Source organism: Myodes glareolus, chromosome 12 (genome assembly GCF_982192425.1).
Source record: "Myodes glareolus chromosome 12, mMyoGla1.1, whole genome shotgun sequence".
In the NCBI taxonomy this organism is placed as follows: Eukaryota; Metazoa; Chordata; class Mammalia; order Rodentia; family Cricetidae; genus Myodes; species Myodes glareolus.
In genome coordinates, this window is record NC_142037.1 from 80128165 (window position 1) to 80272343 (window position 144179).

At 40.3% G+C, this 144179-nt stretch overlaps 1 protein-coding gene and 1 long non-coding RNA gene across 3 annotated transcripts; one reads left to right on the forward strand and one right to left on the reverse strand.

Annotated features, from left to right (window-relative positions):
* Nucleotides 1-7533: 7533 nt before the first annotated feature.
* Uggt2 (UDP-glucose glycoprotein glucosyltransferase 2) lies at nucleotides 7534-118673 on the reverse strand. Of its 2 annotated transcripts, XM_048421942.3 has the most exons (39): nucleotides 118485-118673; nucleotides 113880-113962; nucleotides 111928-112058; nucleotides 111362-111474; nucleotides 110085-110259; nucleotides 106897-106993; nucleotides 105269-105338; nucleotides 98910-99010; nucleotides 95961-96060; nucleotides 92190-92250; nucleotides 83784-83875; nucleotides 79327-79477; nucleotides 78060-78179; nucleotides 76780-76865; nucleotides 76193-76328; nucleotides 70920-71051; nucleotides 67919-68083; nucleotides 67293-67416; nucleotides 67112-67210; nucleotides 62963-63054; nucleotides 58502-58708; nucleotides 57314-57445; nucleotides 53206-53330; nucleotides 52639-52734; nucleotides 50749-50851; nucleotides 48308-48387; nucleotides 44796-44985; nucleotides 39578-39736; nucleotides 38957-39042; nucleotides 33887-33971; nucleotides 31118-31200; nucleotides 26562-26657; nucleotides 25485-25569; nucleotides 21365-21547; nucleotides 18524-18684; nucleotides 17281-17395; nucleotides 14502-14618; nucleotides 11071-11194; nucleotides 7534-7728 (listed from the first exon to the last, which is right to left on the reverse strand). In XM_048421942.3, the coding sequence occupies exons 1-39, from the start codon at nucleotides 118634-118636 to the stop codon at nucleotides 7706-7708; spliced, it is 4530 nt and encodes a 1509-aa protein (XP_048277899.3). In that variant the 5' UTR covers nucleotides 118637-118673; the 3' UTR covers nucleotides 7534-7705. The 2 variants fall into 2 exon arrangements, with proteins under 2 accessions (XP_048277899.3, XP_087768435.1); XM_087912309.1 differs by lacking the exons at nucleotides 111928-112058; nucleotides 113880-113962; nucleotides 118485-118673 and having other exon boundaries at nucleotides 110085-110179; nucleotides 111362-111380.
* Nucleotides 118674-118780: 107 nt separating this feature from the next.
* LOC125392170 (uncharacterized) lies at nucleotides 118781-121552 on the forward strand. Its single transcript, XR_007229417.3, has 3 exons — nucleotides 118781-118974; nucleotides 119675-120403; nucleotides 121129-121552. It is a non-coding gene; the product is annotated as an uncharacterized LOC125392170 (long non-coding RNA).
* Nucleotides 121553-144179: the final 22627 nt, after the last annotated feature.

Sequence of the window (144179 nt, forward strand, 5' to 3'; positions counted from 1 at the left end):
CCCCCCCTACTTGTAACTACCCTAAGTAACTGAGGATTAGTCTTCTCAGTGCAAACTTGGGTGCCAAAGGCAGATGCCATGGAGGGAGATGAAGGTAGGGTGACTGGTCAGCTCCAGCATGCATGCCTGTCAGATGAGCAATAGAACAATGTCCCCTCTGCCTGGTGACACTATAGAGCCACATCAGTGGAGAAACATTCTCCGCTTTCTGCTTTTTGCAGGGCCACTTCCAGATCCCGGTTTCTGTTTTAGGAACTGTGGAAACCTTTGTGGTAATTCTGGGAAAGGTGGGATCAAGCTGACCCTCGCGGTGCTCCACTCTGTTCCAAGCCTTCCCTTCCCCGTGCTGAGCTCCCTAAGTGACCGTCGTTGGCTGCATCCATGCTCACCACTGCAGGAAGAAGGAAAAAGTTGCCTGCCACCAGAAGGGCACCTTCTTCACCTCTCAGTTCTGCAAGTTTACTCTTTATTACCTTGAATAGAAGAACCTGGGAGAAAACTCAGTAGGTTAATTAATGTGAGTTGTATGTAGCATCTTCATTTAAACATCCGCTTAGCAGATTAACCATTGGAGCCCTGAGAATGAGTGGCTGCAGCAGGCGTTCCCTGTGACTTTCCTAGACTTACACACATCACAGGAGTGTGCGAGAGGGCTATTGGTAACTCAGCGTCACTGTCACCACTGTATACCCCTGGGAGGTAGCGTTCCCGTGCAAAGGCTTGGTCAGAAGGAGGAGGAAGTGAGGTGGTGGCTAGAAGTCACTGCTCAGGCCATCGTGGGTGCCTAGCTGCCCCGAGACGGCACCGGTGATGACCTGTCAGTGTTTTCAGTAAGACACAGGTCAGGTGACGTCAGGAGTGCCCTTGAGTGGATCTGATGTCCTGTAATGATGCAGGATGGAGAAGGCAAGTGATGACGTAAGAACTATCTTTCCAGATCCTGTCATTCCCTTTCCGTTAGTGGCAGAATTTATTCTGTAATTTCAAATGATGTTAGGAGGAGCAGATAATTTTTTAACAGATGATCTCATTTGCTGAATGATTTAAGAGTAAAATTAGCCACTGCGTGGCTTTGTGTGCAGTCACAACAGGTTTATTGCACTTGTATGTGGACGAAATATTTACCTGTGCAAAGGAATACAGGGCACAGGGCAAGTCAAAATCAGAGATGTTTGATAAGTTAAATTATTACTCTTAAGTTTCTGTTTGTTTTAAATGGGACAGACTTAACAGTCCATCTCAATTTAGTGTTTTAATGAAAAAAGGAACTAAAATTATTTCAACTGGGGCTCATACATGTCTATGAATATGGGCAATATTTTTATGCCCGTGTATTTTCACATTTAATAAAAATATTTATGGTCATATCCACTACTTTCTTGCTTCTGTTTCATGTTTAACCTTTTAGTTAAAATTCTAAGAAAGTCCATCCTATAAGTCTGTTTTCAATTTTATTGCACACAAAATCAGTGACTGAGTTAACAGAAAGGCTTTCTCTTTTACGAGTTTACAGAGAAGGTCGGAGGACAACATGTAGATATGTTTAAGAATCTTTTAACTCACCAAGTCCTAGGAAAGTGGGACTTAAGATGGTGAATTATTTTTTCTCCTTTAATATTAAAGTCTAGCAGGAGGCATCATCTGATTCTCACTACTCCTGTCTGTTGTTGGTTACAGGAAGGCACCACGGCACATCCAGACGGAAACTTCTAGAGCAGCAAAGCCAGTTTTCTACTTCAGTTATCTATTCAGTAGTGAAGGAACACTATAATAAATGTATGTACAACTTCTACAGGAATATAGAAGCTTCCCAGTCCCTAGTGGCAGTCTTGATATCATGACAGTATAGAAGCCGTCAGAGGCTTGACACCGGAAGCAGATCCTTCCACGGGAGATGTGCACATGGCACACAGAGTCAACATGCACATTTAGCTGCTTTTGTCCGTTTTCTGCCAAGGCTCTAAAAGAAACAAAAATCCCTAGACAAAGGAATTTGGTGACTTCCTTGTTGGGGATTTCTCTTCCTCCTGAAGTTATTTTCTCAGTTTTCTGTAATCGTCCTGGTTCTGCTTCCTGGAGAGTCTGCATCGCTGACCTCAGCCCTGTCCCAGGTTGATCTTGGGTGACTCTGGGGCCTTAGGCCATAAACCCCTGGGGTACAAGAGGCCTGTTACTCTCAGCTGTACAACGCCATGGGCTTTGAGCCCCACTCCTGGGTGCTGCATTTCAAACCAGCAGTCACTTACACCCACTAAAGTCACGCAGTGCTCAAGATAGTGACTGGGGGTTGCCGTAGACTTCAACTCTAAGCACAGGCTCATCAGTACCTTTGAGTGGTCGCTAAAATGTGTCTGCTGTATGAACTGCTTTGCTGGTAGTATTTTAGCAAAGAGAGCCCTTCTGAAGAGTCAGCCATGCCTTCATCCCTGAGCAAGTTCTGCCTTGCCCTGCAGTGATGGCTGGTTCTCTGGAAGCTGCTTATGGATAGAACCAGGCAGTCTGCGGGGGCTGGAATTAGGACTTGGCGTGGAGGGATAAGCTTCCTCTAATTAGTCTGTGAAAATTAAGTTTCAGCTTATAGGTAGGGCCTACTTGAATCACTAACATTCAGTAAGGGTCAAAGCATTCTTGTTCTCAGTCTAGGTAATGCTTCACATTTTTCTTTGAGGGGAGAAAGTGCAAACTACTCAGTTACAAATGTATTGTGCTTTTTCCAGGATTTTTTCTGGTTAAAATTTCATGGTGTGCCTGCATGGGAGAGCCAGATTTCAGGATTGCGGATACAGTTCCCCACTGCACTGTGCTGTGACCAGCAGCATAGACCCAGATGGCCCCCTCAGCCTCGCTGTGTCCTCCCCTGGCTTACTCGAGTAGTGCAGTGAAAGATGGATTCACTGAGTTTAACATAATAGAATTCTCAACGGGGCCATGTCCTAGGTAGGGTGACCATTACTGATGAAACACCATGACCGTACAACTTGGGGAGGGAAGGATTATTGGATTTACACTTCACTGTTCATTGTTGAAGTCAGGGCAGGAACTCAAACAGAGCAGGACCCTGGAGACAGGAGCTGATGCAGAGGCCATGCAGGGCTGCTGCTGACTTGTTTCCCATGGCTTGCTCTGCTTTCTTACAGAACCCTGGACCACCAGCCCAGGGATGGCACCACCCACAATGGGCTGGGCCCAACCCAGCAATCAATTAAGAAAATGCCCTACAGGTGCGCCTAAAGCCCTGCCTTAAGGAGGTTAATTGAGGTTCCTTCCTCTCAGATGACTTTAGCTTGTGTCCAGTTGACATAAACCATCCAGCACAATTGATCCCTTGCCACATTTCTGTAAATCCATAACCTTTCCTGTTCATACCCAAGATACACATTAACATAAACATCACAATATAAACTATTTTACAAACTTAAAAAGCCACACAATTGGGGCTGGAGAGATGGCTCAGTGGTTAAGAGCATTGCCTGTTCTTCCAAAGGTCCTGAGTTCAATTCCCAGCAACCACATGGTGGCTCACAACCATCTGTAATGAGGTCTGGTGCCCTCTTCTGGCCTGCAGGCGTACACACAGACAGACTATTGTATGCATAATAAATAAATAAATATATTTTTAAAAAGCCCCACAATTGTAGGCAGTTTTTCGTGCCCATCAAGTCAGCTCTGTCCCACCAGCAGCTCCCAAATAACCACACAGAGACTTATTAATTGTAAATGCTTGGTTGATAGCTTAGGCTTGTTATTAACTAGCTCTATTTCTTATCTGTGTTCTACCACATGGCAGTACCTTTTCCAGCATGGCATGTTTATCTCCTGTGCTCTCTTGGGCTGGCTGGTGGTTCCTGGTGACTGCCTTCTTCCCCTGCACTCTCCTTTTCCTTGTCCACCAATCCGCCTAACCTCATCCTGCCCAGCTTTTGGGAATTAGTTCTTTATACTCTAATAAGAACAACACATATTCACAGGCTACAAAAAGACTGTCCCACAGCACACAATCTTACTAATTCAAACACTCTAAAAATTCAGTCTTAAAACAAACAAACAAACAAAAACAAAGTCTTTTAAAGTCAAAAGTGTGGACTCCGATAAAGTTAAAGGTAAGTTAAATACATTATTTGAAGAGAGAAGAATTAGTCACAATTAGATAAAAATAATACCAAATTTTAACATTATAAATCACCCAATGTCTAGCATTTGGGATTCACTCACAGTCTTCTGGACTTCGGCCCCTCCTCTGGTTCTGCAGTGCACACAGCTTGTCTTCTCGGCTCAGCTGCTGATGGTGGTGGTGGTTGTCCCATGGTTCTGGCATCTCCAAAATGCTGGGATTTCCTGCTGCAACTGGGCTGCACTTTCACCAATAGCTTCTCCTGGGCACAGTTCATGGTGCCAAGCCTCAGCTTCTCTGCGTGAACCCCTTAGTTCTGAGACTTCAACTGCTGAGGAGGCTGCACCTTCTCCAGTGGCCTCTCCTGGCCTCTCAGTTCCAAGACTCAGCTCTTCTCCATGACCCCTTCATGCCTTCAAACTCAGCACGAGCTGCCAGTCTCACATTACCAAGCTTGACTGTCAGCACATGGTCTGCCTCCCAGAAGACTTCACCTCACTGATTCCGGGCTCTTAACCACAGCTGATTCTTCATCCCCAGCTGGCCAGCATTTATGGTTCCAGCAAAATAAAGGTTTTACTTGAGTGGTTCTGATTTCTTCTTAACCACAGCAAACTCTTCAACTCCATTTCACCAGATGCCAGAGACCTCACACAAATGCCCAAGGAGAGTTTTTGCTTCACCTGAAACCTCACAAGCCAGGCCTCCAACAGTGCACTGCTTTTAAGATTCTTGTCTTCCAAGCTCCTAGAGCATAGCGCACTGAGCTCTTACACTTAATGGTTTTCTAGACCAGAGTTCAAGGTCCTTCCATAACCCTCCCTAAGACAGTATGATGAGAGCTACGCTGCACTAACGTACTCCTGCCACCCTAGTTAGGGTGTCATTGCTCTGATGGAACACCATGACCGAGACAGCTTGGGGAGGAAAGGGTGTGTTTGGCTCACACTTCCACATCACTGTTCACTGAAGGAGGTCAGGACAGAAACTCAATCAGGGTAGGAATCTGGAGGCAGGAGCTGATTGATGCAGAGGCCATGTAAGGGTGCTGATTTGTTGCAGGATATTTGATCACACTGTGAAAGCTGAGAATGCATTATTTACTGGGGAAAAAAATCTCTAGTTGTGGCATGGTTCAGCCCTATTATATACCCTTTTAAAAGGTCAAGTAAAATCAACCATAGATTGAGAGGTGGGGCAAGCAACCAGTTGCAAAAAACAGAAGTTCTAGAGCATGAGAGGACATCAGGAAGACAGAGACAGGAAGTAGTAGGAAGGGACCCTGAGTTTGGCAATCCTTTTCATTTGGGGTGGCTGAAGAGAAGCTCCCTTTGCAGGGAGGCAACAAAGGCATGCTGTCCCAGCCTCTCTGAGCTAGCTGGTTTTCACCCCGGCATCTGGCTTCCGGGTCTTTATTGATAAAGTAGAACAACAGAGACTTAGTTAAAAGCTATAATTGGCAGCAGAGGCAGAGACGGTGCGGTTGGACAGAAGTTCCACTGGCCTTGGCCTTAGCAGTGTGGGAGCTGCTGCAGAGCCACAGTCAGTAGCTAAGACAACAGCGGGTTCAGGTGCAGTGCTGTGCCACAGGGAACAACAGTGACTCGGTCCTCATTGCCTGTCATAGAACTCAGGAGCGCCAGCCCAGGGATGGCACCACCCACAATGAGGTAGGTCCTCCCCCATCTGTTACTAATTAAGAAAATTTCCTACAAGCTTGCCTGTAGCCCCATCTTATGGTGGCATTTTCTTAACTGAGGTTTCCTCCTCTCAGATGACTTTAGATTTTTGTCAAGTTGGCATAAAACTAGCCAGCACAAGGCATTTTAAAAAAGAATGTCCTTGCAAAGAAATACATAATTCAAAAATTTGGATTTTCTAGTATATATACTAATCTAGAAATGAGACATGTAAATTTAGTCTTTCAAATCACAATATGATAGAAGGAAACGATGAAACCTGGTATTTTAAGGCAGAAATTAATTACAATAGAAATCGAATGTCTTAGTAAAAACAGTGAGCAAAGAGGCAGAGAAAGGTATTCTCTTAATTGGAATGTGGACGGTCAGGGGAAGGATATTGTTCAGGTTTGGATCTTAACTATACCCCAAAGGTCCACATCCTGAAAGGTTTGGTTACCAGCCTTCTTAAGAGATCAAACCCAGTGGGAAAAAGTGAGGTTACTGATGCCCTTGTGGGTATGGAGACCCTAACCCCATTCTCTCCATCTCCTGCTTCCCAGAATCCATGAGGTGAACACACCCCCTCCTCACGAGCTCCTAGGATGGAGCCCAAAGCAACGTGGGCAACTGAAATCCTGAGCAAAAACAAACCTTTCTTCCATGGGTACTCTGTCACAGTCATAGAAAGCTGATGAACTGGGCATTTTTCAGATTTTCTAGGCTATATTGTGAGATACAGTGGATCATCTAACTGAAGAGTTAAAGGGAATCAAGGTACAGATGGCTTCTATCTCAGTATGGAACTTGTATACTTACCTGTTCCAAGATGAACAGCCCATTTCCAGAGGGTTCATCACACGGGAGGTTTTTAAGATGGCTTGCTCCATCAGAAAGTAACGAGAAGGGTGCCTGGGGCACTAGGCAATCACTAGCTTTAGTAAATGTTTCTCATGAAGAATCTGGAGAGCTTTTCAAGCCGTCAGAAATTTCAACGGTTCTAGCAGACCTATCAGAGGTGTGCAACCTTCTCACACTGCATAGGAGGCTGCATCTGCAGATGTGCTGGGACTCATTGATGATTAACCATCCCCAGAATGAATGCAGCCCACAGCACATGTGAGCCAAGGGCCACAGGCTGGACACCCTGAGCACACTGTGGTGGATGAGATCTAAAAGACACTGAAGTAAGTCTAGTCCCAGATGCTATAAGTATGGAATATCTGAGTAGTTAAAATATATTTACTATTTCTATTTATTCACTTAAACACAGCAGGGAAAATCTTTTACTTAGTTTCTATAGGACTATAAGGTTTACATTTTTTACTTAGTTTCTATAGAAAATACTCAGTCTTTTAAAAAATGCACACATGTATGGATATGCCTCTCATTTTGTGAAATAAAAACATTCAAAACAATGTAAACACAGTACCAGATTAGGATTTAAGTTAAATAAACGATCACAGTGCAATACGACTTCCATTACAAATGATAAGAAAACTAGTGAGAGAAAGCCACGAGTCCTTTTTCTTAAAAAAGCATGAATTCCTTTAATTTAAATACATTCTGTGAGTAAGGAAATATGGGTGTACTTAAAGTTGGAATACTAGCAAGATGTTGATGGTTTGATAAGCAGCAATGAGGACCTTCCAAGACTTTCAAAGACCTTCCAGGACATTTGACAACATCAGACTAACTGGTAAACCAATAACATCATCATCATCTTAAGAAAAAAGAATAATCTATCAACCACATAAATTAAGTTTATTTTAAAACTCTACAAGTATTTTAAATAAAGTTTATAAAAACTGAACAGGAAGTCAGTAATTTGAATGAAGCGCCTACTGGTTAGCAGTTCCAGAAACGCCCAGCAGGTGGCAGAATTTCATCCTAGTTCATCTTCCGGAACCCAGTGCTAGAGCTCATCATGTGCAGACACTGTAGGGAAGCAAAGGTGCAGTCAGATCTGGAAATCTCATAAAACCAGCCTAAAATGTCACGGAGATACCCATACTAGACATGCTATATACGTTATATATGGAGAGTCCAAGTTCTGACAGAGACTTGCTTGTTAATTCACTGTCTAAACACTGTCATTCAGTGGACATTTTGGCACCCATTCTACCACATCATAAATTGTGTCTCTTTAAACACCTATAGAAAGTGAATGCACACAAGTCTATGAGAACAAGAAATACACACACACACACACACACACACACACAAACACAAATAGAATTTTGCAAATAAATTATATAAACAAATATGACATAGGGTTAAAACCTCATGTAGCTTAAGATGAATGATACTCGACAGAGGTCTTTAAGAACACAGATATGCTGCCTGGGCTGGCGGAAGCCACAAAAGACATACAGAGAGAACATCCAAATTAACAAAATCGGAAACAAAGGGGTACATAACAGCAGACACGGCAGCAATCCAGAAAAGCATTAGGTCATACTTGAAAAACCTGCACTTCACAAAATTGGAAAATCTGAAATAAATAGATAATTTTCTTAATTAACTTACCAAAGTTAAATCAAAATCAGATAAACAAATTAAATAGACCTATAAATCCTAAGAAAATAGAAGCAGACATTAGAAGTCTCCCAACCAAAAAAGCCTAGGGCCAGATGATTTTAGCACAGAGTTCTATCAGACTTTTTAGAGAAGACAGAAACAGAAGGAACATTGTCCAATTCTTTCTATGAAGGCCATAATTTCCCTCATACCCAAACCATACAAAGATTCAACAAAGAAAAATAATTACAGACCAATTTCCTTTATAAATATAGGTGTAAAACACTCAACAAAAATACCTGTAAACTGAATCGAACCAAAAGATCATCTGCCATAATCAAGTAGGCTTCATCTCATAGGTGCAGGGATGGTTCAACATATGGAAATTGTCAATGTAATCCATCGTATAATAAAGAAAAAGCCATATGGTCATCTTGCTAGATGCTGAAAATATCTTTGACAAAATCCAATGCCCAATCATAAAAGTATTAGAAAGATTAAGGATACAAGAAACATACCTAAACATAATAAAGGCAATTTACAGCAAACCTACAGCTAAAATCAGATTAAATGGAGAAAAACTCAAAGCAATTCCATTGAAATCAGGAACAAGACAAGGCTGCTCACTCTCTCCGTATCTATTCACTATAGCTCTTGAAGTTCTGGCTGGAGCAAGAAGATAACTGAAGGAGATCGAGGGGTACAAACTGTAAAGAAGTCAGTGTTGCTATTTGCAGAGGATATGATAGTTTACATGAGCAACCAGAAAGTCTACCAGGGAATTCAACTCATAAACACCTTCATCGAAGTGATTGGTTACAAGGCCAACTCAAAAAAATCAGTAGGCCTTCTATATACAAATGGCAGACTGAGAAAAATTAAGGGAACAACATCCTTCACAATAGCTACAAATAATATAAAACATATTGGGTTAACTCTAACCAAGCAAGTGAAAGCCTGCATGACAAAAACTTTAAGTCTTTGAAGAAAGAAATTGAAGAAAATACAGAAGATGGAAAGATCTCCCATGCTTTTGGATAGGTCGAATTAACATAGTAAAATTGCCATCCTACCAAAAGCAATCTACAGATTAAACACAATTCTTTACAGAACCTGAAAGGATAATACTCAATTTCATATGGCAAAACAAAAAACCCAGACTAACTAAAACAGTCTTGACCACTACAAGAACGTTTGGCGGCATCAAGCTCTCCTGCAGAGCTGTAGTAATAAAAACTGCACAGCGTTGGCATAAAAACAGACATGTTGATCAATGGAATCAAATCAAAATTTGGATATAAATCTACACACCTATTGGCACCTGATTTTTGATTAAAAAAAGCCATAAATAATAGGAAAAAGAAGCATCTTCAACTATTGGTGCTGTTCAGGCTGGGTGCTGGCATGCAGAAGAATGCAGATAGATCATCTATCACCCTGCACAAAACAAGTCCAAGTGGATCTAAGAACTCAACATAAACACTGAACCGGAAGAGCCTTGAACACATTGGCACAGGAGACAACTTCCTAAACAGAATGCCAATAGTGCAGACACTAAGATCAACAATTAATAAATGGAACCTCATCAAACTGAAAAACTTCTGTAAGGCAAAGGTACTGTCAATAGGACAAAATAGCAGACTACGAAATGAAAAAAATTTCATCAACCCCATATTCAATAGAGCACTAATATCCAAGTAGGAGTCAGAGGTATCAAGGACACCAGAAAAACAGAGTCCACAGGATCAACTAAGCAGGGCTCATGACAGCTCACAGAGCCTGAAGCAGCAATCACGGAGCATCTTGACGGGTCAGAGATAGGCCCTTTGCATATATGCTATGGTTGTTTACCCTGAGGTTTTTGTGGGACTCCTAACAGTGGGAGTGGGGGCTGTCTCTATTTCGCCTACTCTTGGGACCCTTTTCCTCCGACTGCGTTGCCTTGTCCAGCATTGATATGAGGGGTTGTGCCTGGTCTTGTAAGCTTTGTGAACAGGACAAATGACAAAAACCAAGTCCACAACATTCAACTCACAACTAAAGAGACTAGGACCAGGAACAAGGGCAGTCTGTTATATATGACAGTTCTCAAGGTAGGAGGCAATGCTTCTTTGTGAGCTGTCAAAGGCAGTTTAATTAGTTTTGACCACTTTCATATTTGGGAAATTCCATATAATCTTAGAATAAAAGTTCCTCTATTTTTAACAACTGCTTTTAGTAAACACACTCCTTAAAATCATGTTATACTGCTCCTTTATATAAAGATTGGAGAAAAAGTGATATTCTCTGTCTTAGATGTGCTTAAATGTTTCAGAGAAAGCCACTAATATATACAATTAATATACATTTTAATAAATAATTTGTGAGTTTAGCCTATGTAAAGTAAAATTCTTTAAAAAATTTATTTAAAATTTTTATTAGATTTATTATTTTATTTTATGTGTTTTTTTTTGGTCTGCACAGATATGAACATGCTTGGTGTTCATGGAATTTAAATGAAGGCACCAGGTCCCCTGGCACAGGAGTTTCAGGCAGCTGTGACCACCACGTGGGAGCTGGGCACTGAACCTGAGTCCTCTGCAAGAGCAGCAGTGCTCTTTCTTACTTGCTGAGCCATCTCTCTGGTCCCTGAAATTAAAACTTTAATCCCGTCATATACTTTCCTAATGAAGCACTGACAGTGCTTTCATGGCTTCACTAGCGTCTGTGACTTACCCCGATCTTGTTAACACAGCACATGGCTCACACGCAATCACTTACTTGTGCTTTTCTTATCAGCAAGATGATCTAAGAATTTTCGTATTTCTGTGTCATATTTGACCCATTCTGGGACAATCCTTGCAGCAGCTTCCAGTTTGGGTTCTTTTGTTTTGGGATTATTGCACTAAAAGTTCAAACAAAATTTGTTAGTAAAACAGAAAAAAAGACCACATTTCGGGAGAAATAAAGGAAATACTTGAGACCCTTAGGGTGTTGACTGACTAGACACTGGCAGGCCTGGAGGACACGGAGGCTGACCTTCCCAGCCCTTTATAGCCAGCCGCCTGTGGTGCAGAGGCCTAGAGCAACATAGATGTCATCACTGACCAGCAGTCTGAGAACTGAGCGCACCAGGAGGCTCTCGGGGAAAGAACAAAGACTCGCCCTTCTGGGGAGTGCATTGCATCACCAATGTAGCCAATGTATCCTCTTCTGCACTAAAGGTCTAGAATTGTCTACTGAGTATAAAAATGTACAGAGCATGCTCAGTACGGAGACGAGGGCAATAGTTTCTGGCATCATCTACTCTTGCCTCATGAAGATGGCAATGCTCTGCTTTACTCTGCATCCACCGAGATCATCTACACTGCACCGAGTCTTGTCTGGATGCTGTCAATGGGACCACAAAGACTGGGAGACAAGGGGAGTCTGAACCTGGCCATCAGGGACACAATCATATGCTGAAAGTATCGGAACTTCAACCTCAATGAGAATGGGAGGCAGGAACCAGTGAAGCAGCAGTCTGAGAATGTCCTTGCTGGAGGCCAGGGATTCCAGAGTTATTTCTCACCCTTGCCTGGGAGCTAAGTGAGGATGTGGTAGGAACTGAGAGGAGGCAGGGGACACCTTGTGGTTGGGCCATGCTGACATACGAGAACATGGCCCTTCTCCATGACTCACCCAAGTTTCTGCCATGTCCTTTAATGAGCATACTGACTAGGAACTCAGTGGTACTTGTGTTTCCAAGATCCCTCCTGTATCAAGAAGCCTTACTCTCTCTCCATTAAGCTCCTTGGTGTTTGAATACAAATGGTTTCCAAAGGCTTGTATACTGGAATGCTTAGGTCCTAGCCTATGGAACTGTTTGGGAAGAATTAGGAGTGGCCTTATTGGAGGAGGTGTGTCACTGAGGGTGGGCACTGAGGTTTCTAAAGTCCACGTCATTCCCAGTCATCTCCTTCCATCTCGTGCTTGTGCATCAACAGGTGAGCGCTCAGCTACTGCTTCAGTGCCATGTTTGGTCGGCTGCAGCCATGCTCCCTCTCCCATGGTGGTCATGGACTCTAACCCTCTGGAACTGTAAGCATCCAGAAATTTTTTTCTCTGCAAGTTAATGTGGTAGTTTGAATGTAATTAGCCCCCGCAATCCCAAAGGGAGTGGACTATTAGGAGAGTAGCCTGTCGAAGCAGGTGTGTTCTTCTTGGCAGACTCTGAGGTCCCTTTAACTCCAGCTTCACTCAGTGTGGCACAGGCCACTTCCTGTTGCTGCAAGAGGTAGGACTGTCAGCTGATTCTCTAGGACCACATCTGCCTACGTGCTGCCATGTCCCACCTCTGAACTGGGTGTGAGCCACCCCAAATAAATATTTTCCTTTGTAAGAATTGCCATGGTCATGGTGTCTCTTCTAAAAGTTAGCTTGATCATGGTGACTCATCACAGCTATAGAAAAGTAACTGCTAGGAATATTCTTAAGACGAGCCTCTCCACTGATGCAGATAATTCCAATCAGACCAAATTAGACCAAATCAAAGCCCATGTTTACTGCAGCACTCCTGGGTGGCCAGAAAAACATGGCAGGGAAAGGAGGGGCACACAAAACCCAAAGACCACATGTTCTTTTCCTTGGTGGCAGCCTAAATAGCCCGTGGGAGTGGTCCTGACCCTCCCTGGGAAGGGGTCAGCGCTTGGTGGGCTTTTTGGGGGGTGGAGTCCGGACCAAGGCAACTCAGGGCAAGGGGTCTTGAGCTGGAGTTTTCTGCTCCATTGGTGCCCCAAGGATGAATGCAAGGGGCTGGGGTGATGCTTTTAATCAATCAGCAACTAAGGCAGAAGCTGGTACTAGGGAGTGGTCTATTGCTCTGACAGGGCTGACCCATATAATTTTTGGAGGGAGTGTGTTACACTTTGGACTAGGAAAGTGATTAAACACTGTAAGTGGTCCATCCTGGTAGGATCTTGAAGAACTGTGTAGGCCAGCTTAAGAGCTTTCAGAAAGGAGCAGTATTAACAACATATTAGCATGGGCTAGAGACCATTCTTGCGACATCTCACAAAGAATGCAGATGCTTTCTGTCCTGGCTTAACCTCTCAGCCCTCTCTATAGCCCCATGTTACTTAACCTCTCAGCCCTCTCTATAGCCCCATGTTACTTAACCTCTCAGCCCTCTCTATAGCCCCATGTTACTTAACCTCTCAGCCATCTCTATAGCCCCATGTTACTTAACCTCTCAGCCATCTCTACAGCCCCATGTTACTTAACCTCTCAGCCATCTCTATAGCCCCATGTTACTTAACCTCTCAGCCGTCTCTATAGCCCCATGTTACTTAATTTTTAAGTGTTTCTGAGGGGGAACTGATTTATCCAAACACCCAAATTCATGACATTCCTCCTTTCTCTGTGTGCAGCTACTGCTAGGAGAAACCCATGCATCTAAATCTGAAAGTTCCTCTTAGGCATGGATAAAGACACATCACCAACTTCTACTAAGGAATCCTCAGGATTCAAATGTGTTCCCCATTCCTGCTTCCCTTCTTCTACACTATTTAGTAGAAAGATAGCAGACATGTTTTCTTCCTCCTTTAGTTTTGATGGGTTTGGTATTCTGGCTTGGAAGATGTGGTCTTTCAAAGTTTGGAATACATTGTTCTGAACCTCCACGATTTTTATGGTATCTACTGAGAGTCTGCTTTTCTTCTGATGGGCCTGCCTTAACCTGGTGTTTGACCCCTGCAGCTTTCAATATACTTCTTTGTTCTGAATATTTAGGGTTTTAACTATATATTCTGTGGAGAAGTTCCCCTTTTGTCTTGTCTATATGGCGTTCTAAATGCCTCCTGACCGAGACAGACTTCTCTACCCTCCAGTTTCCTAGCTGACTGATTTTCTTCTATGCCATCAGCACGGATTTCTCTGTCTGTGCTCATGATTCACGGATGTGCTCCTTTCACAGTGTCCCAGGCCCCGTCTCTCCCATTCGCACTTTCTTTGACTTTTACCATGGATTATCTTTACATATTTGTTTCCTTACTAATCAGCAGACCCATGGGTAGTTGTGGGGACCTACTGAACACAGCTTTTTACTTAATTCATAAGAGACTAAAAGAAGAAGTGTGGTAATAATATGTGTGAGCAATTTCATTTGTAAAACAGCACATTTAAATTTGGACACTTTGCATACGCTTATATGCAAACGAGGCACCGATACTCACCAGATCGATGGTTTTGGCTCTTTGTTTAGATTCATCATCGCACCAGGTCTCACACCACAGCCAGTCTTGAGGAAGAGACTTGATGGCAACTTGGTAAATCATATTGTTGGGAAGATCCTACAGAAAAAATTAATATGCTAGAGTCTGGATCAAATTGTCATTTAGACTTTAAATATATCATAAATTTCAACAATTTGAGATATCTCCATGTTGTAAGCTTGGCATGCTTAATCTAACCTAAGAATCTTGTGTCATACATATATGAACACCGGACCTAGAACTACATCCAGAGTCAGATAAGAATAAGGTCTGACAACTGTCACCCGTGTTACGGGCAGTGCACAGCCTCATCTTCTCTACTTGAATAGCAGGACCACGATTAGGCATTTATGTGTACCTGTCCTTTTAACTCCTTTGTTTTTTGTTTTTATCTTTTAAATTTTAAAACTGTATATTTTTATTTCTGTGTGAGAGTGCTTTATCTCCATGCATGTAAGTGTACTGCATGTGTGGGTAGTGCCTGTCGAGGTCAGAAGAGAGAGTCAGGTCCTCTGAACCGGAGTCAGCTACAGCCATGAGCCACTGCTAGGGGTGGTGGGCACCAAACCCAGGCCTCTTTGTGTGCTACCAACTGCTGAGCCGCCTCCCAGTACCTGCCAGTGTTACTTATGTTGAACACAGCATATTCTCCAGATTCTCAGGCCATCTTGCTCTCTTGTTAGAAGAGATGCTGTAACAACAATTTCATATTTCTGCATACTCAAGGCTTCCTAAGTAAAGACTGCTGGCACATAATTTGAAAAACGGACCTAGTAGTTAAAGACAGAGACTTTAGAGAGACTTAGTGTGTTTCCCCGAGGTATCTATTGTACTCCAGCTAGAGAGCCCTTCTTTCTCCCCAGAAATGTAGCTATCTAAGCACACTACCTCAGTCTCTGAGGGTTGAAGTTATTTTGCACTAGATGTCCCATGTATCCTTAGGATTCAGAACTTCAGGGTTCTACTCTCACCAGCCCTACTAAATATCTTATGGAATGTCCTAGAAAAGTAAAATGAAACAAGGAGAGGAAGTAAAAATGTGCAGATTGGAAAGAAGGGTTATTGCAAGAAAGGGATTATTTGTTCAGGAAAGCTCCACAAATCATGAAAAACAAAAAACAAAAAAACAAAAACAAAAACAAACCCCGGGCTAATGTGAAGAGTGAAATCATGTCATTTGGGAATGAATGCAGCTAGAGACAATTGCATTGAACAAAGCCAGCCGGACTCAGGAAGACAAGTTTCTTGTGCGTTCTCTCAAATGGTTCCTAGGTTTTGTGTAGATGCATAAAATCAGGTACATATAAAACAAAACCAAAGCGCTAGTGAGTAGAGAAGCTTCAGTGTTCATACACAATGCAGTCAAAAGGAAAAATGAACCCTGTCACTTGCAGCAAAGGCGAGGCGCAGAGCATCACGTTAAATGAAACAAGCCAGACATGGATAGACTAATTCTCGGGCGTGTCAGCAGGAAAGTGCTAGTTAAAGCAATAAAACAGAAAATACTGGAATAGACTGTGACTTCAGTCTTGTTGGGAGTTCCCCTTCTCTGGCTTTTCTCATGCCGCAGCAACAAGTCCATCTGGCAAAAATTGATGCTTGGTGACAGCCACAGCTTGCAGGTGAATGGATCTTCCATGCAGTGGCTTTTGAAGAAGTCCATACAACTTGAAACGACTGTATCTTATCAAGCATCAAACAAGCAGGTGCTATGGGGTGCGGCAGAGCATCATCCATGCCTGCTTCAGATCACTGATCCACAGAAACTGCCTCTTTTAGTCACTAGATTTTACAGTAAGGTGTCATGTAGAAATAGACAACCACTACAAAGATTGTTCTAGTTGTCTGTTAGAAATAAAGTTGTGAACATTAATGTACAAGACTATGGGTAACATATACATACAAGTAGATATGTATTTAACCTTATAAATAACAAAAATTCTTATATCCCTCAAACATAGAATGCCCACTTTCACCATTGGGAATACCAGTATGAATAATTTTTTTGGCCTCTATATGAAACCCATTCTAATTCTACCTTCATAGGGATCTTACACTAAAACCCCCAAACTTGATTGACCATTTGAATTTTTTCCTATTTTATTTCTTCTACAAAAATTAATTGCACACACATGTGTACACACAAATACATGTATATTGTAACTAGAATGAAAGCATTGGGACCTCAAGAGTAATTTTGCCTGGATTTCTATGGTTTCAGGTCTTAGGAGAGTATGCAGCACATATGAAGTACACGAAGCACACCAGCTAGGTAAATATGGATGGATTTAGTCATTAGGAATAGTAAGGATTATGAACTGTGCTGTCTTTCATGTCTGTTTAAATCATCTGAAATGTTTTGTGGCAATAGTGAGTAATTTAACGGGATGTGAGGAAGGAGGTGTCTGTCGGGTGTCTTCAGGGAGCACAGGATAAACTGAGTTCTTCTTGAAGCTCAGCACACAAAAGACATAATGGGAGAGGGAGGCATGTCTGTGAGGGAGCCCTGTGTCAAGAGGAAAAGTGAGTAGAAGAGGTGACTAAGTGAGGGGGATGGAGAGGAGGAGAAAGTGAGAATCCTGTTAGAATGAAGAATGCTGAGCTGAAATGAAAATGACCTCTACGCAGAGGTGTTTGACGAAGGGCAGATGTCTGGAAATGGCTCTGTGTGTACGAAGGGTACTGAAACAGTTTATACACACAAGGATATTTCTTCATTAGAATTTGTCATAGTACTTACCTGATCTAGGTTTGAAAGACTATTTGGATCTTGGCTAAGAGCTTGGTACTGGCCCCGGAGCCTGTCGCCTGCGGAGATTCTCCTGAACTTCTTGAGATCCACCACGTATAAGGCACTGAAAAGAGAAGCACTCCTTAGTCCTCTGCGTGGCTGTCCCCAGGGACCGTGCACACACTGGATCTGCAGAGGCTGGGCTGTCCCCAGGGACCATGTACACACTGGATCTGCAGAGGCTGGGCTGGTAAGTTTTGCTGTCAACTTGACACAAGCTAGTTACTTGGGAGAAGGAACCAGCTGAGAAAATGCCTCCATCAGATCAACCTGTAGGCATGTCTGTGGGGCATCTTCTTGATTAATGATTGATGTAGGAGGGCCCAGACCCCTGTGGGTGGGGTGATCCCTGGGCATTGGTTTTGGGGTGTATAAGCAAGAAACTGAGCAGCTATGTAGAGTGAGCTAGGAATCAGGGTTTCTCCACTGGTATCTGTTCCAGTTCATACCTCCAGGTTCCTGCCTTGCATTCCTACCCAGACTTCCCTTTATGAGAGTCTGTAAGCACCAAAATAAGACAAATCCTTTCCTCCTCAAATAACTTTTGGTCATGGTGTTTATTATAACAGCAGAAAGCAAAGCAGGACAGACACCTTAGAACCTAACAAATATTCTTTCATAAATCGGAGTCTAATGTTCTGGCATTTCCCCAGAGCTTGAGGTTTGCTGTAACAATGGCAGAACATATATATTTCAGGTCATCTCAAACCTTTTCAAATTTTCATGAAACTCACAACCCTACAGACAAGCAACCGCCAGGAGTCAGTGTCTGCACCTGGTTATCGACAAACAGACTGTACAGCTTGCAGCAGACAGGAGTCAGTGTCTGCACCTGGTTATCGACAAACAGACTGTACAGCTTGCAGCAGACAGGAGTCAGTGTCTGCACTTGGTTATCGACAAATAGACTGTACAGCTTGCAGCAGACAGGTGCACGCTCCTGTGTGCTATCATTTGGTTTTAAGTCTTGGTTCAACCAAGTACTAGGAAAGGAAGACCTGAGCAAGTCACCTAAATGTTGACTGCCTCAGTTTCCACAGCTATAAAATGGAAGATATTGAGACTGAGAAAACTCAGTATGAGCTCAGTATTAAAGTTCACACACGGGGGTCTTCCACAGACGGTGCATAATCAGTATAATTGTGAATGAATACAACAGTCAGTCACAGGACAGGAATGCATGCTGTCTTACCTGATATGGTATTTCCTTCTCACCAGATGTGATGCCCAGTAACCCGTTTTCCAGAAACGGTATCCATCCATTTCAGCACGGCTGTCACAGAACGGAGTGTATCCGTAAGGAGCTCCACCCAGATCAAAGTCTCGAAGCTCTTTTAGGTCATGTCTCACAATCTAAGTAATAAAAACAGTGTCTCTGTATGGCACAGGTTGTAAAATATCATGAGCTTTTTTTGGTGTAACTTTCATATTATGACCTTATTGCACACATGCAGAAAGGTGCATTTCCTTATATCATTGCCACAGAACATGAATTTACTAAATGTTCATGTTTTTCTTGTTCTCACAGATTAAAAGAAGCATACACTTTATAGTCTTTATCTGTATAATTATGGTCTTATCAGTGAGGTGCCTGGTTATATCATGTATAAGCAAACTTGTAGCTATAACACATGCTATGGGAATATACCACACATTATGGGAATATACCACACACTATGGAATATAACACACACTATGGGAATATACCACACACTATGGGAATATACCACACACTATGGGAATATACCACACACTATGGAATATACCACACACTATGGGAATATACCACACACTATGGAATATAACACACACTATGGGAATATACCACACACTATGGGAATATACTACACACTATGGGAATATACCACACACTATGGGAATATACCACACACTATGGAATATAATGCACACTATCACAAAAGCACATAGCTTATAGTTCCTCAATGAGTGAATAAAAAAGCCTTTTAATAAAGTTTATTTATGTTATGTGTATGAGTACTCTATCTGCATGTGTGCCTGCAGGTCAGAAGAGAGCATCAGATCTCATTCTAGATGGCTGGGAGCCACCATGTGGTTCCTGGGAACTAAACTCAGGACCTCTGGAAGAGCAGGCAGTGCTCTTAACCATTGAACCATCTCTCCAGCCCCGAGAAAAAGTCCTGATTTAAAAAGCAGCTTAAGGGCCAGGCATGGTGGTGCACAGCTTTAATTCCAGCACTTGGGAGGCAGAGGCAGCCAAATTTTTACGAATTAGAGGCCAGCCTGGTCTATAAAATGTGTTCCAGGACGGCCGGGGCTGTTACATAGAGAAACTACATCTCCAAAAACCAAAAAAGAGTAGCTTAAATGACAATGCTAATATATTTTAACTTTTCTTTTTCTGTTTTAAAAAAGATTAATTTATTTAAAGTGTTGAAGTGTGACTCATGTTATATCTGTGTAACATGTGTGTGCAATGCCTACAAGAGGCCAGAGGAGGGCACTAGGTCCCCAGGGCACTAGATCAACCTGTAAATGCTAGGAATAAACTTGAGTCCTCTACAAGAGCAGCAAAGTCCTTCTAACCACGAGCCCTCTTTATTGTCTACTGTCTCAAGCTTACTGAAAGAATACCAGTTCTTCCTGTTGCCCTTTTTTGAGGGGAGGCAAAGGGTTTTATGCTTTAAAATCTTACACTTTTTGAAATGAACATATGTATGCGTGTGTGCGTGCATGTGCGTGTGTGCATGCGTGTGTGTGTGTGTGTGTGTACAGAGCATGAGGTCAGAGGACAACTGTATGGGTTCTGTTTCCTCCTTCCTCTTTCATGTGAGCTCCAGGGATGGAACAGGCTACGCTAGGTTTGTACATGGTAAGAGCCTGCACCTCTTGAGCCATTTCTCTGGCCTGAGACAGATTTTCTTGCCAATATATTTGGCAGTGCTTTCTTATCACCACACTTGCATTTTCCTGCTTTAAAGATTTTATTATAATAGTTGAAATTAACTTGGAACAAAATAACAGTATAGGAAAGTGAGCCAGACTACGCTTTCCTCCTCCCATGTGCTACAGGCTGGCTCTGAATGTCTCATCCGTCTGCCTCTGTCTGCTGAGTGAAGCACTTACAAACAAACTAACGTCAGCATACTCAGTGAGCATAAGCTAATTCTAATACAGAATTTGAAAAGTAACCTTCTGTCCACATTATGTAAATTCTATCTTATGCATTTAGTTTATGTATGTTTACACTTAATAATAGTGTGATTAGAAATTCTGTATGTTTTCAAATAATTTTTCATGAGTAATGATTATAAAGATACTGAAATGAGGTAAAAGCCATAACTTTTTTTTTTAAAAGGATTCATTTGTTATGTATATAGTGTTCTACCTGCATGAATGCTTGAACTGCAGGCCAGAAGAGGGCACCCGAACACATAATGGACGGTTGTGAGCCACCACGTGGTTGCTGGGAATTGAACTCAGGACCTTTGGAAGAGTAGCCTGTGTTCTTAACCTCTGAGACATTTCTCCAGCACACCATAACTTTTATCTACACAAATCTTGAAGCTGAGGTGGTTTTTAAATTTTCTCCAGCTGTATTTAGAGCCTGTAAGTCGCAGACATAAGGAGCCCTGATGACTGTTTCCGCTGGTAAGGGGCAACAGCGAGAAAGGGCTGTGTGCAGCCTCTGGTGTTTCCAGCAAGAAGAAACTGCCGGTTACAAAGAAGACCAGCGCATAGCCACACAAATTCATCTAACTATTTTACAGTTACTAATCTAGGCACGTCTTATTTTTACCTGCCAAATTTTTAAAAATGGCTGTTTCAGATAGAAGCTATCATTTTCTAAGCAAACAGTACTTCTTACCACACTTTCAAGTCTGTCCATGTTCTGACAGATTGCTTTTAAACTTAAGATCCTTCATGAATATACTACAATCAGGTCTTGTATGTTTATGAAGCAACAATGACAATACGTGAGCAGCATAAGTTCTTAGGTCCATGTTCAGTTAGAGGCAAAACCACACTTTAGTACCATAATTATCCTTATTACCTGATCAGCATCAACGAATATGACTTTGTCCACAGCCAGTGGGAAAAGGACGTCAAGGAAAAGAATTTTGTAGCCCCAAATGATCCGCTGCTTTTCAGTCTGTTGATGAAGCCAGTGGGGCCACTTATATTGGACAAGTTCATACTGGAATCCATATTCCTTAGCCATGTGAGGAATTACCTCCTAAACACATACAAAGAAAACCAAATAATACATTTCAGAAGAAGTTTACCATAAAATTATTATAAATTAATTGGAGAATGCCTAAACAACACTTTAACGAATCCTTCTGAGGCTATTGTCCACAAGAGTCTCTTACAGTCTTAGCCTACAGCAGCTCCAACACTGCTTGAGGTGGCAGACCCTTCAGGAGATGGGGCCTAATGAAAGGTTAGGTGTCTGGACTGACAGTATTCTTGAAGGGGATACTGGCACCCTGGCCTCTCTTCTACCTTTGCTTACCATGTGCTCACACTAGGTTGTACAGTTGTCACGATGAGTGCCAAAGCAACAGGACCAAGGGAACAGACACAGACCTCCATAACTATGGACCCACACAGCGCTTTCCTTCCCTTAGACTGATTAGCTCATCAAAATGGAGCAATACTATCTATTAAAGAAGAACACAAACATGCTGACAAATATGAAGGTCTAATTCCATGTACTACATAATTTACTGATGTTAAAACACATGGACATATTAATTTAATGCTTACTGACTAAGTGTCTACAAAGAAGAGCCCCTAAACACAGTTATGGGTATGTCAGCACGCACTGGCTAGTGGGGGAGACACAGTATGCAGAGCACAAAGTGCCTCGAGACTGATGAATGATACGCTATAGGGGTTTCATGTTTGACATTTATGATCATTCAAGTATTAAAAAAACGATCTGAGTATCAGATAATCTGATAGTTGATTTAGCATCTTCATGGAGAATTAGAAGTAGAATCATGGATACTTTAAGAACATGGTTACTTTCTAAGGAATGGTTTTGTCAATGTGCAGATGTTATAGAATCATCTACCGTCCACAGGCTGGAGGTTTACACGTCATGTGACTGTGCTGGCTCCTGTATGCGGCTAAATCACAAGAGTAAGCAGCGTTGCACACTGACGTGGAGAAAAGGGACAAGACATGGACTATGAAAGGAGGGCACCCTTGTGGCAGCCCTTCTGCGGGCATCCCTGTGGGGACCCTTCTGCGGGCATCCCTGTGGGGACCCTTCTGCGGGCATCCCTGTGGGGACCCTTCTGCGGGCATCCCTGTGGGGACCCTTCTGCGGGCATCCCTGTGGAGGCTTCTGCACATGGAGCGGCTCTGGAGCCAGCAAGAAAGAAGGGAGTCTGCAGGTCTAGGATGTGACCGTGGAGTTTTGTAAACATTAGACTAAGCTACATTCCATTTCTAAAAATATTTTTATTATTTATTTTTATTAGCTTTACGCAACATTTTTTTATTTTTTAAACTTTAAAATTATTAAAACTTCTAATCTCCCCCATAACAGCTTAAAACACACACGTGCAGCTGTCTAAAACAGTTCCTTAGGGGAAAGACAGCAAATTCCAGAACAACCTGGCCTTCACTGGCTGTCTAAAAATATTTTCTTTCTCTGTAATTTTATTCAACAAACTTTTTTTTGTTTAAAAAGTTTATTTTTTGCTTTCTACATTTTCTTTCTTTTTTTTATTATTCAAAGTTTATTAAATTATAAAAGTTTCCATTTCCCCCCTCCTCCCAACACCCTCCCACTCCCCCCACTCCCTCTCCTCCTTCCTCTCCATCCCAAAGAGCAGTCAGGGTTTCCTTAAAAGGGAAAACACAAATATTAGCACAGTTTTATAAAAGCTCAAGAACTAGCAGACCATAGAAATAAGGAGAGCAGAGGAGCCTGGGCTGCTGAGGGCACTGCTGCTCCCGCAGGGAACCCAGGTTCAGGGCTCATCACCCACAAGGCAGCTCGCAACCATGCGCAACCTCAGCTCCAGGGGACCAGATGCTGTTTCTGACTTTAAAGGGCACACATGCATGTTGTGCACATCCATACGTGCAGAGAAAACACTCATGTACATAAAAATGAATCTAAACAATCTGTTACAAACAATGATAAAATGTGCTAAACTGATAAAATGTAACTGTTTATTGTCATTATACAGTATTATTCTTTTACCATGTGCTGTATGTGCTATACTTTGATATGAAGCAAAATCAATATGCTTATATCAGGATCCCACAGACACAGGAGTCCTGTGCTATGTTATGGCACTTCCAAGGTCACTGGGCTTTCTGGACTTTCAGCTTCCTTATAATTTAAAGGTTATGGGCAACTATCATATGTATGGGCTGCTGTGACTTTACCATGGTTAGACCGTAACTTATTCTCTGTTGAATCTGATGGTAGAAAGGCACTTGGTTAAGTTTCATCTAAGAGATCAAAATTTGAATGGAGGTGTAAAGAGTAAGGAGGTGGAGTCAGGAAAGAGAACATTTTCTTTCCTTATTCAGTTCTTTTCTGTAACTAGGTGCTGGTCACGTTTAATCATTTATCTGTTTTTAAAGCTCTGGAAGGGGTAGACGTTTAGCTCAGGTAGGCACACAGACAACTGGGGCTACATGGTTGACCCTAATACAACTGCTGGGTACTATGGGTGGGTATTCCTGAATGTAGTCCTCTATTAGTGTTTCACTGTTGTTTGGAGGAGCATGTGATGTCTGAGAAAAGACAACCGGCAACTCCACATCTGTTTTCCCTGTGTCAAGTCCTCTGTGCCTAGGCCTTTGCCGACCGTGTCTCTATCCTTTTGTGGGAATAGGCTGTGAGCAAGCCAGCTTTGATGAGCTGTGCAGGTCCCCCAGCCTATGACTAACTTTGGCAAAGGTGTGGTCCTTGTATCTGTGGGGAGGGGTGACTTAGTTACTCTCTATTTGCAGCAATAGAATACAGTTTAGCTGGGTTTACGGTTCCAGAGGGTTAGAGCCCGTGATGGCAGGAGGAGGGCATGGCAGCAGGAGTAGCCGAAAGACCGCATCTCCAACCACAAACAGGAGGGGAAGCACACTGGGGATGGCCTCAAAGCCTGAGCCCATGACACACCTCCCAACCCTTCCCAACAGTTCCACCAACTGGAGGCAAAGTATTCAAGCATATAAATCTCTGGGGCCATTCTCATTTGAACCACCACAAGGTATCTTGGCTTTCTTTCCAATGGGATTATGAAGAATTACCAAGTAATACTGGAAAACAGTATGCTTGGAAACACAAGGAGCAAAGGCATGGTTAGCTACTTTTTATTTCTCCTTTATGACACTTTAGGTTTAGAGGAAGGCGCCCCCATGGAGCTGGTGCTGAAGCTCTAGGACATCTGATTACTTCCCTCAGAGACACAGAGAAACTGAGTGAGCTGTGCAGCAGGAGGGTGGGGCGGAGCAAGGCAATGGGTGCTGGCCGCCTCAAACTGCCAGTACAATTGCCAAGCCCCAAGTACACATGTGCACGGCCATCCAGGTGCCACGGAGACAAAAAGTGCTCACCACTTTGAGTGTCTGGCAAGGTGTTCCCGTAGAGAGACACAGGTGGAAAGGCAATATTAGTCTTTCTATGTCTGTGAAAAACACCAAGACCAAGACAACTCAAAGAGGAAAGGGCTTATTTCACCTCACACATTCTGATCACAGTCCCTAAGGGGGGCAGGGCAGGAGTAAAAGGCAGGAATGTGGAAGCAGGAACTTTGAACTTCAAGGTAATTTCATATTTTCTTGATATTACTAATCTTTATAAAAATTGTGACAGAATCAAGTTCTTGTAATTGAAAAAATTTACATATTTTCATCAAATTTAGATGACAAAAAGCTATTAGTCATTCTGTCTGTGCGTTTATGTAAGGGTTTACCCGCTAGTATTCTTTCCTTCCTCTTTAAATTCCTCTTTAAGTAAAAATTACACAGAACTTTTATAGACTGGTTAAGAATTGGGGCTATAATTTTAAATTCAAAATTGTAATTTGGGTAAATATGCATTTTAAAAGACCAACTTTGAAAAAGGAATGTTTTAAGAGCTTACAATGACATCAAAGAATTTAGTAACAAACTTTAGCCATACTGTAAAATAGCAACATGCTTACTTTAAATGTTGGGGAGAGGTAATTCTTCAGAAACCAGAACTTCACTGGCGTTTTGGTGTTCCGCAGAACAGAGAGCATCATAATCCTATGGAAGAGAACATGAAACCAAATACATGTACTGTCCTACTTTTTCAAATGCTTTTTAATATTTAAAAGATAAATCAAGTTTTCCATTATGAATTTTCTATTAGAATCAAACAGAAATTATTTTCAGACATTAAGGTTGTTAAAGTGTGAAGTGTGTAAGGACCAAGTAGCCAGTGTGAAGAGGTCCTGTTCCTGAACCGTGTCTAATTCTGGCTGTTGCTGTGTGATAGACACATGGCCTTCAAAACCCACAGAGAGGAAGTACCTGTGCACCCCAAAACCCACAGAGAGGAATGGCCCGTGTACCCCAAAACCCAGAGAGGAAGGACCTGTGTACCCCAAAACCCACAGAGGAAGGACCTGTGCACCCCAAAACTCCACCGTAGGTTGCTTTAGTATGGGGCTCTCAGTGATGGAGATGCATGTGACCTGAAAGTTCTCTTTAAAGTGCCAGTACCACGAGGGCATTAGTTCTAGGGCATTCTCTGCCATCCTTTTATTTACACCCCTAAAACTATTCTTCGAATTCTGAACACTACCTCCTTTTCCACTGAGTTCCTTCCCTTGGAGTATGACATTCCTCTTCCTGGGGAAGGATCATTGGCTATACATATTCCCCCTTACTTCGCAACTTATTACATATAAGGTGTTTCCTAACCTTAAAGAAAATCATTCTAAATCAAACCAAACTAATGAAATTTAAATGTATTAAAATTACACATAAAGAAGTGAAGTGCACAGCAGTGTGTACCTTGTTAATATTTAGGTAGAAAGAACTCACAGTAACAATGTATTTGCCCCTTGTAAACATTTAGGTAGAAAGAACTCACAGTAACAATGTATTTGCCCCTTTGGCATTACAGATGACACTATTGGCTCTGGTGTGAAATGAAGCTAAATATCAAGAAAGTAAAAGGAAAAAAAGTTTCATTTTGCTGAGTTCTGACTGTGTAAATGCACAGCTTACTGAAAATATTAGAAAATACTCACCGTAGAAAACGTTCATATAAATGGCCAGAGGCCACTGAAAAAATGTTTAGGATGTCGTTTTCCTTTCTGTCTTCTTTATGCAGACTTTTTGTGAAGCTTGTAATAAAAACACAGGACAGTGGGTTCTTAGTCTATGTATATTATAACTACATACATTTAAATAATATGCACAAAATACAGCTGTTATATTAAAGAAGCATTTATCATAACAATTATGCACTATTTATATTAAATGTGATGGTAATTTTGAGGTTTATAAGCTTTTCTTCGGACATGGAACACAATTAAATATTCTCCATATTAATGTGGTAGTAACTTTGAATTTTGGGAATTGCCAGAGTTCTTTTGAAAACCGAGAATGAAGTATAGGCTACTATGTTCATGTATAGTATATTGGAGCTTACACAGGCCAACAGTGAGGAAAGAAACAGTCCATTGAGTCAAAGTGTTAGCAGTAGAGCAACAACCGTCTACGGGAGGAGAGCAGGCGCGACTGTGGTCACGAGGATCTCTACTGTGAATGTTGTGCGAAAAGGTCAAGGACAGGACTCCATGAGTGAGAGCTTGCTGTGCAGACAGGAAGACCTGAGCCATTACAGCATGCGTGTGCTAGCGTGTACCTGCTAGCGTGTACCTGTACTCCCAGTGCTGGGAAGACAGACAGGATGCTGGGGACTTAGTGGGTACAAAGTGTAGCACACGGTGAGCTGGAGGTGCTACAGTTTCAGTGAGAAATGCTGTCTCAACGCGAGGTGCACATCAACAGAGGAAGACATTTGCTACTGACTGACACCAGACAAGCCATCAAAGCTGCTGCACTGTGGGCGCGGGAGGGGTCTAAGGTCAAGAGAGAGTCCTTCCTTTATAGAGGACTTGAGCTCGGTCTCCAGCACCCACAATGGGCGACTCATAAACATGGAATCTCACTTCCCCTTCTGCCCTCCATGGACACTTGCAGACCTGTGGTGTGTGTGCATACATGCATGCGTGCACCCCCCCCCACACCTTTTCTAAAAAGTGACTGCTTAGGAATTCAAGGCAGCAAGACTGCCAATTCAAAAGTCCACCCTTTGTTACACAGTGAGTGAGTTAGAGTGCTGTTTTATAGAACCCAGCACTACCAGCTCAGGGATGGCACCACCCACTATGGGCTGAGCTCTCACCCACTATTCACTAATGGAGAAAATGCCTTACAGCTGTGTCTCAGGAGAGGCTTCTTCCTCTCTGGCAACTCACAATGCCAGCCAGCAGACTGTGTGTTAGTCTCTGGACGCACAATGCCAGCCAGCAGACTGTGTTAGTCTCTGGTGACACACAACACCAGCCAGCAGACTGTGTGTTAGTCTCTGGACACACAATGCCAGCCAGCAGACTGTGTGTTAGTCTTTGGTGACACACAACACCAGCCAGTCAGCAGACTGTGTGTTAGTTTTTGTTTGATCTTACTTTATTTTGTTAATGTTCCCAAGAAGCCTGTCTGTTGTCTAAGGAGAGACCGGAAGGAGCAAATCCAGATGGGGAGGAGGTTTGGAGAACAGGATGGAGTACAGTGAAGGGAATTTTAATGATAATGTAAGAAAAACTATTTTCAATAAAAGAAAAAAACAAATGAAAACAATTCGAAAAGCCCAGATAAGTAAACAAAAAATATTGCAAAAAAGTTCAGAAGAACAAAATTAATTTGGGCTATTCTTAATGTACGTGATTGGTGCTGATAGCTTTTCTTTAATTAAAGCCTCAGTTGTATCAAAGCACATGGCTAAAGTAGCCACGGTTCGAGAACTGCTTATAACTTTTATGGAAGCATTTGTGGGGCTGGAAAGATGTCCCAGAAGTTAGAGCAGGTTCAGCTCCAGGTGTCCCTATGACAAGTCACAGCTGGCTTCTAACTGCCTTTCCAGGACATCCAGTACTCACTTCTGGCCTCTGCAGGCACACACAGTGCACAGATGTATACTGAGGCAAAACACTCTTATACATAAAAATAATAAAGCTAAATTTAAAAATATTTTGACAAGTATCAATTATTATGATGAGTATTTTTTATTGTTTTTGTAATTCTGAGAAAACAGTTATTACATGGGCTAATATTACAGTTTTTATTAACAAAGAGTAGGCTATAGAAAAAGAGGCATAAATTGGACCAAGTCCAAAATGATGGCAGTGCTTTTGATTATAGAAGAACAAAATCTGTTTAGGCTGTTGAATACATTTGGTTTAAAGTTTCTATCTTTGATTGAGAGGATCATGTGTTTCTGCTCATAACCTCAAAGTCCTCTAGTCAGCTTTAGCTGTCAACTGTCACAGACTACAGACATCTGAGACCACAGTCTCCACCAAAGGATTGCGCAGACCACCTGTGGGCATGTGTGTGGGGACAGTCTTGGTTCTTAGATGATGCAAAAGGCCCCGCCCACTGCAGGCAGATCATTCCTTGCACAGGTCATCCTGAAAGCTAGCTAAGCATGAACCTGAGTAGACCAGCAAGCTGCATTCCTCTGTGGCTTCAGCTTCAAATCCCTGTTTGAGTTCCTGCCATGACTTCCTCCAAAGATGGAGTGTAACCTGGCCCTCCTCTCTGAAGTCTTCTGGCTGTGACGTTTTCACAGAAACAACAAAACTAGAACACAGCCACATTTTTATGGCAGACTTTTAAAGTTCTCTGTGTTTGCTATTCTGCCTTTCTTTCCCCTCTTGATATAAGTTGGTGTGTTAGGGGAACAATTCTTCCCCATTTTCATTCTCGGAGGTCTGTGTGGAACAGGCCTTCTCACAGGACAAAGCATATTGCCCAACATGGACAGTCACAGCGCTAAGCGCAGCTTGGGAAACGTGCGATGGTATGACTTGCACCAGCTATGGAACTTTCGTTGGTATTATATGGAAAGAGGTTATTTCTGTCTGCTAGATAGTAAACCTTTATTTAAAAAATCTCCTGGGAAAATAGGAGGCAAAATAGGGGTGGGGGTAGGGGTGGGAGTGCGGTTGGAGGAAGGGAAGAGGGGGAGAGACAAGGGAGAAAGGAAAGACTGGAGAGAGCTTGGGGGAGTAGGAGGGTGGAGATGGAGGAAGGGAGGATATAGGAACAGGGAAGAAGATATATATATTAAGGGAGTCATTATAGGGATGGCAAGAGGCTTGGCTCTAGAGGGGATCCCAGGCGTCCACAGGGATGTCCCCAGCTAGGTCCTTGGGCAGCAGAGCAGAGGGTGCCTGAACTGTCCTTGCCCCACTATCACACTGATGATTATCTCGAATATCCCATAGAATCTTCGTCCTGTGACGAATGGAGATAGAAACAGAAACCCTCACCAGAGCAAGGGACTGAGCACCCAAGGTCCAGTTGAAGAGCAGAAGGAGGGAGAAAATGAGCAAGGAAGTCTGGACCACGAGGGGTTGGTCCACCCACTGAGGCAGTGTGCCTGATCTAATGGGAGCTCATCAAATCCAGCTGGACCGGGACTGAAGGAGCATGCGATCAAACCTGATTCTCTGAATGTGGCTGACAAGGAGGGCTGACTGAGAAGCCATTGATAAAGGCACTGGGACTTGTTTCTACTGCATGTACTGGCTTTTTGGGACCCTAGTCTATTTGTATGCACACCTTCCTAGGCCTGGATGTAGGGGGGAGGGCCTTGGACTTCCCACAGGGCAGGGTTCCCTGCCCTCTCTTAAGGAATGATGGGGAGGGAGGTGGATGAGTCGGGGAGTGGGAGGGGAATGGGAGGAGGGGAGGAAGTGTAAATTTTTGAATGGAAAATAAATAAATAAATAAAAACAAAGAAACAAAAAAAGAAAATAGGAGGCAAAGGAAGAGCAGACTTAGGACATGGAGAGAGTTTGCGGCTCATGCCACTCCAACACCTGCCATCATGTCTAGTCTTGTGTTATTGAACTATACATATATGAACCAAGCCTTCTCTTCCCTTGCTCCCCTCCCCTCTTTTGTGTGCTGGGGATAGAACCTAGGGTTCCGTACATGTTAGGAAACAACCCACTATTTAATTACACACAAAACACTAATGCTTTTTTTTTTTTTTAAATTAACAATATGACTCACGAACAGCCTATGGCATTCAATGTTGCAACCATGCTGGACGGCATTCTCCTCTTTGAGGCACACACCTCATGTTTCCTCACGTAACTGGGTCCTTTCAGTCTAACTACAGCTTTTTAACACCATCTGTCCTGTAGGAAGAGTCTTCCCTGAGGTCCCCAGCTGGATCTACACACCTTCACCCTTTGTTTGAACTGTATTCTATTTTTAGCATTTTATAGCTCAAGGTTCTTTTTAAAAATTAGATTAATTCTCTGACAATTTTATGCATACAATGTTGGCTCCGACTGCCTGTCCCTCCTCTCCTCTTCCTGTCACCCCGCCAGCCTCTTTTCCACAATCCCCAGGCTTCTGTGTTAACTTTTATGTGTCTCTGTGGCTCCTGGGAGAGAGGGCTGTGCCTTATTTACTGAGAGCTTTGTCATCTGCAGAGTTTCTTCATTAATATAGTTACATCATTAAAAATAATTTTGTCATTAAAATAACTATTGAAAATTACCTTTTAATTGAATCCCACATGCCTCGATTTTCATGTTTGTCAGCAAGGATATCTTCCTTAATTTTACCTGATTTTTTCTTTACCTAGACAATGTGGAAAGAGAAAATTTAGAATTTATAAAGTATGTCATATAAGGCAAGAAACTGTAGAGATGTAAGAACGTAGTTATGGCTCACAAATCCAGGTCATGTATTAGCATAATGTTATAAATTAAATCTTATACTATCTTATATTATTAGTTCTGGGGAAACAAGTTTTCAGAAAATATTCTGCTGGTTACTATGAGAACAAACAATGTGCTTCCACTTGGGTTTGAGATTTTGCAGTTTAAGACATTCCTTGAGATCCTTTCTCGTTAGTCATATAATTTAGACCTTTTTCATCCTTGCTAACGACAGTCCCCTTCCTCTTCCTGTGCAGGTTCTAGTGACGCATCTGCTCTCCACTTCTTCTACTGAGTACATTTAAACTCCTTGCTCTAACAACGGCATCGATCTCTCTCACACGCGGTGGATAAGGACGCTATGACAGCTCTTCCTTCCCTCTATGCCCAACTCATAGTTTGGTATTTGCAGATACAAGAAATATTTCCTTAGTTCGATAAAACACAACTATCTGCCTTGCAATTTGCTAATTCTTTCCACAGCATATAAAAGCCAGCCACTAAGTTATTTTGTTGTGTTTTTTAAAAATGTTATTTGTGTGTGTGCTTGTATGGAGCTTCTATGTATGCCCACAAGCTGGTAGGTGCCCCAAAGGCCAACAGGCACTGAATCCCTTGCTGGAGCTGAAGTTCCGGGTGGTTGTAGGACCAGCCACGGTGGAGCAGGAGACAGTCCAGCTTTCCCCAGAGCAGCGAGAGCTCTTACCGCTGAGCCCCTCTCCAGCCCCAGGCACTCAGTTCTTAGGCTTGGTGCTCAGTTTCAAAGGTTTGTCTTAAAAATAAAAACCCACCCTAGTGATACACACATACCCAAACAAGCTATCTACCTTCCTTGTTTTTGTTTTTGTTTTTCAAGAGTGTTTCTCTGTGTAGTCCTGGCTGTCCTGTGGCCCCAAACTCAGAGATCCACCTGCATACATTCTAAGTGTTAGGATTAAAGGTATTCATCACCACCACCTGGCTACTGTGTACTTTTTTTTTAAACAGGGTTCTTTATTCAAGAGTGTATATTTATTTAAACACAGGCATTTTAGACTGTTTATCAAGACTTCTTACATCTAGAATCTGACTTGAATGTGCCTGGTTTTTTATTTCATTGTTTCCGCTGATTTTGTGTATTTATCTTCTAGCATGTGCTGGCTCTATACTTGAAAACTATGATTTTCAGTTTGTTGTAATCTTATTCCAGAGATGGATGGCTGTTTCTGCTAAATATCTGTTTACCGTACCTATTGGGAACTAGTTTAGTATCAATTCAAACTTAAGAATTCCCTGGAATATTTGGTGACACAAATTTGGGCTGATGAGAGATAATTTATTATGTTTTATCCTTATGTTGATGAAAATGTCTCCTAATAAATTACTATTTTATGTAGATTTTGCATTTTAATTTGTATTAAATTACACGTAAATTAAATCAAAATGACAGTGCAAGTGTTCCTGGATATGCAGTGTTCTGGGACACTTCCCTTCGCGTCTTCTTTGTTACCGTCAGCTGTCCCTTTAGCCATTTTACTAGTTTCCAGCAGGAGGTTCACTCAAAAGGGGAACTATGCCTGCGATTGCTTAAAAATTCCTTTTTCTTTTTTTTGTTCCTTCCCCCCACTTCCCCTCCTAAAGCACAAGAATAATGTTATTAGTCTTATTACTAAAAACTGCAGGGCAGCTTCTCAGAGGAGGAGAATGGAAGGGAGAAGGAAAACAAGTATGTCCAGGGGGTGGAGGCTGAGGCCTCTGCTCTCACACGCATGCGCCCCCAATCAGGGAACAGATACACAATGAAAAATAATGAATCTTTAAAAATTTTGTTAAAATTAGTGTTCTAACAGTAAACAAGATATAAAAGGCTGTGTGGTGGTGGGGGAGGGAGATAAAGGGAAGAACAACAGAGAAAGGCCTCAGGAGACAGAGGTAGCAGGATCTCTGAGTTTGAGGGCAACTTGGTTCATACAGCAAATTCTGAAGCAGCCAGTCTACACAGTGAGACACTGTCCCAAAAATAACCAGCAAGAACAACAAATGCCTAGTCTCCATCCCTCTCTTTCCAGGACTAAGTTTGCACCTGTGTCCGGACTCATCTCTAGAGCATGGTGCATATTATCTCCTAAAGATACAGTCAGTAATCTAATATAATTAAGTTCTAAAGATATAGTCAGTATCCTAATATAATTATCTCCTAAAGATAGTCAGTATCCTAATACAATTATCTCCTAAAGATACAGTCAGTATCCTAATATAATTAAGTTCTAAAGATACAGTCAGTATCCTAATATAATTATCTCCTAAAGATACAGTCAGTATCCTAATATAATTATCTCCTAAAGATATAGTCAGTATTCTAATATAATTATCTCCTAAAGATATAGTCAGTATTCTGATATAATTATCTCCTAAAGACATAGTCAGTATTCTAATATAACAAAATCTAAACAATACAATTCCTTTTGTCTTCAAAATCCACTTTCATAACCTTAACTTTCCTTTTTTCACTGAGTTACAAAGCAAACTTTTAGAGAACAAAATTTCAGTTGCTATTAAACAAAACGAAGAGGAACCAAGGCACTTGTCACAGCCTGTGAAAAGTGTGTACTAATGCCCGCACAGACCTGCACTTTCAGTATTTTGCTCTTAAAAGTGTTTAACACGACAACAACGTTGCCTGCATCAGACTCTGAGTCTGTTCCTTCATGCCTAAAAGAGAAGAACACAAATACCCGTCATTTATTCAGTAATAGACTATAATATTGATACAAATAAGTCCCTTTCAATAAAACTGTTTATATCCTATAGCCAATATATATACCAAAATATTATAGTTAAATATTTAATTAAGCTTATTTTAATATAAATTAAGATGATCTAGAGGCACTTATTAACTTTAATAATCTAATTATTCATAAAGCTTACATTCTTGCTTATTTTTGGTGCAGCATGAAAAGGCTTTGGCAAAACTCAGATCTTTTAGCTGTCATTGCTATACTGAGAGACAATTAAAATGAGAGACAATTTCTAGACTTGAAAGTTTTCAATTTTAGAGGAATTATATTGTGCAAAACTTTCCAATCTCCACCAGCATTAATTTATTTATTAAAATTGTTTTTATTGAGCTATATATTTTTCCCCACTCCCCCATCTCCTTCTATCCTCTCCAAGGTTCCCATGCTCCCAATTTACTCAGGAGATCTTGTCTTTTTCTACTTCCCATGTAGATTATATCCATGTATGTCTCTCTTAGGATCCTCTTTGTTGTCTATGTTCTCTGGGATTGTGATTTTAGGCTGGTTTTTCTTTCCTTTATGTTTAAAAGCCACTTATGAGTGAGTAGATATGATATTTGTCTTTCTGGGTCTGGTTTACCTCACTCAATATGTTTTCTAGACCCATCCATTTGCCTGCAAATTTCAAGATGTCACTATTTTTTTTTATCTATTCTTCGATCAAGGGGCATTTAGGTTGTTTCCAGGTTCTGGCTTTGACAAACAATGCTTCTATGGACACAGTTGAGCACATGTCCTTCTGGTAAGATTGAGTATCCTTTGGGTATATACTCAAAATTGATATTACTGGGTCTTGAGGAAGGCTCTCTCCTAATTTTCTGAGAAATCGCCATACTGATATCTAAAGGTGCTGTACCAATTGGAACTCCCACCAGCAATGGAGAAGTGTTCCCTTTATCCCACAACCTCTCCAGCATAAGTTGTCATCAGTGTTTTTGATCTTGGCCATTATTACAGGTGTAAGATGGAATCTCAGAGTTGCTTGATTTGCATTTTTCTGATGACTAAGGATGTTGAGCATTTCCTTAAGTGTCTTTCAGCCATTTTAGATTCCTCTTTTGAGAGTTCTCTGTTTAAGTCTGTATGCCACTTTTTTTTATTAGCTCATTTGTTCTTTTGATGACCAATTTCTTGAGTTCTTTGTATATTTTGGAGATCAGCTCTCTGTCCAATGAGGGTTGGTGAAGATCTTTTCCCATTCTGTAGGCTGTCATTTTGTCTTGTTGATCATCCTTTGCTTTACAGAAACTTCTCAGTTTCAGGAGGTCTTATTTATTGTTTCTCTCATTGTCTGTGCTACTGGAGTTATATTTAGGAAGTGGTCTCCAGTGGTCTCCAATGCATTCAAGCGTACTTCCCACTTTCTCTTCTATGAGGTTCAGTGTGGTTGGTTGGCTTTATGTTGAGACCTTTGATCCATTTGGACTTGAGTTTTGTGCATGGAGATAGATATTGATCTATTTTCATTCTTCTACATGTTGATATCCAGTTATGCCAGCACCATTTGTTGTATATGCTTTCTTTTTTCCATTTGATATTTTTTGCTTCTTTGTCAAAAGTTAGGTGTTTGTAGGTGTGTGGATTAATATCTGATCTTTGATTTGGTTCCATTAATCCTCCTGTCTGTTCTTATGCCAATACCAGGCTGTTTTCAGTAGAGTATCTCTGCAGTAGAGTTTGAAGTCAGGGATTGTGATGCCACCAGAAGTTCCTTTATTGTACAGGATTGTTTCAGCTATCCTGGGTTTTATGTTTTTCCATATGAAGTTGAGTACTGTTCTTTCAAGGTCTGAGAAGAATTTTGCTGGGCATTGCATTAAATCTGTAGATTGCTTTTGGTAAGACTGCCATTTTTACTATGCTAATTCTACCTACCCAAGAGCATGGGAGATCTTTCCATTTTCTGGTATCTTCAATTTCTTTCTTCAAGGATTTAAAGTTCTTGTCATATAGGTCTTCCACTTGTTTGGTTGGAATTACTTCAAGATATTTTATGTTATTTGTGTCTATTGTGAAGGGTGATGTTTCTCTGATTTCTTTCTCAGCTCATTTATCACCTGTGTACAGGAGGGCTACTGATTTTTTTTTGAGTTAATCTTATATCCTGCTACATTACTGAAGGTATTTATGAGTTGTAGAAGTTCTTTAGTAGGATTTTTGGGGTCAGTTATGTAAATTAACATATCATCAACAAATATTGAGAGTTTGACTTCTTCTTTTTTGATTTGTATTCCTTGATCTCTTTTTGTTGTCTTATTGCTTTAGCTAGAACCTCAAGAACTATATTGAATAGATATGGAGAGAGTGGACAACCTTGTCTTGCTCCTGATTTCAGTGGGATCACTATGAGTTTTTTCCATGTAGTTTGATGTTGGCTGTTGTCTTCCTGTATATTGCCTTTATTATTTTTAGGTATGTGTCTTGTATCCCTGCTCTCTCCAAGACCTTTATCATGAAGGGATGTTGTACTTTGTCAAAACATTGTTTAGTATCTAATGAGATGATTATGTGATTTTTATTTTTCAGTTTGTTTATATGGTGGATTACACTGACAGATTTTCATATGTTGAACCATCCCTGCATCTCTGGGATGAAGCCAACTTGATCATGGTGAATGATTTTTCTGATGTGTTCTTGGATTAATTTTGCCAGTATTTTATCTAGTATTTTTGCATCAATGTTCATGAGTGAGACTACTCTGTAATTATCTTTCTTAGTAATGTCTTTGTATGGTTAGGGTGTTAGGGTATCAGGGTAATTGTAACCTCAAAAAAGAGTTTGGCAATGTTCCTTCTGTTTCTATTGTGTGGAATAATTTGAGGAGTATTGGTATTAGTTCTTCTTTGAAAATCTTGTAGAATTCTGAGCTGAAATCATCTGGCCCTGAGCTTTTTTTTTTTTTTTTTTTTTTTTGAGAGAGACTTTTGATGACTGCTTCTATTTCTTTAGCAGTTATAGATCAATTTAATTTGCTTATCTAGTCTTGATTTAATTTTGGTAAGTGATATTTATTCAGAAAGTTGTCCATTTCCTTTACGTTTTCCAATTTTGTGGGGTACAGGTTTTTGAAATATGACTTAATGATTCTCTGGATTTCCTCCATCTCTGTTGTTATGCCCTCCTCCTTTTCATTTCAGATTTTGTTAATTTGGATATTTTCTCTCTGCCTTTTGATTAGTGGACAACGGTGTCCATTTTGTTGATTTTCTTGAAGAACCAACTCTTTGTCTCATTGATTCTTTGTATTGTTCTCTTTGTTTCTATTCTGTTGATTTCAGCTCTCAACTTGATTTTTTCCTGCTGTCTAGTCCTCCTGGGTGAGTTTGCTTCTTTCTGTTCTAGAGTCTTCAGATGTTCTGTTAACTCACTAGTGTGGGATTTTTCCAGTTTCCATTGTGTCCCATAAATTTGGGTATGTTGTGTGGTCATTTTCATTGAATTTTAGAAAGATTTTAATTTCTTTCTTTATTTGTTCCTTGGCCCATTGATGACTCAGTTGAGCTAGTTCTGTTGACATGCACAGTGATGGAGACATGAGGTTTTATATAAAATCTAATGACTCACTGGTTTAGTTTTCTGGGCTCATAAAGCCAGCTGGTGTGTATCATGGTCATAGCAGTGTCTTGTTTCTTACCTTGGAATCATGGATAGTTAGTAGCTCTTTTACTGTCAGGATCTCAGTTTTGTTCTATATGCCACGTCTGGGAGTCAGTTCTCCAACACTTTCTATGTAGTATCTGAACTTAGAGGGACTAGTAACTGCTAGTAGTCACTCGAGTAGGCCTTACAGTGGGCAGACATAAATACTGAGTATACCAGATATGCCTAGATGTTATGGTTATAGACTCCACCTGACAACAAGGCATAGAGGCTTAGTTTTGGAGTACGATTTAAAGTCTAGTGCTATGAGGGCCTTTTTGGTGCTAGGTTTGCTGGGGTGGGCTTGGTTTTCGGGTTCAGGACAAAGTTGTACTTACTTCCTAGTACACCAACTGCTGCTAGTAGTTGGAGAGTATCCTTCCTACTCTCAGTGCATTTGCTCTTATTTATTTCCTTGGACTGTCATGTGTTAGGATCTCAGCATTGTGCATGGATAGTTGCTAAATCCTATGGGATGGCTAAGTACTGGAAAGTCATTTTCTGTCATCTTGCACAGAACTAGATCTAATACTTTTTTAGGATTTTAATGTCCATTTTGATAATCTGATGTGTAACATTAAATAATCATTAACATCTAAAACTCTGAAAGTGGTTTTGGTAAGTCAATGAAATGAATCGTAATGATATTGTGCTATACTCATAGATCATTGCCTAGCCCAGTTGTTATCAGAGAGGCCTCACCCAGCAACTGATGGAAACAGATGCACAGAACCACAGTCAAACACTAGGCAAACCTTAGGGAATCCTGTGGAATAGGGGGAGGAAGTATTATGGGAGTCAGAGGGGCCAAAGAAACCACAAGAAAATACACAGAATCAACTAATTTGGACTTATAGCATCTCACAGAGACTGAACCCTCAACCAGAGAGAGCTAGCATGGGACTAACTTATGCCCTCTGCGCCTGTCACACTTCTGTAGCAACTTGGTCTTTTTGTGGGGTTCTTAACAGTGGGAGCAGGAGCTGTCTCTGGCTCTGTTACTTGCTTTTAGAACCCTTCCCTCCTACTGGGTTGCTACATCAGCCTTAACAGGAGAGCAGGTGCCTAGTCTCACTGCAATTTGACCTGCCATGGCTGATCAAGGGTGGGGGAGCCCTTTTCTGAAGAGAAAGGAGGAGTGAATAGGGGTGCAGCTTAGGCAGAGGGACTGGGAAGAGAAAAAGGAGGGAGGGGAAAATGTGATCTGGATGGGAAAATTGATCAATTAATTAATTTTAAAAATTGGTTTGGATAACTCACCCAACTATTTCATAAATCTCTTCAGATTTTCCTTCTCGCAATTTCAGTATCCATGCACCTGGGTTTGCTTTTAACTGAAAATACCCCTTGGAAGATAAAAAGGAAAACTATTCAATTACATGAATAAGAATATGCAGTTATTCGTTAAAGATTATATATAAAGTAGTCAAGAAAGCATTTAGTGTGAACAAGAGAAAACTCTACAAATGAACTCAAAGGAAGGAGATTTTACAATGTTCCATAAAAGCAGACACTCAGAGAGACACGGCAGACATTCAGAAAAACATACACACGTCTGCTCTCTGTGCATCTCCGTGTACACGGAAGACACTCAGAGGGACACATACACACGTCTGTTCTCTGTGCACCTCCGTGTACACGGAAGACACTCAGAGGGACATACACACGTCTGTCCTCTGTGCACCTCCGTGTACATGGCAAACACTCAGAGAGACACATACACATAAATAAATTAAAATAAATTTTAAAAAGATTCAATTTTGTTTTCTATTAGCTGTTCAACAATTTAAGATTTGCTATTATTTCATCTTCACTATCAGGAGAACTTAAGAGATTTCACTAAAACGTTAAGCAGCATTAATTAATCTTCAGAATACTCACAAGATTGGCCATCACTATTGTGTCAACTACAGCAGGGTTGCTTTTTGTGCCCAGCGTAAACTGCAGACCTTGAGGGGGTTGCTCTGTTGTCATGTCAAAGCAATGTCCTTCAAGTAGCAGATACTCTAGTTCATACTCCGCTGTAACAGTTCCCTCAGCCTGCGGAGGAACACAGCATTGGGTGGGTATTAAGAATCATAAGAATACAAATTTCATAATGAATAAAAGTGATGATTCTAAAACAGAAAAATACACTTTGCTTTATGACTTCAAGTCTTTCTTTAGCACATGAGCAAACTGATAATTGACCAGTTTCCTCAAGATAAAAGAGTGTGATTAATTTTTTCTTTCCAATTTCAGTTATTTACTAATTTCATGATATATTCACAAATAACACCAAGTAGGAAGGAAGTGTGCTTGGATAGGCAGTCCATAATTAGCAATACTCAGAGGCCTCTTCAACATTTAGATGGGGTAATTATAAAAAACATGTTTCAATCTGTCATTTTCTTCTATAATATTCATTTCAAACTGGGCAAGAAAGTCATGTTATCATCTACTGGCTTTCTTGAAATTAAAAAAAATAATGTACATTATTTAATTACAAGTAAGTACAATTTATTTAAATTAACATTAACCTTCCCATAGGAGAGCAAAGGAGAAACAAGAGAAGGCACATAGAGTTAAAACAGTCTAATAAGCATTAACACATTTGAATTTTAATGAGTTTATTCAAACAAATATGTATAGCTTATGTTTGTAATAAAGTTTTCTCAGAATCAATGTCTTTGGAACCTTTTTTGAGATACAATCTTATTGAATAGCATATGCCACTCTACTGGCTTTAAATCATTATCCTCTGTGCTGACGCCCAGGTAGCTGGGACAATCAGGTACACACCAGCATGTCTGCCATTCATAAATGTATTTTTTAAAAGGCTCAGGCATTTTAACTATTTATAAATTTGCTTCTATTGTAAATATTATATTTTAGGGATAGACCCTTTCTTCTCCCTCACATGTACAGCATAAACCAAATTACAAATGTAAGTCAAATAGTATGTGATTTTTACAGTTTGGAAATTTTGCTAAGCAAAATATAGCAATGTTCATCTTTGAAATATTTCATATAGGAGGCTTTCAGTGCTATTATAATATGCTTAGACATATTTTCAGTAATATTTGGAAACATTTCACCTTGCATAGTTATTTTTCTTTGGTGTAACTATCTCAGAAGTGATTAGAATGGTGTGCATAGCATTTCTTTAGGTCCTGATATATATCAAACTTCAGTGCTTGTTTGAAGGTAAACTCCCTGTAGATAGTATTTGCTAAATTCACTTTAAGATTCTGAATTATTTGTGAATTGTTGCTACTCTAGTGATAGATTTCATATACTAAGTATCTATAAACCCTTATAGCAACTTGTTGCAATGGAAGCGCTTCAGAAGAAGGGACTCAGCTAAAAAAATGCTTTGTTTTGTTCTTATGAGCACACAGTTATATGGCAGCAGGTCTTAAGAAGGAAATGTCTATGCACAGGCACTCAAGTCACTTTGGAATCTCTTACTACGTAGCCCAGGTTGGCTGGGAGCTTAAATTGCTCTCTTCCCACAGTCTCCAGAATGCTGAGATTACAAGTGTGCACCCATGTTCAACTCACTTTTGTGTTTCTACACTTTACCTAAATTTACTTTCTACCCCAGTAAATGGCTCTACAAACTGCTCTAAAAATTCTGGAATAGTTACACATACTTTAAATACTAACATTACACAATAGGAAACAGAGTTTCTAGAGGGCCATCTTATTCCCTGCATCTGTGAAGACACAAGGACCTGGTTCTGTAACTGTAGTTACAGCTGCTGCCCATCTATACAGTGTTGACAAGATCCTGAGACTTGCTGTTGACTGCCAAGTGTTGAGTTAACATGAACTTAGGGTCTAAGGATGACAAGACTGTTATCAGCAGGTAGGACGTCTATTTCTCAGCTATTAATTGTCCCATTGAAAACTTTTCACATTTTTGTTTGAGCTCTTTAAAGTTATCTTAATAACACACATGGGTTCTTCTGTTTCTGAGACTCCAATAGATGCTGTTAAGTGATCTCACTGATCAACAGGGACTTTTCCAATTTTTTTTCCGAAACTTTCTCTTCATACACTTTATTGTTTTGTATCTTATTCTTTACTTGTGCTTGGGATGATTTCAGATGATGGATGTAGCACAGTTTTAGGCTCCTCCCTTTTGGTGAGCCGTACAGGCTATGGTGGGCAGTATAGACTTTGGTGAGCAGTACAGGCTGAGGGCACTAGGGAGTTAGTTAGAAGGAAATCCCACAACTCGACATGACTAGATCCACAGAAATTTCAGTAGAAGGGAAAGTCTTTAGGCAAAAGGTGCACATGAGGACAATATGAGCCCAATTCCCACAGAACTTGTGCCTTCTTACTCCAGGTGTGTGGCCATATTTTCTTTGATGAAGATGATGAATACAGAAGTCAGGAGCAGTTGTAATGGAAGACTATAAGGACATTTGCTCCTCAATTCCTGAGTATCGATTTTAGGCAATCTCTTTTAATTTTCTCTGTGTTTGTTAGTTTCTTCCTGAAAATTTCTCATTTCAACATTTTGAAAACTTCAATGTATTTTTTAACAGATTATTCTATCAGCTGTAACCACAGTTTGATGTAAAGATAGTCTCAGAAAGTTTGTACCATACTTGCATACCAGACAACTTAAAGATCAACAAGAGATGGGGAAAAGAAAAGGAGTGAGGGAAGAAAGAAAGGAAAGGGTCCAAGAGACAAAAGCTGCATAGAAGCTGTATCAGCAGAGGGAGGGGCAGAGGCCAAAGTGGAGAAGACAGGTCCAGATACAACGTCAACACTGGAGTCCTCACTGAGCATGTCTCCGTCCAACTGGACACAACTGGGGTCTGTGACACTCACTCTTTCTTTGGCACTCATCAGAAGAATGGGGCTGAGGCCATTTCAGAAAGACCCCTGCACCAATAAACAGTTTGTTTCTTGCAAGGCAGGGGCTTTACTGGCAAGGATAAGCACACTTTTACAGTAAAAGGTGGAAAAAGATTTTTCAAGTGAATAGAGTGTTCAGAAACCAACACACACACACACAGACACACACACTCACACACCCACACACAGACACTCACACACAAACACATAATGGACTTCAAGTGGAAATTGTTCCCTAGAGTCTAAAGAAGGTCTCTTCATGCTGATGAAGGGAACAGAATCACAAGAATATGGTAATATTAAAAAGCATGAACTGAGCCTTGGAATGCCCCACTTAATGAAACAAAGAGTCAGTCCTGACACAGACAGACCTCCACACAGTAACCATGACTTCAACATCACACTCCTACCAACTGACCGGACACCCATACAAAAGATGGACAAGCACCAGTACCAAACAATACGACAGTAAATGGACATCCTGTAGATATCTATAAACTCCATAAAGATGATCACTCTTTTCAGAATCCCATAAAACATTCTCTGGAGAAGATCATATTTAGGACATGAAGCAATTCTTAACAAATACAAATAAGTTGAAATAATTTCCTATGTTCAGTCTGATAACAATACAATAAAACATAAATCAACAAGCCAAGAAACTATAGAAAATGCACAAACTCATGGGGACTGAATGATGGTGGTCATCAAAGAAACCAGGAATCAAAAATCCTTAGAGCTCAATGAAAAGAGCCTAGGGGATCTAGTGAGAGCAGTTCCATAACAATACAGGCCTGTATTAAGAATCTCAAGTAAATTAATGAGGAATGTTATGTCTTAGGAAAACAAGTATAAGACAACCCATAGTCAGCAGATAAGAAGACAGAATGAAGATTAAGTTGGTGAATTTGAAATGAAAAGAACACTACAAAGAACAAATGAGACAGAGTTGACACTTAAACAAGAAATGAATGAGATTCACAAACTATCCATGAACCAACCAGAGAGAAAACAATTAGAATAAAAAAGAGGCTTACAACAGACACCACCAAAATCCAGAGTACTGCTTGAGCATACATGAAAGACCAAAAATTTCAATAAATTAGAAAATTCAGAGGCAGATAAATTTATAGACACATATGGTCTGCTAAAATCAAGTGAGTATAAGTAACTTACATAGCTGTACAGTAAGCAATGAGATTTAAAGTCTCCCAACCAAAAAGTCCAGACCCACGTGGCTGTGAGTTCCATCAGTTCTTTGAAGAAGAACATTAACGTTCCTGAAACTATTTCATAAAACAAGAGCGGGAAGGGTGGTTAGCAGTTCTATTTTATGAACCCAGTATTATACTGATACAAAAACTGGAGAAGGACACAATAAAAGAAAATCCCAGGTCAATCCCTGATAAACATAAGGCAAAAACTCTTAACACAGTATTCGCAAGTTGAATTCAGCGACGAATAGAAAAGATCATTCACAATCACATGATCTGAAATTAAAGACGCAGAGACCAGCTTTGATAAAGCCCATCATTACTGCATAACGAAAGACCCGAAGAAACCTGAAATAGGAGAAACATAGCTCAACGTAATAAATTCTATAAAAACAAGTCTGTAGTCCACATTATTCTAACTGGGAAAACTCAAACATATCCACTAAAATCAGGAACAAAATAGGAGTCTCCTTTCCACTTCTAACTCAATTCAGTACTTCTTATTGAAGCCTTAGCTAGAGCAATAAGACACGAGAAAGAAGTAAAAGGTATACAAATGGGGAAAATAAGTCAAATTGTCCTTATTGGTGGATAATACGATCCTATATATAAAAAACTTACAGATGCCAGAAAGCCCTTAGACCTCACAAATACTTTCAGAAAAGCAGATGAATATATAAATCTACACAAAGTTCAGTAGGTCTCATATGTTCTAAAAATTACCCCATTAGGGAAGGATTCAGGGAAAGGGTTCCAATGACTTTAAAAGTGACCAGAAATAAATATAACTAAGTAAGTGATTTTTACAAATACATACTTAAAATCTAAAAACTATTTATTTAATTTCTGTTTCTGTACAGGTGTGAGTGGGGACCCATGAAGGACACATGTGGAAGAGGAGAGGACTGACTCCCATAAGTTGTCATGTGGCCTCTATGCATGCACTGTGCTGTACGTGCCCATGTACACCAATATACACAAGTAACACGAAAAGACTAAAACACACACGTACATCCACAATAACTTACGTCTTCTAAGTTAATATTATCAAGGTCACAGTTGCTGTGTACTGTTTCCACCAACCATCCTTCTGGGGTGATCATGTTGAGAGTTAGAAGGTGTGATTCTGGGATGTCCAGGAATTTTGCCACTGGTCCATGAGAAGGACCATTGTTAACCCCTGATATCAGCTCTGGCTCCAGAACAAAACGATAAAAGCTGTTAATGAAACATAAAAATATCATGATTAAAATTAAAAGGATTACCTATTCCTCATTTATTTTAAAACTACATATGACTTATTAAGTATGACTATAAGATCTTAAATCAAAAAGTTAAATACACACTGTATGCCACAGGAGTTAAGAGACCACTTTATATTACTATGTATTTATATTATATTATATACTTTTACTCTTTAATGAAAATAATTAGAATTTCCTTAAAATATATCTGAGTTAGAGTATATAATCCATCTGCACTCATTTCTATATGCCTTCACATTTACACACAGTCTACTTTCTAGGTATTTTAGTAGCTCCTGCCACTACAAAGAGAACTAAGGCCCAAAATAATAAAAAACAAGCTAAAATTCAAGTGGAAATTCTGATACTAATTTTAAAAGTTCAACTAGAACCAAACAAGCGAATGGAGTTCAGTGCTCCTGCGTAACAGACCATTAGATGTAACTGCAGATTTACTGTACTCAGTCTTCAGTACAAGCATGCTAAAAATTAGCCGTTTGTCATACTAGTGTGAGTCAGTATTGAGAACATAAAAATGATCTTCTGTTGTCTAATGTATTCTACAACATGATCAGCTCACACTCATATTGTGAGCTCTATAGTTTCAGTACAGAACTATTTTGATTTTTCTTAAGAAAGATGTACTTTAATAACTAAAGATGGTGTGAGTTCTGCTGTAGCTCTCCAGGTTCAGGGAATGAAATGGGGAGTGTGGAGAGAGAGAGAGAGAGAGAGAGAGAGAGAGAGAGAGAGAGAGAGAGAGAGAGAGAGAGAGAGAGAACCAGCAAGGCATAAACAAGCCTGTTTGATCTAGACTGCAGACTACAGAAGTTATTCAACTAGTTTGACTGTATTTTGAACAAAGTTGATAGGCCCAACCCTTACTCCAGGAGACTTTACACACATTGATGGCTCATTAGGAGATGTATAAAAGAAGCCACGTTTAAACCAAAGAAAAGAAGGTACAAGGAGAAACGAGAGAGCAGTCATGAAGTAAACACAAAACAAGCACCCAGTATGCCAAACACAGTATAAATGCTAAGAAAGATGTTTTCTAGGAATGTTGAAAATAGAACTTTCTCTAGGACTGAGTAAAAGTAACTCAGTGACAAAGGACATGAAAGGCAGCTGCAGCAAAGGAGGACCACAAAGAGCATCTCAGCATTGGATGAAGTTTACAGGAAGAAGAAGGAAGAAAAAGTATCAGTACTCTAGAATGGTGGTTCTCAATGTGGGTTGTGACCCCTTTGGGGATCAAAAGACCATTTCCAATAGTTCACCAAAGCATCAGAAAACACAGATATTTACATTATGTTTTGTATCAGTAGCAAAATTACAGTTATGAACTAGCAACAAAAATAATTTTATGGTTGAGGGTCCCCACAACACGAGGAAATAATAAGATGATGTTGAACCAGTGGATTAGCAAGTGGTGCCTACTGTCTATGCTCAACAGCAGCTAGCCCGTCAGTTATCCCGACTACAGAAGCCATGCTCTATCCCTCTAATATTCACATTACCACTCTTTATTTTTAAATATTTTTAATTTAATTACACACACACATGTACACACATGGGTTTAGTGCCTACAGAGATCAGAAGAGAACATTAGAACATCAGATTCCCTGGAGCCAGATTAATAGGCAGTTTTAAGTTGCTGGGAACTGAATTTGGATTCTCTGGAGAGTAGATGTATCTCAACCCTCAGTAATTTTTTTCTTCTTCTTTTAAATGCATTCCATCTTTACAGAGATATTCTGAAAGGATTGTCCATTCTTGTGAATAAAAATTTTGTACCCACCACGCGGTGGTGGTGCACGCCTTTAATCCCAGCACTTGGGAGGCAGAGGCAGGTGGATCTCTGTGAGTTCGAGACAAGCCTGGTCTACAAGAGCTAATTCTAGGACAGGCTCCAATGCTACAGAGAGACCCTGTCTTGAAAAACTAAAACAACAACAACAACAAAAATCTGTACCCATGGTACAGACCTTCCAATTAATAGCTAACATATTTAATGATTTTTAAATCAGATTTAGAAAGGCATATGATAGATTTAAAGTATAAAAAACAAAAAATGAACAACCTAAAGGCAAATGGGCTAAAAAAAAGTCAAAGAGTCAATGGATAAATCCTAAATTCCCATTTTAACTTTCCATATTTTCCATTTCATTGTCTCCCAAGCATGAAAAATTCCTTGTTTAAAGTGACAGTTCAAGGTAATAGTGTACAACATATAGGACACACCATACTTGGAAACAAAAAGATGCACTAAATTCCAGCTTTCCTGCCAGGTGTACAAGCATGCTGAGTAACTACGATGGAGACAAACATGCCGCCATGCCTCAGCTATTCTAGCCCAATCGGGCAAACTTTCTTTTTGTCCCAGAACACAAAAGGATATCTAATATTTCTTTTTTTGTAATATTTATTTATTTAATTATTTATTTACTTATTTATTATGTACACAATATTTTGTCTACATGCATGCCTAAAGAGGGCACCAGGCCTCATTACAGATGGTTGTGAGCCACCATGTGGTTGCTGGGAATTGAACTCAGGATCTTTGGAAGAGCAGGCAATGCTCTTAACTGCTGAGCCATCTCTCCAGCCCCCTCTAATATTTCTAAAAATATAAATGATTACAACAATGATTCTGATCCGAAAAAGAAAAAGGGCATGTTTCCGTTAAGTTAGGTTTTATTTAAGGTCACAGTGTAAGAATTATTTTACACAATGATATGTAGTTGGAGACTGCTCCTTCATTTCTCGGCTGCCCAGACCCAAATAATAACACAAAAGCTACATTAATCACAACACTGTTTGGTCAATAGGTTATGCATATATCCAGCTAAGTCTTACATCTTAAATGAACTCATTTCTATTAATCTGTGTATTGCTACATGGCTGTGGCTTACCAGTTAAGTTTCTGTCTGGTGTCTGTCTCCTTCAGCAGCTACACGGCATCTCTTTGACTCTGCCTACTTTCTATATCTCTGTTTGGATTTTCCACCTGGCTTCACTCTATTAAGCCATTGGCTGAAACAGCTTCTTTAATAGCCAATGGTAATAGCATACAGAGGGCATCCCACATTGATGATAAACACAAACATCCCTGAAGCACCAACAGATCCTCTAAAACTTTTGTCTTAACACTCCAGACAGTGCACACAGTGAGATATATTTGCTGAGTCAGGTTATTTTAGCTTCATATCAATTAAGAGACAGATGCTGACTCTCTAGAGAAGGTGCCAGCAGGGCTGGTCAACAATAGGTCCAGAGCGGTGCCATCCACTCACCTTCCTAAGGGGGCTTCAGAAAGTTTGCTCCTGCAGTTCATGAACAACTTCATCCTCGCGTTTACAATCTTGCCAAGCACCTATTAAAAATTCCCGTATTTGATTTTCAAATAACAGAATGGCTCACAGCTACTGAGCATACATTATGCACCACTCATGGTCACACCTGAAGATGACACACACAACACAGCCCACACCCTCCTGCATGTGATGAACAGAGACCTCGCTGCCTGGGGCACGGGAAGCTATAGGAGACGATGACATTCAGACAACTGACCGACTCGGTGCCTCACTGTGAGCAGCTAGTCTTTTGTTTAAATGACTTTCAGGGTTTCTTAGCTTCCTTAGCACTGAAGGAAATGTAATGTAATTATGACACCTTGGTTTGCCTCAAAACATTGCCTAGGGTGCCCTGATCTTTTTAGAATTTCACTCCTGGCCTTAAGAGCTATGGAAAGTTCTAGGCTATACACAAATGATCTACTCTTTCTTTCTCTCACTTGTCACTAAATCAACAACAAGTGGGAAAAAATAAAGTTTGTTCTCCATCACCTCTACACAGACAACAAGTCACAGGTTATTCAAAAGCTGTTAATCAGCACAGGACATGGATAAAGGTAGAAAGTGTGCACGTGACATGAAGGACTTAATGAGGAATTAGGACAAAGTGTACGTGTAAGAGCTCTGTGGTTTAATTTCTATCTGTCACCCCTCATATTTGCTGCCACGAGGGTCACTGCATGACTCCTCCTCATATGTTAGATCAGCACATATGAGTACATATGAGGGGAGTGACAGAGAAGCTGAAGACTATAGCCAGTGCACAAAATGTCATTTTATAAATGTATTATCCCATAAAGTAAAATAAAACGGGCTGAGAATCAAAGCATGTTATCATTACCAAAGAAGGAAAGTACAAGGTCTTTCTTTTCTACCTATAATTTTACATTTATTATTTATAAGTCTTATGCTGATGTAGGTTTTAAAGATAAAATAATACTTTTTCTGAATAATGATTCTTTACGGGAACAGGGAAGTTGTACACTAAAAATCATAGATAATTTGAGTACTATACTTTTAGAAGTTCACATGTGCTAAGACAGAATATTGAAACAGCCATGGAATTGGCTTTGTGTTGTTCATATTCTGAATGGAAACAGCATCAAAGTCTAAGATGATCATCTACATTAATAAGTACACCTATAAAACTATTTACAAAAAAATCCCGTCATATGGTCTACTGTCTGAGAAAGCTAACACATGGAATTCTAATGGAATGGACAGCAATATCACCTGCCGATTAGATTTCCTACCTACATCCTGGCCTGTTTTCAAGGGAAGCCAACTGTCAGAGCAGTTTCCAATTCTGAGAACATTTCTTTATTTTTTATTTAAACCATTTTTTGATATTGTAATATAATCATGTCATTTTCCCTTTTCATCCTCTAAGCTCTCCCATTTATGCCCTCTACACATCTTGCTCTCTTCCAAATTAATTTCCTATAACTTTTTGTTATACACACAAACTATAAACATACACAGATACGACCTGCTCAGTTCATATGTTACTGGTATGCATGCTTTCAGGGCTAATCATTTTGTATTAGGTAATAAACTGGTTCCCTATTTCTCCTGTTCTCAGCACTCCTTAGTTGCCTGTAGTTGAGAACATTTTCCACTCACCTACCTACCCATTCTTCCTCCCTCCCTCCCTCCCTTCCTTCCTTCCTTTCCTCATTCCCTTACCTTCCTTCTCGTATTTACCTCTCTCCCTTTCTCCCTCCCTTCTTCCCTCATCTCTCCATCCTCCTATTTCAGACAGGACATGGCTACGCAGTACAGCATGACCGTAAACATCTGCTTCTGCTTTTGGATTGTTGGGACTACAGCCATGCATCAAAACACCAGATTTCTCATACATTTTCATCTTTATGAAAGGCTGTTGGGCATAGTTTTCAGCCCCTCACTGCTATTATTTCTAGTCACTTGTGGACCTATGGGGTTATGGCCTTGTTCTCCCCTTTATGCTAATAGTAAAACATAGATGACCTATGGGAGATACATAGAATTTATACCTTCCACATATGATATAACTAGGGTTCTTTCCTTATGAAGTCATTTAGCTGTACCCCCTAAGGGCTCATTTGCATATAGTCCCATTGATAGGCAGGGCTTGAATTCACCAAGGCATACTTCAAGTGCCACAGTGAACTTGGTGGGGATGCAGCTCAGCCTACACACAGCAGCCCCAACCTAAGCTGCTGTGACACTTGTGCGCGGTTCTCCTATCCTATGCTGAAGTGTATATAGTGTGTGTGTGTGTGTAAAACGCCAGGTGATATAAAGATCTGAGAAGCATAAACACTTCACTACACTTAAAAACAGTCATGAATATTTAAGTTTCAAAGCGAAAAGATTTAGTCTGATTCATATTATCTTACAACCAATAGCTGTGCCATCTTCTGCGCTCCTCTCGTCAAAGGATCCACGATAGCCACGACATCATAGAACAGGTCGTTCTCGGGAGGACTCAGCTTTATTACACTGCAGTGACAAAGGGAAGGCAAACGTGGTGAATTAACGTTTATCAAACACATCCATAATGTGATCTTAGTTATGTACATTCTTACGAGTTGCTTGCTTTCCCTTGTAGCTGAAAAATTCTGGTTATATAATAAAATCCAAATTTGAAATTTGTGTGCAACTTTGTAAAAGTATAAAGAATTTGAGAAAAGGAACTATTTTATGAACACACATTAAGGAATGAGACTACTACAGTACAAATCCTGGTAGTTTTGTAGAGGGGAATATATTCTCTAAGATCTGAGAATTGACTTTTAATCACTTGGTATTGTACAAAATCAAGACATAAGACAGGGAAGTCAGGACCCAGCCATTGCTGGCTGAGGGGCTCGACCCTCATTTGTCACCTCTGCCCCCTCTGACATGGCCACCAGCATCCACCCTCCTCTCTCTGCCTCCATCCTGCTCACCCTTTCCCATTGATATAAATCATAAACGAAGAGATGGACTTAAATTAAAGGAAAATGGGAACAAACTGGCCAGTGGGAGATGTACTTTACTAACATATATCTTATATGTATAACATATATCTTATACATATAAGATATATGTTAGTAAAGTACAGTCCATGCTAACTCAGTTATGACATCAACACTAGTCATATGAAGACATTTTCTCAGACAAAGAACTGTTTATGCTGGCAGTAGAAAAAGCCTTGCCAAATGAAATGCCACACAAGTGCAGCTACAGCAGCAGGGCAGCGGGCGTCTTCACTGCAGAGAGACTCTTGGCAGGGAGACACCAATGCTCATCAGCTAAATGTTTATTGAAGACATGAGCAAGGAGAGAAACTTTGTTTACTTGAAGCTTTCATTTGATTGTGTTATAATAAGAGTAGTAGACCCAACAGGTCTTGGATAATTCTGCCAGAAATAAGGACTATAAGTTAGATAATTTAATAATAAGACTCTACAACTGTTGCGGCTTTTGTTTATCTTACAAACTGTCATATTATAGCACCCGGGGAAACTGGTTGTCACAAGGATTTAGTAGAGGTGATCTTGTGTCCTGCTGCTTTAACTTCCCCCAGGTAATTGATAATTCTTGAAGGTTGTACTGTGCTTTAGTTCCAAAGAGAGCATTTAGCTACATGCATCATGTCCTATATTAAAGGTGCCTTTCTGAACTGAGCGTGGTGCACAGTCGTCCGTTTAGTTCTGAGGAAGATGAGGAAGGAGGCTCATGATCTCATGTTGTAGGAAGCTCCTTGCTCGTCCAGGCTGCCCAGAACCGAAATAATCACACAGAAACGGTATTAATTAAATCACTGCTTGGCCCAATAGCTCTAGCTTCTTATTGGCTAAACCTTACATCTTAATTTAACTCATTTCTATTAATCTGTACATTGCCATGTAATTGTTGCTTACTGGCTAAAGTTCCAGCATCTGCCTCTGGCAGGGCTACATGGCTTTTCTCTCACTCTGCCTCCATTCTCCCAGCATTCAGTTTAGTTTTTCCTGCCTAACTAAGTTCTACCTTGCTATAGGTCCAAAGCAGTTTCTTTATTTATTAATGGTAATCACAGCATACAGTGGGAAATCCCACATCAATCTCAAGGCCAGCTTGAGTTACATAGCAAGTTTGAGGCCATTCTAGAGCAAGATTTTGTATTAAATAAATATCTCTCACTACAAATTAAAAAGTTAATGTAAAATACTATTTGTTTAAAGGTAGTTGCAGATAACCTGGAGTATAGGTATCTTAGAGATCTTACATAGTAGGAAAATGAGATATTGCTACAGCATTACCTGTGGTTCTCTTTTAGTAACGTGACATCATACCTAGAGGCACGTGCTGGCAATGGAGACACCAGCGCATCGACTTTCATCACAAGGTCGCTCATGCTATACAAGCAGAGAAACAATATGTGAGACTTCAAGGAAGAGAAAACTTCGTATTTCATGTTACATTTGACAACTCTAGAGAGGCCCTTTCTATATGAATGACTATAGCTCCTCTCTTACAGAAGTAAATTACAAAGGACACAGAGTATAATCACATCTCTCTGGGAAAGGTGAAGAACTCAATACAATAAACATGGATAGTGGAAATTTACAGATAAAGCCAAAGTATAAATAAAAAGTATGAGACCTATGCACACAGTCTCTATGAAAAAGGCTCCTCTGTGAAAGGGGGTATAACTGGATGAATGCAAAACAGAGAGAAAGAATGGAATAAAGAAACAAACTGCAGCCCTCAGAGTTAAGGGATGGAGAGTAAATGCATGGGTTGATCACCCTCTTCTAACTGTGAGAGAAAACATATGAAAACACTATACTCTCAAATGAGTTGCTATAATACCTTTAAATACTTACTCTTTTGAGTCAATTTCCATATTTTCAACAATGTCTTTAATTTTCTCGACCAAATTACTAAATGTTATCTTTTCAATTAAGTGAAAATCTTCTAGGTAGAAATCTTCATATAAAGGTCCTAAGAACTAGAAACAAAGAAAGCTTTATTGTTGGATATTTTCTGGGAGACATTCATGTTTACTCAAGCACACTATCACTACACAGTCACGAGCATCTCCTGGGAGAGCCATTATGTGCAGCCACTGTTTCCCTGTGTGTGCAAAGCCCTGTGCAGGACATGGGGCTGACATGATGGACTCATAGAGGAACGCATTCTATTTAACAACATTAGAAGCCATGCCAAGTGGATTGCGGTTTTCTTTAATAGAAAGATTGCAGAGGCTGGTTCTAAACACGTCTTACACGTCCCTGCAGCTGCTCTGGAATGAACCCTCCTGAACACTCATGTGGTATGTACTGGAATTTTGCAGACATGATGTCAGAGATCTGATAACGCTTCATTGTAAGTATACATCACAGAGTCTTAACACAGAAACAGGCACTGCATTACTAAAACCATGCTTGGAAACTTTTTTTTTAAACTTTGAGATCTGATAAAAATCTAACTTTAAAAGCACTTTCAATGTTTTAGTTGTTTAGTTATTGTTGCTTTTGTTGTTTTGTTTTTATCACTGGGCAGATAGGATTGGAAAAGAGTGGAATTTTAGATGTACTATTTATAATGGCTTCAAAAGTTTTATTATTAACTTAGAATAGGGCCCTCAAATCCTAAATTATTTTCTTAAAATGGTGTCTATATTTACTGATGAAAGTCACTGGAACACTGGCTTCCTTTCACCCATGTGAGCAAGCACAGCATCAAACAGTAGAGGGCCTGATTCTTCAATCTCTGTCCTACTTAAAGTTTAATGTATTTACCAAATAATGAAATTTAAATGGTATAAAATCAGATAATATTCAGGGTGGGAAAAAAAGAACTTGAAATTATAAAATTAAGCAATAATAGAATATAATACATCCGGTATTTAATCTTGATTGCAATATTTTAGAAATGTGATTTTTTAAGTTAAGGTATAATTCTATAATACAGAGCATTATCTGCTTTGACAACACATTAAACTCCACTAGAATGTTCACTAACACTGATTAGAAATCCCTATGTATGAGCTTATTCTTTTTTTTTTTTTTTTTGGTTTTTCGAGACAGGGTTTCTCTGTAGCTTTGGTGCCTGTCCTGGAGCTAGCTCTTGTAGACCAGGCTGGCCTCGAACTCACAAAGATCCGCCCGCCTCTGCCTCCCGAGTGCTGGGATTAAAGGCGTGCGCCACCACCGCCCGGCTGAGCTTATTCTTAATGTATTAGTTCATAAAAACGAAATCTATACGTAAGCCTACAATCTGCAGTTCTCAAATATTTCAAGAGAAAACATGAGTTACTATACTGAAAAGTTACCTTGTCGGGGCCTGTTTCAAGTATTTATATGTAACTGCATAGTCAATATCCCCAACAGTAGATTGCAGATCCTAGTGTTTGAATAATGAAGCCAAGTTTTACTAAATTTATATAACTCACTGACAACTGAATCTGAACTTATGGCCGTGTGGCACAGAGAGTGGGGTTTGCTTTCTCTACTGCTTGCTAGGCCGCAATTTTCCACAATTTTTGACTATGTGGTGCGATCAACAGCAACAGAAAACACTAACAGCATATTTAAACATATAAACACTTACTTCTTAAGTATTTCTGCAAGAAATTATGTGATCATTAGCTGGGCAAGGGGGCACACCCTTTTAACTCAGCCTTTGGGAAGCCAGGTTTCTGTTAAACATATTTTTCATTTATTTATTGTTTATTTAACAGCAGACAACTGTGAGTTCAAAGCCAGCTTGGTCTACATAGTTCTAGGTCACCCAGCGGTACACAGTAAAACCCTTTCTCAAAAATAAAATTTAAATGTGGAAAATATGTGATCATTATGTATTCATATTATTAATAATTTATAATAAATTATAACTCTAAATATTTTTCAACTTTACCATGGGACAGGCTCTATATTAAATGCACTATTTCAAGGTTGAAGCTGTCAGAATGCTAACAATCTGCCCCAGAGACTATGATTATCATTATATTGCAGGGTACTAAAGATGCCATTGTTGCATTGATGTCAGCTACGGCACTCATTCTGAAGCACAGTTCCAGTTCCTGTCAGCTAGCCCTAGGCAAGGACTCCGACTGGGTGTCCTCAGCTGAGCCACAGCCGCACTTACGGTGACCCTCCCACTCCTCCTGGACAAGCCTGTGGGTCACAACAACCTCTCCACCCAGCAGACAGCTTCACTCACAGGAGGTGTGGGGTTCCTGTCTGAATACTGTTGTTGACTGTGAGAGAAGGGGGAAAAGGGCAGACTTAGGGAAGTAAGTTTACTATAGCTACAGTGTTGGTCATTAGTACTACAACACTATGTTAATGATAGCAGACAATAGAAAGCATAGCGCGCTAAAGGCAGTCATTCACTCTTAAAAATCTGTATTTCTTTCCATGGCAACTGCTGAAAGGAAGTGATGCCATCCCTGAACCTCCATATTGCTTGCTAACCGACTTATAAATACTTATTTTAATAAGCTACCGCTTATTAAATGCTTGCTATCAGTTTGTCAAACAGCAAATTTCAGAGCTGCTGGTTGTGATGATGCACACCAGTAGGATTTGCTGAAGGAGGCAGAGGCAGGAGGATCACCAGTTTGAGGCCAGTCTGAGACAGAGCTGGTTATTAGTCTTTTAAAAAAAAGACTTATTTTATTTGTATGTATATGTACATGTGTGTGGGTACCTGCAGAGGGCAGAAGGGAGCACTGGACCCCCTGACCTGGTGACTAGGAGTCACCCAGATAGGTGCTGGGAGCCAGAACACACTTTTGGAGAACAGAAAGCCCTACCGGCTGAGCTGTCTCTCCAACGCCAAAAGGTACCAGTCAAACAGAGGTGACCAGAGCTCAAAAAAACATGGAAAACTGCAAGAACACATTAAAACTTTTAAGATAATTTGATGTTTTGCCATCTATCTGTCAAACATACTAGTTTATTTAATAAACTTTATGAACAGATTCTAATTTTTTACCTAAGTAGCTGGTAAAAAGTAGAATCACACTATCATTCTCAAAACACTGATAAGTATGCATCATCTACTTACTGTGTGTTTGTTAATAGACCTGCAGCATCTCAAGAGAGAAAAATCACGCTATATACTGCCAGATGGCTCAGGGTAAAGGCAATGGCTGGAAACCCAACAAACTGAGCTCAGTGCTGAGGTACATGAAGGAAGGAGAGAAGTACCTGATGATTATTTCTCTCTGACCATCACACAGATGATACAAAGATACACAAATATCAAAATAATAATGTCATATAAAATCACAGATGGGATTATAATCATGTCTTTAAGAGAAACAGAAATATCTCTTATAGAAAAAAAGGAGTTGGAAGGCAACAAGAGTTATCAGCAGTTCATGTTCACAGCACAAGATTGCAGGTGCTTTTTCTCTTTTTTCTTTTTTCGGATTTTTTGAGACATGGTTTCTCTGTAGCTTTGGAGCCTGGCCTGGAACTAGCTCTTATAGGCTTGTCTCGAACTCCCAGAGATCCACCTGCCTCTGCCTCTCGAGTGCTGGGATTAAAGGTGTGTGCCACCACCGCCTGACTTAAGTATGTTCTTCTATAGCTTGTAAAAGATCGCTAATATGTGACAATCTCTATATGCATATTCAGAATTCACAAAACTAGCTGTCACGTGGCATAAGAATTTCAGAGAAAGGCACAGAAGAAAACGAGGTGATATGCTTTGTACCCTGACCACAACACTAATGTCTAAGGACGTAATGGTGTGTTGTTACAAGGAAACATGCTATTAGAACAGAGGAAGCTGGGTGCACAGCTGCCAGCAGGATGGTGCAATCACAGCTTGGGGAAGGGTAGTGGTAGTGGATCCTTGCCCCATTTTATTTGCCCTGTGCTCTGACTAGGATGTAACACATGAGTGCGTGTCACTATGTTGGGTCTCTGGTCACAGCACCAGTGTCCACTAAAACGGAGAATTTCTTCTTCTACTTACTTTCCCATTGCTGACAATACCAATTTTGCCAGGTTGCAGTTTAAGTACATCTTGGCAGAATAACTGGTGAGTTCGGAAAATATTTACTCCAATGGTGTTATATTTCTTCTCAAAAGCATTGTTATCCATCTCCTAAGGTACAAGTTAAAAAAGAAAAAAATGATAAAAACAAGTTAAAAATGATGAAACTATTAAAAATGAATAAAATGATGAAGTAATAGTATAAAATTCATATATAAATACCACATTATTAATATTAATAAAATTATGCAAATTATGATTAAAAATATAATTTTCTTTTGAAAAAGAATTTTAAGGAGATAATTTTTTATCAAATTATTCACAAAACCATTACATCTTGTTATAAATACACATAGTTATAAATTAGCAATTATTTGACCATTTAAGGGGATTTGTAGAGTGTCATAATGTTTGAGAACATCAGTTTAACTAAAATTTAACCATAAAAAATGAAATGTTTATTAAATTCTGAACTCAGTATCTCTCATATTTGATGCTCTTAAATAGGAGTGTTTATGATAGAAATACTGCACCTTACCTGAGTGTACAAATCACAGAAGCCCAATTTAATAACTATATTTAAACAATGCAGTATCCTCTCAAAAATTATAAGGATATTCATAGAAAATCAACCACGAAAAGTTTTTATATAGCTTCATACTGAGGTATACTTTTCCCTATCAGTACTTTACCGACTTTAAAATATATACAATTCACCTTGGTGTGTTCTATTTGTGTACAATTAAGAGGCCTTCGGTCTGAAATTTTAGCAAGTTCCCATGCACTCACTCCTATGATGATAGAAATGTTCCATTGCACCATTCAATATGGTAACCATGGCACATGAAAATTAGCACTTGAAATATGGATATCATTAAAAAACAAAATTCACATTCTAAGTGTATAATAGCCATACCTAACCCACGCTGCAGTCTGCAGCCAGGACACCTAGACATTGTCTATAAGCAGGAACCCTAGATCTCTACAGGCAGATCCAGTTCTTCTCTGACTGCAATCTCTCATCATGCTCTAATTCACAGCCATGTATTATTCCCAACTTCTTACATTTATTAATATTTTCCAGTAACATGGTACTGTAAGTATATAAGTTATATATTTGAAAAAGCAACATATGCATGCACACACACACACAATTATTTTACTGACCATAGTAAGAAATGTTTTAATTTTAACTCCAGAATAAATTGCTTCAGCAGTTTCTTCTTTTGCCAGTTTTCTGAGAAATCTTCTCAAAAGACTGTTTTTATGTGTTAGAAAGGCTGCCAAAATTCCTCTAGAAATGACTGTGTTTTCTTCATTTATCTTTGATGTAGGATTATAGATGATCCCCAACCGACTATGAACACTTGTTTCCTGCAAAACACATTGACAGTTTAGAAGACCAGTACAGTACTTGAGACACCCTGGTACAGCTGAACAGGATTCTTGGCCCTCAAGTTTTTTGACCTTATCTTATATCTGTTTTTACTTTTTGACTTCCTATGACAATTATAACAAATTAGTAGTTACCACCACAACAGCCAGAGAGGCAATCATTCAGTAACTATCCATTTCTTTTGTGTAACATGAGTGGGGCCGGCTTGTTTGTTGGGGTTTTCTGTCCTGCCCCCCCCCCCAGCTGTTTAGTTCCAGAGAAAATACCACAGAGGACTCCATAAGTTATAATGCTGATTGGCCCATTAGGTCAGGTTTCTTACTGGCTAACTCTCATATCTTGATTAACCCATTTTTCTGATCTATGTTAGCCATGTGGCTCAGTACCTTTTTCAGTGGGGCAGCTCACATCCTACTGCTTTGGTGATCTGGGCAGGAGTGGGAGGAATCAACTTCCTCCTCCCCAGAATTCTCCTGCTCTCCTTGCATCATTTCCACTTCCTGTCTGGTTTTCCTGCCTACACCTCCTGCCTGGCCAATCAGCGTTTATTCAAAACATGATTGACAGAATACAGACAATTCTCCCACACCACTTTTGTATAAATATTCTTTGGTAATAAAAATATTTAGTCACTCTGTGAGTATATAAAAGAATACATAAAGAATATAAAACATAAATGCAGAATTCAATTCTGCATAAACATAAACAACTTAAGGTCAAGAAATTGAGCATGACCAGTAATCCAGACAGCACTCCTCTCTTCAGTTACCACACACCTTCATTTTCCAAAAACCACCATTACCGCCATTTATAAGTCTCTTCATTAGTCCTTTAATTTCTAACACTAAACACTTAACCTTCTTCAGATTTCATGTAAGTGGGTTAACATAGCATGTGGCATTTGGTCCTCTCTCACCAATCAATACTATTTCTGTTGTTCTGAAGTCATAATTTTCATAGGAATTTATTGTTCTGCTTTATGTTTAGCTCTATTTTCCATCGTCTAGAATTGATTTGATATATGATGTCTGGCACAGAGAGGCAAGGACTATTCTTACTACCCCACAGGCTAACTTTATGTCAGTGCTAACAAGATATTAGCATTCCATTTCCTATAGATTTTCTCTTTCCTATTTTTGAGTTAAGAAAAATTGTTTTCAATTATGTAGGCATTAGAAAAGGTCTGACCGTGATGAACTAATCATTCTCCACTTCTCTATTTTATGAGGATTTTACTTATTCATGGTCCTTAGTGCTGCGGGAGTATCTTCCGCTGCTTCAGCCAATAGTCACTGAAGCACGAGCCCACGGTGCTGCGGGAGGGCCTTCCGCTCCGTCAGCCAATAGCCGCTGAAATACCAGCCCACTGGGGCATGGTACAGTTCTCTTTTAAAAAGAGCCACAGATCTCGGCTCTGGCCTCTTGGTTCTGGCGCTTAGTCCCGGCTCCTGCTCCTGGCTCCTGTTCCAGCGACAAGGCTTATGGTGCATGTAAGTTTTACCCCCCAAAATAAATAACCCCTTAAAACATAACTGGTGTGGGATTGATTCGCCGTTATTTGGCACCCAGCGTTTGGTTTAAGAACCACCCCCCCACCCCCCCCCACCCCCGGCTCGGCCTCTGGCTTGGCTACCTGCCGCCAGCTCGGCTTGGTCAGCTGGGCTTGGCACGAGCCCTCCCTCAGCCATAACCTCCATGCCTCCCAGGATACACAGGTCCGGACAGTCTCTGCTGGCCTACTTTGCCCTGTTCTGCACGGATTTTTAAATTTTTCCTTGCAACGTGAGTCAAAGAGCTCACAGCGCAAGCTCCCTTTGATGTTCCAGCAAGCTGTTTGAAACCCCTGCCATCTGCCATAACTGACTGGGAGTGCTGCAAGCAGCTTGACCCTTAATACCAGCATAGGGACACAGGGCTCAAAGCACTAGGCCTCTTTAGCAACAGCGCAGTGGCTGTGTCACGACCCTCTGCATCGGGTTGAACAGAGCGGCAGGGCAGGAGAGCCCAGCCGGGGTAGGCCAGGCTGCCTTGTTTATTGGCCACTAGAAGCTCTCTGACCTTTTGTGATCTGTGAATTTAACCTCTGGATTTGAGTGTATATATTCTAGAGTTTACTTCCTGAATCGACGCCATTGCCACGTGGATTCAGGTGTGCCCCATCTCCTACTGGCAGGCAACGGTCATTACAGGTAAGATTTTTCTTTTCGGTTGAAAATACATACATACATACATACATACATACATACATACATACATACAAGTACAATTTCTTTTGATTGAAAATGCCAGAAAATATCCAAAAGTTCAATGGTTTTTTTTAATTGCGCTATGGAGGATATTCTGAAGGATGTCTCTGATATTCCTCTTACTTTGTTATTCCTGGGATCTGTCGCTTTTCTGGTGTTTGGCTATTTTATAAGAAAGATACAGTCCTTACAGACTGAATCTACAATGCTGAGGGCAGAGATTAAAACCTTAAGAACAATTCAGACTGATACCAACCTCCTCAAAAAAGAGTTTGGAGATTTCAAACTCCAAACTAGTCTTCTAGCAGGAGATTAGATCAGAGCTTGTCTTCTTGACAAAACTGGCCTCTGGGCAAGGAACTGCCCATACCTCAACTACTGACAAATACACGGTATCCGGAAATGGATAAACAGAACTGTCAAATCTTGCCAAGACAGGGTAAGACGGTTTTGAAAAATCTCTTGCCTGTTAAAATCCGGAAATGGATAAAATCCGGAAATGGATAAACAGAACTGTTAAATCTTGTCAAGACAGGGTAAGATGGTTTTGAAAAATCTCTTGCCTGTTAAAAATAATCTGTCAGTTATTCTAGGCCTTAGTCAAAGTTGGTTGCTTCAACGCTGCAAACAGGTCTTTGGTGATTGCCCAGGTAGCCAGTTGTCTCTGTGATTTGTTGCATGTTTTGGAAGTTCTTTGACTGCACTTCCTAACTACTCAGGTAACATTATTTCCCTTCTCGGATCTTCTATGGGGTTGAAGACTAGATAAATGTAGCTACTTTCCTCTCATGACTTGGCCAAGTTATTTATTATACAAGACTTTAGCTAGTTAGAATAGGATATTTGTACTTATTGTATATGATTGTGTAGGTTTGTACTTACTGTATATATTTTCGTAGTAGGCTTAGAACTCTCTTACTTAAACCAAAGAGGGAGGTGCTGTGGGAGTATCTTCTGCTGCTTCAGCCAATAGTCACTGAAGCACGAGCCCACAGTGCTGCGGGAAGGCCTTCCGCTCCATCAGCCAATAGCCGCTGAAATACCAGCCCACTGGGGCATGGTATAGTTCTCTTTTAAAAAGAGCCACAGATCTCGGCTCGGGCCTCTTGGTCCCGGCTCCTGCTCCTGGCTCCTGCTCCAGAGACTAGGCTCCCTTCCTGATGGTTTATGGTGCATGTAAATTTTATCCCCCCAAAATAAATAACCCCTTAAAACATAACTGGTGTGGGATTGATTCACCGTTACCTTAGAATCTTTGTTTATGTTAGCAAATTAGTGTGACTGGGACTGAAGGAGCATGGGATCAAACTGGACCCTCTGACGTGGTTGACAATTGGGGCAGACTAAGAAGCCAATGATAATGGCACTGGGATTTGTCTCTACTGCATGTACTGGCTTTTTGGGATCCTATGCTATTTGGATGCAAAGCTTCCTAGGCCTGGATGTAGTGGGGAGGGCCTTGGATTTCCCACAGGGCAGGGTACCCTGCCCTCTTTTAGAACTGGAGTGTGGGGAGGAGGAGTGAGGGAGCTGGAGGGAAGGGGGGGGAATGGAAACTTTGATTGGTATTATTTATAAAGTAATAAAACAATAATCTTCTGGGGAAAAAAAGTACCCTGAAATATAGAAACCAACTCCTTCTAACAACTGACTTACAATTACTCAAAAAAGAAAAGTTTCAAATAGCTTGCTGTAGTTTTGGTAAGTTATACTGACTAAAGTTTTCTTAATCTGGGAGAGAAAGTACTAACTAATTATGTGATAAAAATTGCTATCACAAGCTGTTGCTAGTAAAACACAATTTTGAGCTCACTGGAGACAAGCAGGCTCTTCTGGACCCTTTCCAGGTTTAAGAGGAGCTTACTGTGTCAATTCCTGACGTGGTTTCTTTGATGCTGTGCACTAAACAAAAGAATTTGAATGTTTAACACGAAAGGGAATGGCAACTGAACATGGGTTCTTCACTTAGGAAGAGTATCTACTCACCATGTGCTCTAATGCAGAAGATAGCAGTTTTCTCCCAGATGGTACATCAAAATCAGCAATAATCCACAGAGTGACTGCAGATAGTACATTATCTGAAAATTTCAAATAGTCAAGTAAAATTAATTTTTTTAAAAGCAAACTACAAGGAAAAGACATTTTCTAGTTAGAAAACCTGACAAAATAACCATGTTAGAGTCAATCAAAAACAGTGCTTTGAACTCTCTTGCTTTTGGATTGTTACTGCATACATTTCATATATATGCACGTGCTTGCACTATCTGGGGACAGTCACGGGAATGTCCACCAGGAGGGACAGCTGTGATGGAGGAGGGTTATCTGTCTGTTGTGTTATTTTCATTGGTCAATAAAGAGACTGCCTTGGCCCTTGGATAGGACAGAAAATTAGGTAGGCGGAGAAAACAGAACAGAATGCTGGGAAGAGGGCTATGAGGCAGAAGCCATGGAGACAGCCACCAGGTCAGACATGCTGAATCTTTTCCGGTAAGCCACACCTCGTGGTGCTACACAGATGATTAGAAATGGGTTAATCAAGATGTGAGAGTTAACCAGTAACTAACTCTCTAGAGATAATGGGCCAGGCAGTGCTTAAATGAATACAATTTGTGTGTTGTTATTTCCGGGGCTAAGCTAGCTGTGCGGGAGCTGGGCAGGACAAAAAGCAGGCTTGCCCGCAGCTCCTTACTACACAGCTGTCTTATGTTTTTCATGGTTCAGGGGCTATAAAGTGAAACTGTTTCTGGTATATGGTTTGTTTGTTTGTTTGGGGGCAGCGTGTTATTTATTTGTTTATACAAATGAAGACTTTCAGTGAATATAGAAAATGGCAAAAGTGATTTCCGATTATCATTATTTAATCTCTACTTATAGACCCAGAGGCAGAAACAGTTTTTCATGTTTGTATGCAGGCACATGTTTGTTTGTGAGTGCACGTATACACGCATGTATAATCATCAGGCGTCAACCTCATGTGTTCCTCAGGTGCAGTCCAGCTCTCTCTGAGACAGACGCTCTCTCTGGCATAGAAACCACCAGTTAGAGAAGGCCGTTTAGCCAGGAACCTCTGGATCTCCTCACAGAGCTGGGATGAGACACAATAGTGGGTTCTGGGGATACAACTAAGGTCCTCATGCTTGCTTTGGGAACGTGATGGACTGAGCTTTTGCTAAGCTCTATTTTCAATTCCGATGCCATAGTTAAAAGATTATAATTCGCCCAGCATCATTACGTATCACACAAAGTGGTACTTCTAGTGCTGCCAGTGTGACTCACAGAAAACCTGTTTTTTCAGACCAGGTGACTAATTCAAAAACAATTATTAAAAAACAAAAACCCGAGGTACTAAAAGCTGAATATATTTGAAGCTACAATTGTTATCACACTAAGCACTATTTATAATAAAATAACTTTGGAAATAAAGGAGAAAAAATATATTAAAAAGGATGACAGCCACCAAGATTCTCCCTGACCCACCTGTGTTCTTTGTGGGGCGGGGGGAGGGGCTAATCTCTTGCAGCCACCAGAAGCCATGGCTAACAGTAAGTTCCTCAGGTCCTCTTTAAGGAAGGAAGTTATAAGAATTCTGATTCTGCCTGAACATCTCACAAGTCCTAAGCCCAGAGTATTTCAAGTGTAAAATCCTCAAAATCATAGTTTCTTATTCATGATAAAATTTCAGCTAATATTCCTTTAATTTGGAAGAGATTTAATGAAAGTAGGTACTTTAGGCTAATTTGGCATAATTCCAAGAAACTTCTAAAACATAACCTAGCCTGGTCTCTGCCTCTTTGTCTTCATTTGACCCAGCCAAGGTCTCAGCTTGCTGCCACTAGGATGGGAACACACTATGTTTTATTATATGTTGGATTTCTTAAAATAGGTGAAATTTGAATTCAATTTCCAAAATTTTAAAACGTTGTGTGTCTTTTGCTTTAACTCTTTCAGAACCTCATTCCTTGCACTGCTAGGTTACTCTAATTGTTCGACCACCACCACTCACACGCTACAACCCAGCCAGTCTTCAACCATCTTCTCTTCCTGTCTCGCTCTCACGGAAGAGAAACATCTCTGCTGTTTGTTTCGGCTGCTGTCACCCATGCAGGCTTTCACTAGAAACCTCTGACCGTGCTGGCCAGAAAACTCAAATCCTCCTAGCAAACCCAGCCTTCTTCCCTCACATACACCCCATAGCCCTCCTCCATCCTTTCTGTCAATCACTGTTCCTGCTTGTCAGCTCCCAATATCTAGAAAAAGTTCTTCTATTGGATCCTCGTGGGCACCAAGACAGAGTCTGAGAAATATTCCATACCAGGCAGCCCATAGCGATAACACATTCCTAAGGTTATAGAGGGCAACAGAATCCAAGAAACAGAAACCCCAACAAACAAGTCCAGATACTGACACTAGAATTACAATCATCCCAATCCCAGATGTCTAGATACCAGGATAAAAACACAATGACAGCCAGGACAACATATCTACTCTAGGGCCCAGCAACCCTACCATAGCAGGCCCTGAGTATTGCCACATAGCTCAAGCACAAGACAAAAACCTTAAAATGGCCTTTATGATTATTACAGATGTCCTTAAAGAGAAAGTGAATAAATTGTTGTTAGGATTTCTGTTCCTTGGATTCTGTTGCCCTCTCTAAATCCAAGACGGGGTGGTGTACACCTTTAATCCCAGTATATGGGAGGCAGAGGCAGAGGCAGGCAGATCTCTGTGAGTTCCAGAACACCCTGATCTACAAAGTGAGTTCCAGACAGTCAGGACTGTTACACAGAGAAACCCTGTCTTGATAAACCAAAACCAAACCAAACTAACCAACCAAACAAACTAAAGAATTGAACACCTAGACATAAATCCACATACCTATGGACACCAGAGTTTTGATAAGGAATCCAGAAATACAAATGGGTTAAAAGACAACCTCTTTAACAAATGGTGCTAATGAAGCACATGTCTGCATGTACAGGAATCCAAACAGATCCACACTTATCAACCTGCATAAAACTTAACTTCAAATGGGTCAAAAACCTCAACATAAAACATTATACAATAAACCCAATAGAAGAAAAAGTTTGGAATAACTTTGAATTCATTGACACAGGAGAAAACTTTCTGAATAGAACACCACTAGCATAGGCATTAAGATAAAAAATTAATAAATGGGACCTCATGAAACAGAAAAGCTTCTGCAAGGCAATGACGCCATTGTATGGACAAAGCAGCAACCTTCACAATGGCAACAGAAGGTTCTTACCACTGACATACTTGAGAGAAAGCTAATATTCTAGCAAGCAGAGCAGACCTGAGAAATTGCTACTACCAAGAAAACATGCTTTACTCTATTCTTTTCCAAGCTTTCTCAAGCTTTCTGTGGATTCAGTTATCCACGTGGGCCCATCTGTAACATGAGGGCCGGCTTGTTGGGGTTTTTGTCCCACCCAGTACCCCACAACCGGCAAGTCCCAAAGAAAATCACGCAGAGTCTACATTAGGTTATAAACTGATTGGCCCATTAGCTCAGTCTTCTTATTAACTAATTCTTACATCTTACAGAAACCCATAATTCTTGTCTGTGTTAGCCATGTGGCTCAGTACCTTTTCCAGCAGGGCGGGTTACATCTTGCATCTCTGTGGTCTGGGCAGGAATGGAGGAATGGGCTTCCTAAGGGACCTCTCTCTTTGCTCCTTCCTCTGAATGTCTTACTATCTTAGTCTCTCGTTTCCATCTCTGATCCCCAACTTTAGCAAGACATGCAATTTTGTTGAATTATAAAGTAGAAATCCTATAAACTCCTCTAATATATAGATTGCATTTTTATTCATGGGCTCATTAAAATAGCTTTGAATAGGTTGTATTACTTTTCTTAAATGGTAAAAATGGGCTAATATACTTTTCTAAAAAAAGTAAGAGACCACAAATGAACTTCGGCTACATAAATGATTAATGAGACTAAGAGGGACATTTTCCCTATTTTAAAAATTGTTAAATTCTAATAAATTATAAACTGACAAATTGAAATCCAAGCCCCTAGTTAAAAATAGAAACATAGTAACATTTGTTTTCAAGTGCCTTTCTTGTTTTTATTACTTTAGAAATAAATTACAGAGAAATCCACTCATTACCTCCTTGGGTTAAGTAATGCATGCTTTCCGCAATCACAGCGCTCTTATCTTGTGAATCCAAGAAAGAGAAAGTGGAGAAATCTTCAATATCAGCAGTTACTGAAATAACACATGTTTAAAAACAAGTTACTGAAACAGTCACAATAAGCATTTGTAGGACAGTACAACAATGGCTACTTACCTGATGAAGATATTAAATTAAGGTACTGTGGTTTGGTGTGTAAGATCAAAGGATTCAAACGGGGTACAACATTATTCTTGTCCATCAGGAAATCAATTGCATTGATTTCATCATTTAATGTTCCCTAAAATATAAAAAAATTACTTTCTTAAAATGGACAACTTATATGCACATTGCTGTTATGTAATTCATATAAATATACATAATTTCAAATAAATTTTAAAAGCATGTAATTTAGGGTTAATATAATAAGCTTTCTTATAAAATTATAAATATTCTAATCTATATTTATGTACCTATATATCTGGTAAATTTAGTTATTAATTATTAAATGATCAGGATTAAAATTTTTATATTACATATGTCATTAAAATATTCAATATAAGAACTGGAGAGATGGCTCAACAGTTAAGAGCACTGGCTGCTCTTCCAGAGGACCTGGGTTTGATTCCCAGCAACCACACAGCAGTTCACAGCTGTCTATAACTTCAGTTCCAGGGGATCTAGCACCCTCTTTCACAGATATATTCAGGAAAAACACCAATGCACATAAGATAAATAAATCTTTAAAACTTTTCAATGGAATTATAAATATCCATGTGCATTTCTTATGAATGCACACCTACCATAAATACATCTCTCTGCAGATACACAAAGGCATCCATCATTTTCTCCAGGATAGCCCCTCTCAGGTCTTCAGGACTCATCTCTTTGAGGTCAAAGGGTTCACCATTATAAAGAGCTTGAGGCAAAGGACCTAGGCCAGTCTGGTTGTAAAAGCTTGTTCCTGCCTGTTTAGTAAAGATACCAAATGTCAAATAAAATAGTGCTATTTGAAAAATAAAAGTGCGAAAGACAGAAATGGTGCTATATTTTTACGTTTTATAAAAACCTGCAAATTTTGTTATTTATAACTTTGTATGCAAAAGAAAGCTATCTACCCACATACAGCAAGAATCAGAAAGTGTCTCCTGTCAAGGTCTAGCTTGTGAATATTTTAGGCTTTGTCAACCTTTCATTTCTGCTGCAAGGAACTCTTGTTAGCAGGAGACTCGCAGATGCTTCATGAGCACAGTTTTTGGCTGTCCCAAAAGTTATTTACAGAAGCAGGCAGGGATGATTCTGCTGATCTTTGATGTTCAACATAATATTTACTTAAAACCAAAACATTTATTTACAGTACAAACTATTTTTTATTATTAATAATTTATTTGATAAACACTTCTTGATTCAGTCCATGAGAATTACATTACCCACACTGAAAATATATCTGAATGCCGTTCCTCAAGAAGTTCACCAGATACTTACAAATTAAAGCAAGATTCCCAGGGGTCCACAAAGGGGTCATTTAACAAGTCTGAGCATGAAGAGGAAAGGGTAGTGAAGGCTCCTGTTAGACAAGGACACAGAAGCCTGAAAGATGATGAGTGAGACTCCCAGGAAGACAGAATGAAGAAAGGCAGCCGAGTGAAGGGACAGCAGGGACGAGCTAGAAGGGAACTGAGAATCTGGCATTAGGTGATGGCAGTAAGCACCAGGTATGAAATGCCGGGTACTGTCCGCTCCGTGGTCACAGAGCTTTACTCAGAAGTCAGCTCACAGTGGTCCTCAGTGCTCGCATCCTACCTTCTGAACAGGCCATTCACCTGACAGTTGACACTAAGGGTTAGGATTAGAACCAACATTCTCACATGGAGTCTAAGAAACTAAGTACAGAGTAAGCATTCCTTTTCTGATATGGGATCAGAAGCGTTTAGATTTTGGAATATTTTCAGACTCAATCATAATTTTTACTCAAGATATAAATGTTGAATCATGATGTTTCTGGATTCCAAAGTGGAGATTCCGGGTGGGGATATCCAGCTCATAGCAGTAGTCTGCCACTCTGCGCATGCGGGGACAGACGCAGAGTAAAGTCAATCCCCAGGTCAAATGGCTGCCATAGTTTCCAACTTCAATCGTACCCAAATCTGTGTGACCAAAAGTCTGAGATCTTAACCACAGTGCTGTCTTATGCCTGCACTTACTGGACATCTGCTGTATGAAATGCTGATGAATGCATGTAAATAACATATGAGTACCATTTTACATGAACTTCTAGTGTGAAAATGTTGTCATAGGTGACATGACATGAGCAGTTCTATCTAAACGAAGGTTCAATGACAAGTGTATGGCCGTACTCTATTTTAAAGAGGACACAACAGCAGCACTGGAAACTGAGCTGGGATCCACCGCAGTGGTATGAGACCAGAACGGTGAAGCAGGGGAGGACAGTTGTCAAGGATGGTTCCACGCAGAACTGACACAAAAAGTCCAGGGTGCCTACCCCGCTTCCGGCAGAGCCGCTCTGCCAGAGCAGTGATACATCTGCTCTGTGGGGCATGGAGGAGAAAAAGGGTTGGGAACAAGATACACGATGGACTTTGTTTTAGAAGCTTTAGACTTCATGTTTATGGAAAATCCTCTAGGCAGATAAATGCTTGCTTCACTGCCCTTCCTCTTGTTGATCTCTCTCTCTCTCTCTCTCTCTCTCTCTCTCTCCCTCCCTCTCTCTCTCTCTCTCTCTCTCTCTCTCTCTCTCTCTCTGTGTGTGTGTGTGTGTGTGTGTAGACATGTGTGTGTGTTATGGGTGCATGTGTGAGCATAGGCGCATGGGAGTGGAGATCAGAAGCTAATGCTGGGTATCTTATCTCACTGAACCAAAGCTCATCCATTTGGCTGGACTGGTCCGCCAGTTAACCCCAGGGCCCTGCCTGCTGCACTTTGCTCCTGGGCATGTGCTGCATTCTCAGCTTCTCATTTCTCAATACAAGATCGGGGATCTGAACTCAGGTCCTCAGGCTGGCACAGCAGATACTTCACCACCTGAGCCATCTTCCAGTCCTGATGCATGTGTGTTGACTTCTAAAGATACCCCTGCTGGAAATACAGGTCTGACTTTTCCTTCCAATGCACAACTCCTAATTAAGCAACCTACATTTTCCAAATATTAATTACTAAAGATAAACAAGTGACACAATTCTACACTTAAGGCCTATATGTCTCCTTTGACCTACATCCACATATTTTCAATGTATCATTTCATATATCTGTAAGTTCACAGACATCTCAAATACTGGACATAAAAAGCTAAAGTCGGGACTGGTGAAATTACTCAGCAGTTAAGAGCACTGGCTGCTCTTCCAGAGGTCCTGAGTTCAATTCCCAGCAACCACATGGTGGCTCACGACCATTACAAAGGGATCTGATGCTCTCTTCCGTCTGTAGCTGTATATGCAGATAGAGCACTCCTACATAAAAAATAAGTAATAAAGAGAGAAGCTGAAATTATCTTCCATTTACGTTTTTGTGGTGAGAGATCTTAAAACCTTCATTAGCATCTTTAAGTATGAAATAAACTGGGATTACACTACCTCCATGTCTAACAGATCTCTTTCCTTTATTCTTCTGGTCTAACTGAAATGTTGTGTTCTTCACTAATAGCTTCCACGTCCTCCCCGCTCCCACAACTCTCTGGTACCTTTGTACTCTGCAGCTAGGAGCCCCTAGCTTAGCTCCCACACGGCAGAAGATCCTGCAGTGCTACTCTGTGCCTGGCACTTCCCTTCATACAATGTCCAGTCTTACCGTTCTTCTTCTGTCATATTTGGAATGGGTTCCCAAAATATCCAAAATGTCAGCATAAGGGAATTTATTCTGGAGAACAATCTTCACGTCATCCACAGTGAGTACACGATGACCCTTCACTTTTTGGAACACCTGTGGAAATAGAGATATATTTATTTCTTTTTTATAGCAATGAGTTTTCTTTCTCTAAGAATATAATTGTATTTGCAAAATAGAGAACATGTTTTGTAAATTCTTTCAGTCTGTTGATTTTGAAGCAGGGTCACAGGTACCCCAGGCTGGCCTCAAGTTCACCACATAGCCAAAGATGACCTAGAACTGATGCCCTCTTCCTCCCTAGTGCTGTGACACAGGCATGTATCGGATCTCATTTCTGCAGCTAGAGGTTAAGCCTGGAGCTCCATGTATGGTAGGCAAGTACTCTATCAGCTACAATTGCCTGTGGCTTAATTCTAAGGATACAAAACATGCACATTATATACAGGAAAAAATATCACTTACATCACACATTATCTTTTCCTAAATATTTAAAATATTGTATAAATTTAAAAATAAAAACATTGTATTTCAATCAAATTACACTAATTATAATGGTTTTATTAAAATGTATTTACAAAATATTTTAAGTGATATTTTAGAACTGCTCCATTTCACTTCTGATTGTTCTTCAGTAAACACCTCATGACTAGATACTCTCTTATCTGATTGGTCTTCAGTAAACACCTCATGACCAGACACTCTCTTATCTCTACTGCTCGCACGTGCTCTGTGCGCACCTGCTCACCTCCGTTTTTCTCATCTCCCCCTTTAAAATGGGGTGTGTGGTATATACATGTATGTGCATGTATGTACCTCTGTGGGTGAGCTTGCTGGTGTGTGCACATGTGGAGGTCAGAGACCAACTTCAAATATCTTCCTTTTGCTCTTCACACTGAACCTTGGCTAGGCTAGCAGTCAGTGAGCCCCTGGGTTTTCTTGCCATAGTCCCACCACATGCAATGGGGTTACAGACGGGCACTGACAAAGATAGCTTCTTTGTGGGTACTGACATCTGAACTCAGCCATCTCTCTAGTTCTCATGTCTCCTTAGTAAGAGAAGGACTTGGGGGAAGGAAGAATATGATCAAAATATAGTTAAATTAAAATTATTTAAAATGATAAATTATAATTAAAAAGTTTCTGATCCTGTTTTATAATTCAGATGTAGTTGTAAGCATGAAAGCCTGGGTTTTAAGTGTAATGTGGTTTTCTAAGAAATTAAAGCATTATTCTGAGTATACGAGCTATGGTAGACATTCAAATGCAGGTGATGGGCATAAACTATGATAGACACACCAATTTCTAATATAAAATGATTATACAATAGGTCCAGTATTGGTAAGGTCCTTACTTTCTCAGTGATATTTTATTTATTTATTTTTGTTTTTATTAAGCTATATATTTTTCTCCACTTCGCATCCTTCCTCTCCCCTTCTCTTTTACCCTCTCCCATGGTCCCCATGCTCCCAATTTACTCAGGAGATCTTGTCTTTTTCTACTTCCCATGTAGATTAGATCCATGTATATCTCTCTTAGGGTCCTCATTATTGTCTAGGTTCTCTGGGATTGTGATTTGTAGGGTGGTTTTTCTTTGCTTTATGTCTAAAAGCCACTTATGAGTGAGTACATATGATATTTGTCTTTCTGATTCTGGGTTACCTCACTCAGTATGATGTTTTCCAGATCTAACAATTTGCCTACAAATTTCAAGATGTCATTATTTTTTTCTGCTGTGTAGTACTCAATTATTTAAATGTACCACAGTTTCCTTATCTATTCTTTAGTCAAGGGGCATTTAGGTTATTTCCAGGTTCTGGCTATGGCAAACAATGCTGCTATGAACATAGTTGAGCACATGTTTTTGTGGTATGATTGAGCATCCTTTGGGTATATACCCAAAAGTAGTATTGCTGGGTCTTGAGGAAGGTTGTTTCCTAATTTTCTGAGAAACCACCATATTTATATCCAAAGGGGCTGTACCAGTTTGCACTCCCATTAGCAATGGAGGAGTGTTCTCTTTACCCCACATCCTCTCCAGCATAAATTGTCATCAGTGTTTTTGGTCTTGGCCATTCTTACAGGTGTAAGATGGAATCTCAGAGTTGTTTTGATTTGCATTTCTCTGATGGCTAAGTATGTTGAGCATTTCCTTAAGTGTCTTTCAGCCATTTTAGATTTCTCTGTTTAGGTTTGTACTCCAATATTTATTGGATTATTTGTTCTTTTGATGACCAATTTCTTGAGTTCTTTGTATATTTTAGAGATCAGACCTCTGTCTGATGTGGGGTTAGTGAAGATCTTTTCCTTTTCCATAGACTGTCCTTTTGTTTTGTTGATCATGTCCTTTGTTTTACAGAAGTTTTTCAGTTTCAGGAGGTCCTAACTATTAATTGTTTCTCTCAGGGTCTATGCTACTAAGGAGTGTTCTCCTGTGCCAATCCATTGAAGTCTACTTCCCACTTTCTCTTCTATGAGGTTCAGTGTGGCTAGCTTTATGTTGAGGTCTTTGATCGATTTGGACTTGAGTTTTGTGCTTGGTGATAGAAATGGGTCTATTTTCATTCTTCTATATGTTGATATCCAGCTATGCCAGCAGCATTTATTAAGTATGCTTCCTTTTTCCATTTCATATTTTTGTTTCTTTGTCAAAATCAGGTGTTTGAAGGTGTGTAGATTAACATCTGGGTCTTTTATTTGGTTCCATTGATCCTCTTGTCTAGTTTTATGCCAATACCAGGCTGTATTCAGTACTGTAGCTCTGTAGTAGAGTTTGAAGTCAGGGATTGTGATGCCTCCAGAAGTTCTTTTATTGTACAGGATTGTTTTGGCTATCCTGAGTTTTTGCATTTCCGTTGGGAATAATGAGTCCTGGCCTTCAGCTGCTCTTCCCTACTAGACCCTTCTAATTGAAGTGACTAAAAGCTATGCTTTGCCTAGAGGACCAGAGGATAGGATTTTTCACCTGTTGGCCATTGACTGCAGTGTATTTAGGCCTCCATGGTGGTATTAATGAGGGCTTTCTGAACCAGCGTTTGGAGGTCCGTGTGTCGGTTTGTCTCTGTGTGTGTATTCTCAACTTCCAGCCCCTTGCCCGAAGCTCGTGAACTGGGTTCTGGTGCACAGAGTGCAGACACGGGGGTGTGGTGCATGGCACATTTCCATATGAAGTTGAGTACCATTCTTTCCAGGTTTGTGAAGAATTTTGCTGGGATTTTGATGGGCATTGCATTGAATCTGTAGATTGCTTTTGGTAAGATTGCCACTTTTACTATGTTAAGTCTACCTACCCAAGAGCATGGGAGATCTTTCAACTTTCTGATATCTTCTTCAATTTCTTTCTTCAAAGATTTAAAGTTCTTGTCATACAAGTCTTCCACTTGTTTGGTTAGAGTTACTCCAAGATATTTTATATTTGTAGCTATTGTGAAGGGTGATGTTTCTCTGATTTCTTCCCCAGCCCACTTTTCATCTGTGTAAAAGGAGATCTATTGACTCTTTTGAGTTAATCTTGTATCCTCTCAGTGATGTTTTAATGATATAGATTTTTAAACAAGGTTCTTAATAATTTGAGACTTTTCTTTAAAATTTGTTTCCAGATTCAGTATAAATTTTGTTTCAGTTTTTAAATCAACATGAATTCTTATAGAACAATATAGATGGATATTAATCAAATATCCAAGTGAATTTCACCAAGTCTCTCATAAAACCTTATAACAACCAATAAGTTAGTAAAATTAAGATAGGATGTATTATTGACACTCATTACATAGCACTACCTTTTAGAGAAAACTGTTTCCCTAATGAGATATTTAACCGTCACTTGCACTTTAATTATCTTCCATGATGATCAGTATGCTACTACAAACTCTTAGACAATACTAAGTTTAGTACAAAGCAACATAGAAGCAAGGCTAGACATGTGAACCAGTCTATATCCATACTAAACATGTGAGCACTCTACAGTCCATACTAAACATGTGAGCCAGGCTACAGTCCATACTAAACATGTGAGCAGTCTACACACCGTACTAAACATGTGAGCAGTCTACACACCGTACTAAACATGTGAGCAGTCTACACACCGTACTAAACATGTGAGCAGTCTACACACCGTACTAAACATGTGAGCAGTCTACACACCGTAGTAAACATGTGAGCAGTCTACACACCGTACTAAACATGTGAGCAGTCTACACACCGTACTAAACATGTGAACAGTCTACACACTGTACTAAACATGTGATCAGTCTACACATTGTACTAATATGTGAACAGTCTACACACCGTACTAAACATGTGAACAGTCCATACACCGTACAATCATGTGAGTAGTCTACACACCGTACTAATATGTGAGCAGTCTACACACCGTACTAAACACGTGAGCAGTCTACACACCGTACTAATATGTGAGCAGTCTACACACCGTACAAAACATGTGAGCAGACTATACACCGTACTAAACATGTAAGCAGTCTACACACCGTACTAAGTGACTCACAGTTCTATTCACAAGACACACTCATTTGTCATTGCCCCTTAGTTGGGGTTGGCAATTTCTGTCTTTTCTTTGTAGCATCTTTACAGATTCAGAATTATCTTTCAGGCAGCTTACTGTCAGTCAGTGATCTCGTCATTTGAAACTGTTCAGGAAGTGTAGATTATACATGTGACCATTTAGAGCAGTGGTTCTCAACCTGTGTGTTGTGACTCCTTTGGGGGTCACATATCAGGTGTCCTGCATATCAGACATGTAAATTATATTGCATGCATTATATGTTAATGTATTATGTTTGCATTAGCAAAATTCCAGTTATGAAGTAGCAAAAAAATAATTGCATGGCTGGGTCCAATATGAGGAACTGCATTAAAGGGTCTCAGTGTTAGGAAAGTTGAGAATCACTGCTTTAGAATATCTTTAATCACCGCACTAATGACTTTATTCAAAGCATAGTGCAGCAACCCTCAAAAGCCACTTGTTATGTTTTCTCTAAATTCAGGCACATACAGTTTAAATTTCTTACAAGGTTAGATTAACCTAAGTAAATTGATATACTCTGGTAGAGGCTCAGTTGCCGGCTCATAAAATTGGGATAATGGGACAATTTAATTGTTTCAGAATCAAATCGATCTGCACTAACTTCTAGAAACATTTTCATACATTTAAAACTATATAATAATAAATATAGTGGCACAGGAAGATTATTCAGGAAAGCTTCAGGGCATGAGCTCACGTGTATCATGGAGGTAAATGCTTCTGATGTGCCATGCCTTTCTTCAATGTAATTGAATGCTCGCCAAAGAGCGATCCCAGCATCTTCTGTTCCATCAACTTCATTTTCCATGTTTAGAATGAACACAAAACCAATCCTGGAAAAAGTGAATCAATGCGTAATGTTACAACTATCTCTTGGCTAACAACAGATTACCACTTAAAATATTATACTGTAACATTTACATAGGGAAATATATTAGATATGCAAAGCGGAATATTATTTGAAAAGGTTGACTATAATTCCTGTTGACCCAAACCTCATAGCTATTATAGTCCTGCAAAATGTTAAACGCCCTCTAGAGCACTACTAGATTTCCAGAGTGACCATGTTATTGATTTCCAGAGTGACCATGTTATTCCCCAGGAGGCAACAGATGAGAACCATGTTCAGCTTTTATCAACAGACTCTACCATACAGGCATCACATGCTTCATAAACAAGCCCTGGCCCCGGTGTGAGACTGCTCATTTAAGGACCACATCCTCTGTCTCTGTACACAACATAAGCAGTATGAGATTTACTTTAATAATATCAATTTGCAATTACCTAAGAGGAATTTCATTATAATAAAAAAATTCTGCCAAACTTATAAAGTCCAAGGTGTATTCTTGAGCAGGATCAATAAACAGAACCTAGAATAATGAACATAACAATTATTATAAGACTTTAGAACTTTTGTGAAATTTAAATGTACTCTAATTTCTTTAATTTAAAGCATGGAATTTAGATGTTAAGATTTCAAAAATTTCTACCTTGAATAGCAAGAATTTCATGATTTAGGAAGCTTTATCATAGTTACTTATCAAATATAATATTACATCGAATCTTAGAAAGACTAAAGGTCCTCTTGCTGCACCCACAATCTAAGGTATATACTTTCTATAAACGGAAAGGTCTCAGTTCACATCTTCATTGGCATGAATATGCCTGCTTCCTGACAAGTCTTACAGAAAATAAAGTAGACTTCCTAGGCAAAATGCAAACGCACAAAACACTGCATAGTCTTAGGTGTTTCTCTACACACTTCAAAATTCCAGAAGGTTGTTTGAATACTTAGAATTGCAATAATGACACAATGAACATTTATGAAAAAATGTATTTATCTATTTTTCTGACTACTAAACTTTAAATTTTGCACAAAGTTAATTTCTTTGAGGTAATATAAAAATATTATTATAAAACTACATGAGAGCTGAGTAACAATCTACAAACTGTGAGAATGCTGGCTTCTGTCCACTGTGGGACCCTGTCCTCCCTGATCCTTGAGGCCAAAATACTGGATGCAAACAATGTTTATGCTAACCAGCTAAGCTTCCTGCTAGTTCAGTCCTTGGTTCTGCTACAGCTTGGTACATTAGCCTGAGGGATCTATTTTACTTTAAAATGGTAATTTCTCAACCTGCCTCAAAGAAGCTCAGGCGCCAAGGCCCATCTAACCTGTCTGACATTGCCTTAAACCCTCGACCACCTGCCTGGGGAAAAACTCCCACAGAGGCCAGTTTCCCCAGCCCCCTCCGGGTGGGAGGAGTTTTCCTTTACTGGGGCCAAAGGTATTTTAACCCTGGATTTAGTTGAATAAAGGGGCATTCTCTTCTTGAGGATGACTGGAACTCTGTATCTCTGTGTGTGCGTCTTGTGTTTTAACCCCTAGGACAATATGGAACTCGTGGGATGTGGGTGGCGTGGAAGGACGACCCCCACAGTCCACCTGCCCAGATGGCCCTGTAGACCGCTGTCCCAGGGAAGCACTTCCTCACACCTGACATGCCTACAGTCAACTGCAAGGAAATCAAGAATGGATGTAACAAGTAAAATACCAAACTCACCAAATTATGAAAATTACGCCTTATGGACGGAACTGTTCCATGTAATACTGGTTTTAGAAATTCCCACACACTTGCAGGCCATGTACTGTACAAATCATCAGTTTCTAAGTCATTAATCCACTAGAAAAGAACCCAGAAACCAGTTAAAGCTACATTAATAGTTACATATCACTTTAAAATATAGGATTTTTTTTACTGTATTAAATTGCAGGTGAAGACATACATAGATTTTTAAACTTTATTTTAGTTACGTGTATTGGCTGGTGTGTGATGGGAGGGGAGGTGTGTGTAGGTATGGATGCCTGCCGAGGACGGAGCAGTTTATCCTTTCTTCATGGTTTAGAAGGCTTCTAAGTTAACACAGCAGACAATATAGACGAAGACACAATGGTGTCAACTTCGGTGGTAGTTGCAACAGCCAGAGAGAACAGGAAGGTAGTAAGGCTTGAACAACACAATAAGCCACCAAAAAGAATCTTTTACCCAACACTGCCAGGATATACATTCTTTCAAGTATACCTGAGGTGTTCTATAGGACAGATATATGATATCACATGCAAAAAAAGAGGTCTTAGTAAATTTACAATTCTGAAATGACACATCCATGCAATTTCACAATGAACTGAATTTAAAATTAGCAAGAAAATTTCAGAAACACCACAAACATGCAGAAAATAAACACTATAATCTTAACTGGAGAAGACTGAAGCAGATGCAGCCATCCAGTAACTATCGATTGTGATGAAGGAGGACTGCTCCCACAAGTAAAAACTTATTTCTACATCATATCATTATGGGGGAACTAGAATAATCTTAACTGATACATAAGCAGCATGTATTTTTCATTAAGCATTACTTTTTCATTAAGAAAACCAGAGGGTTATTTACAGCTATATGAACCTATGTTAACAAGAGGCGATCTCGGGTCAATTATCCAGCTTCGCTCTGAGCCACAGGGAAAGTGGCGCCGTGTAATTTCAAAGCAAGAGAGAGGCCACAATAGTAAAGATCTATGCAAAGGCAAGACAGCAGAGCCAGAAGGGCAGAGACACAGAAGGAGCTAAACATGGCGAACAACAAACCTGACAAAGGGTCACTGAGGCTGACAAGACAACAACAAAGACTCAGATGCCACATCTGTGAACCACACAACTAGGTACATAAAATTAACCAATAACCCAGAAGAACATAGATTGCTTTTATGATAAAAATTTCAATGCTTAAAAACTTCAAAGGTTTTAGCACAAGAAATAGCACGAGCGCTTACCACTATTGAAGAATGCCGAATATCTAAGACATAGTCATGCTTCCAAACGGGTGAATTTAATTTTAAGAATTTGCTCATGTCTTCCTCACTGAGGCCAAGGTTTTTAAGGCCGCTTATCAGTTTTCCTTCTGATTTCAGCATATCTAAAATGCTTCATGTACAAAGAAGAAATAATTTTAATTTGTCAAAATTTTTAAAAAATCTAAGGTTTGACAATTTTGTTTTCATTTGTGGTATGTACATGTTCATGTATATAGATGTATATGTATATGCAAGAGTGTGGAAGACAAGTCTTCCTAATTATTTAAATATTAATTAATAAATATTAAAATTTATTTCAATTATTTGAATATTTTAAATTTAATTTCAACATTTTGAAATTTAATGTTAAATTTAAGTGCAACAAATATTTGAGTTCCATGTTGTAAGAGCTATTATTTGCAGAAGCTTCAGGGGTTGATAAACAAGCTAAAATAAGTTGCCTGCAGAGAATTTGAAATCTAACGAATAACTAGTGCTGAGAAACTAATTACAACACGGTAGTATTGTAAACCCACAGAGTGCAGTGCTTTGACGGTTTGTGGCTCCAGAGATTTCATGCTTGTAGGTATACAGTGTTTGTAGAGCTGAACAAAGTTAAATCAGATAACCACTAAGATATACAAAACCTCCCCCAAAGCCATAGACTAACAAAATCTCCAGTACCAAGAATGAGAAATCTCTTTTCAAATGATTAGTCAGGATAGTCCAAGTGACTGTCAAGAATGACAGAGCTTACTGAGGTGCCTTGGTTGCCTCTCAGAGCATGAGGCTTGGCCCCACTGCTGAAGACACCACATACCCTTAGGATCTACCACCCAGACAACTCTGGCTGAATCTGACCTGAGAGCCTCTTTCCTGTGGTCTTAGCCTCCATGGCGCCAATGGAGGGACACAATTGCACAGTGCTACCCAGGTGCAGCTCCTGTGAGCCGCTCATCCCAGAACAGATGTGTCCACCACACTGGACACAATGCAGAGATCAAAGGATTATGGTAGCACAGTCCCAAAGGATACATCTACATCACAGCTCCTGCATCTGTGGATCATGGAACGTCTTGAAAGTGTGGGCAGAAAGACTTTAAGAGCCAGTATATAGGGAAGTGTGCTGTGAAACAGTCTCTTGGTGCTGGAGAATTATCTGTATTCTGTCAATCATGTATTTTAATAAAACGCTGATTGGCCAGGCAGGCAGTATAGGCGGGAAAGCCAGACAGGAAGTAGGGGTGGAGCAAAGAGACTGGGAGTATTCTGGAAGCAGAGCTCCCTCAGCCACTCCTGAGCAGACCACCGAAGAGACAGCATGTAACCTGCCCAGCTGAAAAAGGTACGGAGCCACTATGGCTAACATAGATGAAAATAATGGGTTAATATAAGTCATAAGAGTTAACAAGAAGCCTGACCTAATGAGCCAATCAGTTTATAACATTATGGAGTCCTGTGTGTAATTTCTCTTTGGGATTTGCCGGCTGTTGGGGTACCGGGCGGGACGGAAACCCCAACAAGCCGGCCCTCATGTTACATATGGCGCCCAGACGTGGATATCTGAATCCACAGAAAGCCTGAGAAAGCTTGGAAAAGAATAGAGTAAAGCATGTTTTCTTGGTATGGTAGCAGCAATTTCTCAGGTCTGCTCTGCTTGCTAGAGGCAAGCAAGGCTGTCAGTTAAGAGAGGCTTCCTGACTCAGCTTTAGCTGCAAAACCCTGCAGCTCATTAAGAGGTCCTGCCACGAAACACTTAAACAGTGTTGATCAAAGGCTGAACGCATGCTTTTCGGTTTTCAGCCATAGCAGGAAAAAAGCTGCGGTGTTTTAAAATGCCGGCTTTCTGGACTGTCCTGCCAGGGCAATCCCTGACTCTTTCAGGCAGTCAGTCTGACTGAGTATGGTCTGTGAGCAGAATGCTCCAGCTTGCATGCTGGCAGGGACCTTGAAACGCCATAGAGTTGTGGCAGTAAAAGGCTCCAGTGGTACCTCTACCATGAGTCTGGAAAGCTAAGAAATGGACTGGATCCAGCCGTCAAAGCCACGGCTTTCCGTATTGCTTTGTAAATTAAAGGCTCATGTAGTCAGAAAAAGAGAGAAACAGTAAAGAGAGATTCAAAGAGGAAGAAAACCTCTAAATGGTTTACAGTGTGTATATGCAGGCTAAAAGTTAAAGTTCTTAAAGTTAAAAGGAAAGAAAGAGAGTAGTTGGGTGTGGTGGTACACACCTTTAATCCCAATGCCTGGGAGGCAGAGGCATATTGACCTCTGTGACTTCAAGGGGTAGAGGTAGATTGACCTCTGTGACCTCAAGGTGTGGTAGTACACGCCTTTAATCCCAATGCCTGGGAGGCAGAGACAGATCTCTGTGAGTTCAAGGTGTGGTAGCATACACCTTTAATCCCAGCACTGGGGAGGCAGAGACAGGAGGATCTCTGTGAGTTCAAAGACAGCCTGGTCTACAGTGTTATTCCAGGACAAAGATATACAAAGATCCTGTCTCAAAAAGTAAAAGTAAAAATAAAAGAAATAGAGGTTAAAATAAAGCCACATAAAGATGGAAAATGCACAGAGAATCTTCATACTGTATGTTATTATGCTCTCTTTGAATTGTTTGATTGTTGAGGAAGGAACAACAGCTGTTAAAAGACTTTTGTTTATAAATGCTGCTGAACTAACCCAAGATAGGTATTTTGAAAATACTCTGGCTTCAAAATTGAAGTCAAAAGGTATGTTACTTTGGAGAAGAGATTTTGCTTTTGTTTCCACAGAAAACGAGAGGCTTTGGATTTATTCAGAGTTAAGAAAAATCACCTTTGACCAAGGGAGGCCACCTGAAAAATCTCTGATAGGAATAGATGGCCCAGATGTCTGAGTCCTACATCCAGAACAGATTCAAGACTGCTGCCTGAGATGATCAAGACTCACAGGATACTTCAGTCAGGACTTGATTATAACTCTAAATTTTCTTTAGGTCCCCATAAGATTATCAGCGCCCCCAACCAGCAGGAAGTAGCCTGAAATACTACGCCCACATTGCCAACAAATGTACTATGCGTATTTTCCTTTGTTTAAAAAAAAAAAAAGAGGGAAATGGTGCTGGAGAATTATCTGTATTCTGTCAATCATGTATTTTAATAAAACGCTGATTGGCCAGGCAGGCAGTATAGGCGGGAAAGCCAGACAGGAAGTAGGGGTGGAGCAAAGAGACTGGGAGTATTCTGGAAGCAGAGCTCCCTCAGCCACTCCTGAGCAGACCACCGAAGAGACAGCATGTAACCTGCCCAGCTGAAAAAGGTACGGAGCCACTATGGCTAACATAGATGAAAATAATGGGTTAATATAAGTCATAAGAGTTAACAAGAAGCCTGACCTAATGAGCCAATCAGTTTATAACATTATGGAGTCCTGTGTGTAATTTCTCTTTGGGATTTGCCGGCTGTTGGGGTACCGGGCGGGACGGAAACCCCAACAAGCCGGCCCTCATGTTACAGTCTCTCCCAGAAATGTCTGTATAAACAAGACCAGCACATAGGAATACCAATGGACATTTTAAAGAGTAAGGGGTAAAACTTTGCAGGGCTCCATCTATAGACAAAGACCTCTGGGAAACTAATTACGGCTGAGAGAAGGTTAATTAGCCTCTCTCCATCAGCCAATGCAGGTTGATCAGTCCTGAAACCACACACACATAAACAACTGAAACAAACTGAGCATGATGTATTTGCATATTTGCACACACATAAACACACATAAATATGTAGAACAATGATCAAAGATAAGGAGTCCATTGACTTCAGGAGGGAGTTATGGGAGTCAGGGGAGGGAGTTATGTAGGTGAGGCTGGAGGAGGAAAGTGAGGAGGGAAAGGGATGAAATTCTTTCTCACTTAAAAATATATTTAAAAAAGAAAAAGTTCTACGAAAGATAAAGCTATTGGGTCATAGTAATTCCTCATTCTCCACTCAAAGAGAAAATTGGGAAGTTGATAGAAGTCTCTCCCTTTCTATGTCTCTGTAATTGGGCATTTTCCTTTCTCTATTTTCTCCTCTCTCCCCTTCTTTTTCTTATTCAAATACCCTTTACATTGACTTTATTGTGCATCCTTTGTGTTCTTACAACCTTTGTGTTGACCTTAAAAGTTCTCAGTTCTCTACACAATTTCTGCATTGCCTTTAAGTGAATCATGGTAGCTACAACCTGCAATCACATCATTGGGAAAGAGAATTATGACTTACGTAGGTCACTAATTACTGGGGAAGAGTCAGTATTTCTAAAATATCACATTGTAACCATAAATGTGTACAATTCTGTGTCAAATATGTGTTTAATATTTAAGTCATTTGTTTTTTCATTTTGACAAATGCTGTGTTCAGGAAACACAGCATTTATCTTTATACAAATCATAATTTAGATTAAAATGTAACACTTACCTAAAAGGATCATAAACATCCATGTCAACAGGAAGGCCATTTATAAATAGACGAGCATCACCTGGCTTAATGTCAAATCTGTCTCGTAGGTCCTTGGAAGAAAGCAAAGTAGCAGCTAGCCAGCAGTAGTGGTTAATATTTCAGTCCAACTACAATACCTAGAGGTACAGTATTGGTTCTTGAATGTATAGTATTGGTTCTTGAATAGGAACATTAGCCAATTATTTGGCTGAAGTACCTTCAGTTAGTTATTGGCTTTATGAAATTTCTTAAAAAATTCCTCAGGAAGTGCTTTGGGAGTGAATTCTGCCTTTTCATGTGTGTGCATGCACGTGTATATGTGTGTGTGTGTGTGGTGCTGCAGAGATCAAAGGCAAGGCCTTGCACCGACATATGCAAGGCAGGTGACCCAACCCTGAGCTGACTCCTTAGTAACTCTGTGAATTCCTCATGTCCACTGTTCCTTGTCACCTGCATGTACATATCTACCTGAAGACTGCCTTCTCACCTTGAATATTCCACACATACAACTGATTTCTCATGTTGAGTGTTCTTTTTGAGATATCTGTTGCCATTTGTAGCTCTGTCCCTCCCTGACACCATCTATAAAGTACAAAGTCTGCTGCATGAGTTCTAGTTGGTCTGATTAATAAAAACCCGGCGCCAAAATGCAAATAAAAACAACTCTGAAATTCCATCCTACACCTCTAGGAATGGCCAAGATCAAAAACACTGATGAGAACTTATGCTGGAGAGGATGTGGGGTAAAGGGAACACTTCTGCACTGCTGGTGGGAGTGTAAACTGGTACAGCCCCTTTGGATAGCACTCAAAGACCAGCCACACAACTGTCTCCCGCATTCAGAGGGCCTAGTTTGGTCCTATGCAGGTTCCCCAGCTGTCAGTTCAGAGCCAGCAAGCTCCCACTAGCTCAGGTCATCTGTCTCTGTGGGTTTCCCCATTATGATATTGAACCCCCCTTCCCCACATTGCTCATATAAACCCTCCCTCCTTTCTTTGACTGGATCCTAGGAGTTTGGTCCAGTGTTTAGCTGTGGATCTCTGCATCTGCAGATGAAAGTTCTATAATGACAACTAAGGCAGTCACCAATCTGATTACAGAGGAAGGCCAGTTCAGGAACCCTCTCCACTATCGCTTGGAGTATTAGCTGGGGTCATCCTTGTGGATTCCTGGATATTTCCTAGCACCACGTTTCTCCATATGACTCCGTCTTTCTGTCTCTCCCCCAACTCAGTTACCCTGTTCCCTCATGTTCTCCTCCCCCTCCCCTTCATTCCTCCCTCCCTTCCTCCCATGCTCTGTATTCAGGAATTCTTATTTGCCTTTCCCAGGGCATTCATGAATGTCTCTCTTAGGATCCTCCTTGCTACCTAGCTTCTCAGGGGTTGTGGATTGTAGCCTGGTTATCATTTTCTTTATTTCTAATAGCCACTTATGAGTGAGCACATATCCTATTTGTCTTTCTGGGTCTCAGCTACCTCACTCAGGATATTTTTCTCTAGCTTCAACCATTTGCCTGCAAATTTCAAGATTCTCTTTTACCGTTTACTTCAATACTCCATTGTGTAAATATACCGCATTTTCATTATCCAGTCTTCAATTGAGGGGTATCTAGGTTATTTCCAGGTTCTGGCTATTATTAATAATGCTACTATGAACATTGAGCAAATGTCCTTGTGGTATGAAAATACATCCTTTGGGTATATTCCCAAGAGTGGTAATGTTGAGTCTTGAGGTAGATTAATTCCCAATTTTCTGAGATACCACCATACTGATTTCCAAAGTGGTTGTACAAGTTTGCAGTCCCACCAGCAATGGGGGAGTGTTCTCCTTACTCCACATCCTACTTAGCATAAGCTGCCATCAGTGTTTTTGATCTCAGCCATTCTGACAGGTGTAAGATGGTATCTCAGAGTCATTTTGATTTGCATTTCCTTGACTGACTAAAGATTCTGAACAATTCTTTAAGTATATTTCAACCATTTGAGATTCTTCTGTTGAGTATTCTGTTTAGATCTGTACTGCATTTTTTTTAAAATTTGGATTACTTGGTATTTTGATGTCTAGTTTCTTTAGTACATATTTTGGAGATCAGCCCTCTATCAGATGTGGGGTTGGTGAAGATCTTTTCTCATTCTGAAGGCAGCCATTTTGTCTTATTTACCATGCCCTTTGCCTCACAAAAGCTTTTCAGTTTCACGAGGTCCCATTTATTTTTGCTCTCAGTGCCTGCGATATTGGTGTTAAATTTAGGAAGAGATCTCTTGTGCTAATGCATTCAAGGCTACTTCCCACTTTCTCTTCAATGAGGTTCAGTGTGGCTGGATTTATGTTGAGGTCTTTGATCTACTTGGACTTAAGGTTTGTACATGGTGATAGATATTGATATATTTTCATTCTTCTACATGTTGATATCCAGTACCATTTGTTGAAGATGCTTTTTGTTTCCCATTATAAAATTTTGACTTCTTTATCAAAAATTAGGTGTTCATAGGTGTGTGGATTAATAACAGGGTCTTCAATTCAGTTCCATCGATCTATGTCTCTGTTTTTATGCCAATATCAAGCTATTTTTATTATGATAGTTCTATAGTAAAGCTTGACATCAGGGATAGTGATGCCTCTGAAAGTTCCTTTACTGTACAAGATTATTTTGGCTATTCTGGGTTTTTGTTTTTTCATATGAAGTTGATTATTGCTCTTTCAAGGTCTGTGAAGAATTGTGTTGAGATTTTGATGGGGATTGCATTGAATCTGTAGACTTCTTTTTGTAAGATTGCCATTTTTACTATGTTGATACTACCTATCCAAGAGCATGGGAGATCTTTTCATTTTCTGATATCTTCTTCGATTTCTTCAAAGACTTAAAGTTCTTGTTATACAGGTCTTCACTTGTTTAGTTAGTGTTACCCCAAGATAGTTTATGTTATTTGTGACTATTGTAAAGGGTATTAGCTCTTCTTTGAAATTCTGGTAGAATTCTGAACTGAAACTATCAGGTCCTAGGGTTTTTTTTTAATTGTTTGGAGACTTTTAATAACTGCCTCTATTTACTTAGGGTTAATACATCTATTTAAATTGTTTATCTATTCTTGATTTAATTTTGGTATGTGTTATCTCTCCAGAAACTTGTCCATTTCTTTTAGATTTTCCAATTTTGTGAAGTAAAGGGTTTTGAAGTATGACCTGATGATTCTCTGGATTTCCTCAGTGTCTGCTGTAATATCCCCTTTTCATTTCTGATTTTGTTAATTTGGATGTTCTCTCTCTGCCTTTCATTAGTTTGGATAAAGGTTTGTTATCTTGTTGATTTTCTCAAAGGTTTCATTGATTCTATATATTGTTCTCTTTGTTTGTATTTTATTGTTTTCAGTCTTGAATTTGATTATTTCCTGTCATTTAATCCTCCTGGGTGAGTCTGCTTCTTTCTGTTCTAGAGCTTTTATGTGTGCTGTTAAGTCGCTAGTGTGAGATTTCTCCAAATTCTCCATGTGGGCATTAGTGCTGCCAGCTGTCCTCTCGGCACTGCTTTCATACAGTCCCATAAATCTGGGTACGCTCTCCATTTATTTTTCATTCAACTCTGGAAATCTTTAATTTCTTTATTTCTTCCTTGACTTAGTGGTGATTATGTTGAGCATTATTTAGTTTCCATGAGTTTGTAGACTTTCTGCAATTTGTGTTGTTGAATTCTGACTTTAAGTCATGGTAATCTCATAAAATACAGGGGATCATTTCAATTTTTGTATCTATTGAGATTTGCTTTGTGATCTAGTATGTGGTCAGTTTTGGAGAAGGTTCCATGACGTGCCGAGAAGGAGGTATATTGTTTTGTGTTTGGGTGGAATGTACTACAGGAGTCTGTTAAGTCCATTTGTGTCATGACATCTGTCAGTTCCCTTATTTCTCTGTAAAGATTCTGTCTTTCTGTCTGGCAGGCCTGTCCATTTGGTGAGAGTGGGGTGCTGAAATCTCCCACTATTAGTATGTGGGGTTTGATGTGTGATTTAAGCTTTAGTATTTTTTTTTTTTAACAAATGTGGGTGCTCTTGTATTTGGGGGCATAAATGTTTAGAATTAAGACTTCATCTTGATAGATTTTTTTTCCTGTGATGAATATGAAATGACCTCCATATTTTTTGATTAATTTTGGTTGGAAGTCTATTTTGTTAGATATTAGGATAGCTATACCAGCATGCTTTTTAGGTCCATTTTATTGGAAAATCTTTTTCCAACCCTTTACTCTGAGGTAACGTCTGTCTTTGAAGTGAGATGTGTTTCTTGTATGCAGCAGAAGGCTGGATCCTCTTTTAGTATCCATTCTCTTAGCCTGTGTCTTTTTATAGGCAAGTTGAGTCCATTGATATTAAGGGATACTAGTGACCAGTGATTGTTAATTCCTGTTATTTTTTGGTTTTGTTGTTGTTTGTAGTGTGTATGTGTGTGTGTTTCCCTTCTTTTGGATTTGCTGGTGAAGGATTATCAATTGCTTGTGTTTTCATGGGTGCAGCTAACTTCCTTGGGTTGAAGTTTTCCTTCTAGTATTTTCTATAGGGCTGGATTTATAGATAGGTATTGTTTAATCTGGTTTTGTCATGAAATATCTTGTTTTATCCATCCATGAAGACTAAAAGCTTTGTTGAGTATAGTAGTCTGAGATGGCATCTGTGGTCTCTTAGTGACTGCAAAATGTCTGTCCAGGACTTTCTGGCTTTCAGCATTTTCATGGAGAATTCGGGTGTCATTCTGATAGCTCTGCCTTTAGATGTTACTTGGTCTTTTTCCTTTGCAGCTATTAATATTCTTTTTTTATTTTGTATGTTTTAGTGTTTTGATTATGTGGCAAGTGGATTTTTTTTTATTGGTCCAATCTATACAGTGTTCTGTAAGCTTCTTGTATATTCATAGGTATGTCCTTCTTTTGGCCAGGAAAGTTTTCTTCTACAATTTTATTAAATATATTTTCTTTGAGTTAGTATTTTCCTTCTTTTATCCCATTTATTCTTAGGTTGGCTCTCTTCTTGGTGTCCCAGATTTCCTGGAAGTTTTGTGCTAAGGCTTTGTCAGACTTAACATTTTCTTTCATAAATCTATTTCTTCTATTGTATCTTCAACTCCTGAGGGTAATTCTTTCATTTCCTGAATTCTTTTGGTTATGCTGGCATCTGTAGTTCCTGTTCATTTACCCACATTTTCCTTTTCCAGAATTTCCTCGGTTTGTGTTTTCTTTACTGTCTCTATTTCAACTTTCAAGTCTGGAACTGTTTGAACTGTTTGTTTCACCTATTAGTTATTTCTTGGCTTTCTTGGATTTAATGATTTCTTCCAATTTTTGTTTGTCTTTTCCTCCATTTCTTTAAGGAAAATTTCCATTTCCTCTTTACGGGCCTCTATCATCTTCATAAAGTTATTTTTAAGGTGGTTTCTTCTGCTTCAGCTACAATGGGATGTTGAGGTCCTGTTGTTTAGAACGACTAGGTTCTTGCAATGCCATACTGTTACACTGCCATCTATCCATCTGGGTTTGGGGAAATTTTAGGTTCAGGTGTTGATTCTTCCTCCAATAGGTGCAAGTTGTGCCTTTGCCTCCGGGTTTGCCGCTGAGTGGCTGCTGTGGTCTCTTCCTCTGATCGCTGCAGGTTGCAGGGGCCTCTGATAGCATGGAGTTTGGTTGGCCAGGAAATGGCTGGTGGGGGTGAAGGTTGTGGGGTCTCCCGCGGGAGTCTTACCTGCTGACCGGACGCTGGGGCTGTAATAGGTGAGCCCATCCTACCCTTTACACAGATCTAGTTTTACCTTCTATATTTGTCAAATATGAATGAGTTAGACTTTATAGGATAGATGTTAGCAGGGGATATTTGGGGTAAAACAGGCAAAACTAACTTTCTGGATCTCTTAGCTTGAAGATCATTTACAGTTCACATTTGCATGGCCCACTCGATTACATCAGTCTCATTCTCAAACAGCAGTGTCCTTCCACCCTCTCATGCCACCATCTTTCCTTCATCTCTGAGGCTCTACCTTGTCTTTCAAAGGCTATCTTTGAAGTCATCTTCTCAGTGAGTGGCAATCTGTAAACCAGAAAACTGTGTGCGCTGTTTGCACTTGTTGAATGTAGACTTTAGGAGCATGGAGGGCTCTCCTGTCTCAGACACATACATTTACCTTAAATGTCCTCCAGGTTCAGGGGCAGGCTGGCTGGCCTTTAACAAAGAGGACAGAGGGCAGCTCACAGCTAAGTGTGTGAAAGTATCATGCCTTGGAGAGCAGCTAGAAGGCAAACCACTTCAAATAAAGATGATTCGTGTTCCTCTATGGTATAAAATGTGTGTGATAGGAACGGGAAGGCAGACGTTCATCCGTGAAGATGTTTTGCCAGCCACTCTCAGTCACAATCCCCCAGCATGACTGTTTCAGCAGGACTTATCCAGCTGTTTCTTCTGGATGCCCAAATGATTTGCTTTCTACCTGATAGGCATTGGAAGCACACAAATCAATGGTGTTTTGCTATTTACTTTTTAGTATTTATTTCATTTTTATAATTATGTCTATGTATGTGTGTCTGTGTCTGTATGTGCACATGGGAATGCATTGCCTGTGTAAGCCAGAAGAGCGGGGTTGGATCTCCTAGACCTGGCTTTTTGGATGGTTGTGAGCCATTTGAACTGGGTGCTGGGAACAAACCAGGGAATTTGCAAGGGCAACTATTCTCTGAACCAGTGATCCATCTTTCTAACTCCTGCTGCAGGCTACTGCTTTCTTCTACTTTCATTTGCTATATCCTTAAAATGGTCCACTCATTTAAAATCCCAAGGATGGCTATCAGGGATCATCCTCTGGACAGAACAAATGCTCAGTTATTCCCATAACATCTCTTTAACCTTCAAATGACCACCAGGAAGACACTTCTGATGGCAAGCAAACAGAACAACTCAGTTTCAGCTATGGAATGGCAATGACACCTAGCATTTCCCCTTTCCTCTCCTTTCCTAGCATGTCTCCTGCCTTATTTCAGATGACCTAACAAAAGGAAATTGTAAAAAGAAACTATCAAAAGGCACAGTTAGTAAAGGCACAAAGGGGACAACAGGACAATTCAGTTAATTCCCATCCCTCAACTAAGAGGACTACCAGGATGGCCGAGACCTGCATCTCCCTAGCCCAGGTGTCTGCTACCCTCCAGTATTGGAAGAATAACTATCAGTTGTTCTAGCTTCTCTTACAGCTAGAAACGGCCATGTGACAGAACCCTGGTCCATGAGATACATGTCAAAGTCTGTTCAAGTACTCAGGGAAGCTTCAGCGAGGATTAATGTGGCTATAAACATTCTTCTGGGCTCTGTCTCTAAATACAGTCCCAAGTTGTGGCTGTCATCTTATTACCCAGAAAGCCAGTTGGTGTTTTATAAACACTTCCTGTCATTGTGGAGTGCCAGAGCCAAGTCATCAGCAACAGAGACTTTAAGACACCTTTTCATGTGAGAAAAATAAATCAATACTGTTTAGGGCTCTGTGACTGGTATTATACTACCTAAAAGCGAAACAGTTACATGTCATGGAGCTATGCTATGACCAGCATCAGAACTATCAACATACAACCATAAGTACTAACACAATTGGCATAATTCGATGTCTAAATGTCAACTGATCATTTGGAACAATCTTATCAAACTATTGATAAACTATGTCTTATTTGTTATTGGTACTAATAATGTTATAGTAGTCTAACACTATTTATGACTTCTAAACCTTAGAATTGGTATAAAAACCAAATTAGTTGCACTCCACTGTGAGGAGGGAACGTGCTACGGAGGAGAAAGTCTGGAGTCAGAAGGAAACTAGGAACTATGCAAAGATCAGCTAGACTGCTGTATGTACCACATAAAGTACAAAGTCTAAAAATGTAAGGTCTGGACTATGTTTTGTATTTACTGACTTTTAAAAAGTTTTCAGATAACATATTTTGACCATATTCTTTCCCTCCCCAATTGCCCTAGATTCTCTCCAGCTCCCCCCTACTCGGCTTCTTGTGCTTTCACTTAAACAAAACAAAACAAAACAATCAGGACAAAACAAAAATGCCCCTAATCAAAACAAATGAACAACAAAACCTCAAGTACAAAAAAATACCAGACTAAACCACCACCACCACCACCAGCAAAAACCCTAAAAAACTTGGAGTCTGTTTTGTGTGCTAAGGACTTCAGAGCATATGTTCATATACCCAGTGTTATTCCACTGAAGAAATCCCAACTTCTCTCTCAACTATTTCAACATTAAAATGCTCTAGCTCTAATACTGTTCTTTATTAAAATGAAAGATCTAACTTGTGAAAAAGTGAATTAATATGGTAAATAAAAACGTTTTAAGAAATTCAGAGCAAACCTTTTGATTTTCCTGTATTTCTTTTCTCATTAGTTCATTTACAGCAATCCTTGTCAGAGATCTGAGAAAATAAATACATTACTTAATAAAATGAATAGAATTAATTCTTCCTGAAGTGTTTAGGAATAATTGTTAACTCACTGTAACACAACACTTTAGAAAACACTCAGTTTCCAAGTGCTCCAAGAGGACACTCCCCTGGCATAACAGACAGTGTCACCATGTTTATTTAACCTTGCATTTCCTTCGTGTGGAATGAAGATTCAGAACTTCATAGACTTCCACAATATGCACCAAGTATTATCATAACTTATCTACCATTGCCTTCGTTTTCAGAGCAGTCAGTTACATAAGCATTTTGATTAGTCTGGGATTAACCAATACAGGAAACACAGTCATCCATTGGTATAAATGGAGGATTGATTCCTGGATTTCCAATAAAAACAAAAAAATCATGACGGGGGGTGATCACAATCATTATTAAAAATGATTTGTATCTCTGTGAGTTCAAGGCCAGCCTGGTCCACAGAGCAAGTTCCAGGACAGGCTCCAAAGCTACATAGATAAACCCTGTCTGAAAAAAAAAACAACCAACCAAACAACCATCCAAATAAACCTCCCAAAAAACCCAACAACAAAAAATAAAAACAAAAAAAGTTTTAAATTGCATACAGCCTACATATATAATCCTGCATATTATAAACTGTATAGACTATTTAGCATACCTAGTATTCTCTTATCTAAATAGTTCATATACTATATTATTTAGAACAATTATAAAGATGTTATCTTTCAAGTTTAATAAAGAGACCATGACTCTTTCAGTATTTTCCAAATGTATTCATCCATTTTCAGATATGGTGCCCAGAGATCAGGAGGGATGATTACATCAACCATACCAGCCACTCTAGAAAATGCTATCATTATTTTTTAACTTAGAGACAGAATTAAAAATAGATTTTCTATAGATGTTTTCAATCTGGAAAATACCTAAAAGAGTTATTATTATATCTGTTCATGTATGCATAAAAGAAAATGCTCTAAAGTGAAGCCTGTTGGGGCTCTAGCAGCTCACACGTACTGTGCAGCATTTGATAACTATCTGTCTTATTAAAATTGAAATTATTCTTCTTTATATGTGAGATAATTTCAAAAGTTACTATTAATTAAAAGTCATGTGGCTAAGTATATATTTTCACACACACAATTTCATGCTTTAGATATGAACAGTGTTAACGTCTCACACTTCTCCATTTAAAGTGGCTGTGTCAGAAGTGTAGATATTATTAAAGCACATTATGTTAATACGTCACAATGAAGCTCCCCATTTTTTACAATTAGTATAGTAATCAAAATCACTTAAGCAGGCGTCATGATGAAGCCGTGTAACTCTCCCTACCAAAGATGATGAGGCAGCAGGGTCGAGAATTTGAGATCAGCTTGGGCCACACAGCAAGAACCTATCGCAAAAAATTAAAAAAAGAAAATTACAAACTTTTCTATTTTCAGAGGCCATAGCACATATTTGGGATCTCTTGTGTCCAAAATTGTCCATCTTTCAAATGTAAACCTTCATTTAAGAATCTTTCATTGAAGCTATAAATAAATGGGCAAAATGGTATTTGAGAAAAAAGACTTGGCATTCGATCCTGAAAAAGATAAGTCAAGGTTTCCTGCCCTGTGGGAAGTTCAAGTTCCTCCCTCCTCCCTCCAGGTCCAGGAAGGTGAGCATCCAAACAGACTAGGATCCCAAAAATCCAGTACATGCAGAGGAAACAAGTCCCAGTGTCATTGTCAATGGCTTTTCAGAAAGACCCCGAGCCAGCCACATTCAGAGAATCTGGTTGCATCACGTGCTCGTTCAGTCCCAGTCCAACTGGCCTTGGTGAACTCTCATTAGATCAGTCCCCTTGTATCAGTGGGTGAACGCACTCCTCACGGTCCTGCCTTTCTTGTTCATGTTCTCCCTCCTTCTACTCCTCATTTAGACCTTGGGGGCTCAGTCCAGTGCTCCAATGTGGGTCTCTGTCTCAATCTCCATCCATCAACGGGTGAAGGTTCCCTCTGGTGTTGCCTTCTTTGCTCACGTTCTCTTTCCTTCTGCTTCTCGTTTGGACCTAGGGAGTTAAGTCCAGTGTTCCAATGTGGGTCTCTGTCTCTATCTCCATCCATCGCCAGATGAAGGTTCTACACTGTAATCTGATGCAAAACATCACCAGTGCCAGAGTGGGTTCTGAACTGGCACTGATTTCAAGCTCCCAAACATGGTTTGATTGCTAGCAACCGCCTTTAAGACCTTTCATGTACAGTGCTGTCTTTAGAAATACATTAAAGTCCTTCTTTTTTACCATGAAAAAAAAAAAAAGATAAGTCAAGAGAACAAGTTGTTCCCAGTCCTCAGGGCAGTACTGTTTCATATATACATGTGACTTGTTGCGTGTTTCTTCTTTCTTGATATACGTTTATATTTATTTAATATGAAATTATTTACTTAATTTAATTGGTTACCTATAATATTATACTTGGTCATTCCTAATCAAAATACAGACTCATCCCATAGGGATGACCCCAGCTAGGACCCTGGACAGTGGAGGAGAGGGTGCCTGAACTTGCCTTTTCCCATAGTCAGACTGGTGAATATCACCATAGAACCTTCTATGGAGATAGAGACAGAGATCCACATAGGAGCACTGAACTGAGCTCCCAAGGTCCATTTGAAGAGCAGAAGGATGGAGAATATGAGCAAGGAAGTCAGGATCATGAGGGGTTGGTCCACCCACTGAGACAGTGTGTCTGAGCTCATGGGAGCTCACCAAATCCAGCTAGACTGGGACTGAACGAGCATGGGATCAAACTGGATCCTCTGAATGTGGCTAACAATTGGGGCTGACTGAGAAGTCAATGATAATAGCACTAGGATTTGTCTCTACTGCATGTGCTGGCTTTTTGGGATACTATTCTATTTGGATGCATACCTTCCTAAGCCTGGATGTAGTGGGGATGGCCTTGGACTTCCCACAGGGCAGGGTACCAGGCCCTGTCTTAGGACTGGAGGAGGAGGAGGAGAAGGAAAGGGTGTGTGAGGGAGCGGAAGGGAAGTGGGAGGAGGGGAGGAAGTGGAAATTTTGATTGGTATTGTTGATAAAGTAATAAAAAATTAAACAAAACAAAAAACAAAATATATACTCATCAAAGTTTTGTTATTTTGTAAATCTTCACAAAATCTGAAATTGTATCCTGGTTCACTATGAATATGCAAATAAATTATATATTGAAATAAAAATTATGTTTAGTGGTAGCCAATATTTCCTGCAAACACTTCAATTACATAGCTTATTAGGTAAAGGTATTATATAAATTTTCTATACATTTGAAAGATTACTAATTTTAAAATCCAAAACACAGGAAAATAATTTGGCAATATTGAGGGTACAGATCACTTGTTTAGAATAATACTTCTTTATCATGAAGGAATGAAAAAATATTTTCTTACTATTTGTTGATCAAAAATATTTTCTTAATCATGATTTTTATTAAAACAATTTTAAAATAATTTTTATTTAGCCTCCAATTTAATTCTTTTAGCAGTACAATATACATACATATATGACCCAATATTTTGCTCTAATAAAAACAAAGATAAACAATGAAGAACCCTAAATTTTGAAAAGCTAGAATTAATATCTTCATGTTAGGAAATCAGTTGTTTTTCATGCATTCACTTAGTGGAAAGAGACCTGCTTATAATCACACCAATAGAGCTTAACATACCTGGCTTTTATGGGGAAGTTCTGTGAAATATCTTTCATTAACTTTATGGCATCATAAACAGGAGTGGACATTATTTGAGAAGCTGCTTGAAAACTAAGATCTAGAAGAAAAGAATCAGAATCACTGGTGATCTGCTGAAATATCACAGCCTTAGACCTTCCCACAGTCACATGGGTGCTGACTGTATTCTATTTAGTAGCTTAAAAACTTTTAGATCAAAAGCTTCTCCTTAAGTTAGAGTATGATTTAGACTTTTATGAATGAGTGATTTAATACTTACCTGTTTTTCACAAATTAAAATAATATCAAAAAGACACATGCAGACACAAATAATTGACTTCTGCCATAAAACACAAGGTCATATTTTTCTATACTTGGGCTGAGTGAAATACATGACAAAGGCTTTGATGAGAAGAGAAGCAGGACAAGTTAATGACTACTGGGGAAGGTAACATAGTTCTCAGTGCTACAGGCCTGCTAACCTAGCCATGATCCAGTCAATAATATCACCCATGCTCATGAAAGCAACCCTAATTAAGCTAGTCGGATGGACACACACACAGAGTCGGAGGGAAGGGCTTCAGTAGACTGGGTAGGGAGAGAAAGTGACTAGAACTCATTCTATACAGGTATGAAATGGTTAAAGAATAAATGTGTTCTAAAAGAGTAACAGAGACTAGCAATGTAGCTCAGGAGCAGAGTGCTGGCCTGCCACACAAATGTCCCTGGACTCAGACTCAACATCTACTCTCTAAAATAACAAAGAAAAAAAAGAAAAACAAAGGGGGAAAAGGGAGCCCAAAAGAGACAATTATTAAGATATTTATTAAAGAGGATTTAACTTAATACATTAACTTTCTCTTTAGATACTATTTATATCTAAACAATTATATCTCTTTAGATATGTTTATGCTGAAGTAAAACTAAAATTTATAATTAGCATTATTTTTCCTGAAGTAATAGCTGTGTTACAAGGAAAACCTATGCAGCTGTCCACAGGCACTTTCAAACATGTCAGAAATAATAAGTTTAACCTCATTTTCAAGAGTGAGAGATATTTTAAAGTCAAATTCTTTCATTACTTAATTATGCTGCCTTGAAACATCTCACTAGAAGAAGAACCTTTGATTTCTCAAACAGTGGTTAAAGAAGCTACTTTGAAATAACAAGGCTGGTTTTGTTTCCATGTTATCTATGTGCAAATCTGAATCAGTTGGAGGCTAAGCCTAGACAAATATGCCACCAGGGTAGTCTTCCAGGGGAGGGCATGGTCTAAGGAACTAGAGCTTGCACCAGCTCTATCATGTACTAGCTGAATTAATGTTCGCTACAGTTTCCTTAGCATCCTCAATTGTTTCCAGATCCAGAGCTAACAGTTAAACTACCGGTGTTCATTAATGTCTCTGTTCTAATGATGAAACACAATGGGCCATTTTACAAGCCTCCCTCTGAGGAAACAGCTTTCCGAAGATTACTACATGGGGGGAGGGGGTGGAGGATGGACAAGGAGGCAGGAAACAATGACATTGTGTGCTGTAACAACAGTACAGGAAGAAAAGCCTGTGACATTTCAAAGTTTTTTCAGTGTGATTGTGTCATAAGTATGTGTTTAAGATACCACCTCCTGCTGAATAATGTTCTATAAAGTAATGAGGTCATAAGTAATTGAAAGAACACCACTTATTAGGCAGTTAAGTATAGAAATTATAGAACCTTAAATAGTCTTGCGAATTCTACCATAGTTTTAAAATGTGATCTTCAAAGGTCTATTAAATAAATTTAAACTTGATTGTGTATGATGCAGTATAAGAATTAGTGTGAACTAAAAATCCTTCACTTAGCATATCAAACTAGTAAATTTTTTTATATAAAATGTGAGAGGAAAAAAGAATGTGAGAGGACTTCACTTCAGAAGCTCAACGTTAAAGTGAAATAGGAAAGCTTATATGAAAGATTCTGCCAAATATTTCAGGCAAAAATAAAATATTTTAGAATTATATATGCTATTTTGTCAAGAAAACTGATGTGGAATTCCCCTATCTATGGTGTGAATATGTTTTATTACCTTTGGTTAATAAAGAAGCTGCTTTAGCCTATGGCAGGGCAGAACACAGCTAGGTGGGGAAAACTAAATTGAACTCAGGGAGAACAAAGGCGGAGTCAGGGAGATGTCATGTAACTGCTGAAGGAGAAAGACACTGGAACCTTACCGGTAGGCCACAGCTTTGTGCTGATACACAGATTAAGAGAAACGGGCTAATTTAATATGTAAGAGTTAGCTAAGAATATGCCTAAGCTATTAGCCAAATTGTAACTAATAAAGTTTCTATGTGATTATTTGGGTCTGGGCTGCTGGGAAACTAAAGCAGAGTCTCAACCCAGAGAAAATGCTAAGGAGCAGCCTTTTCATTGTTGAAAACGAAACTCCTCACCTATAGCTAGGGATTGGGAAAATAAACTGTGTGAGTTTGTGTGTGTGTATGTTTGTGAGTGTGTCTGTGTGTGTGTTCGTGTGTATATGTGTGTATGTAAATCTCTCTGTGTATGCATGCATGCCTGCGTGTATGTGCATGTATGTATTTGTGTGTGTGTATGTGTGTGTGCGTGTGTGCATGTGTGACTGCATGCATATGTGTGTAGAAGTGTTGATTTCCTATCTTTCTAGTTCCAGAGCCATTCATAAACTTGGCATGGCTCTCTGGGGTATGTGTGTATGCAAAATTGTTAGTGAATACAGAGTATGGTTTCTGGAATGATGGAAATATTCTGAACCTGGCTGTGGTAACTGCAGCAGAACTCTGAAAAAGTATAAAATCCACTCAACAATACATCTTATAATGTGCCAATTATATGTCTCAACAAAGCTATCATATTAAATGGTGTTTGAAAGACATGATGGAATAGAGGTCTGCTAAGAAAGGCAGTGTTAAAGCATTCCAAGCACTGTACCTTGTAACTCCCAGACCTTCAAAGGCACCATCGCTTTGCTGCTCTCGATCAGGTACTTCTGGAATACTGTCAGATTATCTCTAAGATCGGAATATATTTCTCTGCATAAGAATATTAGGTAATGTTAATTGTCACCATTTACCACAAATTGTGGTATAAGCAATATACTTTTGAAATTCTTTCCTGTAATTAGAAAGAAGTTAATCATTCAGAATTAAGATAATAGTAGATTGTGATATAGCGATAGCCACAAACTGAATGAATCAGATAAACGTGTCTCCCTTTAATATACATAAAACAAAAAGTACGGAGTGATGGATTTTCAATTATAACAATACCTGTAAGGATGTAAGGAAGACAAGTGAATTATCAACTTTTACTTTTTTATTTCAATGACTTAAAAATTATAAGCATTGTTTCTATATTTGAAAACAGAAACAACTTTACAACTAAAGACAAATTATATTCTCACAGCAAATGCACAAGACTCTTCTTACACAGCCTTGGAGTTTGCTCTAGTTCTTTAAAGTTTCACATCTGACCTACACAAAAAGCTCAAGTAAGGGAACTTTGTAAACACATAAGCATCTTTTAGCGGATCAAAGAATAAGATCATCAAATGGCATTTTACTATACACATTGTATAAACATTATCTTCCACATTGCTCATGAAATCAAGACAGGAGTCTGTATTATTTCCTATGTACAAGCCAGTGTCTAACAGTGAAACACCAAGAATCACTGAATATATAGAAACACAGAGAAAAGGCAAGTTTTTGCCTGATTATAGGAAAAGCCTCTATTTCAAATATTTATCATAAGGAAAGGCAAAGCCACCTAGTTAATATATCTGCATCAGTATTACTTCATATGCTCCAGATTGTCACAGCACATGAGAAGGAAAGGACGAAGTGTTTGTTCAAATCAGGGGAATGTGCTGCCTCTTCAATTCTGGGGGATGCGTTCCATGTTTTATTTTGTTTTTTGGGGGGTGTGTCTTTTTTTAAACATTTTATCTCCCTAGTTGATATTGTGCTTAGATATTAAATAGCCTCAAATGGAAATTTTTATGTATTGAAAAAAATTTAATAAAAATGAACTCAACATATCTAATACTAAAATGGAGAAATATTTGTTAAAAATAACTTTATATTAATTGAGTAATATCTCTTTTGTGAAGAACTGTATCAAATATATATCCATTATGCCATTAAAAAGAAGAATGCAGTTCATGTCCAACCAATGGGATGGCGGTGAGGCGCCCAAGAGTAACTGCCTTATACACTCTGGATCTCAACAAGTAGGTTGGCTGTCAAGGGGACTGCCTCCCTAGTGCCTGGATTATAAACGCAGCACACAGGGAATCAGTAATTGGTTCGCAGAAAAACAGGAGAGTGGAACATGGGGAAAGTAAAGGGCAGTTTGCGAGCTCAATGTAATAGCACTCTGCTCCCTCAGCCTTGCTCCTCCCACACCCTCCCCTCCTGAATCAAGACTGGAACAAGGAATGGCCAACCCCAAGGTTAAGCGGTGGTGGGCGGGACACTAGCGCTATACTCTAACAGGTGAGGACACAGGAGGACTGTGCTCTCATGGCTGACAGACACCGCACAAGGGGCTGCAGGAGGGGCTGCTTATTCTCCCTGGCACCAAGGGCACAGCCCTCTGCTCCTATAACAGACATGCGGACTGTCCCTATCTTAATCTTAAGTTTCTAGCTCCCAGAACTCAATTCTGCTTTTCATGACTTGTCCATTCTCAGACACTCTATTATAGTAGCATAAATGTACTAAGACAATAGGGCCGCAAAAAAAAAAAAATCCATCTCCATGTGGTCCCTATGACTGTGATTTCATCTGGTAAGAGGATGTGTGCAGATGCAGTGAGCTCTAGACCAATGGCAGTATCCTTCCTGAGAAGTGGGAGAGTGGAAATCTAAAACGGAGACATAGAGGGAAGAGGGCCGTGTAAACTTCTCTCTTCCAGAACTAGGAGCAATACTTTTTTTTAATTTTCAATCACCCAGTGTATGACTCCAGCTAGCAATTGTACTAGTATAGACTGTGTTTATATTTAGACATAATAGTATTTTTTGTACACATACGTGTGGGTGCATGTGCAGGAGTGTGTGTGGAGTTATGGTGTCCACCTTGTTTTATTGCTTGTTTCTTCTCAGACAAAGCATCTCACTGGTCTGGATCTCACAAAGTAGGCTGACTGGCCAGTGAGCTTAAGGGATGCTCCCATAGCAGCCTCCCACTGTGTGGGTTACATGTGTAGGACATCATACTAGCTATGTTTACTTGGCCTCTGCGAACCGAATTCAGGTCCTCATTCTTGCACAGCAAGCATTTCACAGATTGGATTGCCTATGAAGCTCTTGGACAGAATCATAATTTATACTGTATTTTGTTTTGTTTTTTACTAATTCAAGCAATGTATGTATTGTATCATATAATACTTCAGGGTAAAGGATTTTATTTTGAAATAAGTAACTGAGTTACTGTGCAAGAACTATGTGATTATTTCCCCTTTATAAAACAATTTAGAATTATAAAAGATATTTGAAGGCATGCAATTTATTCCCACATAAAGTTAAATTAAAAATTAAAATAACTATAGATTTTAACATATTACAACACAATTGAGAAATGAAATAAAATTGTATTGTTGTTTATTAGATAAATATTTTACTTATTATTTGTAAGATGCATTAACTAAAACTTTTTGTGTGGCCAAAACACTAAAAACAGAATTCATTCATCTCTCTAATGCAGCCTAGTATTCAAAAACGTCACCCTTGCTCTGTATTGTTAACTTCACCATCAGGATCAACAACTTTAGTGTCTCAAGTATGTTTGCAATTAAGACCTAAAGTGTAAACAGAAGCATCCAGGAGTCACCAAATCTTCCTTTCTAGTAGTTTAGACTACATACACATAAAATTACAGCTAGTCTTGCCCATGAATATACAGAGACCTTAGCATTCCATTCTTCAAGCAGAATGGCAGAAGAGGGGAAGGGGTATTTTTAATTCTTGAAAGGCTGCTACTTATATGAACATATAAAATTATATGAATATATAAAATTAAGTAATTTGGGACAAAGAAATTTGTGGAAATTACTCTTTTTATAGAGCATAAATTTCCTTAAGATTATTCAAGATTTTTGTAAACCATTAAATCTGTGTCAAGTATCATAAATTATTTTAAAACATTAGGCTTTTGCTCACATTATTAATAGAACATTTATTTTAAAAGTCATCTTTGCACATGTGTGGAGTTGAGCATACATGTATGGTATACGTATGGGTATATACATGTGTGTATATATATGTATATATGTATATATATATGTGTGTATATGTGTGTGTGTGTGTATGTGTGTATATATGGAGGCCAGGAGGACAGCAGGTGTCTTTGCTCTTTCATTGTCCGCATTATTCCTGGACACAGGGTCTCTTAGTGAACTTGACTCTAGGCTGGCAACACTCAGACCCAGTGATCCTCCTGTTGCTAACCCGACAGCACTGGGGTTATAGAACCCTGCATGGCCATGCTTGGCTTTTTCATGGTTTCTGGGGTTGACACTCAGGTCCTCATGCCTTTACAGCAAGTGTTCACCAGGAAGCCACCGCTATAACCCGCAAGTCATCTTTTTACTCATGTTTTCTCCCAACAGAAACTTAATTCAATCGTTTCTTCTTGACTTTAAGAATGTCAAGTTAATAAATAATACTTGATCAGTATAATTTTCAGTGTGTGTGCGTGCACGTGTGTGTGCATGTGTGCTAAGCAAGCCCCAGTAAGTCTCCTCTTTCTGCCCCCGTTCCTCAGAACTGGAATTATACACACGTGGCTAAGTTTGACTGTTTTTACACCCAGACCAGTTTCCCTTCCTTCCTCCTAGTCCCATTGTTCTCCCCCTCCACCCATTCCTCCACCTGCTTCTGTTCAGAAAAGGGTGGGCTTCCAATGCATATCAGCAGCCATGGCAGATCAGGTTGCAGTGAGACCAGGCACCTCCTCTTCTGGTAAGGCTGGAGGAGGCAACCCAGCAGGAGAAATAGGGATCTAAAAGCAGGCAACAGAGTCAGAGACAGCCCCTGTTCCCACTGTTAGGAGTCCCATGAGAAGGCCAAATTACTGTAACATATATGCAGAGGGCCTGGACCAGTCCCATGGAGGCTTCCCGGCTGTTGGTTCAGTCTCTGTGAGCCCCTATGAGCCCAGGTTTAAGCTTTGATTTGTCCATGAGTACAGATGGATCTGAATTCAGGTCTTCATGCCCGTAAAGTAAGCACTCCTTACCACTGAGCTTCTGACCAAGCCTCTCTTGTCCTCATTAGTACTAAACATTTATATAATGTTAACTATCATAAATGGTTATACGATTTTCATATTACAATATTCATAATCCTCATATTTCAAATACTTTGTAAGTCTGTGCTCACAGTACAGTTCACTAGTAACCGACTATGGAAACTAAGTCACCCAGTCACTAAACAGTCACTAAAACTGTAATTCCTATAACACGGCATAGCTCACAGGAATAGTGTGGTGGTTTGAATAGGAACGGCCCCCAGGGCTCATAGATTTGAATATTTAGTCATCAGGGAGTGGCACTACATGAGAAGGATTAGGAGGTGTGGCCTTGTTGCATAGGAGTAGGTGCGCCCTTATTGGAGAAGTGTGTCCCTGGGTGTGGGCTTTGAGGTTTTAGAAGCCCATGCCAAGCCCAGTGTTGAAACCGCCCCCCCCCAACCTCTCTTCATTGTTTTAAGGTTTAGCTTAGTCTATAAAATTTGGGGTTTTGTTTATAGAACCATCTTTTTCTGATTAAAGGGGCGGGGAGAAACACACATATAACTGTGAACTAAATGCAAATCATTGAAAGTTCCAAATTTCTATTTTGCTAACTACTTTGGGGATGCGATGCCATATTAGAAAAGGAATTCAAAATTCTAATTTAGACACAATAGCATATTGAACATATTTCAGTTTCAAAAATTAATAAGAAAACAAAGTTTGATAGTAAATAATTCAATACACAGAAAAATGTTCAATTCCTGGCAAAAAATACCGCAAGAAAAAAAAAAAGCAAAGGTCAGGAATAAGTAATTTATTGGAGAAGAATCTAAAAAGCAAAGGTCAGGAATAAGTAATTTATTGGAGAAGAATCTCAAACTCCAATAAGTATACATAGAGAAACTAATCCTTGCAACAAACTGTCAATAGCCTACTGTCCCTGAATTCAGACTACAGAGCACTTCAGACCAGTGAAATAATTGTAAAGAATCACTCCATTCACTGACACAAATTTTAAACATAGTATGTTGTTAGCACAGTTCTAGAAAACAGATACATTCATGTGCTATTGCAGATATGTTAGCAAGTTTTAGGATGGAAATTTATAAATATGTATCAAAACTCAAGAAATACAAATATTTTGACATTTTTTTCTGAAAGTTGTGACAAGAGAAATTGGAGATGTACATGACTGGGTACTTTAAAACACTCAACAGAAATATGAGGAAAAATGTAAAGTCCCATCCAGTGGGGCAGTTTTCTCCTAGGACACTGGGAAAGCAGGTGCACACCACAGCCCCACCGTGTAAAACAATGGACCCTGGCATTTGTTTCAGCATAAACAGTTGCAGAAAGGGTGGGAAGACTCATGCCTAGCACTATGGCAGTGACAGTTATGTCCTAGTTGTGGAATTTGTGATTATCTAATTTTTTTGTGTTTTTCATGTTTGCTTTCTCTAGTTTTTGACATTAGCTGTCTGTAAATTCTTCAATAAATAAAAACAATACTGTGCATCTCAAATGGTATGTGCACTTGTTAGTTTTATGTCAACTTGCTGACACAAAGTAGAGCTATCTGAGAAGAGAGAACCTTAACTGAGAAAATGCCTCCATAAAATCCAGATGTAGGGCATTTTCTTAATCTCATTGATCAGTGATAGATGGGACAGGGCTCAGCCCCCTGTGGGTGGTGCCCTCCCTATGTTGGTGGTCCTGGTTCTATAAGAAAGCAGGCTGAGCAAGCCATGGGGAACAAGCCAGTAATAAGCACTCCTCTATGGCCTCTGCATCAGCTCCTGCCTCCAGGTTCCTGACTTGCTTGAGTTCCTGTCCTGACTTCCTTCAATGATCACTATAATGTGGAAGTGTATGCCAAATAAGCCTTTTCCTCCCCAACTTGCTTTTGGTCATGGTGCTTCATCCCAGCAATAGACATAAGACATAAGACAGTAAGTATATAGATAAAGAACATGTGGCAGCATGACATACCACATTAACTACTTTCAGAGGTAAAGTGCATCATAAACACATTTCATGTCTGTGCAGACTCACTTTAGCTTCCCAAAGAGAAAGCCTTGAACTTCATCTGCGTCAGTCTCCTCTGCAGTGGTATCACTCACAGCTGCATGAAAGGAAAAACCAGTATTTGTAGGCTGGGAAAAGAGCACAGAACCCCCAATAGAACGAATTCTATTAGTTTTGCATTGCTTTTCTCTCACGCACCAGGCTAATGTATGTGCATGTACCTATATTATAATAAATATAACAAATGTGCCTGTATTATAATAAATATAACACATGTGCTCTATTTTAAAAAGGGGCTTAGATGGTTAAATATTTCATAAACACAAAGAATGTCATATAAATTACTTTACAGCAACTTTCTATTTTATAAACCAAAATGACTGAGACAAAGGACACACAAGAAATTCTGGCTTACACTTTCAGGTCTGATGGGAGATCAATACCCTAACAAATGTGAGATTTTGCACAATTTAAGCAATCTTAAAGATAGTCAAGGATCTTTAGAAAGACAGCACGGTCATGGCCGCAAAGAACAATGGTCTTTGCTGTACTCATTTCCCTTCTTCTGCCAAATAGTGTGGAAGTCAAACACGGGAAGAGTGTAATGGCTCGCTCTTCACCCCATTGACTAAGACTCAGCAGGCTCCCTCCTCGCGCTGCTGAAGCCCGGGGTCTCTGGGCTACAGCACAAATGCAGAGTGCCCTGATTTAGTCATACATTGGCCAAATACTGCCTGAATCCAATCACTGGGTAAACTTTGCTGCCTATTATGATTTCTGATGGGACAGATAGCTGGAAAAAGACACTAATGATAAATATCACACTTGGTAGGAAAAGAGAAAGTCAAATGGACAACTTTGATAAAGGGAGGAGAACTTTTTCAACAAAAGCCCACCATAAATGGACCAGAAAGGGAAACAGAGCTCTGGCTCTGACGGACTAGGAACTGCACATCTCCCAGCTCAGAGGAGCTGCTGGGAAAGGGAGGGTCACTTTTCTTTGAGAGTGCTCCACTGGTGAGTGGGTGACATGGGTGACACTCCCATCCCAGGCCACGCACCCAAGGACACATGGGGCATATCTTAAGAAAGCACATCTGTGAGTGGGAAGAGCTGGAGGATGAGATGGGGATAATCAGAACCTACTCCATGGAATTCCCAAAACTCTAATCAAGGTTTTGTTCTTTAGGATGCTCTCGGAGTGCTCACTACAGACGAAATTCCCATGTCAGCCAGTGTCACCGTGAGGCTCAGTATGCATTACTGGGGAGGAAGGGACAGATGAGCTGGATGATTATGAGATTCTGACCTCCATACGTGACACGGCTGTCACACACACGAGCACACTGAAGCATGTAGTCACCCGCCCAAAAAGAAACTAGCAAAACATCCCAGCATGGCTTGCTGAGGGAGGGTCACTCTTCTCTGAGGGGGATGATAATTGGTAAGTTGTCAGGTTTACCCAGTGGAAAACATTACACACATGTGCATACGGACAGCAGTGACTGGATGGAAGAGGAACATGTATGAGGAGTGGTGGGTAGGCGGAACTGGAGGAGAGGGTGGAGGAAGTGGGTATGGCCAAATACACTGTTTACATGAACACCATTTTCAAAGAACACAAAGGAGCCTTATTTAAACATTAGAAATCTTACTTTTCACTTGGATATCATCCAACGCTTTGTATTCTGTATCTTTAATCGCTAGCTCCACTCCATAGCCAGATAAGAGCATTTTCCGTGAACTTGGCTTCTGTTCAAGTCATTAGAAAAACAGGAGACAATTAGGTGTCTTTCATTAAACTTAGTACCGTGTCATATTAGGGTTCTACAGCGAATCACTGATACTGGAGGCACACATGTGTGCGTGTGGTTGGGCGCTGAGGCTTGAGCCCAGGGCTGTGCATGGGTGAGGCAGTACTCCAGCGCCCAGCTACAGCCCTGCCCAACACAAAAGGCTTTAACCACCGTGCACTATTATTAGTGGGGGCACTCAGACTCTCTACATATGTACCAGAGAGCCAGAATCTTGTTGATGACATCTTCCTTACTAAAAACTTGGTCATGACTTTTTAGTATTTTTTAATGAAAAAGGTATTTTCTGGTCATAGCTACAGTGAGTTAACAGAGGCTCCGGTGCAGCAAAGCTGTGCCCAAAGTGTACTTCTTTCCTTCATCTCCAAGACTCACTGGCTCCCAGACAGCCAGAGAGTAAGCAAAAGTAAATAACAAAAACCAGAGACAGACAGACAGACAGACAGACAGACAGACAATAAAACACTTAGTGCTTAGTGCCTTAGAAACCCTGCTTAGATCCTTCTTCAAGTATCCCAATGACTAAAATATTCCAAATGTCCCTGGAGAGTCCTCCAGTGAACAAGACAAGTCATGCTTCCCCTGCAGGAGGCAATGTAGATGACTTTCAGGGAAATGTCTAAGTTTCAATCTTGCTCCATCCTGAAATTCCATCTGCCATGTGGCGACCATCATCATCTGTCTTTCTGTTCCATAGGTTAGAAAACTGGTTTCAATTTCTCTAAGTGTACTAAATTCTTAGAAGAAGCCATGTGTCTTTGAACCGCAGTCTACACAGGGACAGTTTGGTGCTCCTACATGTGAGAAAGGAAGTGTATGGATGGACTGGAGGGAAGGATACTGATGTGGGACTCCCCTCTGTATGTTGTGAATATGTTTTATTATCATTGGTTAAAAAAGAAGCTACTTTGGCCTGTGGCAGGGCAGAACAGAATGAAGTGGGGAAACTAAATGGAATGCTGGGAGAAAGAAGGCAGAGTCAGAGAGAAGCCATGTAGCCTCCGAAGGAGACAGACACACCCGGGAACCTTACCAGTAAACCATGAAACTCACAGTAAAATACAAAATAATGGAAATGGATTAATTTAAGATATCAAAGCTAGCTTGCAATATGCTTAAGAGATTGGCCAAGCAGTGTTGTAATTAATATAGTTTCTGTGTGATTATTTCAGGTCTGGGTGGCCGGGGAACGAACAAGCAGTCTCTGCCTACAGGAAACCCCAGGAGTATACCACCCCTTTACTCTATTGTTCTTCCCTAACATTTTTATTAGCCTTAAGATTAAGCTTATCAGCAGAGTGCCTATCTCTTGGCCTGTTTTACTTCCAAATAGTAATATGTATGAATAACCTTCTTAAAACTGTTGCTCACACTAAAATTTAATTTTCTAGTATCTTAGGAACACTGCAGTTAGATATAGCATATAGAAAGTGAGTTATTTATAATTACACTAATATGAAAATTTAAAAATGTTCTAAAAAGTTTTCAATTTCATATAGTTACCCCCAAACAAAACTGTAGCTGGTAGCTTAGAATATTGAAGTCATAAGGCCACATATCTTGTCAGAGTTCATAAAGGAAATGCAATTCCGTATAACCAATGTCTATTAGAGGTACTAAAAAGTTATTGTCTCCTGGATAATAAAAGAAAAATGTTTATTAAATTTGTATTTGTATTACTTTCTCATTTGTAGCTTGGATTTATGAACTGAAGAGCTAATAGGCCAAGAGGGCTAAAACAAATCTTCTTATTTCTATGTTTTCCCCACAAAAAAAGGCATCTGCTCAAAAGGAAGCATGAGAAGTCTATTTTCATTAAAAACATGCGTTGATGATTAAATTTGTATCATAGTACTGTGAGTGTATACGATGTCACTCATTAACTAGAAGGCCATAATTTAATGGTACAAAGTATCCTCATAGTTACTATGATCCTATAGAAGTATATTTTTGGTTATATTATCCGAAGAATATTTAAGACAGATCCTCAAAAGACATGCACATCTTATGACAGCCATATTAGCATGGTGAACATAAATAAGATAAATATGTACTTTTATCTTCTGCATCCATTTCTTTGAATGTGGCTCTTATCTCTGGTCTGCTCCACCGAGTATAGAATTACACCCCAGTGTGTTACTGCCATTGATGAATATACATCTATTCTGGCAGAGAAAGGAAATGCCCACTCCAGTCCTATCTTTGATCCTCCTTTATCTTCACGTTTTTACTGAAACACTTTATTATCATCTAACATAATATTCTATTGGTTATTCACCTCCTGCCACTACAATGTAGGTTTCTGAAAAAGGCACTGTGACTACATTACTGCCTTGTAAATAGTACTTGACAGAGGCACATGAAGAATTAATGACTGAAACATATTAATATTTATAAAACATATATACTCAATGAAACTATGCTTTTGCTATATATTTTTAATCTTCATGTGGACTATTAAAATATCTATATTCTAGTTTACCAAAAAATGTAAGATTATTTAACAAGATTTCCTCATTACTAGTAAATAGCTTTGGTTTAACTAAACTCAAAGAATAAAATCTTTAAAGTTACGAATAGTGAGGAGCACGGAAAGCACACGTTAGTAATATATGGTGATGGCCTCTGTACGCAGCTGCTCCCTGAGACACGGAGGAAACGGCTGGGGCAGCTCAGGCTCTGCTCATTTCTCCCTAAAATATGATGTTCTAAAATGCTTTACATCAACTTAGACCAATTCTTACAACTATGTAAATGTTTATAGCAGTAACAAAGAAAAAGATCTACATACAGAAACCTACGGGCTAAAGAAACAGGCGTGCACAGAGAAGTAAGCTCTAATGAAGATAAAGCAGGAGCCACAGACACTGGAGCAGAACGCGCACTGCTGAAGCAGGAAGATCAGACCCCAAAGCAATGAAGAAAATTGACAAACCTTTAGTCTGGGCCAGAACAGAATAGCATGACACAAATTACTAATATTGGTAAACAAACAAACCAAAAAACCAGTAACAACACAAAGCATGTACCTTAATATAGTGGCGGAGAACATACAGAATTTTACCATTTTTAGATTTCTTAGACAATACTCTGTGAAATTCAGCAAATTCTCTTGTCCCAATTTCTGCATAGAGAATAATCACTGGTAAGTTCTCATTGCCTGTGGGAAACTTATGATCTCTTTCAAATAGGTAAGGTCTGGGTCTAAAACGGAAACAATACAGACTTTCAAAAGCAGTGAGAGTCAACAGCGTATCATGATATTTCATACTTTCTTCTATCAAAGAACTCATAATGCACATAACTACAGAAATAGGAAAATATCAATAGAAAAAAAAGAAATTTGTTTTATCCAAAATGAACTATTAAAAATATTTTACTTTCCACTAAGGTTCATTGTCAATAAAATAACAAAATTTTAATTATAATTTTAATCAATTAAAATTTATTTAATTAAAGCAAAAATTTCACTATAGTTCATATTCCCTGAAAACAGTTTCCAAATATTTAAAAGACTGTAATGTAGACCTCCATCAAAATCAGTGTTTAACACCAAGAACTATGAATGAGATCCTTAGGGAAGGCTCAGGAGGGAGAGGAGGCCTGCAGATCTGTCTGCACCACCTGTGCATACAGATTCTGACAGTTCATTTTCAGACACTGGCCTGGCTAGTCACAGTTTCTAGTAAATTATACCTTTACTGTAAAGTTAGTTACTATCATTTACTTCACCCTTTCAGTTTCTGAGGCACTGACCAGTTAAATATTTAGGATACAGTAACAAAAAAAGCAGATAAAATAAGACTAGGTGAAAAAAATGCTCAGATTCCTTAGAAAGCAATTACTGCTTTAGGCCACTATTTTGGTAAAGTTTTCCTTACACAGAAATCCAGACATACGCACAGCATTTGATACATGTGCAAGGTGTGAGCAAGGAAGGAGGGGTGGGTGGCAGATTCGTTCTCACACATCTCTAGTTAAAAACATTCCTAGTGTCCTCAAGATTACTTACAAAATGGGTTTTTTTAATCTTTAAAAAAGGGCTTCAAAAGATAAAAAGCTTCATGCAGATATCTTTGAATATCTTAGAGTATTAAAATTTCTATTCCAGCCGGGCCTTTAATCCCAGCACTTGGGAGGCAGAGGCAGGCGGATCTCTGTGAGTTCGAGGCCAGCCTGGTCTACAAGAGGTAGTTCCAGGACAGGCACCAAAAAACTACAGAGAAAAACCTGTCTCAAAAAAAAAGAAAAAAATTCTACTCCAATTCTCTTCTGCACTGAGCACTTCTCTATTGTATTGCTTTACCTGGACACAGCCTTATTCAGCAGCTTCTTAATCTCACGAATTTTGCAGGTGTGCTTCCCATGCACAACCACAAATGCACCACATTCGTCTGGTGGGGGCTCAGCAGCAGCAACCTGCAAGGCAAATGCAATGCTGTCACAGTAGCTCGTCATGAGAACACCATCTTACATCCTGTTCTTCAGCTAACACAACTCATCTTTTACTATCAAGTTACTGTTCTAATTAATGTAAAATATTTTCTGTGAGTAGAATTGAAGAAATATTTAATAAAATCAACTTTATCCTAGAAGACATGTGCATGCAAGATTTTGAAAAATTCTATAAAAATTTTAGTATAAGTAATTTTCCTGGCACTGTATTTTCATGCTTTCCTTACTCCAAATCAACAATATTTCTTTTTTTTTTTTTCAATTAGAGTCAATGACAGCAATGGTGATAAAATCATCAACAGGTTATGGAATGAAATATACATTTGTAGAACACATTGAGTCAATGATATTCACTTTAAATAGTTCAACATATACCGTGGTAGTTACCCTCATTATGCATTTCTTGGGTGTTTTTACCTGTTGGCACATCTGAATAGTCGGGGAGTATGCCCTTAGAGAGAAAGCAAACTTCAAGAGGTTGATGTGTATATTGTCTAAAAACTGTCCTGCTTTCTTTAGGATTAGGTTGTAGTAAGAATAATCTGATTCTACAAAGAGAAAAACATGTTAGCATTTTACATTCAGCATACTGGCATATCCCACCTATAGTGCTAATTGAATTAATGTCAAATTATCATATTTTAAGTTTGGGTAAACTGCTAAAGAAATAATTATTTTGTCCATTTCAGTATTTCCTGAGAAATCAGAAGAATGATTTGGTTAAAATAATCTTGCCCTTAAAATCTATTTGGGATCTTAAAGAAAGTCTTGGCAGTCCGGTGCCAAGATTCTCTTCAGGGTTCAGGTTACAACAAGCAGAAAAGCCTTTCTCCTCTGGCTACCTGAGGGCAAACAAACAAACTTTCTCACGCGTGCCCTTCCGGGTCAGTCTCTCTATTGCTCTACTTGTGTTCTCATTCTCCTGTCCTCTGACCTCTCCTAGCTCCTCCTCCTCTAGCCTCAAAGCTCTTCTTCACAGGAGCCTTGAAACGATGAAATTACAAGACTTACCTCTCATTGGTCAAAAGCACATCCCTAGTGTAAACCATAGGGACCCAAGCCATTTACCATGGCAGCACAAGGATCAAAGGTTATAGGAGTGAGACTGACCAGAGGTGGGGGTACAGAGCCCAGTGAGAGAAGCTTTGAGACATAGTCTCCTTGTAAGCAGACTGGCAAGCAAAGAATTGGTATGCTTTTCTTAGTAACCTTGGTTGGACGTCTGCAGCTGACCTTGTGCATAGCTCTAAGGTTTTAAACTTATGATCTGTTTACAAAAAGCCTTTGGTCTGGTGTGAACTTACTCTGAGGTGAAAGTGAGATGATTGTGTGCAGTTAGTCTGAACAAAAGAACAAGGCAAACTTTAAGTGTCTACAGTCCTCATGGGACAGAGAGATCTAGTTTGAAGCACATCCTAATATATATCCTATATATTAAAATTATACAGCCAAATGAAAAGTCATCTTTCTGACCACCCACAGATACATGTATCCATAAGACTGAGATGCTTTGCTTGCTTGCTTGCTCTTTCTTTTCTTTCTCTTTCTTCTTTCTTCCATCCTTCTTTCCTTCTTCCCTTCCTTCCTTTCTTCTTTACCTCCTTTACTCCTTTCTTTCTTTCTCTTTTCTTTTGTTCTTCCTTTTTTTCTTTTCCTCCCCCTCCTGCTTCCTCCCTCCTTCCTTTCATTTCTCCCCCTTTTCCCTCCCTTCCTTCTTCCCCTTTTTGAGACAGGGTCTCACTTATGTAGCCTTGGTTGACTTGAATTTTCTATGTCAACTAGTCTGGCCTCATCCACCATGCCCAGAACCAGCTTGCTTTCATTTACACCCCAGGATAACCTGTCTGAGGCTGGAACAACCCAGAATGGGCTGGGCACTTACTGAGAAAATGCATCACAGGCTCACCCACAGGTTAATCTGAGTTGGGACTTTTTTTTTCAGTTAAGGTTCCCTCTGTACAAACGACTCTAGCTGGGTCAAGCTGATGGAACGACAGGCAGCACAGCTTCCATTAAATCATCTAATCAGCTTTAGAGAGGGTTTTTCTTTCTTTGAGACAAGGTCTTATGCAGCCCAGGTTGACATCTGACCCAGTTTATTACAGAATGGCCTTGACTTTCTCATCCCTCTGCACCATAAATGATGGGCTAGCAAGAGCGCACCATCAAGGCTGCTTCTTTGGCAATGCTGGTGATCCATGCCTGCTATGCGCCAACTCTACCAACAGAACTACAAACCCAACCTTCAAATTTAACATCCAGAATTACTAATGCAATTTGCACTTATATTTAACTATTACCACTTAAAATATATCTAATGCATGCATGTAAGTATAAATTTTATATGCTAAAATGTGCACATCACTTACCTGTTTGTTTATAAACTGCTAATTCTCTCACTGTCTCCACAAACTGCCAAAACCGTTCATTGCTTTCTTCTGCCATAAACTCACTGTTAAAAAATGATCCATGAATAAATAAAAACAAAATTAGTTTAAATACTATAAATTACACTGTAGAACAAAATAACATTTTATTACAAAACCTCCAAAACTAATGCTAAATTACTGAGATCTATTTGTGTAACATAATATGAAAATAAATTGACCTTCTCTCCTGAGGTAATTATATATGCATATATATACAATTATGCTAAAAAGACTACACTGTGTATTACTTTTGGCTTTTCCTTATTGACAACTTAGAATTTGTAATTTGTTTTTCACTCTTCATGAAATACCCCTAAGATAACAAAAATAAGAGCATTAAAGGTAAATAAATGAACAAATCACCCATTGTTCATCAGCAGATGTGTACCATAAATACTCCATAGAAGTAATATACAGGACCTTACTGCTGAAGAAACAAAAGACTTTGACCATTGACATGGAGAAATCAAACTGCAGGCTGTTTAGGGAGAAAACTCATCAAAGCCTTAACCACAGGTGACCTCTGCACATGCAATGACAAGCAGTCTGGAAAAGTGTGCCCATTGTTTCAACAGTGGCGTGAACATTAGGGGGCTAATAAACAATTTTCTGCCTGGATTTAAGGCCCACTCCAGAGGAGGAAACTCATGCCTGATACTATAGACCTTGCAGAGGACTTAGAACTTATTATAGGCCCTAGGGAGAAGCTAGCACCGCTTTACTAAATGGACACCGTATCAAACAGCCTTCTAACATTTCCTTCACACTGATTCTCATCAGTTCAGCGCTGTGCTTCTCTGTGAGGGGAAGTTAATGCAATGACTGAACGCTGGTCAGAGTATAAAGAGTGAGCGTCTGCGGGTGCTCATCCTTGATGGACTATATCATTACCGCTTCCCTAAACATCCAGGGAACACTGAAATGGGTGGAAAATAGGAAGAGCCAGAGGCAGAGGAGCCCTGCTGCGAAACTGACTTCTGGACACAAGACCTCTGAACTCAAACTCACAGTCGCTGTGGCTGCCTCTGCCTGTATAAAACCTCTACAACATCAAGCTGGTTCACTTTCCAACATGGACAGAAACGGGACTCACAGGCCCCAGCCCAAGCTGAGAAGCTATTGGCAGGTAACTGGTGGCTTCAGCAGTGGGGAGAGCCAGTTGCATTCAAGGGCATGGCTCCTGGGAGGCTGCCCAAGCTCAGGGGGATGGCGGACACACATGCACATGTCAGTGGCATGTAATTCTTACAAGTGCTCTATGTTTCCTCAGAGGAGAGGACATGGGTGGGGACTCCAGGAGAATTTAGGGGAGCAACAGGGGGTAGATACAATCAAAATTCATTTTTCAGACATGTGAAATTATCAAAGGATAGCATATATAGAAATAAAAACCAAGTAGTTCAAAAGCCAAAATAGTAAATTTAACTGTCTATTTACATAGATAATATTACTTAAAACAAAAATCCTAATACAAAAATGAACAGGAAATTGTTATACTGTACAAGGTCTTTGGGCTTAAAGTCCAAATAATCTCCAACTTTTTAAGAAAAAAGGTCAAGGTCTTTTAAGACCTTTCGGAGATAATGAAGTATTATTTAGTCTAGCATAGAAGAGCACACAAACCACCTTAAAATGTCCATCTTGATGAGTTAAAAATAAAAAACAAGATTTAAAAGTTGAAGCAATACTCACTAGGATATGACACAAACCTGGGATAGCACAGAATTTTAGATAAAGACCAGCATCTGGGGCTCAGTGACCTTGACAAGGTGTAAAGCGAGGCACACCTTGAGTATACCTGAGGCTATAAGCAGGTCATTGTCTAGGTTTTGGAATATTTGCCTATGCAAAATTCTTACTTTGGGGAAGAGACGAAAGTCTAATTTTGTAATTCATTTGTTTTATATACACATAACTTGAAGATAATGTCATACAATATTTTTTAATTCACTTGCATTTTGATTCTGTCCCATAAGGTCAGGTGTAGAATTTTCCACATCAGAGTAATGTTGACATCAATTTGAGGGTTTAGACCATTTAGAATTCAGGATTTGGGATGCTCAACATGCACTGTGTAGTCATAGGTAAAAGTATGACCTGTTAGTAAGACAGGACTTGATTATTCTTGCTTCTCTGAGCACAGGACTGCTCTAGGAACTTGGGTGGATCTAGAGTTGCCATCTTTCTATATCAGTTTCACTTGAAATGAACGAACAGGTCCAGGGATCACCTGCCTCTACTCAGCCAACAGTTAACTCAGCTGTCAGCCTGACCCTTGGCCATCTCTCTAGAACAATTCAGTTCCTGATTTTCACTTCCTTTCCAATACAAACAGGCTGCAAAATTCCAGACAGCAAAGTGTTTCTCTCCTTGTTCTGCAACATGCCTAGCAAAGAGCAATGAGGTAACATCTTGACTACGGCTTGAAAGTTTTCTCAGGTAAGTTTGATTTCTGCCCAAGTTTATTGCTTCCGAGGTGGTGTTCACAAGCAGTTGAACCTAAATTACCCAGTGCTGTCAGTATATGACTAGACTCATCGTTTTTCTTGCTTTCAATAATGCATTCCTTTTGAACCCTTTCCAGAACTACTTTTAATATTCATATTTTATCAATATCTTGTTCAAGATTATTATTCTCTAAAGTAACAGCATCTGGTTCTACCACACCCTTGAGTCCTCATCAGAATCACCACTATTATTTGGGGAGTCTCTTCAAGATTGTATGGTCCTTTTCTACATTTCTCAAAATTCTCCTAACCCAGCTCCACAGCTCCTTCTTAACAGTTTGGGGTTCTTGTTGCATTGAGATCCCATTTTTTTTTTTTGGTACCAAACTATTTTTTTATTACTCTTATAATAAACTGCCAAAAACAAAGTGGGTTCAAACACTACAGACTTACTCTCTCATGACTCTAGAGGCCAGAAGTCCTATATCAAGCTCCTGGCAGGGTAGCCCTGCTTTGGAAGGCTCTGAATAGACTCCTTGCCTCTGGGAGTTTAGTGGCTCGAGCTGCTCTGTGAATTGAGGCTGTTTAACCCAATCAACAACTCAGTCTTTGCATGGCCTTCTCCTGAAGTATTTTTATCTGTGTCTTCTGACATTGGACTTGGGGCCCACCAAAATAATTAAAAATGCCCCACTATTCTCACTTAGACTTGCAAAGACTTTTGACCTAAACAAAGTGTCATTTACATATTTTGGGGGGTGTGGTTAGGATGTGGACATACATTTGTAGGAATCTCATTCAACACAAGAACCAAGGGTGGCAAATTTGACCCAGACTACCCTGTGAAGGGCTTTAAGGAACATTCTATCTGAAATTTGCAAAAAATAAAAAAGCAGATGATGCAACTAACAGTTCAAAAAAAGAAATTTGGCGGCTGGGAACTAAGTGTGCGACCAAGCCCAGGTACTGCTAGGAGACACTATGGACTAGAGGAAGCTTTAATAATTTATTCAATAAAAATTGTTGCTAAGCAGCTAAATAGAAGGTAATACAGTGTGATGGGGTTTCGTTTTTAGAACCATGGGATGCTGCTTTATAAACACTTCAACAGTTACAAAACTTTATGCCCAATACAAAGGAAAAAAAACTGAGATAGTTTCCCTTTTATAGCCTCAGGCTGGCCACACACTCATGAATTTATAACCCTTCTGCTCTGCATGGATTACAAAGGTTTGCCACCGCAAGCCACAAGAGGCAGCATTTCTGCTTCTGTTCACAGGAATTTGAAAGTGTAAAATCCAGTAAAGATGTCTGCTTTCTGCTAGGTAACTACACAGAATGAGTAACAAATCCCCTTGGATGATGTGAGTGTGTGTGGTGGTGGGGGGTTATCGCTGAAAAGCTGCCTCACCACCCCACCGCAAACTTGGGAATGAGACGAGTCAAAAGTTTAAGGAGAAAACTAGGAGCTTCAAACACAATCTGCTAACCAGAACTTTGCAGAGAGCTTGCATTAAACTGTGCCTTCCTTCTTCCACGTCGGTAGGACACGCAGGGACACGAGTGGAGACAGAAAAGTTTTAAAAATCACGAGCGGGTGGGGCAAGTGAGTGGCAGAGGTGACTGCCCTGATCAGTGATGCTCCAGGTGCCTGGGGACACCTAGGGAGGGAGCAAGAAGCCACCTGACCAAAGATGCCGAGGGACGTCGGATCTGAGGGTACACTAGGTTCGAGGGGGGTCCTAGGGTCAAAGGAGACGCTGAATCTGCGGGGACTCAGTGCGAGCCGCCGGGACAGTGGGGGCGCGCAGTCCCGGAGGACTTTAGACCTGCGGGGACTGAGGCACCGGTGCAGAGTGGACGCGCAACCCCGGAGGACAGTAGATAAAAGGGGACGCACGGGCGGGAGGGGAAGACACATCCTAGTGACCTCGGGGCCTGAGTGGACCCCAAATTTGGGGGCACCCTGGTCCCGGGGACGCGGAATCGGTATAGTCCCTTGCCGAAGGGGGATGTCTATGGAGGTGCTAGGGTCCCTCCGCTCGTCGCCATTCCCCGGTTTCGGCGCTCGGCTGGGCCCAGGCCCCAGGGCACCCACCTGGCCTCCAGCAGCAGCGGGGTCTCAGGCCACTTGGCAGTCAAGTGTGCGGTGACCGCCTTGGACGCGGCCGCCGGGCTGGCGCCGAGGAGGGCGAGCCACAACGCGACGGAGCGCAGGAACAGCCCCTCTGAGACTCTGGCCCGCGCCATGGCGCGCCCAGGGAAGCGCGAGCTGCCACGCTACAATCCGCGGCTCCTGGTGCGCCGCGCCCCACTTCCGGTGGGGGGAGCCGCAGTCCGTTACTTGGCCGGTCACCACCGTGCGCATGCGTGGCCGGCGAGGCCCAGGGGGCTCGGCGCGGGGAGACCCCGTGGGCCGATGCCGAAGCTCGGAAGGGTCCCCAGAGGGGTCTCGGGGTTCTGGGATTGAAGGCCTGGGACACTGGGCGCGATGCCCGTCCGCCCAGAACAATCCGCCCAGCCAGCCGGAGCTGCCCCAGTCCAGCTAGTCAAGGACCCCTGGGCTGATACACCTCGTAAGGGTGGAGGTATTGAGGGCAACCTTCCCAGTTAGGATCACCCTGGGGGTGCGTGGGAGTGAGATAAGGTCTCCAAAATAACGTCTAAGGCCCTAGGCACTTAGACGTGCCTATTAGTGTGCAATGTTGGAGAGCTGTGGTAGGCCAGTGGATGTCAGGCTTTCCCTGCTTGCTGGCTAGACCTAGCTTCATACTTAGCATTCAGACCGAGGTCTCCTGTGGGTATCAGAACCCGCATCTCAGTCCTGCCAAGTCGCTTTCCGAGCTGGATACAAAAGTGTGTTCCTTACTCGCAGCCCCTTGGAAGGCCCAGGTGATTCCTGTGTACTACAAGATTAAGCGGTGCTGCTTCAAAAGATTACTGCTGATCAGAAAAACACCGCTAAAGAATAGGCGTGACATGAAAGAAGAGGGAAGCACGGAGCCCTTGCTCTCCATCCGCGTACACCCTCTATGGGTATACCTCACCTGTTCCAGATGCTGACTCTCTCTGTCTCTCTCTGTCTCCGCCCCCCCCCCAGAGAGACAGAGAGAGAGAGAGACAGACAGACAGACAGACAGACAGACAGACACAGATGAGAGCGTTCCTTTTATCCTTGTGTTTAGTTTTCCTTAGAAGGCCTAGTTCTGATTAATGCCCAGGTAAGTCTCACTTCCAGAGTGGATTCTTCTTGCTGATTTTTCTTCCTGTGACCTCTTCATTCTGTAGCCTCCGCAGACCTCTTCAGCAGTTGGATGTCATCGTTGGATTTTCACTTTAGGGTCTGAACACAGTCTGTTCATATTTCCCGAGCTGCATACAGTATCTTTCTCCAAGAATTCACGCCTCGCTCCTTTCTGGCACAACTTATGTTGAGGGTCAGTCAGTACTGAAAAGACCTTGGTAGGACCTTGTAGTCCTGGGTAGGTAGACAGAAAGCCAAGGCCAGTGAACTACAATTCTAGCCATAGACCTAGAGAAAAGGTATATTGTGCATCTTTGATGTGTATTTGCTTTAGTTCTTCATTTTTGGGTGAAATTGTGGGTTAGAAGGCAATGAAGTGTTGACAGGAAGAGCCTTGCATGCCAGCACATCTCAGACAATGCCAATCGCTGCTCGGAAAACCCGACTTGCGGTGTAAGTCACATGCAGAATTTCATTAAAGGACACTAATAAAACCTGTCAGCATGGATTCCTGTTGAATTCGGAGATGCGGGCTTGCTGCTTCATTCTTTGGAGAAGATGGAATTCACTTACTATTGACCATTCATTTATACAACTACACATCTTATTTCGTATGGTGTTTTCTCAGCAACGGAAGTGATTTAGAAGACTTCCTCACCGCAGTCACCACAGGTTCAATTTCAGAGAGAAGAGGAAGAGCCTTGGGTGACCTTCAAGGTTCCTTCTCTATGTAATTACCTGTGGGGTAGGAGAAGAACCACAAAGCATTTTAGGTCAGTAAAATAGCCAGGGATTCTAAAATGTGTAAATTATAAAATTTGATCAATAGGTTGTAAGAATCAATAGCCCCTTGGTACAGGTTGGCCATGAACTGCGCACACTTCGAGGCATAATTATACTTGAGCATTTTCTTTTTTTAGAAAAATGCAATTCAAAGTTAGTCACTTCAGGGTACTATGAATGAAAAATTCATGATAGCAGTTTTCATTATATGTGGAAGAAGTGATTAATGAGTTCTTTATAATAAGAAACGTGTTTCATGGAATAAATCATCATGAATTCCTCTTAAGGTGCAGAGTGGGCTTCGTGCATTCCGTGATTATAATGGTGCTGGGTGAGAATAAAGTTAGATAATAAGAATCTTAATCTTCTGAACCTAAATGAAGTCTCAAAGTTTAAATGAAGTTTTAAAATGCTCTGTTTTGTTTTTTAGATATCCTTTGTTGTAAAGTAGACCCTATTCTTATGTTTTAATTGGAATATTTTAAATATACAAAGCATTCTTAGACTTTATTCCAGTTGGGAAGGATTCATAAACTTAAAGAATTTGTCATATCTCCTCTCTAGGCAAGATTATGTCAAAATCATAAGCAAATGAATAATGGTTTAGAGTTTTTAATTTAAGGATTAGCAAGTCCAATTTTATGATTTCCCACATTTTATTTAAAATAAGTTGCAAATGTCTAACTCCAACTTTTTGTTTGTTTCTGAACCCCAGGTATTGAATCCAGAGCTCTGTGTCTCCCAAGCCTGTATTTTACTACTGAGCTACCAAACCTCTTACTTGGCATTCCTGACAGCTTGTGTGCAGGCTTGCGCATTCCGCTCCCTGCAGTGGCTTTAAAACAGCAAGCCGTGGATATGAGCCATAGTCATTTTGTTGATATGAGAACCTGAAACTTGGTGTTAGACAACTACCTTCTATGCTTACACACATAACTACTGAAACCAAAGTGTTGATATTGATGGCAAACAACATGTAAGGTAATATTGGTCATTTTAACCACTTTTAAGAACATAGATTTTACAGTATTGAGTGCCTGCACACTGTCACGCAGCTGCTATCAAGAGCTTCTCATGCTGAAACGTTCATTATCCTTCCCTCAACCTCTCACTCTACTTTCTGCTTCTGTTAATTTGACACCTGTAGATCATGACATGAATAAAATCATGCAATATTTTTGACTGGTTTATTTTAGCATGTTCTAGCATGTTTCGGATTCCCTTCATCTTCAGGGCTGAACAATCCTCTGCTATCGTACTGTTGCACTTTGTTGATTCATTCTTCTGTGAAAGCTTGAGTTTCTTCCACAGTTTAGTACTTGATAACCCTGGTCTGGATTTGAGTATAGGAATATCTCTTCAAGATTCTGCCTTCAAAGTGTTTCGGATCTCCACCTTGCAGTGGGATTGCTGGATTTTCCATCATTCTATGATTAGTTCCTCGAGGAATTGCCATACTGTTTTCTTTAGTGGTTGAATTGTTTCACATTGTCACCAGAAGGGTGAGTGTACACGGGTTCCAATTTTTCTGTATCCTCACCAAAAATGAGGTGATATTTCATTGTGGCTTTAATTCAAATCTCCCAAATGGTCCAGTCACTTTGAAGCACAACTTTTAGAATTAATTTCAGAACTGATTTCTGAATTGAAGACAATACTTTGCAAAATGGTGTAAGTACAAGACAGTGACCTTTTTCCTTCTTCACTCATTGTCTCTGAAGACAGCACTGGAAAGACTGACTTTAGTTGACACTCTTGGTACTTCCTAAAGCACAGCTTCAATGGAGGGTTGGTGATATAGCTCACTGGTAGTAAGCACTTGTCTTGCCTACATGAGGCTCTGAGCTAAAGCCCAGTAATGAAAAAGAAAATTAACTTCACAAATAACCAGATAAACTTTTCCTGATAATTATGTAAAGAATAGCTTCAGCTAGTGAGAGATTCTTACTGTTTGATTGTCCTCATCAAACTAGAAATAAGTTCTTAAGGCACTTCAGAATGTTACAGTTTTATGTTGGGCAAGTTTAAAGCATGGGCATTGCGGACATTACTTTAGGATATGTTGTTTTTGTTTATGCTGCCTTTGTTTAACTCTGTGAAGTTGTGATTCTTTGCCTGTCTAAAACACCTGATGGTTTAATGAAGGACTGAATGGCCAATAGCGAGGCGGGAGCAAGGATAGGCAGGGCTGACAGGCAGAGAGGATAAAAAGAGAAATGAGGAGGTGAACGAGGAGCGAGAGAACAAGGACAGGAGGACATCAGGAGCCAGCCAGCTATACAGCCACCCAGAGTAAGAGTGAAAGTAGATATACAGAAGTAAGGAAAGGAAAAAGCCCAGAGGCAAAAGGCAGTTGGTATAATTTAAGAAAAGCTGGCAAGAAACAAGCCAAGGTAAGGTCAAGCATTTATAAGAAAGAATAAGCCTTTGTGTGTGATTTATCTGGGATCTGGGTGGTGGGCCCCCCAAAAAGCCAAAAGAGTAAAACATCACACAATACATGGGTTTTAACCTTCATCAGAGTTGGTGAGCCTGTCTCCAGGCATTGGTAATATGTTCTCAGCTGGAGAAGGAAGAAAGATGAAAGCCCAAAGGTAAATCCTGGATGCCCAACTGAGCTGATTCTATTCATGAGACTTTTCCCAGAAGACCTGCTAATGACATCTGTCTATTAGCTAGTTCCATGCCCCATGACCTCTTCTCTCCTGGTAAATTCTGGGAAATGATTTTACAGCTGGGATATTTTCTCTCTCTTGACACTGTTGGGATTCTGTGGCTAAGAAACCAGGGCCTGAGGCAGAGACTCCCGGCAAAACTCATGTCTACTTTTTATTTTTATGTATCTTTTTTGAAGAAACAGTCTGGAAAAAGGTAGGGATTGCGATTCTAAAAGACAAAAAGCAACATCAATAAAAGGATTGTCTGCTACAAGTAACTATCTCCTAACTTTAAGTACCATAATATGAGTTTAATTGATTGGAGAAAGTCAATGCTAATTGTTTAAAGGTCAAGTTGCAGGAGAGAAGGCCTTTATTTCAAACAGCAGTAAAACCCCAAAAGCTAAATACCAACATTTATTGCTGAATCGTTATCTCAGCTCGGTTACATTTGCAGCTGGGTGTGCTAAAATCATGTCTAAAATCAAGTTAAATCAAGTATTATGAGACAGAAGCATTTACACCAATTCTGTCATTTTTTTAAGCCTCCTGACCCAGCAATTGATGTGGATAAGACTGAGTGACAATGCACCCCATTTCAAAGGAACAGACTCCATTATTCTTGGCCAGTTTATTCTCCTGTTTGCCTTTTCATCCTCTCCTTTCAGGCCTAGGATGAAGGGACAGGACGTGGAGAAAGAAGCACGGAGGCAATCTGAGTACCACATCCAAAGGGGAATTTAATCCTTGCATGTTAGGTTAGTTGGAGATACTAGGATGGCGTAGAGGGACGGAGGGATGGCGAGAAGCCTGATTTCAGCTGACTCCATTGGTGACGTCAGTTGACTCCACTGGTGACGTCATTGGCGACGTCAGCTGACTCCATGGACCTCCCCTCCCTTTTTTTCTATCTCCATTCTATTCTGAGACCCAGTGCCCACCTCCTTTTAACTGCTGGTCTGATGCCATCCGTGTTTTATGAAGTGAAGGGATTTAGATGCTGAGCTTGGGCAGGAGACCGCCATCTGAAAGACCGGGTGGTCTACTCAAAGGTTATGCAGTCTTCCATTTGCAACTATACTGGAGAAATCTGAGCACATCTAAGACGGACCAAAAGCAACTTACAGGAGGAAAGCCTTTACTTTCGTCCTCGCATCCAGGTGAGGAAAGTCAGGGCGTGGTCTCAAACAGGAACTTGAGCAGAAACTGAAGAAATGTGCTCACTGGTCCTCAGGCTGGCCCGCAATTCGCTAGTTTTCTTACACAGTTCAGAACCACCTGCTCTACAATGGGGCTGCCTTCAGTGGGCCAAACCCTCCTGTAGCAATCAACAATGGAGACAGTTCTGCACAGACATGCTCATAACCTTGTCTGACTCGAGTGATCTCTGAAGTGTGAGTCCGTGTTGTGTCAAGTTGACAGTTTGAACCAACAGTGTGATCAAATAATATCCACGATAGGTCTAGACAGGGTGGCACTGTCTCAATAGCTAAAAAAAAAGGTCCAATGGTACATTAAAATTGTCCAGAGAATAAATGTTCTGAAATTTTGCTGACAAATTCAGGGACTGGGGACTTAAGTATTTTAGCACGTTTCATTATCATATTAATGTAAGTGACATTAATAATAACACTGCCAATGTGCTCACTTTACGGAAACTTAAAATACAGCTGTAAAAATAAAAACTACCATAATTGCACAGGTTTAGATGAACTTACTAGTTGAAAATTCATAATACACAATGTTACATTAAATAAAATGATTGTTATTAAATTTCTTGTGCATATGTAGGTTATGGAAGCAATGGCATTTGGAAATATATTCTATATCAAATTTCTAGTGGATTATATTGCATATTATTAATTACAGGCATTCATGAGTTTCATAGTTAACGAATGGGAGCTTTCTAACTTTGTCTCTCAACTTCATATCAAACCTTGATATTCATGTAGCAGAGTTTCCTGTTCATAAATTTCCCAAATCGGTGGGAACATTGGTGTGAACTTGATATTAAATTCTGCTGAGAATTATAAGCCATATCCTTACCTAATTTATGTTTGAAGTTACTGTAATTTGAAATGCCATTGATTTAGGAGCTACCTCCTGCCTCCCCGTCTCTCTGCTGTTCTGTCTGGATTTATAGCTAAGCATTTGGCTTCTGCTTCGTCTCTAATTCGGCCAGGCCTGGAGAGTCGAACAGTCTGACCAGCTGGCGCAGAGCTGAGCCTGCATCAGCATGTTGGTGTCGCAACACCACAATGCTTCTCCGTCTTACTAAACTGCCTTAACCCTGCGTGGGGACAAACGAGCTGACAGCAGTCATCCCAGAGTGGATGAGCAGTGCCCACCGGAGAGGAAAATGTCCAGCAGCGAGATGGTGCACTATCAGAGCGGCAGAAACCAAATCAATCGATCCCAACGGCCAATAATAAAAAAGAATGAGTGTGGCTTTCTGCTGGTGGCTTACGATGAAGGCTTTAGAGCTGAACAGTTCGGGTTCTAAACATAGCTAAAGCAAAACTCACCACTGTGGAGATGCTGAGGCCCAATCCTGACATGAAGAACAGCTAGACAGTCATTTAAAATTTAACTAGCTCCTTACTGAATAAACTAGATACAAAACTCCTCCCTTCTACTTATACATCTCGATGAATTTTTCATACCTCCCATGTCATGTGAAGTTTCCCGAGCTCCATGAACGGCATGCCACAGCTACTGTTCTTGTCTATGAGCACCTGCCTCTGCAAACCTAACCACTAACCCTGGTTCACTAACCCTGGCTCGCACAGGAAAAATTTACGACTTCTTGTTTTGAACCATAATTCTGTGCTACTTTCTAAAGTGACTTAAGGTGGGAGGTTTATTACAAGCACACAAGATAGATCATTCTCTAAAGAATAAACTGATATCCATAACCCAGGAAAGAAACAATGGAAATGGTTCAGACGAGAGAGCAGAAAGTCAGCAAAGCAGATTTGGGGCTGACGATGGAGGAACATACATACAGGGGATTCGAGCTGGCATGACTGGATGGAAGTAGCCGCCTCAGCAAGAGTCTGGAACTGGACTTGGGGGAATGGTTTGAGTTCAGTGTTGGACATACTGAGTTTCAGAGGCAGTGTTGCAAGGAGATAGACAAAATCCAAGGCATTAGGAAGTCAGAGTGACAAATATTTATTGTTGGCCTTTGGGGGAAGGATCCAGAAAGATTAAGGCAGGAGTGACAGTCCACAGACTGTGGCCAGAGCAGGGTGATGATCAGAGTTCCAGTCACTGAGATGGAGGAGCAGATTTGCTTCACAGGCATTGAGTTGCGGGAGTTTTTGAGGTCTCCACGGTGGTAGCTGGATAGTTGGATATGTGGCTTGGGGGTAAAACCATGGGTCACTCTTTGAAGGTGAATGGCATATTAAAAGCACCTAGGAAAGTCTGAAGTGTGCCACAGAATCCTAGACATTCCCTGTGAACAGGGTTAAATAGGCCCTGAGAGTGATATCCAACTAGCCAGCGATTAATTGCTGCTGGAAGAGAAACATCATTTGTGGTTTTGTGAAGGTTAAGGAAGACATCAGCATTTTGTCATTGTGACAATGGCATCATGCCAGACTCAGAAGCCACTTCAGCCAGAACTCTATCAGTAATTATTCATCCAAATCTTAAATGTGAGGCAATTCCTTCCAATGAGAAAGGAGTTTTAAATTTAGTCCTTTAAAGCAGTTACTCTCAACCATGGCACTAGGGAAATATCTGCTCACCCCGGACATGGAGGCCACTGACTGATCAGAAAATACTCTGTCCAACTTCAGCTTGGTAACTGATCAGAACTGAGGTGTTGACCCAAGGCAATGTAGAGGGGAAATCCCTGAAGGTGAATGTTAGAAAGAAATCACTGATGGGTCTGACCGTCCAATGCAAAGATTCACCAGATACAAGGCTGAGTGTTGTCTGAGTTTTCTGTCCTGCCCAGTTCCTGCAGTCATTAAGTCCCAAAGAAATCACACAGAGGTCTACATTAATCATAAACTGATTGGCCCATTGGCTCAGGCTTCTTATTTAACTCTTATAACTTACATTAGCCCATTATTCTTATCTGTGTTAGTCATATGTCTCAGTACCTTTTTCAGCGGCATAGTCACATCTTCCTTCTTCTGTGTCTGGGCAGGACTGCAGAGGGAGCTTCCCTCTTCCTAGAATTTTCCTGTTCTCATTGACCCACCTCTACTTTCTGTCTGATTGTCCCACCTCTACTTCCTGCCCGGCTACTGACCAATCAGCATTTATTTAAAACATAATTGACAGAATATAGACAATTGTCCCACACCAGCTGAGTGTTGGGGACACCTGATGTAAATGCTCACCATTCGAGATCTGAATAAACAGAAAAAACTACACATAACTATGTAAAATATTAAAAATAATAACAGAGACATAAGAAATGTCTAATAGGAGACGGTACTCTACATTCCCAGTGAGAAATGCTTCATAGATAAAAATGATATGAAGAGGAGTTTAGGGATGAGTTGTAAATCGACCAGCAGGGGGAAATCAGTTTGAAATTCAGCCACAAGTACATGATGAAGCCACTTCATGAAAACACGGTGGGGAATGGTGATTTTTAAACAGAACTGAAGCATCCTCCCCCACAGGTTACTTATTAATTATAAAAGGATGATTGCATTTTTATGGCAGGATGATCCTTAGACACTGCCTTGACCGACTGATCAAACAGCATCACAAAAAACAAGATAACAGGGTGCTGTTATGTGCAATTGGATGTTTATACCTGAAGTGTCTTCAACAGAACGCTAACCCCAAATCTCTTGTGGGTCACTTTGTAGTTCGCATGAACTACAGAAAAAGAATTCATTAAGAAACCTGTGAGAAGCACTTATTTCCTTTCTCTTTTAAATATGGGGGACGCATTTTACAACAAAGCGGGTGGGACTTGTGTAGGTTAACAGCTTGGGGAGAAAAACAGTGGAGCTGCCCAAGATGGAAAGATTTTCAGCGGGCTAGAGAGACAGGCCAGTGGTTAAAAGAACACAGTGCTCTTACAGAGGACCTGGATCTCGTTCCTAGTATCCACGCCAGGTAACTCACAAATGCCTGTAACTCCAGCAGGAGCGGATCTGAGCCCTCTCTGACTTCATTGAGCGTCTGCACACACATGCATACACAAAGGTATGGAAAGAAACTATTTCTAAAAGATATTCAAGAATCATTGCAACAACATTAATTTTTTGAACTTTGGACAGATTTTAATTTTTTTCCCTAAAAAAGCGATTAAGGACACTTGGGGTTAAACTGGGTGAAAATTTGAATATGAACTGAGAATTTGATTGTAGGATCGATTACAATATGATGTCATAGATTACAGTTTTAGGAGATGAATAAAATTTTATAAAGTAACACTTTCAAATGTTTCAATAAAAAGCATGCATTTAAAATGGTTGAAATTCCAAAGCCTGCTCACTAGGTAGGGATCCATGCCTGATACTGTGAGCCTAGCTAGATGCTTGTGGCTGGAGAGATGTCAGATCAAGGATCCAAACCTACTGCTGTCCTTGGTCTAAGCCCATGAATTTCCTGTGCTCCAGCTACTTACAACTGCAGATGTGTGGCCGTCAGCCGTCCCCTAGGAACCTTCTTTCCATAGCAGAAAAGGGCTAATTTACAGATCAACAACTGGTCACAAACGCAGGAAATGAGTGGATGTGGGGTCCTCAGATGCCACAAATGGCACACTGCATGCTGCAATTCCTAGAGTGAAGTTCAGGGACCATCGTGGAAGAGGGGGTGGAAAGTCAGAAGAGCAGGATACCTGCTGTTGGTTAATGTCTTGTAAGGGTCGCTGCATGCGTGAAATCTCAACACGATTGACTAAACAAGACCTACACAAAGGCAGCATTCTTTGACATGTCAATATGAATGGAAAAAGTTCACATGCTAGCACTCCTAAAGAGCTAAGGCAATGTCCGCTAAGAGGCAGAATATGTTTTCTTTCTCTGTGATAAGCCCCCCAGTTATCCAATCCCAAGGGGCCAACCATAAACACATCTACATAAAAGAAACACCAAAAAAACTCAGATGGGGTGTGTGTGTGTGTGTGTGTGTGTGTGTGTGTGTGTGTTTGGGGTTCAGGGACATGGAATGAGTTGAAGAAGGAGGGATGGAAACGATGTAAATATATTTTCATATATTAGTTTCTCAAAAATTAAAGATTTTTGAAATTAAATGTTTCATAGGAATTCACTATTTTTCACTATTAAAATGTTTCAAAATAAAAACTTAGAAATATAAGCTTGGAGGGAGCTTAGATAATATTTAATCGTAAAACAATTTGGGTTGCATTTCTGTTTCAAAATGTTTACCCAAGAAATGTAGCCCCTATCTATACTGGCTACTTCCCAGATTATATTTGCACAATTTAATTTTCTTGCCCAGGCACACTCCATTCTTATGAGTGCATTGCAGGAATAGTGATCAAACAAACACGCAGGCTGTGGGAGAAGTTCCCTCGTGTCTGTCCCTAAACCCTCTCAGCACTGAATCCCCAGGGGCTGAAACGCTAGTGGTCTGCTGCCAGGGCTCAGAGATGTTGTGAATGAATGGGTCCTTATAAAAGGAACAACAGCAACCCTTACCTTTTCAAGGATTCGCTTTCATTTGTTTTAATCAAATAACGCCACTCTCAGTCTTTCTGTCCTAGCGATGGCGTTAGGCTTTCTATGTAGGTGGGCCAGAGGGACAAGGATGGTTGGGAGAATTGGGAGACTATAGTTCTCTCTCTCTCTCTCTCTCTCTCTCTCTCTCTCTCTCTCCATCCCTCTCTCCCCTCCCTTTCTCCCCTCTCTCTCCTCCTTTCTTTCTTTTTTTGCTAGAGACAAATTCTTGCTGTGTCTCCTTGACTGACCTGTAATTTGTTTTATAATCCAGCCTGGCCTCAGACTCACAGAGATCCTCTTGCCTCTGCCCCTGAGCGCTGTATTAAAGGGTGTTTCACTACACCAAGCTTGAGAAACATCTTCACAATAAATATGTGTAGATTGTAGTTCACAGAAATATTGTCCATACCTAGACACATTGTCCCAGTCCTGGGTCACTTTAGATTTAGGCACAATAGGAAGACACTGCCACTGTGGGCTGCCAGGACTCACTCACTAAACCTTTGCCAAGTTCAGGGACAAACAGCCAGCCAAACAACTAGCTAACTTAAGCCAAATTCAAAAAAAAATTCACAAAAGTTTGCCTTTAAGGACCACAGTCAAGTCAGAGGGAAAAAGTTGGTAACCAAACTATCATTGTAAATGTTTACACAAAGAATCCCAGTTAGCACCTTTCCTAAGACCCCACCAAATGAAGTGTCAGGGCACCGACAAAGAGCTGCTGGCGCTAGAGGAAAGATACAGGGATCAGGGTTCCCCTCAGAAACTGACCAGCAATATGCGCACAAGAGGAAGAATTTGTCATGAAAATTGACATATAGTTATGGAGGCTAGGAGGGTCGTGATCTGTTCACATGTTAGTCAGAGAACCAGGAAGAATGTTTCTGAGTCATATGGCAGGAAAAGGTTATAAACCTCACAGTCTGAAGGACTGAGATCCAAGAGAGAGCCAGTGCCCAAAGGCAGTCAAATCTGGGTGCCCCAGGTTAGGCAAAGAAAACCAAATTATCCCACATTTCTCATTGTATGTGGCGGTGTGTTTTCCTTTCTTTTTAAGGATCAGTTTTAACTTTTATGAGTGTCTGCATGTATGTTGTGTATACCACATGCATGCCTGGTGGCCATGGAAGCTAGGGGTCTCTTACAAACCTACCACCGTCATGAGCTGCCAGTGGATGCTGGGAACTGAACTGTGGATGCTGGGAACTGAACCGTGGATGCTGGGAACTGAACCGTGGGCTCTGTAACCGCAGCAGCAAAGGCTCTTAAGACCTGAACCACGTCTCTAGCCCTGGACCGTGTGTTTTCTTCCCTCCATCTGCATCAAAGGACAATTTTCTCAAGAAACACCCTCAAGGACACCAGAAATCCTGTCCTAGCTACCTGGGTATCCAGAAATCAAAAAAGTTGATACATAAAATTAACCATCACCCCGATCATGGAGTGAACAAATTCAAAGGTAAGCTGGAGCTGTGAACAGTGTAAACCACACTGTCTCAGTGCTCACCATGGTAGCTGAGGCCAGTGTCAGGGCTGCTGTTTATTATTCTGAAAAGGTTATTTTAAGAGCATCTAAGAGCTTGCTTCCCTGTTTCTATTTATTCTATGCTCATGCTACTGTGCAATGTTCAAATGATCACCATCAAGCAAGCGTTCTTCCACAAACACTCACTTGCAGCCTTGTGTTCTTACTGTAGGTGAGCTCTTTTCTGAACTTTCTGTAGGTGGCTCTCTTATGCCACAGATAAATGGAGCCTACACCAGACTCAAGCAAAAGCAGGCAGAACATCCCTCTGTTTGTACTATGATTCAATTTTTGCACCCTCTGCAATTTGTGGGTGCAGAATTTTCAGAGAGCTTAGGAAGGACATATTGACTAAATTTTAATATCATACTCAGCTTTAACTAAATTAGGATTGAGCCTTACACTTCTATTAAGAACAAATTCTCATGCATTTCAAATGCACTAAAACAAAACCCCCCTGTTCACTTGTAGCTAAAACTGAACATTACGAGGCAATCAGTATTTGATTTATGCTTTGAGAAATACAATGAATCACTCCCTGATTATAGCATCCCAAATTGCTAGGCTAAAGAGTCCTTCATGAGTTAAACACTTTCTCCTCAAAAATATTGAGTCTGTATAACAACATATCATTTTCATGATTTTAAATAGAGTATTTAAGTTCCAGGCATTTAATCACTGAGTCTACGAGACCATTCACAATGATCACAACTGTGACAAATACCTAAAAATTACTTTCAATAGTGCAAATGAACATCTGATGTCCTTTGCATTAAGGCGAGTATGTAAAATTCTCAACTGAGGTGATTTATATGTAGACGTAATTATAAGACACCAAAGAAACAGCTTTAAAAATCGACACAAAATATAAAAGGCACACATGAATGGATATGTATATAGAAACTGTAGCCATAAAATAGCACACATAATTAAAATGGATTTATTGCTTTAGGCTTTGATTTTTTTTCTTTCTTTTATTAAATCATGATGGGGTTCCCTTGTGCTCAATTATAATTAGACACATACACATTAAAATGTTCTCATATATATGCATATATATACACTCTACATATATAGTCTTTAAAGCTGAACTAATAGAATAATATATATGCAAATTTAAATGTGTATAATTCAGGTAATTAAAAATTATGATTCCCTAAGCAACATTAACATACAGACACACTTTAAAAGATGAGAAGAAGCCTAACATGTTACTAGGAGAACCTCATAATAGTTTCGCCATAGTTTTGTTTCTATTGCTTTGACAAAATGCCCCGGCAATGAACAACTTTGGGGGAAAGGGCTGATTTTAGCTCCTAATTGCTGGTTACAGTCCACCACCATAAGGAAGTCAAGGCAGGAACTTGAAACAGATAGTCCTGTCACATTCATAGTCAAGAGAAAAGAGAAACAAATGCATGATTGCTGCTCGGCTCATTGTTTTTCTGTTCATAGTGGAGGCCCCAACCGAGAAAACAATCCTGTCCACATTCAGGGTGAGCCTTCCGACCTCAGTAGCCCAGTTTGAACCCCTCACAGACCTGCCCGCTGTCCAACCTGATCCACACAATCACTTACTGAACCTCTTCCCCCAGAGGATTTCAGATGGTGCCAAGTCGGCAAACCTAAACATCAGAAGTATTCCATAGACTCTTTTCTATGACGTACCAACTACGTAAGCCAGTTATCAGTGTTGTTGCGAGCACCCTTCCAGGTCTCTCTCTACGATAAGAATTATGGCGTTCCCACTGAAGGACATTTTGAACGGTATTTGAAAGTCGAGCCTTTCCAGGTGTTGCCAAGTGCAGATGAGGTTGCCAGTTTCGTCCCCTAGCTAGTACGTAACACAAATGGTGTCTTTATAAGCAGTCACAGGATCATCATCTGAAGACAGAGACCACAAGGAAAGGGCAAGAGATCGAAGATGCGTAGATGGAAGCGCCACAGCGAGGATCTACCGGCAAGTAGTTAGAAACACAGAGGGATTCTCACTGTAGGCTTCTCAGAGGGCACGGCGCTACTGACATCTTCATTTCCGACGTCTGTCCATCAGAACCATGGATAATTTCTGTAGAAAACAAACGTGGGACTTTGCTAAAGCCTCCCTTGGAAATAAAACAGGGTGTCTGTATGTCTACTGTGCCATGTTCCCTGTTCTTTCTGAGGACTGAATATGAGACGTGTAGATCCCTACACAGCTAAGCTTCATACTCTCCTTATTTCCCCGGAACATGAAACAAACCAACTCTGTGTTCCTTGCAGTCCAAGCATGAGGGTAGTATCCTGGAACCAGGAGTGGGACTGTTCCAATGTGCGTTGAAAAAGGATGGGCGTGTGTGGCTGCTTGCTGTGATGTAAGTCTGAGGCAGTGAAATTCCTTCTGTGTCTGGATGCATCCGCTGCATTTTGTGCAGCGGTCATAATCGGCTGTCTTCAGATACTTGCACAGTATCCCAAAGTGAGTGTTGGAGAGCTTTTCTAACCTCCGAAGATGAGGTCTAAAAAAATCTATAGAACTGAAAGTTCAGTTGAATTCCTGATTAATCCATACCTCCATGTGAAAAGTCCGGTTGTAATCATCAGTTTCGAATTCTGTTAACCATCTCCTAGGAGCAGAAGGGGTCAAGTGACTTACTCAAGGTCAGACCAATTTTACGTTATGTACGTTCTACCACAATTAAAAGTAATTAAAAATTAATAAAAACATTCAGTTTACTGTGAGTTATGCAAATTAATTATTTGAAATGCAAATCGATAGGATAAACAGGATTACGAGTGAATATCTAAGGCTGAAGATCAAGCAATTTCTCTGCTAATGGCCTTGTATTCTTCCCCTAATAGTATATGCTGAAACAAGAAGGATTTATTTCTAAACATGTTTATTTTAATATTGTGCTGAGTGACCTACGAGCAAATGAGACAAAAGTTTAAGATAATCTGATTTTTACGATCCTTACAGAATAGTTCAAACACTGAGACTATGTCTCATTGTATTTAATAACCTTGGAAGTGCTCATTGTATCTATGGGAAAAAATAAAATTAAAAGGCTTCTAAGAGAGCAATGCTGAGGGCTCTGTTCTTTTTAAAGAATATACTGCTCAAAAGAATGCATGGATTGTGCATCATTGTCTGTGTCTCAGATTTTTCAATCCAGCTCAATAGAATCTTCATCTGCCTATATGCCTTTGACGCAGCCCTGTTACATCAATCAAGGACCCAGTTAAAAGGTTTTAGGGCTGGAGAGATGGGTCGGTGGCTAAGATTATTGGTTGTGCTTCCAGAGGACCTGGGTTAGATTTCCAGAACCCACCTGGCGGCTCCCACCATCTGCCGCTTCAGGTCCAGGGGGTTCAACACCCTCTTTTGACCTCCCTGGGTACCAGGCACACACGTGATGCACAGATACTCATGCAGACAAAACTCGCTTATACATAAAACAAATTAAAAAAGAAACTTTCAGTATTGTCACAGCCCCCGATGGTGCTAATTAAACAGAATTGAATCTCAAAGCTAAGTTTGCATCCTGAATACGGAGAAGGAGCAGTAAAAGGTCTCACGGTCTGATTTCCGTACAATAAATGTGGTAACTACATCCCACTGCTCTCCTCTGTTCCCATACCAAATAGACCAACAAGGAAGCCGAAGAGCAGAGACACAGGACGCTCCTGTGTCTTTGAACATCTTCCAGCATTATGCAAACCAGTCCCTGGATTCTCACTTTTCACCAAGAAAAAGCAAAGATGTGGAACACGCCAACAGAGGTGAGGCGGCAGATCAAAGGATCACAGGGCCTCCCAGAGGTCAAGTCTTCCGACCTCTGCACTGTGGATCATTTGACGTGGGGAGGACGGCCTTCCTCTTGCAGGAGCAGAGGTGTTGATATTTCTTCTAAGATCATTTGTCTCAAGGCAGAGCTACTTCTGAGGACTAGTTCCAAAGGCACATAGGCTACTGGAGCTATGCTGGAGCTCAGCTATCTTCATTCTGTTGTCCAAAGTCTTAAAAAAAGAAACCAACACACCATTGTCCCTTTGTGTTTTTCATAGTTTTATGCCCTCATAGATACCATGCATATGTACAAATAGCACATGGCCCAGCTCCTCTCTTAGAGAATATTCAGGGATGGATCCAGTGATAAGGTACTCAGCACTTTCCAGCAAGATTCCATTAATTTTTTGCAGATCTTGGGACAGTCAACTAAAACCACTTTTCTTAGGTCAGGGAATGTAAACACACACTCTCTCCCTCCTCCTCATCCCCTAAAATAAATCTGTTCATTGGTGACTCCCAAATTCCAAGGTATCTTTGGTATTCTTAATAAGTCAAGTAATGCCAATGAATGGTTTTTCAGGAAAGGCAGTTGCGGAGAGATGTTTACAAACAGCGTGGAGATGCACGCAGCGCTATAGTTCCTTCACAGCCATTGCACCCGCAAGTGTACGCGATAAGATATTCTTCCTAACAAAATGAAGCAAGACCAGAAACAACAGGGAAAAGCAACAGTGATAAGGCTCCTATGGAAGCCATCAAGACTTGGTTATTATAGAAAACTCTTGGATTTAGAAATTACTTATTTCCAAATAGTTGTGTTGATTCGTCAGTAAGTGATTTTAGGGAGATAAAAAAGAATCGATTATGCTCTAATCCACACATATAATGCAAGCTTTGCTCTTCTAATTTTACTATTTCTGGTTCCTCTTTTGCTTATTAGTAAAAAACCAATTTCTTGGCTACGGAGGAGAGGATGCTAACAAAATGTACTGTAATTGTTTAGGAGTGATTTTCTCCAGAGATCCAGGATGCTTAAGTAGTTGAGATTCCTATTCCCTTCCGCCCCCTGGGCTTTACATTAGTTCTGCACTGACTTTTCTTGTCTCATGCACTTGTGAGAGTAAACGATTAGGGTGGAGAGGCTCCAGGGGATGGATCCTGGCAGCGGCAGGTTGTGCTTAACCGTTTTCTACTTGTGTGCACCTGATGCTGTCGGTTATTAACAGACTTTGTAGCAATCAATGACTACAATATCTCTTTGCTTAATAAGTATGTGCAAAGGGGAAAAAGAGACGTAATAACATTTATCTGCAGGTGCATCCTGTGGTCTCAATCCAAGAGACAGAATTAGTAGGGTTGTTGACAGCTGTTTTACTTGCTCTCTGTTTTCACTGTGCAGGTTGAGGCATGAATATTCAAAACATAGTCTGCTTGACGACTGTACCCAAGGGAAACATCAACAAGAAGGGATGCATGTGGCAGAAATTAATGGGCAGCAGAGGCTATTTGAAATGGAGTGGAAGGATTATGGCATAACAGAATGGAGAGGGGCTGAAGATATGGCTTTGCCATGAAGACCATTTGCTGCTCTTGCACAAAACTCATGTTCAATCCCCAGCACTCACACTAAGAGCGCATAACAACTTCAGTTCCAGGCTATCTGGTGCCCTCTTCTGGCATCCTTGGGTATCTGCACTCACAAGATGCACATACGGCACATAGGCACATTAAAAAAACAAAACAAACAAACCTAGAGAAAATAGTAGAGGTGACTAGTGGAGAATCTAAACCCTGAAATCCGATAGCAGCAGAAAAGAACAGCACAAGTGACTATGGCTCATCACTTTGAGGACACTGATACCTGGAATTCTTTACACTGTCTTGGTGTTCCGATTACTTTGGCTGGGATTGAAATGCAGTTTAAAGACTAGGTTAGATAAAAATGTACGTATAACACTTCGTTTGCTTTGTAGTGCATTTTTCCCGTAACATCATTTTTCAGAGAAGGCCCTTCTTTTATTCTTTTCGTTTTCATTCTTTCTTCTTGTCTTTCCTCTTTACTTCTCCTCTTCTATTCCTCCTTCTATTCCTTCCCCTCCTCATTCATATTTAATTATTTTGGTTGAATATACTAGCATTCCTTTGCAGCTCAGTAGAGAGAGAAACTGAAAACTAGAGAGCCTGGTGGATTTTGATGGTACAGGAAGGAAATTTTTGGATGGAAACATCTGGTAGAAAGGTAAGAGGGTAAGAGAAGCAGTGACCAGCAGTACATAGGACACAGTAGGTCCAGGGTGGATGGATGTTGAGAATTCTGGAGCTAACTGATATTCAGGACTTCTGGAGAAAGAGGACAGTGATAATCATAAACACTTCCAAGAAATATTGGTAGAGAATGCAGGACGTTATTGTCTTGTCTGTAATTCCAAACAAAATGTTGAACAACAGGACAGTGTGTGTATGGATGTGTGTATGTATGTGCGTGCCTGTAATTTATTTATTTTATCAACACATGTGGATGGGTCCTATCTGAAACAGAAGACAAACAGTATGAGAATTACTTTATGATGTCACCCCTTTACTGCCCCCTAAATTATGTACCAATGAGATGATGCACCAGTTCTAGAGCCTTTTAGGTCCTCGTAGCTCTGCACTTATGCACCCCTGCTTCAACAGCTCTGGCTGCTTCCATCCCCCTTGACAGAGGGAACCCTCTTAACCTTCCAGAGCCTGAATGCTTCCTTCCTCTTCAAGCCTTCTCTGACTTTCTGGGTTGAAGTTCTTCTCTTTCTAATTTCTACTTCTGCACTTGGCCATTCTCAATGGCCCCCATCACACACTGCCTTGTTTTACAGCCCAGCAGTGGACAGATGTTCTGGGGACTTTCCCTGAGAAGACATATTAATAAGTCACCTGCATACCCAAATGGGGCACTGATGTAAACAAAGGAACCGAGTGGAGCTTGCAGTTACCTACAGGAGCTTGGACAACTTGTGGACAGTCACACACCACTGAGGAAGGTTCTCTCTCTCCCCCAACAAGTGTTAATTGCTCATTTATTCTTGGGGATAGGCAGGCCTCATAGGCTCTATTCCATTCCACAATGGAGTGTTAATGGGCCCAACCTTGTATAGGTCTCATGTGGGTAATCCCAGAGACTTTAAGAGGGAAAATGATGGGCCTTGCCTGGAAGTCCACTTTCTACACAGGAAGTGCGCAGGCTCTTTGTATCCTATCCACTGCGCCCCACCTGGAGCTGAGTCAAGGTCTGTGTTACGTTTAGAAGATGTTCACGCAGTATCCACGGAACAATGCATGTTTCAGCCATCAAGTGTAGCATCTTTTTGCTGTTTGTTTGTTTTTTTTCCTGTATTTTCTCTTATAATCTATGATCTTATTTAAAAAATCTTTTGTAGGTAAATTCCTTGTCATAGTACAACATCGGAAACTAAAGTTGGTAAGAGCGCATTTCGACAGATGTGTGGGAAACCCTGCGCACAGCCGGGGAGTACAGTTCTTCAGTATTCTAGGTTCCCAAAGTCATTGGGGGTGTATTCACAAATTCAAACTGTGTTGGGGTGGAAAACAGGAAAAGTGACGATACAGTCAAAAGACCTTAAAAAATATGCATAGGAAAGGGTAAATGTTGCCATTTTTCTCAAAGAACTGCCCAATGCTAATTATTTAAGAACTAAGAAACGTATATAACCCGATTTGGTAATTAGAAGAGCTAACAGCCCTCCATCTCAGAAAGAACGGCACCGCATGTTTGTACTTTTTTAGCTTTTTTATTGTCTCTGTGTCCTCTGTGAGGAAAAAAACAAATAAACTCAGAGTTGAGGCACTGTTGGAAAGACATAATACGACTTCAAAAAAACCAAATGAACAATATCTACAAATGCCCACATGGTTTAGTCTAAGAAAACACATGGGTTGGTGAAGGGCAGGGCTCAAGGGAGCATTTAGAAGTTCTTTAGCTGAGTCTGCTCATACAAACCTAGAAAGAAGATTAAAGAAAGTGATGTTCTGTTGAAAGACACATGCATAGTTCTAAAAACTACAAAGAAAGCAGCAAACCTAAAAGCTGGACTAACAATACCTCAGTGGTGTAGCCCTTGCTCAGCCTGCGTGAAGCCCTGTGATTACGTTCTGTACTACAGGAGAAAGGAAAGGGAGAAGGAAAGAAAGAAAATGAGTCTGACTGTGTAGCTTAGGTCAAGGCCTTGAGTCATTCCCCAGCCCTGCAAAGTCAGCGAGCGATCGGAAAGACAGAAAACGTAAACACTAACGCAAGCTCTGCAGTGAGTGAAGACCACACTCGGTACAGGTGATATTCTGTTTCTTAAGCTGGGGACCCGATTTTAGAAACTGCACTTGTGTGTTCTAAACATTTCTTTGTGTATATGAAATGAGTAGTACTAAAAAATGAAGATATAGCACGACTCTGTAGCCTCCTTGTGAAATAGGCTTATAGAAATCAGAGTGGCAGAGCATCCAGGATCATGCAAAACCGGGAGATAAACACCATCCTGGAGTATCCTTTTTAATGTAAACAGTGTGGGCAAAAAAAGTCTTAAAGCCTGTGGAAATATTGTTCAAACATTTTGTGGAATAAGATAAAGCATTAGCACGAAGTTTTTAAGATAAAATACAAATGCTGGCAAGGAAGCTGCTCTTTTTGCAGGGAGCTGCATTCAGCTTGACCCTATGGGGGTGCTCATTCATTGTCCATTACGAAGAATATGTAGTTCAGGGAAAGAATTTGGCATGATCCAGGAGCGGAGGAAGGGACTCCAAGCAGGCCCTTGTGGACAGCAGGCCCAGACCTCGTCTCTGAACACAGCACAAGGACACTAAGAACACAACACTGTGGTGTGGCGTTACCTACCATGCTTCCTCGGTGCCATTTGAGAAAATAGGGATTTTTACTGGAATAATTCTCGCTCTTAGTGCTGGAGACAGGGAGACTTGGCAATAGGGTATTGACAGACAGGCAAGGCAGACGTTGCTGGGAGGACGAATGAATGGGGATGGAGCCCTGAGACCCTCTGCTAGGCATAGAGGCATAAAGGCAGTGATTGCAGAACTAAAATCATTGTGGAGTTGTACAAATAACCAAGCCTTCAACAAAGTGCCAGCTGAAGGAGGGTCATGGAAAAACAAGAATGAGACATTTAAAAATCAGGTGGCATTCAGGTGGGTACGAGGCCTCTGGTGTGTGTCAGCCACAAACTGGATACTGATGCAAACACAAGGGAAAGAAAACCATGGGCTCTGACTGTGGGTGCCCACAACGAGGTTATGGATCACCTGTAGCTCCTAAATTGGATGTAGAAATCAGGGAAGGGGACGTAGAGAAAGAGAAATGCATTTACAATCCCGAGAGTCACAACCGTTTCTTCATAGTGAAAACCGAAGCTCCAAAGCATAGCGCCATTATACATGACGAACTAAGTTCATCGGTGACCCTTTAAGGAATCAGGTTGGCTGTCAACATCTGTGTGCAAGTGCTTAGACTTTTTATACAAGAGAAGAGGTATCCAGCAGTGGGATGAAGAAGGAGACGGCTGGGATTGTTTCGAAAGTGATCCCGAACTCTGTCCTGACAGAGAAATCTCACAGAGTGCCTAAGACACTTCTTCTATGCCCCGGATCCTGGTGTAATAAAGCCTGGAGTGTGGCATAGGCCAGCATCTGTTTTAACTCTGAAGGGCATTGTTTACCAAAGGCTGAGATTTTCAGGTTTAGAGCAAGCAACACCCAAAGACTGTCCGCAATCCCTTCCAGTTTCTTCCTTGTATGCCTTTCGGGAACAAACCTTGAAGTGTCAGTCAAATCCAAGTCTACCTCAACCATATGACCTATTTACCACACTTACTGTTATCCTATTACATAATAGAATAATGATGATATTATGCCTTTATTCTTAGCACAATCCATGGGCACATTTTAAATTTTCTTTTTAAATAAAACCAATAGCCATTATACACCAACTCTTGGCCTCAATCCAAGTTTACATACTTTATGTCGTTTGACATTTGTCTACTCAAGGAACTTCTGTCTCTGCCCTTCTTAAAATGTGCGAACACGAGCAAGGCAGAGACCAAACAAGATTTGTGCCTTTGGACCTTAGGGAGAAGAAGTGGCGAGGAGGGCTTGGGCAGAGAGAGGAGCAAACAAACCAGAAATCATACACTGATTTATGATCAGATCAGTAACACTCTCACTTGATGCCAAGTCACCCCCATGAGCAGATGAGGGAAACCAGCTATAGACAAGTCTCAAGGGTTCTCATCGGAAATGAGGGCACTGGACTATTTGCTGCAAACTCTTCTAGTCAGGGGCTTTGACTGATGCGTCCCAAGAATGAGTCGCTCATTCAGAGCGTTGTGAATAAGAGAAACAGACATCTGCACCTCTCTGCAGGAGCCAGCTAAGGCGGGAGCCACTGGGAACACACTAAAGCAAAGAACAATTTACTTCTTGCTGCCTTAAGAAGGCTTGCCTTGAGAAGAGGAAGTTAGGAAGGACGTACGGTTGGATTTGAAGGTGACAAGTTATTTGGGGAAGACCTCAGTCTTCCCCAATAAGCAAGTTTGCATCCCCTGAGTAATTGGACATCTTCATGGATATAGAATCGAATTGGAGGTCCAAGAAGAACAGGGGACAGAGGAACCGTTCACTTACTTTATAGACTCGTGGTGCCTTTCTTTTGGTCTCTGCTTGTGTTTCTGATATGTTTGTGATCATGTTTATGAAGTAGCCTTTTCTCTGTCTTGTTTGTAGTTGTGGAGAGTCCCCAAAAGATGTTAATATAGTAGAAAATTGTTTATATTCAATGGGAAAACACTGTGGCCTAGCTGGCAGCGAAGAGGCCAGCTGCTGGTTGACAGTTGTTAGGGCCGTTTGCTTTTTTCTTCCGACAAGTTGGAGTCAAGGCAGAGATGACAAAAGGGTCATGGGAAGATTAGGGATGAAGGATGGGATGGAAGTTGGGAAACATGATCAGAAAGAAACTAATTTAAGCCAGCCTAATATGTCTGCTGCTCTCCTTCGACTCAGAAAGGCCCATCAATCAGGGGACACCTGCTCTCCTGGACGTGCATTTCTTCCCTTTCTTCTCTGCTCCTCCAGGTCTCCCCTTACTTTTCTTTCCTTCTTTCTTTTCTTGCATAATTTCATTTGCTAATTTAAATGAACCATCAGTTATCCAACTCACATCTAATTGCACACATAGCGTTAAGCTAGTAGATACTTTTCTATTGTAATAGAACAAATGATCATCAAAGTAATGGATTTTTAAAAGCCACTTACTACTTCACAGTCCTATAGGGGGATAGGTTTGTGGGTTTTCTACTTAGGGTCTCTCAATGCTAAAATCAAAGTTTCAGTTTGATTGATTTCCCGTGTGAAGGTGCTGAGAAAGTTGCTTCCAAAACAATTCAGGTTTAGGCAAAAGTTTCTTAAAGTGGATGATTGGACCCCATTTTCTTCCAGGTTTCTGGTGAGGGATGACTCCCAGCTCTTAATTGCTGCAGCTCCTTGCCTTGTGGCTCCCGCTGTCGGCGGTTTCCAGCTTCTCTTTCAAGCTCAGCAGAAACCCATCTCTCAAACTTTTTCCTATGAAACCATCTGGGGGACAAATTCTGCTTTTATAGGACCATTTGATTAGGGTCTGATCATACATAGCGTTCTGAACTATATCACACCAATCTTAATGTTTGTGCGCATCCCGTAGGAGGGGATAAGAGAAAGGCAGTGGTCGTCAGACACCATCCTGGAACTATACCCTTTTCAGCTGGATCAACACACATATAAATGATCAAGAAAACTTGATACTTAGAATCCACATGGTCATGAGAGAGCCAAATGCCCCCTGACGTCCTCCTGTGTTCTGAGGCACACTCAAGCCCAAATATAGACACAGAGAAACAATTGCAATATCACTCCATAAAGAGGTCACAATTTCCTTTAAGAGTCAGTCGCGTGAAGATAATTTAAATAAACACTATGGTGATGGAGTTATACAGCTGCAGTAATCGGCAATGTTGGGGAAGATGAAGAACTTCATGAGGTATAGAGACCCAGGTCTCTCATAGAAGAGATGTTTTAACTGAGTGTGAAAGAGAAGACTGGGTTATCCCATGGAGGACACAGCTTTCCTGATAGAAGGCTTCTAAACATGGAAACTGCATGTGTGTCTAGGTGTGTGTGTGTGAGTGTGTGTGTGTGTGTGTGTGTGTGTGTGTGTACACATGTGCACACATCTATATTGCCAGGTGGGATCTCTGGGCTCTGATTGCACAGAGAGGAAACAGGCTGGTGATGGGGTCCAGGCACACAGCCTCGACTCTGGGCTCTAGAGCAAAAAGGTAGACCAGGATCTGGTGAGGACTAGGCAAGGGAACTCATACGAATTCTACCGCTGTTGTCTTTCCTTTCTCCTCTGCAGGTGGTTGGCTTGGTTTGGGAAGGTGACACATAAGCGTGTGTCCTCTCTACCGTCCTGTGTACACATGAACACGTGTCCTCTCTACTGTCCTGTGTACACATAAGCATGTGTCTTCTCTACCGTCCTGTGTACACATAAGCACATGTCCTTCTCTACTGTCCTGTGCACACATAAGCACATGTCCTCTCTACTGTCCTGTACACACACAAGCACGTGTCCTCTCTACCATTCTGTATACACCTAAGCATGTGTTCCTTTCTACCATCCCATGCTCTTAGCACATAGAGTTCCTCACAACAGATTCCAAAAGACAGATGTTTCAATTTTCTTTTGTCAGAGGTATGAGATGTTTATGTCTATGACACCAGGACAGCACCTTAGACTTTGACACTTGAAATAATGTATCTTTCCTTACAGAAACCACAAGAGCAATATTTAACTAACAATAACTTGGAAGAGGTAACATTAGATGCTTGAAAGTAATCTACAGGACAGAATGTTCGGTAGATTTCTACAGCCATGGGGGCGGGGCGCAACGCAGAAGAGCAGCTGCCCTGAAAAGACATTTTGGGCAGGAAAAGCGCAGTGAGTTTGGGTGTCTGGAGCACAATTAAGGATTAATTGCATAAGAATCATGGCTCTCACAGCATGACTTTAGAAACAAATACTTATATTAATTAATTAAAAAAATGGGT

Coding starts and splice junctions, on each gene's coding strand:
- Uggt2 (XM_048421942.3), bottom strand. CDS start 118,636: ATGGCGCGGGCCAGAGTCTCAGAGGGGCTGTTCCTGCGCTCCGTCGCG. Junction 67,211..67,292: donor TAATTTAATATCTTCATCAG/GTAAGTAGCCAT, acceptor GTGTTATTTCAG/TAACTGCTGATATTGAAGAT. Junction 17,396..18,523: donor AGAAGGAAATACCATATCAG/GTAAGACAGCAT, acceptor TTCTCTTTTCAG/TGCCTTATACGTGGTGGATC.